This window comes from Microtus pennsylvanicus, chromosome 11 (assembly GCF_037038515.1).
Source record: "Microtus pennsylvanicus isolate mMicPen1 chromosome 11, mMicPen1.hap1, whole genome shotgun sequence".
NCBI classification, from domain to species: Eukaryota; Metazoa; Chordata; class Mammalia; order Rodentia; family Cricetidae; genus Microtus; species Microtus pennsylvanicus.
In genome coordinates this window covers 88,875,233-89,019,411 of record NC_134589.1, presented here as the reverse complement: position 1 = coordinate 89,019,411, position 144,179 = coordinate 88,875,233, and the positions used below count along the sequence as shown (strand labels likewise).

At 41.3% G+C, this 144,179-nt stretch overlaps 2 protein-coding genes and 1 long non-coding RNA gene across 6 annotated transcripts; all 3 read right to left on the bottom strand.

The window, feature by feature from the left end:
- Nucleotides 1–3,501: 3,501 nt before the first annotated feature.
- C11H5orf47 (chromosome 11 C5orf47 homolog) lies at nucleotides 3,502–13,289 on the bottom strand. Its single transcript, XM_075941842.1, has 3 exons — nucleotides 12,989–13,289; nucleotides 5,154–5,239; nucleotides 3,502–3,609 (listed from the first exon to the last, which is right to left on the bottom strand). Exons 1-3 carry the CDS (start codon nucleotides 13,287–13,289, stop codon nucleotides 3,502–3,504), a joined length of 495 nt encoding a protein of 164 aa, XP_075797957.1.
- An 18,158-nt stretch (nucleotides 13,290–31,447) lies between these two features.
- LOC142859502 (uncharacterized) lies at nucleotides 31,448–34,162 on the bottom strand. The gene is made up of 3 exons (XR_012912209.1): nucleotides 34,091–34,162; nucleotides 33,658–33,787; nucleotides 31,448–32,424 (listed from the first exon to the last, which is right to left on the bottom strand). It is a non-coding gene; the product is annotated as an uncharacterized LOC142859502 (long non-coding RNA).
- Nucleotides 34,163–54,038: 19,876 nt separating this feature from the next.
- On the bottom strand, nucleotides 54,039–112,579 carry Cpeb4 (cytoplasmic polyadenylation element binding protein 4). 4 transcript variants are annotated; one of them, XM_075941388.1, is made up of 10 exons: nucleotides 110,064–112,579; nucleotides 93,838–93,919; nucleotides 75,967–76,017; nucleotides 68,466–68,489; nucleotides 66,786–66,959; nucleotides 63,096–63,185; nucleotides 62,439–62,557; nucleotides 60,342–60,456; nucleotides 59,489–59,670; nucleotides 54,039–58,340 (listed from the first exon to the last, which is right to left on the bottom strand). In XM_075941388.1, exons 1-10 carry the CDS (start codon nucleotides 111,186–111,188, stop codon nucleotides 58,113–58,115), a joined length of 2,190 nt encoding a protein of 729 aa, XP_075797503.1. In that variant the 5' UTR covers nucleotides 111,189–112,579; the 3' UTR covers nucleotides 54,039–58,112. The 4 variants fall into 4 exon arrangements, with proteins under 4 accessions (XP_075797503.1, XP_075797504.1, XP_075797505.1 ...); XM_075941389.1 differs by lacking the exon at nucleotides 68,466–68,489; XM_075941390.1 differs by lacking the exon at nucleotides 75,967–76,017.
- Between the last annotated feature and the right edge of the window lie 31,600 nt (nucleotides 112,580–144,179).

Sequence of the window (144,179 nt, the reverse complement as noted above, 5' to 3'; positions counted from 1 at the left end):
CTAGGCCTTGGGTTTATGTGGTAGTCCTGACTGCAGCAGGGGGCCAAGTTCAGTGATGACTCAAGCCACTTAGCTTTGTGTGATGTTATGATGCTCATGAGATGGCAGAATCATCCATAATGCATTTTTCAGAATGCAGTGCCACAAGAGAAGACTCCTGGGATAAAATAAAACTTCCTTGATTTATGCAAAGAAAAAGAAAAACCAGGAATAGAATTTATGAATGAATGTTCCTACTCACAGAGACCAGAGGAAAGACTGATGAAGATGAGATGGGGGAAATGTGAAAATCTTATTTCCACAGCATAATAGATATGTCCCCAAGTTGGAAACTTGTAGTCTCAGGTTGTAATGAAGAGGTCACCCTGAACAAGTCATGATATTACCCCTGGTAGTCAATGATATTTCAGAAGAAATTTCACATTGTATTTATGTTCTGTTAAACAAAATAGATTTAATATATTCCATCAAAATTTATTAAGCAATAAATACAACATTGAGAACATTCATTTGCATGGAAGTTCTTAGAGCTGCCTGGTTCTAGAACAGTGGGACACTATCCAGCATGACACCCATTCAGTGACATGAATGAACACTGGCAGATATAACAAAACTCTTCCACGAAGAGTTGACAGGTGGCACACACAGAAGCAAAGGTTGAACTATACCAAAAAGCTTTGTCCACATGCTTCACAAATGTCATGCAGTCAAGTTTATGAACATGTTCGTTCCATTTGGTAATGTAGTTGTGAGAACTAACATTTGACACTTCGCTGAGGGATTCAGCACTGTCCAAAGAAGTTGGATGGTGCAAGGAAACTGTGGGCTGTGTATGCATGCAAGGCCTAGGCCATTTGCCCAGGTACATGTCTTTCAACTGGAAGCAGGTGAATTTACTAGTCACTTGAAGAACATACAACCACAAAGCCAAGGTTGTTGGAATATTACAAAATGATTAAGTTGAAGCTAGAAAAGAAACAAAATTACAAATTATTGTACCTACCTTATATTCATGAGAATTTTGCATATTTCCACTTTGTAATAGCTTTGTAAGAAAAATGAGGAAGCCCACCCTCTCACTGATGCCTCCCCAGCTCATGCTCTGGTCTAAAATACACTTTCCTTATACCACTCTTGCCTCATTCTCTTACTTACAAAAGTCCAATTGTCCTTCGTAAGGCCGGCCCTCCCTCTATTACTTCCCAAATCTCAGAAAACTGATGAAACCTCCCCCTGTGTGTGAATTGGGGCCATGTGGTTGGGAAACCAGAGGCAACTAAAAAGAAAGGGGAAGGAAGAGATGATATGATCAGTATAAAAATATAGACTAGTAATGTGTCTATGGAATAGTTGAAAATGTCAGAGGTCATGGGTAAGATAGAAATAGCAGCGAAGGCTAGAAAAACAGTGAGTTGTTGGGAAGTGAATACAAGAAGGAATAACAGGACGAGTAACTGCTCCTAGGGCAGCAAGGGGAACAACTTAACATGAACAGAAAATGCAGTCAAAGTGTAGAGTGAGAACCATGACATAGACTGTAGCACACTGAGAGAGGAGTAGTGAGGTCGGGTCACATATGATAGCACATCCAAGAGAAAGAGAATGAAGCAGAGCAGAGTCATGTGCAACAAGAAAAACTGCACGCTCACATATGTTTATATATGTATATGCACATATACATACATATATGTGCATATACATGCACATGATACCCATGTATCATGGAGAGAGTAGTTTCAAGGGCATGATAGAGAAGGGGCTTAAGTGAAAATTTAAATGTTAAAAAATGTTTAAAGAGGTGTGCTATGTGCCATCTCTGGGTTAAGGAAGGAAGTAGGTTGGAAGTGACAATGGGGATGTGCCAAAGGTTAGAGAAAGCAGGATACTAAGTGAGGAAAAGATCTGATCAGTTATCTCAATGGATTCTCACCAGAGAAGACAGGAAGATTCACATTCATCTTGTACTAACTCCAATCTAGAAACAACGTAAGAAAAGTTCAAGTTGACCTGTAACACTTATTTTTTGTTAACAAATACATATTATGAGATAAAATTATAATATATGTTTGCAACATATTAGCTTTATTAAACAGTATGTGATATAGTTCAAAACTCAAGGTAAAATAACAATTGTCAAAAATAGATTTTATTTATGTTATTTTGTAAAGCCTGGCGTATTAAGTTAGCAAATAATTTTTACCAGATGACTTTGGATTCACAGAAGGCTGAGATTCAAAAGACTGCCAAGTTAACAGCACACAGTGAGCAGAACATTGCCCAGTTTCTCTGCACATTGCTGTTCAAACAGCTTTTCCTTTGAGAAACTTTGACTCTGTTCCTTCTTCCTACTGCCTCATGACATAACCTCATTCTGATTGGACAAGATAGAGTGAACTGAAGTACCCGAGTATGGACATCCCTCTGTATGCTGCCCCTGCAAGCAACGTGCAGCGCGCTATGACTCCTAACAGTTGTGCCTTTTATCCAATACTGTATTACTTACAAACATTCTGTTACTGTTTTATTAAAACATTAAAAGTTGTCACTAAGTACTGAGATTTCATGGAAGCACTCATTGTGACAGGACATATTCTATATTGGAAGAAATGGAAACAACCATTTTGACTTATCAATTAATTATTAGTTATGCTAATTTTGTTCCCGCTAATATTTTGAAAGTCAAGACCTTCCTTTTCAAACTTTTTGAAATCTCATCAATTTACCTCGTGTATTTGTGTCTATGTGAGTGTGTGTGTGTGTGCATGCGTGCTTGCACACATGCTGGGGAAGGTGGCATGTAAACGGCAGTCTGAGGACCACTTGTGTTGCTATTCACTTTGCACATGTGGTTCCTGGGGACTGACCTCAGGTCATCAAGCCTGCTGGTAAGCACCTGTACCTGCTGATCCAGACTGCCATTCTAAAAACCTGCAACTTTTCATGATTTTACCATAATAGACGTTACTAAACACTGGTGCAGCTTTAGGACAAGATTAAATTCATGAGTTGCTTTATAGGAATGAAATTGTGCCAAGGGCAGACTTTGTTATATGAGGTACACTGGAATGCAGCATCCACGGAAAGGAAATGGCAAGAAGTTGTATGGAAGGTGTAGTTTTATATTACAGTTAACATGCTCTTCACCAGTATGGGTGTTTTGTAATTTGTGTTTAAAGACTAACATCCAAATATACATTGAATGGATACGTGTGTTCTTTGCTATGTAATTCCAGCCAGTGCTTGCCTTCTGCACCCTCACACCCACACACACACTCAGGGTCTACCCTACATCCCTGTCTGAGTATGGCTTTATGTTTTTAACTGTTCCTATATTTTAATATTGGCAGTTAGGAAATCTAATGCAATACAAGGTGAGATACAATGCTTATATAACTTCAATTTTTTTACAAAATTTAAAATGTGCTAAGGAAATCTAATGCAATACAAGGTGAGATACAATGCTTATATAACTTCAAATTTTTTTACAAAATTTAAAATGTGCTAACTTACTTCACTAGATAAATTTTGGCACTTCAGTCTGTGTCTGTAGTTTTCATTTTCTGCAATCATTCTGGAAATGACTTTGCTAACTTTTTTCCACACTAAGACCTTGAAAAGATAAACAGCGTTAAGAAACACTGGGCACAAGTGTGCCAGGCCTTTCGATGGAGGTAACTGAGAGTGACTGCTGGCCTGTGTGTTTGTCAGTGTTATTAGTGTGAAGCAATACACAGAGGACCATTAAGTCCATGACCCCAGGGGTCACTAACTTGTCTGACCTTCTTCCTGTAGTGTTTAAACCACCTCTCCCGGATGATGCTGCCTTTGAAAAAAAAAAAAAACAAGCCGGGCAGTGGTAGCGCACGCCTTTAATCCCAGCACTTGGGAGGCAGAGGCAGGCGGATCTCTGTGAGTTTGAGACCAGCCTGGTCTACAAGAGCTAGTTCCGGTACAGGCACCAAAGCTACAGAGAAATCCTGCCTCGAAAAACCAAAAAAAAAAAAAAAAAAAAAAACCAAAAAACAAAAAAAAAAACCCAAAAAACAATGGCTGCAAAATCTTGCTAAGTGGGTCCAGCACATCCAATTTTCAAAAGGTACTAAAAATACTGAATTTCTATTCCTGTTTATGCTTCGTTTATAATGTATTTTATTCTAGGTAAGAATTAGCTAGTTCTCCTAGGAGATAGCCAGACAAAGTTACTAGAGATTATGAACATACTAAAATAGAATAAAAAAAACCCTATAAAATCAAATATCTACATATAGACTTTTTTTTTTTTGCTACTTAGCAGTTTGACATTTGACAAGCATTTAAATGTCATCTAGAAGCATCTCTATGTTCTGAGCAATGGGACGAAGAGTTTGCATGTAAATCCCTTACGCCAGGGCACAGCACATGATGTTTAGAGGTAAGCACTGACCATGTTCCTATCTTCTCACCCAAAGGAAAATGGCTTTTGAAGGAAGCAGGTCTCAGTGCAGGGGAAGACTGCAGCTTACTTCAGATATATCCGGTAAAAGTGTTAGTTACCCTGAGTACTGTTTTAGACCGTGCATGGGCTATACACCAAACACGCAGGAATTTATGTGACATGCTCAACTAATAAATTCTTTAAAGTAAAATGGCAAGCATAGATGAGCACAGCACTTCTCTGAAGTATGTTCAAAATGCCCGAGTTACCATGACGTTTGGCAACCAGTGGTGAGAAGGGTTCAGCAATAAAGTTCATCTTTGTCATCTTCCTGCCTAAAAAGTCACATATGTTCTTTGCTTTGGAAAGAGCAATGTGACACCAGTGTAGATATATTCTTTCCTATGAAGCCTGTGATCTTCTCCCTATGCTGCTTTATATTAGCAGTTAGCAATACTCTGTGGAACATAGGTTATGCTTTGAAAGAAATCTCTTGGCAGGTTATCTTTTCATTAAAATGCATTTTATACCTTCAAATATCAGAACTATTTTTCATAGTTAATAAATATTTCCAAGCTCAGTATCATTTTGGGGCAAGTTTCTTTCATTTCCTCATTTCAGAAAATTAAGTTATGAAGGAGATGGACTTTCTTTCACTGTCTTGGAACCTTTGTACACTGTATTCACAGAGTGAGGTCTAAACCTTAAACACTGTTAATTCTCCTTTAGAGCAGCATACCTTTTTCATTTCCTTCATTGTTTTGGAGGACTCATTTAGTGGTATGGGGAAATCAAACTCTTCAGCTGCAGTTTTCTGCTTTAAACCTATTTTTTTTTAAAGAAAAGAAAGATATCAAAATTAATACATATTGTAAAAAGCACTATCCTGAAAACAGAGGTCATAGCAATGTCTCCGAAGCTCTCTGGGGGGTGTTTAGACTTGGTGCTCTATCTCTGTTGACTCTCTGGAGTCCCTTCTATCTGCTGCCTTTGCCTTCAGCACACCTACCTTAACTCTCCCACTTCACTCCTGACAGACCACCCTCTATACCTGGCTTTCCTTTGCACATTCAACAGCTTTCCAGGGAACATTCTTGGATCCTACAAACCATGATGGGTTGTCACAGAACTTCACAGTTTGCTTGAGAAGTGTCTTTTCCTCTGGCAATCCAGTTCTAGTTTGTAGATAGTCGGTGGATAACACATTACATTTGTTGAATGAACGGAAATGTGTTCCCAAATGGCATTTACTAATTTGAGAGGCATATGCCACTGATTCTGGGTGGAACACAGACATGAGGTGAAGGATCTTGGTTAAGTCACATCGTGAGAAACTCATTCCCTTGCTAACTCTTCCAATCTTCCAGGAACAGAGGAAGCCTGAGTTTGTTCACGTGTAATTTAGAGATCTCCAAGACTTGATGCTTTTTCTTTATGACACAGATACCTTCTAGCAGGAAACCTATTTACTACAATTGAACAATATCGTTTCCCCATTATTTTTCTCTTCTTAGCAAGCACACACACACACACACACACACACACAGTGTTCTAATGAAATTTAGATGAGGAGAAAATTACCTATTTAAATAAATAAGTAAACTAGCACACATGCAGATGTGGCATGAACACTCAAGCCTGACAAGTTCTGCTCAGATTTATCTTCCCCTTTGAATGCCACAACTTTCAAGCAGAATGTTGTCATCGTTTCCACTGTTTCCTACTAATAAGACTCACCTAATCTGTTCCTACACCCCTTAAAGTAAGACAGGGGCCATGAAGTCTATTAAAAGCACAGCGAGAAGTAAAACACATGTGCACAAGAAAAACATGTCTTTCATTTCTTCCTGTGCTGTGACTGGGCACCAGGGTATGCTACACCATGGATTTAATACCAACTTACGCTCCCAATCTTCCTCTGGTTCTTGTTGCCCACGCTCTGACCCTATCAAGCTGTACCTGTAGCTCTTCCCTGGTCACTGGCAATCGTCATCCATCCTCCACACTCTGCTCACACATTTCTCTACCTTCGTTATCCTCCAATTATTCACCGTCTCCAAAGTATCCATTGTACACCTCCACAATAGCATTCCTCATCTTTATTTATGACGCATGACTATCTCCCAAACACAGTGACAGGGAACCAGGTTGACCTATTAGTCTTGCCTTAAACGTTAGCTTTGCCTGCTGCTTGTCCCTTGGCTTTCAAAGCACCCGCACGTCGGAGAATGGCTTACCAGCCTGACTTCATTAGGCACCTGTCTCTGGTGACATCATCCCACCATCAATCCCATCTTTAGGGGTTATAGACATGAAAATCACTCTACGATTTAATCAAAAACCTGTTTTTCATTCATTCAGTAAACGTTTAGTACATGTTGTTAGTCGTTCTTGTTCCTCCAAGCCATCTGCTCACTGTGCCAACATTTACTGCGAGCTTATTCCATGCCAAACACCACATTAGGTGCACAGCACAAGCTGAGCTATTTAATCTTCACAGCGACCCCTTGAGGATGAAATCATTATCCACACTTGAAATGTGATAAATTTTTAGAATCAGGCCGGATAACTAAAATGGCAATATTATATTTCCAGGAATTAACAGAACTATGGTTGTCTTTCTGACTTCAAAGCCAGAGCTCTTGATCATCTCTACTGTCCCACCAGAAATGTCTCCATTTCTCTCCTCTTGATTTCCTGTCTTGTGCCTCTTTCTGTTTCTGAACTTGATCAGGTCTCTTTCTTTCAGCACTCACACCTGCTGACTTAAATACCCATATTCACACGTGAGTCTCTCGAGTACAGAACAGTCACCTGATATTGCCATTAGCATTTGACCGATTGTTTACAACATGGTAGATGCCAAATGGATGAATATTCATTTTTAGTTCCCACGGACTTCTAACAAATGTCTATTTAATATGAAATACAACCAAGACTGAGTAAACCTAAGTACTTTATACTCTTTGGCTTAGCCCACGTGCATGTCTCTCTCAAGGCCTCCTTCCCTTGAATACATTCCTGGTTTTACAATCTCAGCAAGGAGGTTATGGAAGTTAATAACTTTGCTCTTCACACAGTGGCCCAGTACAGATATATCAGCCACAGCCTCAACTATTCCCTCTCTCTTCCAATCAGTTATCAGGTCTGTCTATTTACCTCTACAGCTTCAGTCCTGGACTTTCAATTTCTACTGGACTACTATCACTGCCTTGAAGCTGTTTTCCAGCCTCTTATCAGCTGTAAAGCCAAATTAAATTCATCCTGTATCTGAAAATACTAAATAAATAAATAACAAGGCATATCCGAACATCAAGTGCAGAGAAGATATTTAAGTATGTAATCCAAAGGACCAAATCCCACACAGGGTACCAAGCAAGCAGTTGAATGGAACAGACTTGGGTGAAAAGGGAAACCGGGATTCTTAAGGAAAATCTTCCTGGCATGGTTTCTGGAAGAGGGGAGAGGGAATGGTCATAAGCTGAGTTACAAAGGAAACACCGCTAACATGTAAGACAGTGGAGATACTAGGAACACCATTATCTGATCACAATGCAATAAAACAGAAATCACTAACAAAACCAAAGGAATAGGAAGGTCTCAGAATTTCAAACCTTTAAAATATGTTAAGCTGTATCAGTGTCACATGAATGCACAGAATGAAATTAGAGAACATTTTAAAAATCAACAGTGAGATATTACATATTGAGATGTGTGGGTGGTACTAAAAGTGGTTAAAACAAATTCGCCATACTAAATGCTTCCAGATTTTAAAAAGTAAATGAAATGCCTGATTTTCAATCTACATATTCAACACAATCCTGATAAAAATTTCAATGATATTCTTCATAGAAGTAGAAAACAACAATATTAAAACTCATTTGAAAGCACAAAGTATCCAGAAGAGGCAAAGCAATTCTGAATAAAAAGAATAATGCTGATGCTATCAATATGCTTAATGTTGAATCACATGACAGTCACAGTAACAAACACCATTGGTCCTGAGGACATGTAAAATGATGGACAGAACAGGGAGTCCAGCTAGAAACCAGCACAACTAGTCACCGAGTTCTGACAAAGACAGACAAACCAGCATTGGAGAAAAGACAGCCTCACCTACAAATAGTGGAATGGGAAGCTCACATGCAGAAGAAAGAAACTAGTCTCCATTTCTTATCCTATACAAAAACAAACAAAAAAAAACCCCACTCTGAATGGGGGAAAGAACCTTAATATAAAATCTGAAACTGGAAAAAGTAGACAACATACTTCAAGATATAGGTAAGGAAAGGACTTTCTGTGTAGGATCCCAGTTGCCAAGGGAATAAGGTCAACAATCAACAAATGGGATCTCACAAAAAGAAAAATCTGTGTAACAAAGCGAACAGTTGAGGCCACAGACTAGAGAAATATTTGTTGGCTATACATCTGAGAGGATTAGTCCGTGGAATAAACAAAGAGCTAAAAAACTGATCAATAAGAAAGCAGCCCCACCCCTCACCCCGCAAATGAAATAATGAAAGGAACAGATGATTTGGAAAGGAGGAAATAAAAATCATCAATAAATACATGAAAAACTGCTGAACCTCACTAGTCATTGGAGAAGTTTCAACTAAAATCACATTGATATATATTGCCTTAGTCTGAATGTCAGTCATTAAGGAAGCAACACGGTTGACAAGGTGTGGTTTAGAAGGTAAAAACTCCCTGCCACCAAGCCTGACGAACTGAGTTTGATCCCTGAAGCCCACATGGCAGGAGAGAACCGACTCCCACAAGTTGTTTCCTAATGCACACACATGATATGCTGATACACACATGCAATAGGTAGATGGATGGATAATTTTAACAAAAATTTAAGAGGAAAACAACAATAAATTCTGGTGTATATGTGGACAAATTAATCATCTGGGGGGAATGTAAACTAGTCCAAATTCTACAGAAATCCTTATGGAGGATTCTCAAAAAAATCTAAAAAAATAGGTCTATTACATAGCCCAGTTATATCACTCCTGAGTATTTACCCAAAAGACCCAGGTCAACATATCATGGATATACTTGAAGATCAATATTTACGCAAAAGTATTCATAACACCTATGTTTTGGAAAAAAACCTTGGAGTCCAGCAACAGATTTTTTTATCCATAAAGAAGAATGAAGTTTCATTGTTTTCAGGGAAATGAATTCAACTGGACTCAATCATATTAAGCAAATTAGGCTTGTCTCAGAAAGACAAATATTACATGCTTTCATCCATTCCTAGATTTTACATAGTCACATAAAATCATGTGTATATAGATTAAATGAAAATAAGTGAAATTGTCTAAGGGAGTAAATGAAGGGTTGAAAGAAGGGAATTGGGTAAGAGGTTGGGGGTATATTCAATATACAATCTATCTATAAGAAGAAACTGAAATGTATTTTGAAATTATTAAAAATAAATGTCCAATTTTTAGTATAAAAAAGTCTACCAAAAGAAAGCACAGAGAAAAAAAAATAAGGTTAAGAAGTTGATATTAATGAGGAAGAAACAAGAAAAAATGCTTAAGCTGGCGGTGGTGGCACATGCCTTTAATCTCAGCACTCGGGAAGCAGAGGCAGGCGGATCTCTGTGAGTTCAAGGCCAGCCTGGTCTACAGAGTGAGTTCCAGGACTGCCAGGGCTACACAGAGAAACCCTGTCTCGAAAAACAAAACAAAAATGCTTAAGTAATAAATCAAAATCTTGTTTTAAAAATAAAATGCTAATGTCATTAGTACAAAGGGAGAAAGTACATGTCTACATACATAAAACAGAAACAAATTGTGAAGAAGGAATGACCGTTAAAGCTGGGTAAACTTAGAATTAAGTACATTAGCTGCAGGCCTCAGCAGAAACACATGTAGAAACCTGGATGAAGTGTGTAATTGCTTAAGGAAATACATGCTACCAAAAATTAACATCTCAGAGTCAGAAACTGTAAACAGACCAGTTTCCATGGCATAGAGAAAATTAAGAAATTATCCCACAAAACATGAGGCCCAGATGGTTTTGCAGAAGAATTTTATCAAGCCTACATAGTTCCACTGTTCCACAAACTATTCCAGAACATAGAAAGGGAAGAAAGATTCCCAGTTACTTGTATGAAGTAAGTATAACCCTGATACCAAAATCAAGTAAAGAAATACACAGAAAAAAATACAGGTCACTATATCTCATGAACATCATTAGAAAAATTCTAAGCAACTTACTATTAGAGCCTGCCACACACACACACACACACATATATATATATCACTACACATTACTATAAGGACAATATTATCACCACAAATTATAGTAAGTCTTTGACAAAATTTAAAGTCTATTCATAATAAATAAAAAATATTGAAGATAATAAAAGTAGATATACCTTTTCATACTCTAAATATACAGTCTTAGTTCTAAAACCAGTACTTTATTTAATGGAGAAACGCTAGAGGCATTTCTCCTAAGAATAAGAACAAGGTAAGGGATCGACTATCTCTACAACTATTTACCCTGCACAAGAGGTATTAGCCAGAATAATTAGACAAAGATTATTGTAAACCTAAAATGAATAAAATAAATTATCTCTATTTACAAATGACACATACCAGCTGGGCATGGTGGTGTACACCTTTAATCTCAGCACTTGGGAGGCAAAGGAAGGTAGATCTCTGTGAGTTCAAGGCCAGCTGGAAATACATAGTGAGACCCTGTCTCTAAAAATGAATTCACAAGTAATATATACCTGGAAAATATATGAGGATCAGTGATGAAACTAACTATAATAATAAAAGTGGTTGGTGAATTAATAGGATCTAAAGTTAACATGCAAAATTGAATAGGCCTAAGGAAGAGAAGTCAGTCGCAAAGGCTCACATATAAAGACTCCATTTAGATAGGTCCAAAATAAGTAAATCTAATGGAGACAATGTAGATTAATACTTGCTTAGGCTAAGATTAGTGGGTAGTGGAGGCAAAGGTGATGAGACATGATGCCTGCTGTGGCTGCAGTTTCTCTGTGACAGAACAAACACGCTAGAATGGGGAGTTATGTCCATAACTCTGGATGTTGTCAGAACCAGTAACTTGTGTACTGTAAACTGGTGATTGTATACATTGTTAATGAAATCTCAATAAACTTGTTTTTAAAAGTGTAGGTGTGCTGGGCATGGTGACACATGCTCTTAATCCCAGAGTTTGGGAGGCAGAGGTAGACAGATCTCTGAGTTCGAAGCCACCCTAGTCAACAGAGTAAGTTCCAGAACAGCCAGGGCTGTTACACAGAGAAACCTTGTTTCAAAAAACCAATAACCAAAACAAACAAACAAACAAACAAAAAGCCCCAAAGTCCCAAACAAACCAAACAAACTAAAAAAAATCAAGTATAATTGTAAAGCTGAACCCTCAAAGGAGACGAGCTTTTGGAAATGACTACAATGTTTTATACCTTGGCTGTGAAGTATGAAATATGTAATTTTACAAACCTCTTCAAAACACACAAAAACTAATCCTTGCTAAAGATTTTAAATGATAGGCTTTGCATACATTTCTAATGCATTATGTAGTAAGTAACTCCACTTACAATAGGAAAGATTAAATACCAGGGAATAAATTTACCTAGATTTATGCAAAATCTATAATGAATAATTTTGTTTTGAGATATGGTTTTTCTGGTGAGCCCTGGCTGTTCTGGAACTCTCTATGTAGACCAGGCTGGCTTCAAACTTAGAAATCCCGTCTTAGCCTCCTTAATACTGGGATTAAAAGCATGGGCCACCATGTGAATGCATTTTTATTTGTTATTTATTTAAAACATTCCCGAAGGAATTCAAAAGTAGATTGAACAAACAGAACTACATCTTCTGTGTTTTAAAAGGATTTAACATTTCCCAAGATTTTATATTATATATAAATTATATAAATATATTATATAAACATATACTTATATATTATATAAATATAATATAAATCAAGTAATTAGGAATTTATATTTTTTATTGCATGTGAATGGGTGTTTTGTTTATGTACCACCTAGATGCCTGATGCCCAAGGAGACCAGAAGAGGGCGTCAAATTCCCTGGAACTGGAGTTATAAGGTGCCAGGTGGGTGTTAGGGACAAAATCTGGGTCACCTGGAAGAGTAGACAGCGCTATTAACTCATCGGGCCATCTCTCCAGCTCATGTAACTAGCAATTTCAATAATGTTCAGTGAGAATAACTAAGCATGCCAAACCCCCACTTCTCTGAGGTATTGAAGTAGCTACATCCAAGAACTTCTCTCAGGTTTCTGGGCTATCTTAAATGTCCTACAGCCCTTTTTCAGGCCACCCATTAAGTAAGTTAGAGGGATTCTCCTAGTCCATGGCTCCAAGACAGACTGAGGGGGGCTGCCTGGCTGCCTACTGACTGGAACGTATGTGACGACTGACAGGAAGGCTAACCGGAAGACTGACATAAGGGGAGACTGGAAGGAGGGCTGACAGGCGGCCTGATTGACTGAGGGCCGCATTCACAAGATGGCAGCACAGCTGCCCACAGCACCAGCCCTGACAGGAGGGTCCCACCACCTGCTCGCGCCGCTTGCTCCAGGCCCCTGGGCGTTGTAGGCGCTCTCGACCTCCGCAGCTGGAAAGAGGTGGAGTCGGGGATGGCGGCGACCGGGGCCTGGGTGCATGGCAGCTCTCGTCCTGGGGGCCTACTCTCCACGGCCGCTCCCTCCATGGCGGAGCAGGCCCCGAGCTCTGGGCCTTGATGGCCGAGACCTCGGGGGCCCCTCAACTGCCACACGCCACCGCGGTGCGAGGCGAAGCGGGTCACGTAGATCAGGGGAGGCCCCTGCGGCCGTTGGTGGCTGCTGGCTGGAACCATGTCTGTCTTCTGCCAAGTAACAGACGCACCTCAGCTCCTACCCGGGCAGGACTGGGGTGTGTGTGTTTGGGGGGGCAGGCACGTGCAGCAGGCGGGAAGGGGTGGGGAGACGTGGGAGCGGACCAATGAGAGTAGTGGGCGGGGCTTCCTAGAGCCCTCCCCCATGGGGCGGGGCTTCCTAGAGCCCTCCCCCATGGGGCGGGGCCTGGGAACTTGGAGGCCAGACCCCCGGCGGAGCCTGGTACTGGGTTTGGGAAATTGAGGAGTGGACAACTGAGTAGCCGGGAGTCCGGGCTCCAGGTAAAGAAGGAATTAAGGAGAGGAGGGACGGTAGGTGGCTAGAAGGCAGGAGCCTAGGGAGGCCCTGTCTGCCCGAATTTGGGAGGCAAGGAAAGCCATAGTGTAGAGGTTAACAGGAAGGTCCTTAGCGGGAAGGATGGTCTTTTCTATCAAGTACTATAAAACGTGTTTAGGATAAGGAATTAAAATATTTTATTGTAAGACTTTTATGCAGTGTAAAAGTTTTGCTCTCCACCCAGGAAAACTGATTTTCACAAATGCCCTGGCTCTATTTTAGGAATCTGATGGCTTGGAGCAGTGAGTGGCATTTTCGCTTTCCTCCTCTGTTTCCTATAAGCCGATTTTTTTCTTTTCTTTTCTTTTTGTTTGTTTGCTGTTTTGTTTGTTTGTTTGTTTGCTTGTTTTTTCCTAGATAGGGTCTCTCGGCACAGCCCTGGCTCTCCTCGAATTCACTCCGCTGACCAGGCTGACCTTGAACTCAGAGACCCGCCTGCCTCTGCCTCCGGAGTAAAGGCCACCACTGCAGGATTTACAAACCACTGCTTTTCAGACTAGCCACTCGAATACGGTTGTGAGGTCAGACCCCAGCCAATGAAGACAAGGCACAAGCATCACCTGAGTTAGAACTGAAACCAAGTGCACTTTCTGTTTCAGAGTTCACTCTTCCTAGTGCACACTTGTTGTAAAGTTTGTAAAGTTTGCCTGGTCCAGACACGTCGGTTGGAGTAGTGATCTCTTTCTTGCTACTGCTAATCCCACCGGTCGAGGATAAGACCACTACCACCATCTTAAGTCAGACTTGAAGGAAGCTTTAGTTAAATACTGGCCAGAAAGGTGGACTCTGGCCAGGACTACTCCTGGGTTCCCAGGAAATGGCCACAAGTCGTGTTTTGCAGGGACTTGAAAAGGAAAAACCCATAGAGTCACCGTGTTTCCCATCAGGTCTAGTTAGGGGCAAGCATATATCCTGACGCATTTCCTGCCCACGCTGCCTCCTGCCCACATGTGATCAAGCGCATGTAGTATAGATGGGTCAGACAGACAGGAACTCACTCTTAACTGCAAACAGAACTCTAAACCTGCAAGGCATAGGTTTCCCATTTCGGTCTCACTCTACTTCAAACATATTTCTAACAGGAAGCAAACAATTAAGGAAATGAGCTAAACCGAGAAGAAGGTGAGAGACTGAAACCAGATCAGCCTCATGGTTGGTTGGTTGTGTGGAGAATTTCAGTGTGAGGACCTAACACTGGATCTGTCTGGAGAATTAATCAGATAAAGCTGGAAGGCCTGGGGAGAAGACAACCCTTTGCTGCCATAGGTAATGGCTCTAGTCCTGGAGAGATACCCTACAGAGAGAACACAGACCTCACAGCTTGCTTCAGTCCTGGTCTAGCTGCTGGCCACTTAAGCTTTTTCCAGCCAACCATTTTCCTTCCCTGAGCCTCTACCACAGTTATTTCCTCTCAATGGAAACATGCTTCCATGAAGGTAGACACTGTAAGGCTCAGGAAGTAAAAGAAACTTACAAGACATTAGAAGTAAATCAAATCAAATTAAAGCTTCTGAACATCACAAGCTTCCTAAAGCCTTTCCCCAAGGTTCTGTAAGCAGTTCGCAATTGCCAGGGAGGGAACTGTCCACCACTGGCTTGCCAGCAAGGTGGGCGGAGAGTCCAGGGGATGATGCTCTCCCCAGTCCAGGTTTTCCAGGTGGACTTTTTTTATTGTGCATCTGTTTCTGAGTCATTGACGCTCATGTCAGTAACTTCTCATCAATACCTCTGTAAGTAAGCACAAGAAATTCATTGGCCCATTACGCTAGAATTGAGTAGAATCTTTCTCCCCCTGTCTTTATAGGTGCCTAGAGTGAGCAGATGTCTCTTTACATCTGCTAGGAAAAGTTATGCAATGTCTGCTTTTCCTTGCATGTAAGAATAAATCACAGCAGGGCATACTGAGGGACACATACAAAGAGGTCGTTCCTTAGATTGGAATGCCTTTTTTCATTTACTCAGCATAGAGCCTGTGAGGTGCATGCTGTAATTTATTTACATTTAAATTTTACTGATAGCTTTCCTTTTGCTGTTTCATGGCAAGGGAATGAGGATTACAAAATATGAAAGGGAGAATCTCCGAAGTAATAAATATATACATTCCAAATAACCCTGTTCTACTGAATTCTAAATCTGTGCAGAACAGTGCATAAGAAAACATCGGTCGAAAGCTGGCTGGGTTTTCAGACACTCAGTGCACCATTGTAATTAGTGTCTGTTCAGACTAATCAAGGGGCAATAAGGAAATACTTTGTATCCTTTCCCAATTTCAAGTGCCACTGGTTAGGGTTGTCCTTCATGTTTGACCTTTTTTACTCAAATTGTATTTGTGAGATTGTCATTGCATGATTTAGTATGTCATCCTTCATCCATTCCACTAGTAGGGACATTTGCTTCTGATTAGTGTCAGGAGCCATTTCAGGCTTCTCCTTTCTCACGTCTCACAGGGCCTTGAGGTGGAAATCTTGAGACAGAAAACTTAAAGTTAACTGAGACATTGTGTGCTGACCTTGGAGATTCAAGCTTCAGAAGGCACCTCAGAGTGTCTTCTTTGTTTGCTGCTTATCACTAACAGCAGGTGCTCTAGCCACTGACCTTACTGCTGCCTGGTTTAGCTGCCTAGCTACCCGAGCCCCTCCTTTCCTTCCCCCCTTTTCCCCTTCCTCAGTTCCTCCATGCCCGAGCTCTTCACTGAGGAGTATATAAGACATAAAACTTGCTTCCATAAATGGGATGCCTTGACAAGGAATACTGCTTGGCGTCCATTTCTCTCTCCCCCCATGTCTTTCAGATAGTGCCTCTTCAAGACCCTGGAGTAACTTAGGACCTGCTGGGTGGGTCAATTTAGGACTAATGTTAAATGTGTATAGGAAAATACATCTTTTGTGAAAAAAAAAATGCACACTATCGGGTACATAGCCCGGTGTGGAAATACTTGGGACATTCGCATGCTCGGCTTTAGTAGCTGCTAATGAATAGGTATCCAGAAAAGGTTGTACCAACCGGCACTCCACCCTACAAGTGAGAAGAATCACAGTTGCTTCATACATGGTTCCTACAACGTCATATTGTCAGTCTTCTGAGAGGTGTTTGTATTGGTTTATCCAGAGAGACAGACTGTGTGTGTGTGTGTGTGTGTGTGTGTGTGTGTGTGTGTAAGAGGAAGAGGCAGGCCTAGAAGCAGAGACTGGTAGACAGGGCACACAGTAACAAAGTAGAGAGCCAGAAAAGGTTGATGCTCATCTACAGGTCATCTGCTGGTAGAATTCCACTCCCCTTTCCCTGAGGGCAATCCTTTGCTATTAAGATGGTCAGCTGCTTGAATAAAACCTGTCCTCATTATAGAGAGTAATATGATTTGCCTGATCAATAGGTTTAAATATTTATCTCATGAAAAGCTTGACATCCACTCATAGAAATATGTAGGAATGTTTCATCAGAAATGTGCACATCGAGGCCTATTTAAGACAGCCATAATATCAACTATTACAGTGTGGTTCTGCATGGTTATAATTTGCATTTCCCCTACCAACAGCGAAATCGAGCTCATCAAGCACTTGGATAATATTCCTTGCATTTAAATCTGTCTGATATATGTATCTCTGATAGCTCTTGCTCATAATAAGTTAAGAATTTATTTTGGAATTATTAATATATTCAGCGTATCATCCATGGCTTACTTTTCAAATCTTTTCATGGAAATTTGATGAATAAAGTTTTAATTTTAATGTAGTCCAAACCATTGGTCTTTTTCTAGAGAATCACACATTTGGTGCTTGTTTTCATAAATACTGAATTATTCTTAGAAATTGATATCTTTTATAAGCTTTATTTTTATCTTCACATTTATATCTAGGATCAATAGTATAGACAGATCACAATTAATTTTTTCCATATAAATATTCCATTCACTATGAGGTTAATCATAAATGATAGTAAATTCCTTCCCTTGCGACTCATCTTAAAGGAAAGCCCCAGCCTTTCACTATTAAGTAATGTTTACTTCAGTTTTTTTATTAGTTTCTGTTTTTATTTTATCTTATTGTTGTGGTTTGAATGATAAGGATCCCCATAGTCTCATGTGTTGGAAAGCTTGGCCCTCGGCTGGTGGGACTGTTTAGAAAGGAGTAGCAGGTGTAAGCTTGCTGAAAGAGGTGTGCCACTGGGGGTGGGCTTTGAGGTTTCAAAAACCCATCCTATTCCAGCTCCCCCACCCCCATGGCCTGGTGCTTGTGGATCAGATGCAAGCTCTCAGCTACTTCTCCAGTGCCATGTTGGCTTGCCTGCTGCCATGCTCCTCACCGTGATGGTCATGCACTTTACCCTCCAAAACTGCAAGTCCCCAATTAAATTCCTCCTTTTATAAGTAACCTTAGTCATAGTGTTTTTTTGTCACAGCAATAGAATAAGACACAGGTCCTTGATCAGATTAAGAATGTCACCGTCTGGTTTTGGATCAGTGCTGCTCTTAGTCTTCACTGGAGAAGTTTCATTTCTCAATGAATGGTTGTTACTACAGAGACTCATAATTGGCCAGGGCATTGAGAATATATGACTGTCATGTGCTCATGCCCACACAGGACATCTGTATCATCCCCTCCAAGGTTCAGGGGACATCAGAGAAGAGAAAGCAGAGGATGAAGGGGAGCGTTGTGGAATGTTACTTTAACTATGTAAAGGTCTATTGCATTTGTTTATGCTGCGTTTGTTTAATGATGTAAAGATGTGTTGCTTTGCCTGCCTAAGTCCCCTGATTGGCCTCATAAAAAGCTGAACTTCCAATAGCTGGGTAAGTAGAGGGATAGTCAGAGCTGGCATGTGGGGAAAAGAAACAGGAGGAGGAATCTAGGCTCTGGAAGAAGAAAAAGAAGAGAAAATGGGGGAGAAAGAGTGGGCCATGCTGAGGGCCAGAAGCCAGGCAGCCGCCAGCCAGCTAGACACAAAGAAGGACATACGGAATGAAGGAAAGGTAAAAAGTCCAGAGGCAAAATGTAGATGAAGAGAAACAGGCTAATCTAAGTTATAAGAGCTAGTGGGGCAAGCATACGACCGAGCTTTCATAACTGATAATGAATCTCAGTGTCATGATTTGGGGCTGGTTGGTGACCCAAAGGAAAGCCCGCTTCAGGGGAGTGCTGGGAAAAGCTGCCTTCCAGATGTGACAGGACCTTTGTGCTTATAACTCCAACATCTGTGATTGTCTGCACAAGATACTTGGGCTCATCAACATTTGTCATGGATGGGCTAGGGGCTCCTGAGGCCTTACCTCACCCCTCCCTGAGGAGCTATTGACAGTTAATGGAGGGAGAGAGAAAGAGGGAGACCTCTGTGCTTTGATAAATAATTCCCATACCAAGAATTTTCTTCCTGGGGGGTGAGGGAGGGTGACCAGGTGATTCCTAAGATCCCATTGACAAACCCAAACTGGATTCCACCAGAATTCACCACAGAGAACCAATGCGTTTATTAGGCTTGCTGACAGAGCTTGGGTCAGGGGTTACAGGCGGGAGTGAAGGGGACCCTAAAGCAGCCACTCTGGAAGGTCTGCACCCAGGGCTGAAGACGGCTTCCCTGTGGCTGCACAGGTGGAGCTCCCTTTCCCTAGTCCTCCCCAGTCTATATACTCTACCCCACCTTCGGTCTCAAGGCCAATCCAGACAGGGAAGGACTGCAGGTAACTGGCTGAGGAATGGCTCCTCAGCAGCCAGCAAGCCAACCATGATGGTCTTTTGCAAGCAGACACAGCTGGTCTTATGGAGATGACAGTTGTTCTGCTCTGAGAGTAAGGCTGTAGAGCACCCCCGCTCACGTGTGTGCAAGCGACCCTAATTAAACTCAGTGGATCCAATAATAATAATAATAAAGCAGATAGGAGAATGGAGCGGATGGAGAGTTGGAAAGAAGAAAGGGATCTTCAGAATGAAGGCAGGACAAAAGAAGGTAATGGAAGGTGAATATCATCTAAATACTTTATCTACATGTATGACATGGTCAAAAAGTTCATTTGAAAAGTCTTTAAAACTGACTACTGATCCAGGCATCAGATGAACCACTAACTAAACGAGTCCTAAAAACAGCCCTGGACAGAGTTTAATTCAAACTCAAAGCGGTAGGCTGCCCCTCAGAACACCTAGAAATAACTTTAGTTAGGGTTAGAAGCACCCACATGTGCTTCTCTTTGTAGTGCTGGGCACTGTACCTGGGACTCCAGACAGGCTAAGGCCCACTACTAATCCAGGCCCTCAGATGTGGTTTCTAGTCTTTCACTTGGAACCAGGGCTTTGCTAAGCTGTAGAGGTTGGCTTTGAACACATTTTATAGCCCAGGCTGACCTTGTGAGCTAAGGTCTAGGCCTGACCCTCAGGCTCAGTTGGTCATTCTACTTCACAGAAAGTTCTTCTTCTTTCGCTTGAGTCCAGGTAGAGTCTTTTCTTCTCATGCTATGGACTGACGTCAAGGTTCTTGTCTGACCGGCATGACTACATTAAAGCATCTTCTGTGTGTGAGCACCTTGTAGACAATTTTTCCTTCAGTTATGGGGTTACCATGGGAGAGCTTTTGGCCCTCTGTCCACCTATTTTATTTCTTCCTCTGTCCTTCTATTTATATTACAATAATTGATTATTCAAAGCTGCTTGGAGGTTCATTTCCTCAGCCCCTTCTAGCCAGAAGGCAGATATCTGTGAGTTAGTTCTCCAGCACACCTGAGATGGAAGGAAAAAAGGATAAAAGAAACTTTATTATTTTTAAACAAAGTTTTTCTAGGTATCCCAGGCTACCCTGGAACTTGCAATCCCGCCATGTTAGCATCCTGATGCTGGGATTATAATTGTGTGCCATCTTGCTTGTTTTTTTTTTAAGAATTTGGTTTGAGATTCATATAAAAATTGCAGATAAAACTCTTAGTGCAGTCGTATATGTCACCCTAACCTGTATGATTTTTGTTATAACTATAACTTGGTTGGGGACCAGCCCCAACAAAAATCATTTCTTGTACCAGAGTGGAGATGTGGGAATGACTATCGGGAGTTTTCAGAGCTCTTTCAAGAAGTCCTGAATTCACATCCTGAAAATCACTCGCATTTATTCTCCAAACAGCTTTTATATCGAAATGTAACTGAGGGGGAAGTTCATTAGCATTCTGTTTCCTAGGTAGCCGGGGGCGGGGAGGAACTTAGGTCACATCTTCCTATCTATGCCCATTTTGTCACATAGCCTGAAAAACACCTCTTCCCCAGAGGACCTCCTAAATTACAATAGAAGGAACAGAACGACATTGGCATATCCTGACCACTTACGTGAATGGTGTCAGGTTGTCTCACTGTCAAAAGGCTAGGCAATCACTTTTTGTGTGGTAGGTGCATATTGTGCCTTGCCGGGTTGCTCAGAATTCTGACTGCCATACAATGTAGGAATATGGCCTGTATAATCCAGCCTCTACATAACTTGGACTTGTTTCTCTTTAGAAACCAAGTTTGTTTTATTATATTACTTTGCCTTATGACTGAAATTTTAACATGACTATTACATGGTCTTGATCTCTCTCTCTGTTTCTGTTTCTCTCTGTGTGTGTTTCTACTAGATGCTTTTGGGTACATGTTATATGGTGTATCTGCATGATACATGCCAAGGAACTGAATTTTCATGTAAGTGAAAACTTAAATTAATCTGGGCAAATTAGTGTCTCAAAAAGTAAAAATAAGGCAGAGGATGCAGCTCAGAGGTAAAGTGTTGTTAAATCCCTGAGGTAGAATATGGTAGAAAAACCAGCCAAGTATTAGATACCGATTTATTGGTTTATTTGGTGATTTACTAAGCACGGCTTGTACTGCCTATTGCCCAGCATGACTTCACTCACTCCCCGGAACAGGATGAGCTGGGGACATGCTGGAACAATGGTCATTGCCTCTAACAACCTGCTGACCGCCACAAATGCTGCTGGCAAATCCTGCTTGTTAGCTTGACCCACCTCGGTGATTTAGTGTATAAACCATGGATGGACACTGACTGGTGTCTGGATGGAGGCCTCTCAGGAGCTGTCCTAGCTCTGGGACACGGGTGACACCTGTTCTCTTTCACTGTCACGGGTGTTGGGTGCTTATCCAGAAAGATTCCCGCAGCATCCCCATGGCCACCAAAATGAAGGTGGGGGTTAAAGTATTTCTCTTTAAAAAAAAAATCTTTAAATTATGTGATTTGTAACCTTGGTTAAACAAACAGCTGTTGCTTCCCCATAGCATGTTCTATGTCTCCATAGAAATTATCTAAAAACAGTATAGAACTTATAAGACTTTTGGGCATCATAACTGTTATCTTAATGCTGCGTGCTGTGGGGATAACTAGAGTGTCTTGCCAGCTGCTAATAGTCCTCAGGCCTTTCCCCGAGCCCATTCTAAGTCTTTTGTTCCCCCAGCCCTGGCTCTGAAAAGCATCTCAGAGTTGGAGATGCCCCATGAGTGCTCTAAGACACAGCTTTCTGACTCCTTATTTATCTTATGGCAGTGACAACCAGACCACAGGGTAGTCCATCAGCAATGTCACTAGAGGGAACCAGACGCCGGATGGCAGAATCAGAATCAAAATGGAGTCACTTGTGTCAGCCCTACGGGAAAGGCAAGAGAAGCGAGACTAAGCGGCCATGGAGAGAGGGGTTTTCTGCCTGATTGTCTGGTGCTATAAGCAGAAGGTCCAGCCTTCCTGAGCTCATGGCCTCAATGTAGGAAAAACAAAAAAGGGCTTATTGCCACTTATTTACAATATTTTTCCAGTAGTCTTTTTTTTTATTCTTAGAGTCATCTTTAAAAAGGGACCTGATTAAATTTTATTTATTTGATTAGTTTTTGACTTTGGCTCCCACCTGTAATCTTTATAGCACTTCTCCTTTCCAACACAGACATTTGTCTTCATCTACGCCTTCTTTTCATGCGCTCCAGCCACTATTTTAAGCCTCAGATGCCCCCTTGTCATGCTCCTGCCAGGCCTACAGATCGGCCAACAGTGTATCCCCCTCAAAGCTGCCGAGTGGGCAACAGCAAGGGGCAGCCATCTTAAGGACTTGGAGACAACATTTGCTAAAAATACCAACCTACTGTCTCTTGGGTTCCAGCTAGCTGATGTGAAACTGAGTTTCCCTTCCACCTCCTCTGCAGTCTGACCTTGGCTCAGATTTCTGCATAGTTCTGCCTGGGAACTGTGTTATTATTCACTTACGATTGGGCTTGCACAGTATGGCTGGCCACAGTAGCTAGCTCTCAGTCAGCCGCATCTAACGGAGAGCTGTGAACCACAGAACACTGAGCCTTAACTGCCTCTGTTTGCAGCAGACTCACATTCAACTTCTGCTCACACACACACAAAAAGACTGGAAAGTTTCTATTAGCTTTTTAAAAGTTAATATTGAATCATAGGAAAAGAGAAAGATCTTGAACTTCAGTAACACAGCTGGAAAAGTCTGTAGCAGAGGGGCGGGAGAGAAAAAATTTAATTTAGTTGGATTTCTGTGGTCATTGGCTGTTCGCTATTCTCATGGTGATGGAAGCTGCTGCTGCAAATTTTTCAAAGACACTGAGAAACTGCTGTAAAGATGTGCAATGTTCAATCATGAGTGTGACTGAAGCTGAAAATACTTGGTTAGAGTGGCCTGAAGCTGACAACACTTCGTGAGAGTGGACCGAAGCTCATGACACTCTGTGAGAGTGGACCAAAGCTCGTGACACTCCGTGAGAGTGGACCAAAGCTCATGACACTCCGTGAGAGTGGACCAAAGCTCGTGACACTCCGTGAGAGTGGACCAAAGCTCGTGACACTCCGTGAGAGTGGACCAAAGCTCATGACACTCCGTGAGAGTGGACCAAAGCTCGTGACTCTCCGTGAGAGTGGACCAAAGCTCGTGACACTCCGTGAGAGTGGACCAAAGCTCGTGACACTCCGTGAGAGTGGACCAAAGCTCGTGACACTCCGTGAGAGTGGACCAAAGCTCGTGACACTCCGTGAGAGTGGACCAAAGCTCATGACACTCCGTGAGAGTGGACCAAAGCTCGTGACACTCCGTGAGAGTGGACCAAAGCTCATGACACTCCGTGAGAGTGGACCAAAGCTCGTGACACTCCGTGAGAGTGGACCAAAGCTCATGACACTCCGTGAGAGTGGACCAAAGCTCGTGACTCTCCGTGAGAGTGGACCAAAGCTCGTGACTCTCCGTGAGAGTGGACCAAAGCTCATGACACTCCGTGAGAGTGGACCAAAGCTCATGACACTCCGTGAGAGTGGACCAAAGCTCGTGACACTCCGTGAGAGTGGACCAAAGCTCGTGACACTCCGTGAGAGTGGACCAAAGCTCATGACACTCCGTGAGAGTGGACCAAAGCTCGTGACTCTCCGTGAGAGTGGACCAAAGCTCGTGACACTCCGTGAGAGTGGACCAAAGATGACGACACTCCGTGAGAGTGGACCAAAGCTCATGACACTCCGTGAGAGTGGACCAAAGATGACGACACTCCGTGAGAGTGGACCAAAGCTCGTGACACTCCGTGAGAGTGGACCAAAGATGACGACACTCCGTGAGAGTGGACCAAAGCTCGTGACACTCCGTGAGAGTGGACCAAAGCTCATGACACTCCGTGAGAGTGGACCAAAGCTCGTGACTCTCCGTGAGAGTGGACCAAAGCTCGTGACACTCCGTGAGAGTGGACCAAAGCTCATGACACTCTGTGAGAGTGGACCAAAGCTCATGACTCTCCGTGAGAGTGGACCAAAGCTCATGACTCTCCGTGAGAGTGGACCAAAGCTCATGACTCTCCGTGAGAGTGGACCAAAGCTCATGACTCTCCGTGAGAGTGGACCAAAGCTCGTGACTCTCCGTGAGAGTGGACCAAAGCTCGTGACACTCCGTGAGAGTGGACCAAAGCTCATGACACTCTGTGAGAGTGGACCAAAGCTCATGACTCTCCGTGAGAGTGGACCAAAGCTCATGACTCTCCGTGAGAGTGGACCAAAGCTCATGACTCTCCGTGAGAGTGGACCAAAGCTCGTGACACTCCGTGAGAGTGGACCAAAGCTCGTGACACTCTGTGAGAGTGGACCAAAGCTCATGACTCTCCGTGAGAGTGGACCAAAGCTCATGACTCTCCGTGAGAGTGGAGCAAAGATGACGACACTCCGTGAGAGTGGACCAAAGCTCATGACACTCTGTGAGAGTGGACCAAAGCTCATGACTCTCCGTGAGAGTGGACCAAAGCTCATGACTCTCCGTGAGAGTGGAGCAAAGATGACGACACTCCGTGAGAGTGGACCGAAGCTCGTGACACTCCGTGAGAGTGGACCAAAGCTCGTGACTCTCCGTGAGAGTGGACCAAAGCTCGTGACACTCCGTGAGAGTGGACCAAAGCTCATGACACTCCGTGAGAGTGGAGCAAAGATGACGACACTCCGTGAGAGTGGACCAAAGCTCATGACACTCTGTGAGAGTGGACCAAAGCTCGTGACACTCGTGAGAGTGGACCAAAGCTCGTGACACTCGTGAGAGTGGACCAAAGCTCGTGACACTCCGTGAGAGTGGACCGAAGCTCGTGACACTCCGTGAGAGTGGACCAAAGCTCATGACACTCCGTGAGAGTGGCATGTTTGTCTCCCAGGTATGGAAGATGGTGTTGACTTCAGAGGGTGTCACTTATGAGAGTAGAATTCGAGACCTGATACCAGGATCTGTCATCGTGTCTATCTGCTCAGTCCTTGTGGGATTTTGATTCATGGAATGAAATTGGGTAGAATTTACTGGACAATCCCTCCAAAATCAAAATTTTCTTAGGTTAGTTTTAAGAAAAATGTAAAGAGGACCTGATTGGGAAAGTTGTGAACATCTCTAAGGCAGGGTATCTGTGAGCACCTTGCTTGTTAAGCAGTCTGAAATGTCACATGGTACAGTCTCCAGGAGACTGAAGGCTTTAAGCGTCTCGATTGCCAGATTGTTGTGTGCAATTTTGCTCTTTACCAGTGCTGCTAAGAAGCAGCTGCAACAACAGGGTTGATTGGAAAAGGAAAAAGAAGGAAAGAGAGGAAAAAACACAAAAAGGGAAGACTCAAATATTTTAGTATTATCACGAAGGTGCTAGCTCTCTGGCATGGATGCTCTCTTTGTTTGGTATTCTGTGTGGTGGTCACTGTGGCTGTGAAGTTGAAATGCTTGCTGAAAAGCAATACTTTTGTTACAGGAAACTTTACCATGCTTGGGAAAACAATCTGATTTGGTCTATACACAGTAGATTTCTGCAAGTATTACCCCAAAGTCCCCATGACAGGGACAGGGCTTTTATCTTTAAATGCTGGCCTCAGCTGACATCTGCTACTATTCTGTTAAATGTTCTGTTAAATTGCCACCAGAATTTTATATCATTACCTCCACACTCTACAACATATTCTCTACAAGTGTTATTCAAAACAAAATTTTACTTTATGTAGGTATCTTCCTCAATGACAAGGATTTTCTTTTACAAGTTGAATCTTAAAAAAAAAAAAAGTCTGCCTAAAAACTCCCCAGCCCCAGAGCAGGGGCTTCAGTGGGCCTGCCATTGCCTGCTCTTTGGTTTTCTCTCTAGGCTGGGGTCAAAGGAAGTATTGTTTCTGAGAGACATCCTGTCACCATCAGGGTACTATGGCATCTCCCAACTCAGGGACCCATCTCCTCTACTAGCTAGACTAGGGAGGACCCCAACCACCAGAGGAATACAACATAGAAGCAGGAAGAGCACCCAAAAGTGAAGACGAAATGCAAGCACTGGTACTCCCCTCCAACATACTGAAAAGCTCTTTCGGAAGATAGGGCCACACTGAACACCAGGGAGAAACCTGCAGCCGAAGCGGGTAGGGAGGAAGGTAGCACCCACACCAAGGACCAGGAGCCCGACAGGGAGCTGACTCTGCAGGAACCCAGTAGAGAAGCCTTCCAGGCTAGCCCGTTGTGGTCCACACCGTGACTGCAGCTGTGTCAGCTAGAGAGTAAGACTCAGGGAGGGGACATTGATCCCAACAATGTTTCTTTACCTTTTATCCCGCATGAATAGGGTTTCACATCTGGGATTTTTTTCTTCTATGTCTAATCGATATCTTGCATTAGGTCTCATGTTTGCCTTCTCATTCCTCCATGACTCCCTCAGCTCATCATTCCTTCCCCTCACAGCCTCTCTCCCTCCCCCTCCAGTTAGTCTCCTTTTGCTCCCTAGATGGTTTTACTTCAACTTTCATGGACAGGCCTGATTTTAGTGAGCCATATAAAGTCTAGGGATCACAAATAAGAGAAAGCCCACTTGTCATTCTGAGACTGACTTGATTCACTTACTGTGATTGTCTCCATTTTCCTGCGAATGGCATAATTTTGCTATTATTTACAGTTGATTTTTTTTCATTGTATGTATACCACACTGTCTTTGTCCATTGCTCTGTTGTTGGGCACCAGGGTTCCTTCTCTGACTTTGATGGTGTGAATGGTGCGGTGGTAGATATCAGTGTGCAAGGCTGGGTGTGCATGGTGACTTGGAGCGCTATGGCCAGGCTCTGTGCTAGATCTACTTGCAATGTCTTGAAGAACTTCCATACTTATTTCCACGAGGCTGGAACAGTTCACGCTCTCAGCAGCAGTGGGTTAGGATTCCCTTTTGTCCACATTCTTTCAAGCATTTGTTGTTATTTGTTTTCTTAATGACTTCCATTTTGACTGGGGTAAAATAAAATCTCAAACTAGTTTTTACTGGCATTTCTCTGATGGTGAGTGAGGCGGATTGATTTTATATGCTTGTTGGCCGTTTGCTTTTTCATCTCTAGAGAATTGTCTGTTTATTTGATGGTTCCATTTATTGATAGGCTTGTTTGATTTCTTGTTTGGTTTATTTGCTTTTCTCCGTTACCAAGGTTGAGGTCTTACGAGAAGGTTTTTTGCTGTTCTTGTTGTTTGTTTTTTAACCAATTCAGGGTTGATATTTGTGCAACTTGAGAGATGGGGATCTAGTCTCATTCTTCCACATGTGAGCATCCCATTTCCCCAGCGCCATTTGTAAATGATGCTGCCTTTTCTCTAATGCTGTTTTTTCATCTTTGTCAAAACATCAGCTGCTTTAGATGTGCGGGTCTATATTTCAGTCTTTTATTACAAGGATCTACATGTCTGTTTTTGCTCCAGTAGATATTTTGTCACTGTGGTTCCATAGTATAACTTGAAACAGAAATTGTAATATCTCATGCATTATTTTTTTACTCTGGTTTGTGTTAGTTATCCCAAATATTTTGGTGTCCACTTAGATTTTAAGATTTTTAAAAATATCTGTGAAGAATAGTGCTAGAATTTTGATGAGATGAGGATTGCATCAAATCTGTAGATTATATTTAGTAAAATAGAGATTTTCACAATTTAATTCTAATTTATAAGCATGGGAGATCCTTTTATCTTTTAGCGTCTTCCTTAATTTCTCTCTTATTTGAAAGTTTTCACTGGATAGCTCTTTAACTTCCTTGGTTAATTTTATCCCAGTGTGTTTCTGAGCCAACTGTGCCCCTGATTCATTTGTTAGCAGGGTTGTTATTGATATATAGGAAGACTATTTTTTCTGCATGTTAATTTTATATTTTTTAATTTGGTACTTTGCTAAAAATAGTTATCCATTCCAAAAGTGATCCCTGGGAGAGTCTTTATGATATTTTATGTATAGAATCCCATCATCTGCAAATATAGATGCTTTATTTCTTTCCCATTTGCGTACATTGTACTTCCTTAACTTGTCTTACTGCTTTAACCAAGTCTTCAAGAATGCCATTTAATAAGAGTGGAGAAAGTGGGTGTTGTGTCTTGTTCCTGATTTTAGGATTATGCTGCCTGCATCCAGAGACATTTGATTCTTTCGTGCTCCTTTCCTCATCTTGTCTTATTGTTCTGGCTAAGACATCAAGTACTATATTGAATAGGGATGGGAAGAGTGGACCCTATTTGTCTTAGTCTTTAGTGGTGATGCTTTAAGGTTTTCTCCTCTTGGATCAAATTATCAATGGTGTGGGATTCCCCTCTGTATGCTATGCATATTTTATTACCATTGGTTATTAAAGAAAATGTTTCTGCCAATGGCTGAGTAGAGTAAAGGCAGGCAGGAAATCTAAACAGAGATATATAGAGAAAGTATGCAGAGTCAGAGAGATGCCATGTAGCTACTGAAGGAGAAAGATACCAGCCACCAGCCAGAACCTTACTGGAAGGCCACCGACTCGTGGTGACACACAGATTAATAGAAATGGGTTAATTTAAGATGTAAGTGTTAGCTAGAAATATACATAAGCTATTGGTCAAACAGCGTTGTAGTTTCTGTGTGATTATTCGGGTTTGGGTGGCGGGGAAACAAAAAAAAAAACACTCACCAAGACATTTCTACATTCTTTTTTATTTTTAAATTTTTCCAGTTTTGTAGAGTTTTAATTAGGTTTTTAATGTATGATCTTATGCTTTTTTGAATTTAGTTGATATCTTAGTTAGGGTTTCTATTGCTGCAACAAAACATCATGACCCAAAGCAAGTTGGGGAGGAAAGGGTTTATTTGGCTTATGCTTCCAGATCATAGTCTATCATTGGAGGAAGTCAGGGCAGGAACTCAAGCAGGGCAGGAACTTGGAGGCAGGAGCTGATGCAGAGTCATGGAGAAGCGCTGCTTACTGACTTGCTTCCCCTGGCTTGCTCAGCCTGCTTTCTTATAGAACCCAGGATCACCAGCCCAGGTATGGCACCACCCACGATGGGCTGGGCCCTCCCCCATCAAACACTGATTGAGAAAATGCCTTTCAGATGGATCTCATGGTGGCATTTCCTCAACGGAGGCTACTTCCTCTCTAGTGACTCTACCTTGTGTCAAGGTGACACAAAACCAGCCAGTACAGTTGGCATATGCTGTAATGTCTCCTTTTCCATATCGAATTGTATTAATTTGAATTTTCACCTCTTTCTGTTGGTTAATTTGTCCAAGAGTTTATCAATCTTGTCCATCTTTTCAAAGAATCAGCCCTTATTTTCACGGATTCTTTAATTTTTTCTTCATTTTATCTTGTTTATTCCTGTCTTGATCTTAGTTATTTTTTACAGCTATTACTTATAGTGTGATCTTATTTTACCAGTGCCTTAAAGTTCATCCCTAAGTTATTAATTTGAGTTGTCTCTAATTTTATGATTTAAGAAACTTAAATCATAAATCTTCCTCTTAGCACCACCTTAATTGTACCCCATAGGTTTTGGTATGTAGTATGTTTGTTTTTATTTAATTATAGAAATTTTTAAATTTTTATTTTGATTGTTTTAGTGACCCATTTTTTGCTCAATCATGTGTTATTCAATTTCCATGTGTTCATGTATTTTCTCTTACCATTGATTTCCAGCAGCTGGTGACTTTTTGTTCCATTGTGGTTTGAAAGAATGCAGGAAGTTATCTCAACTTTCTATACTCATCCTAGTATGTGATCTGCTTTAGAGTATGTTCCACGGACTGCTGAGAAGAATCTGTACTCTGCCATGCTTGGGGGCACGTTCTGTAGATATCTGTGGAGACCATTTTCTCTATTGTAGCCCTTAATGCCACTGTTTCTCTGTTTGTTTGTTTGTTTGTTTGTTTATTTATTATCTAGATGACCTGTCCCTTGGTATGACTGGGTCATTGAAGTTGCTGCTATTGTGTTGGCATTAATCAGTGGCTTCAATGTGTACTAGTTTTGTTTTATGAACTTAGGTGCACCTGAGTATTTATAAAATTGTAACATCTCTTAATGAATTGTCCAAAGAGTCTGCCTGAGGCTAAAGTGAAGAGTTTTGGGTTAATTCCATTGGTAGAAGAAATCTCAAAACAACCTAGTATATCTACCCTGTCATGTAGTTATTAGCAGTAAATTTGATAAAGATTTTTAACAAAAATGAGCAAGCTGAGTAGGGTAAATTACAAAATATAAATTTTGAGGAGAAAAAGAGCACCAGGAAGTAGAATGAAGCTAAGTTCCGAGTTCAAGGAGATAAACAGGCTAGAAATGGGATAAAGGAAGTGGTGACCTCAGGGCAAGATCCCACCCACTTAAATTTCCAACTTGTGAAAAAAAAATAACTTAGAACCGGGCGGTGCACACCTTTAATCCCAGCAGGTAGAGGCTGATGAATCTCTAAGTTTGAGGCCAGCCTAGTCTACAGATCCAGTTTTAAGACAGCTAAGCTTAGGCAATGAAGGAAACCACGGAAAACAGAAAACTGGCGAAGAGTGAACTGAACAAGGGGCCTATGTTCCAGCCCCAGCAAGCTTCAGAACTTGGCAGCTTTGGCCACGTAGTTCTGGCTTTAGAGATAAGGGTAGAAGAAACAGGTTATGGAATTTGCCTCTGTACCTGAAGAAAGCCACTGAGGCCAGGTATGTGACAGGGGTGTCCCTGAATGGAGGCCTAGCAGACAGTCCATTGCATGAAGATGTGAAGTTGAAGACTGATTGCCTTGGAGAACCCAAGATATTGGAGATGCCAGAGTTGTGAGATACCTGTGGAGGAGAGCTGCTAAAAGGGAGTGAAATCAGTCCAGGAGGAACAAACATATTGCAGTCAACAAAGTTGAATAGAGTTGGAGGTGCGAAGAGCATTTTGACATTAGATGTGGAGGTGCAGAGTTTAGAGGTGTTATGTTCAGATCATAGAATCCCCTCAAAACCAACAAGGAGATTGAGTCCCATATATAAAAGCAAAGAGCCTTTATTCAAGTTCGAACTTGGACTCTCTGTGTGTCTAATGATTGGCACATTCAGAAAGTCTTGAGCTCAGTTGGGGTGTTTTTTTTTTTATTTTAATCATAACAGAGATTGCAGTGAGGGATCTTTAAGGTTTGGCCACCCTGATTGGCTGGCACTTGTCCAGGGGTGTCTTGGTGAAAGGGAATGGGTGTGTGCTGTGCCAAGTGATGTCAGGTGAGCCCATTCAAAATGGTTGGAATGCTAGGAATTTCCTCTGGAACACTGGGTACTTTCCCCTTGAATGTTCTGTTCCTGGGTGGTGCCCGGGTGGTTTCAGTCCATGGTCTTCCTGGGAACTAGGTAGGGTAATCTGAAACTCAGAACCTCCACTGAGCCTGCCATGTCTGGGCCCCACATTCTCCCTTCACAACCACCGATGACAGGACCCAATCATAGGTCCCACTTGTCCAAGGGTTTAAGGGGATGGTATTGGGACCTAAAAACCATTAACTAACATTTTTGTAGGACAGTGAGCGACCATCTTCTGCTACCAGGCCCTGTAGCTCTGATCTTTGAGTACAAACAAATTATAATCCTAAATGACCTTTTTGGTTCTGCATAAAGAACCAAAGGGTCGTATCTTATTGTAGAACCATTTTAGTTAATAAATCCATTAATTTACAACTTAGGTTTATTTTCCTGTTATGTCAATGGGTATTATAGGTAGCCATTTTTTTCCCATGCCTAGGAGTTCCCCCTTGTTTCAATATTTCAATCTATTTTTGGCAGGGAGCATGGGACAATGTGTTCTTTTCTGTAACTACTTGGAACTGACACTGAATTGTTGGATTCATGGCCCAAGAAGGCAGAAAGGCGAGTCAAAGATAAGGAGGGAATTCAGGGTATTTATCAGAAGCATCTCCTTTGCTGACTGCATTGAAGAAGCAGAGAGCATTCACATAGGTTGAACTGGTCCACATCAGCTTTCAGCAGGTCCAGGGCTCATCTGTGGCAGGTTGTGGTCAACAGCTGATGCTTGGATGTCTGTCAGCCAAGTGGAAACCTGTTGAGACAGTTTAAGCTAGGAACAGAAGTTAAAATTTATGAATGTAAAGAAAAATATTACATTTAAAACTTTTAGGTCCATAGTCTTAGTAAGTAAGTGTGTGTGGGGGGAGTCCCAAGACCAAGAGAAAGAAAAATGTCATCTTCAGAAATAGACAGGTATGGGAAATTTAGGCTGTACTTATCTGGAATCTTTTGACCTGAGAGAAGTAGATCCAGGTTTTTTTTTTCCTGAGGTCTATATGAATTTTTACTTTACAAAAGGACATAACATTTTTCAATATATTAGTATCATCAATCTATTCTGAAATCCACATAGCAGAAAAAGCAGGCAATGGGTGTCTGTAAAACAGCAGGAGTACGCTCATTTGAGTCCTAGCAGAAACTGAAGACTTGGGTTAGAAACATGTACATTTTTTTCTGTCCTGAGAGCCAGGCACAGATTGGGCAGAGATAGCTTTGACCTGTTGAGAAGCATCTTTAAGCTTATATTTAGATGGCAACCAAAATAAATTCAAAATCATGAGCTTGTGACTGAGCAGTAAGTAGTCATTTTTCTACCAGCTTTTCAGAACTCTATTAAATACTAAACTCTGAACTTTTATACCATAGAAGGAGAAAACAATTTAAAATATTTTTTTTTTTTTTTTTTTTTTTTGGTTTTTCGAGACAGGGTTTCTCTGTAGCTTTGGTGCCAATCCCAGAACTAGCTCTTGTAGACCAGGCTGGCCTCGAACTCCCAGAGATTCGCCTGCCTCTGCCTCCCGAGTGCTGGGATTAAAGGCGTGCGCCACCACCGCCCGGCCAATTTAAAATATTTTAAATCTTAAATTAGTTATTTATAACTTGCATTTACATCACAATTAATTTTTGAGGCACTTAAAGCTTATAAATTTTTATATCCTCAGGCCTTTTATAGACCCATATCAAGGCTTGATTTTTATATATAAAATGAGCTAATAAGCTGACTATACCCTTGTGAAAGAACCTGGTTACATGCTGCTAAGCTGGCAAAATTATAGCTAGCCCAGCTGCTAATACTAGCAAAGATCCAAGAAGGATAAATTATCCCTGAGTATAGACCAACCAGCTTCCGAGTCTATTAAAAAGGACAGGGACCAGTGAGCTATTCCAAGGTCTCCAAAACAATGAAGGCAGAAAAACAGCATTAATCTTCACCGGGCCTATAAGGTGAGAGTCTTTTCTGTGGAAGAACATGGGTAAGACTGACCTTATTTTGTCTAGGCAAAAGGAGTGCAGTTTATTCTCCAGTGTCCTCCTGCTTGTCCACAGTCTGGGCTGGGTCCTGGCAGCAAGTGTTGCATTGGGGCATCTAGCCCAGTGGTCAGCATCATCATAATCTAGTTGGAGACACCATGGCACCCTATAATCTTCTTTGGAGACCTTGGGTCACTGATAGGATCTTGGAGTCTTTGTCTGATATAATAAGCTTTATAATCAATATTTTAAATGATGATTTGAACTGAAGTTCTACTTGGATTCTTCCCCAAATTGTACATGAGGCACCAATAACTGGAGCCTGTACAATTTATACTAATGCACATAAATCAGAAAAGTCATGTTACAAATCAGAAGAATTAAGTGTTAGACCCCAACTCTGGGATGCTAACTCCTCAGGAGGGTCACCCCATGGAATCACTCACCAGTCCAGCTGATGCAAAAGCAAGAGGAAATTTATTCTCGTTTGCGCAAATGGGCTCCTCAGCCAGGTGAGGGAGAGAAGCCCTGACTAGCTATTACAGGCTACTTTTAAAGGCAAAAACCACATTTTCAAGGAGGGGTTGTCAAACGCAGGGATTGGCTCATTTTAAGGGCATTTACTATGATTGGTTATGGTGAAGGCGGGATGGGCGGTTTCTAGGTCAGGCAAAGGACAGGGAAGCACCTGCAGGCTGTTGGAAAACACCTAATGTTCTAGTCAACAGGCAGGGTGGGGTCACAACTAGTTCACAAAAACATGTTTTCTCTAGTTCACAAAAACATGTTTTCTTCATAAGTAAGGTAAAACAAAGCCCTTATAATTCTGTCCAACAGGCAGAGTTTTATGCTATTCTTAAGGTATTAAGGGATTTTAAAGAACCTCTCAATATAATTACAATATGCAGAAATATTTGATTTGCAATATGCAGAAAGAGTTGTCTTACATACTGAAACCACTGAATGTATACCAGATGATACAGAATTGACTTGATTATTCATTTAGGTTCAAGACATCATAATTAGGAATAGACTTTGTCCCACATCTAATTCCATACAGGTCTGCCAGGTCTTCTAGCTCAAGGTAATGCAAAATTTGACTGATTATTGATTGGAAGTGTGCTGAAGGCCTCAGAATTTCATAAGAAACTTTAAAGAAAGAGTTTTCTATTACAAGGTAACAAGCTAAGGAGATTATAAAGAGATGTCTTACTTGCTCCTTCTATAGCCAAATACCATTACCTGCAAGGAGTAACCCAAAGGGTACTCAAAGAAATGAGATCTGTCACATGGATGTGTTCCACTTTACAGAATTTGGAAAATTAAAATATGTACACCATACCATTGACATTTATTCAGATTTTAAGTGGGCAACTACCTTGAACTAAAAAAAAAGCTGATTCAGTAATCATACATTTATTAGAAGTTATGGCCATCATGGGTATACCTGCACAAAAAAGACAGACAATGGTCCAGCATATGTGTCTAAGAAAATAAAACAGTTTTTTGCTTATTATTATAGAAAGCATATTACAGGTATACCAAACAATCCTCCAGGTCAAGCAGTTATAGAAAGATCAAATTGAACTATAAAGAATATGCTAAAGAAACAGAAGGGATGGAAAATACCCCCAGAAATAGATTGCATAATGCTTTATTAACCTTGAATTTTCTTAATGCTAATGAGAAAGGAACAACAGATATTGGATAATATAAAAAACTTCTGAATTAAATCATCAAGTATATTTCAAGGCTGTGTTGACCTAACAGTGGAAACCAGGAGATGTGCTACGTTGGGGAAGGGGTTTTGCTCTTGTTTCCACAGGAGAAGAAAAGCTATAGATACCATCAAAATTGATAAAGATGATAAAGATTCAGTTTGAAAAAAGAGAAACCTCTTGAGAAAGAGAAATGAGAGCTCATCCACAATGGTGACAACCATACAAACAGTATGGAAACCTCATAAGGGTTGGGACAGGGGTCTTTTCTTGTCTTTGCAGGAAAATACTCATCTCCAAAGAGTTGAGAGACCTTGGACATTTATTAGATGCCTAAAGATGAAAAGATAACTATCCAGAAAGGATCACTAAGCAAAGAGAAATCTGACTTATGATGCTGTATCATCTGCATGGTAAAATTTGATTAACTGGACATGTATACATCTCTACGTAAAAATTGGAGTGGCTTTAGAGTTAGACAATGGCTATCCTTCTGTAAATCCAAGCGTGTTGTTAAAAGAAAAATTCAGAATTTCTGTCTCATATTAGGAGTCATCTGGTATAGGACAGAAAGCAGATAGATGTCAGGAGCCATTTCCCCCCAAAATTGGCAGAGCCTATCCCACACCCAATTATCTGTTATCTGTTAGCGGAACCGCCCCACACTCTAGAGAACTAGGAGTGTCAACTTGTGACTTCCTGACCGAGGAATCATGACCTGACCGATCTAACCTCTTGGCTGACGATCTCGTGACCGGCTTGGACCACGCTGCAAGATTCCTTCCTGCTCTGGTCATGCCCCTGCCACCCCCCCCCACCCAGATTCCTCATCCTATATAAGCTGTAACCATGACTCTAATAAACGGAGGCTCTGACAAACCTAGCATGGCCTTCTTTCTCTCTCCCGCCCATGTCTTTCAGGTAGCGCCTCTCCGGGACCCTGGAATTACTGACCTGCCAGGCGGGTTACAACCCTAGACTGAGTGACCCGCCAAGGCGGTCTACAGATAGATTTTAAGGAAAAATTTTACTTTTCTTTGCCCATTTTGCCTATATTATATCTTTCATTGAATATATGTTTATATGAATGATGTTTAAGTTTTCAGCCATGAACAGTAGATTTTTCTGCAGAGGACTGTGATCTAGGACTGTGATCTGTGAATCTACCCCTAAATAAATAATGTTTTATTATATGTAATTCTGAACTATTGTGTGATTATTTTGTAACATCACTTTTTTTAGGACAGGACATGAATTATCATAAAAAATCCATTCAAATCCAAATTATCTTAGAGATCTTTTATTGTCTCCGAGTTAGGCCCATTTCACACGGTCACCTCTAATCAAAATGGTGGTGAAATCCTGTGACATCCATATTTTTCTTTAACTTCAGCAAAATGGCAACCATCCACATGACCGACTAAAACATGGCAATCCAAATTGGAATCTTGTTATATGGTTCCTTTTAAATTACCCATGCATAGATTTTAAATTATCAGTTTCCACTGTTACTAGCTTTTAACTTTTTAACTAGTTTTAATTTTAAGAGATTTTAAAGCATATCTAACAAAGTAAACTTATGAATTTTAAAGTAGATAGTGTTTACATAAACTAAGTCTAGTTTGTTTTTTTTTGCTGTTCTGTTTGTTTTCTTCTCCCTGTCATTGTGTCAAGGGCTAAGACTGACAGAGAGACGTAGAGGAAACTTTTGATTAAGCATGCCTGTGTATAGGGAAGGAAGAGCCATCATTCAACTTTAGAGCCAGCTTTTCAATAAAGGACAGCATAAAACAGTTTTAACATTATTTATATCAAAAGACTTCTGAACTCCTGCTAACCCAAATCCAGTGACCAGAACTCAGAGACAAATTCTGAACCTTGATCATAAATACAGTCACAGCATCAGTGGGTGGTGACTGGTTGCTGTCAGCAAAAATATCCAAACCATTTTTGTTTCAATTCCATACTTGCAGCAAAACTTACAAACACACCAGAAAATGCAGAAAAAAAACTATCCAATAAAATAATCATACACAGCTTCCTTGAGAAATAGACAAAACCTTCCAACAAGACAAACAGTACTTTTCAGTCAAATAACTTTAAATTTTCATCAACACATAAAAACATGTATCAACAGGAAGCACTTGAGACTAGCAGTAGTTGTTTTTACCCTAACCATTAATAATTTATAACAATTCGGCGGTGGTGGCGCACGCCTTTAATCCCAGCACTCGGGAGGCAGAGGCAGTCGGATCTCAGTGAGTTCGAGACCAGCCTGGTCTACAGAGCTAGTTCCAGGACAGGCTCCAAAGCCACAGAGAAACCCTGTCTCGAAAAACCAAAAACAAACAAACAAACAAACAAAAAACAAAAAAACAGTTCCTTTAATTAATGACAGATATTTATAACCCATAGGATCTGAATGACCAAAGCAGCCCTAGTGAAGCGAAGTGTCTGAACTGTAACAAGCTAACACAGCCACTATAGCTTAGCAACCATAGGCAATGACTCCCTGCAATCCACCTGTGGAACCAAACCTTGGCCAGAAGTTGAAGTGGGCAGTCCCCGGGGCAGCTTACGGGCCCCATCCACACAAGTCTTGGATGTGTGTGTCCTCCCATCCCTTCTGAAGTCTTCCTCCCTGTATTCTCTGTAGCCGTCACCAGTGTCTTTAGCCCGTTTGCATCATGCAGAGATCTTTCTCTTACTCCTTCAGTTGTGACAGACAGTTTTGCTGGGTAAGTAGTCTGGCTTGGCATCTGTGCCCTTTCAAGGCTTAAATCACAAACTTCAAGCTCTTCTGGCTTTTAGAGTTTCCATTTTGAAGTCAGCTGTTATTCTGACGGGTGTGCTCTTCAATGTGGCTTTGGCTTTTTCTTCTGCAGCATTCAACACCCTTTCTTTGCTCTGCATGTTTAATATTTTGACGATAATATAGCATGTGGAATTGCTTTTCAGGTGCTGTCTGTTTGGTGTCCTATGTGTCTCTTAGACCTTGATAGACATCAATTACTTAGATTTGAGAAATTTTTTTTCTATAATTTTATTGGAGATATTTTCTTTGTCCCAGAATTCTCCTTTTCCTATGCCTATGATTGGGAGATTTGGTCTTTCCATGGTGTTTCAAAGATTCAAAATATTCTATTTATGGACTTTTTACATTTTTATTATTTTTTTTGAATAATCCAGTTCCCCTTTCTTGCCTTCAGGCCTTGCTATTCTATGTTCTACATGATCCATTCTTTAGTCAAGACTTTCCACTGAACTTTTTACTTGAATTTTTCATTTCCAGTTTCGTTTTTCTTCTTTCCCCTTCAGTATTTCGGTCTCTCTATTGACTGCTGCCTTGCCTGATTGGCACCGAAATAGCCCAGCTGGGAGAGCAGCACACCAAGGTCGTGTTGTATCTTCATCGCGTTCAGGTGTTGTGGGGTCTTTTGCGTTGGTTTGGTTTGCAGCTTCAGTCAGCTCATTTGTATTCCCTTTACACTCATTCAGGAATGAGTTTCCTTTGATTTGTTGGACATGTGCACAACTGTCCTTTTGAACTCTGGGCTGTGCATTTTGTCTTAGTTGCTCTCCTTTGAGACTATTCTGTGGGACTGGTGATTCTTAGGGAGGGAGTCATGCTGCCTTGTTTTTCCATATTGCTGTATTATGCGGCATCTGGAGTTACAGTGCTGGTTATTTGTTTATTTATTTATTTAAATATTATGTTTTGTCCCAAAACACAGGCAGAATGTACCCAGGCTTGTGCAGTGACTGGAAGTGTGTTTGTGTGTGTGTAAGGCTGGTGGGCATGGCTAGGTAGTCCCAGACAGAAAGGGGCAGGGAGAGAAGCGTGTGGTCCTACATGGGTGAATGAAGCTCTGGGGATTTCAAGGCAGAGGCTAAGGTATGGGATTGTAACATCACTGTCCTGGGTCTCCAGGCCTCTTGGGGCAGCTGGAGGGTCTCTGTTAGGTTGAGAGCAGGACTTTGGAGAGGAAGCATGAGGTCTCTTGGAGGGTATTCAGGCCCTGGAGTATCCCCAACAGTCAGTGAGCAGCGCTTCAGAGTTAAGAGCCAGAAGGAACCAGTGGAAGGAAGAGTCTTGGAGTTCTGAATGTGTGGCAGGAAGGATTTTGTACGGGGTTGGGGAGCTGAGCTGGGGAGCCGAAGGAGAGGAGAAGGTGATGCGGGGTCACTCATGGGGGTCTCTGGGCCTCCCTCCTGGGGCGGCCTCCTCCCTGGCAGGCAACAGCGGGAGGGCCTTGGGCCACCACCAAGGGACATTTGCTGAGCAGGTTTTGAGATGCAGATCAGTGCTAGGAGCTTCCCTGGAGCATTTAATTCCCACAACTGTCCTCTAACAGGCTCTGCGCCTCCCTCTATCCACAGGCCGTGCCTTGTAAGATGCCCATTGGCTATCTGAAAACTTGGATAGTAGCAAACCCCACACAGAGCCTGTTCCCTCCTTTCCATACTCCCTTTTACTCAAAGCAATGCATGGCTTCACGCTGGCACATCTGAGTAACCAGAGTCACCACCCTTGCACGTTACTTAACCACTGTTGAGTAAAACAGGATTGTCTGAAATGAGCCCTGCTGTGCTGAAGTCCTGGGATGACAAACAGGCAGGTGGCATATGCATACACCTGTGTGAGCTGGACATGTCCAGAGTGCGGTCATGCTACCGGAAGTGGCTCCCGATGTATTTGTGACTTTACTCCGGGATTTTGCACTTCATGTTCTTTGAGGCTGATCATGGGTAGCCAAAACCTTGGATGAGGGAAAACGATTACTGGCCCCAGTTTACCGATAAGGGAGAGGCAGCGGAGGAGTGGTTAAATAGCTCAGCCAGGGCCACAGAGGGGAAGTTCCAGATGCAGGTAGCGAGGCTCCAGCACCCGCATTCTTTCATCCTGTTTTCAGACTGTCTCTGTAACTTCAAGTGTACACTGTGTTGTAGTGCCTCTGTCTCTTCTTCAACTCAACTGCTTTTCTAAGGACTCCCTGAGAGGAGGCTGAAGAAAATGGTGGAAGCAGAGCCTTTGTGCAGTTGTGCAACTAATGTCCACCAGGTGGCAGTCACGGTCTCCAGATAAAATCGCCTTTCTTTAACCGCCTGTCTCTGAAGCAAGAACTGGATTTTTATTATTACCAAAAAGAAAAAGTGGTCTGAATTTAAAAGAAAAAAACAAAACAAGCAAACCAACAAAACCCCACAACTTTCTGACTGAGCTTTCTGAAGTGGTGCTTGGAGAAAGTATTAGCTATTTCTTTTTAGCCTCTCCGCCGACTCAAATAATTCCAATCAGACCAAATTATGCCGAATAAAAGACACCCATGTTTAATGCAGTGCTCCCAGGAAAGCATGGAGAGGGGAACAGAGGAAAGGGGAGACCATGTGAAACCCAGAGACCAGGTGTTTTTTCTCTGGGAGGCGGGGCAGTTTAAATAGCCTGTGGGGGTGGTCTTGACCTTCCCTGGGGAGAAGTTGCCATTGGTGGGCTTTATGACCCTCCCTGGGGAGGGGTCTTATGCCAGGAGCTAGAGTGACGCCCCTAAGCAAACAATTCAGACTTTTTGTATAAAGGGGTGTTAGGGAGCTGGGGTAACACTTTTTACCAAACATTCCAGGCTTTTTGGATAAGGAGGTGCCAGTGAACTGAGGTGAAGCCCCCTGGTTGTACAGGTGAGGCTCGGGTGTATAATGGGGACACAGTAGCAGATAAAACCAGATTTTAGTTGGTTGGTATCTTTGGTCCAGGAGAGTTGGTACCAAGGGTCAAGTAGTCCCAGGCGCTGGTGCATTGGGCCTGCAGTTGGACCAGTCGTTGGTTGGTTGCTCCTACCAGCTCTGTGCCACCATTACCACAGCACATCTCGCAGGCAGGACAAATGGAAGGTTGAAGGTTTTGTGGCTGGGTTCTTGACCCAGACACAGCGCTGGAAGCCTTGCCTGGGTACAAAAGATGGCTGATTCAGGCTCTCCGTCCCCCATTACTAAGAGTCTTTGCCAGAGTCGTTTTCATGGGTTCCATTGCTCCCCAGGTGCCCCCCAATTCCAGTCATCCCTCCCTGCATTCTCTCCCTCCACTCTCCCCCAACCCGATCACTCCTGTTCCCATCCCCACCCTCCCCCAGTTCACTTGCAAAATCTATTGTTTTCCCCTGCCCAGGGAGAGCCATTCATCCCCCACCCCACCCCAGCCCTCCTTGTTACCTAGCCTCTCTGAGTCTGCGAACTGTAGCATGGTTATCCTTTACTGAACAACTAATGTCCATTTACAAGTGAGTAAATGTTTTTCTGGGTCTGAATTACCTCACTCAGGATGATTATTTTCTAGTTCCATCCATTTGTCTATGAATTTATGATGTCATTTTTTTTAACAGCGGAGTAATACTCCATGGTGTAAATGTATCACATTTTCTTTGCCCATTCTTTGGTGGAGGGACATCTAGTTTGTTTCCATTTCCTGGCTATTACGGATAAAGCTACTATGAACATAGTTGAGCAAGTGTGCCTGTTGGTATGATGGAGCATCCTTTGGGTATATGCCTAAAAGTGGTAGAGCTGAGTCTTGAGATAGATTGATTCCCAGTTTTCTGAGGAGCTGCCACATTGTTTTTCATAGTGATTGTAAAGTTCACACTCCCCCCAGCAGTGGAGGAGTGTTCTCCTTGCTCCACACCCTTGCCAGCATGAGCTGTTGCTTGTGCTTTTGATCTTAGACATTCTGACAGGTGTATGATGGTATCTCAAAGTAGTTTTGATTTGCAGTTCCCTGGTGGCTAAGGATGTTGAGCATTTAAGTGTTTCTCAGTCATTTGAGAATCCTCTGTCAAGAACTCTCTGTTTAGCTCTGCATATCATTTTTTTTAATTCGATTATTTGGTTTATTAATTTCTAGTTTTTGGAAATTAGCACTCTGTCAGATGTAGGATTGATGGAGATCTTTTCCCGCTGTGTAGGCTGCTGTTTTGTCCTATTGATGGTGTCCTTTGCCTTACAGAAGCTTCTCAGTTTCATGAGGCCCCATTTATTAATTGTTGATGTCTGTGCTATTGGTGTTCTGCTCAGAAAGTTATCTCCTATGCCAATGTATCCAAGGCTACTTCCTACCTTCTCTTCTATCAAGTTCAGTGTATCTGGATTTATGTTGAGGTCTTTGATCCACTTGGACTTGAGTTTTGTACAGGGTGATAGATATGGATCTATTTGCATTCTTCTCCATGCAGACATTCAGTTAGATGGGCACCATTTGTTGAAGATGCTTTCTTTTTTCCATTGTGTGTTATTTCTGTCTTCTTTATAAGAAATCAGGTGTCCATAAGTGTGTGGATTTATGTCTGGGTCTTTGATTTGATTCCATGGATCCACCTGTCTGTTTTTATGCCAATACCACACCGTTTTTATTACTATAGCTCTGTAATACAGCTTGAAGTCAGGGATGGTGATACCCCTGGAAGTTCTTTCATTATATAAGATTGTTTTAGTTGTCCTGGGCTTTTGGCTAAAACAAAAAATGTAAAAATACACATTTCTTGTCATGCATTCCATTAGCCCACAGTGGGTATAGGGACATATTTTGCTCCCAAGGCGACATCATCATGACTGTCAGAAAAGGGCCTTCTCACCTCATCTCTCCCTTCTGCCCTCCACTGAATCTACTATGCATTCCCTGATGTCACCATCCTGTTCTGAGGATGGCGAGGGTCTGATCAGGAGTGTACAGTGGCGTGGTGGGAGGCTGCGATGATCTCTGCTACCCATCATCCCAACCTTCCAAAGCGAGCCCCAAGACTTCCCTTGGCAAGAAGTCCAATTCCGTTGGAGGGTAAGAGTGAAGGTTTTGTTTACCTGCTGGCTTAAAGAAATCGTGACAGATTTGTTTAAACAAATGATGCTGTCAACCCTCCATGGGAAGTCATTGTATTTTTCTTGAGAAATCATTTCCTCTTAAAGCCTGGTTCTTTATGTGTGACATGCGGAGGGCGCAGCACCCTGGTTTAAAGGTGTCAGATGGCCCAAGTCTACTCACAGGTGAATGACTCTTCAGGCTGTCATGCAATCTTAGGTCAAGGTCAACCTGGCTCCATTTTTAACCACTGTGGGCCAGGAAGGAGTTGGGAACTAGACCAGCACACACTTTCGTTCCTGGGTTTTAAGTTCAGTCTCTAGTTAGACAGCCCACGCCATCACTCTGCTCTCGCTTCCCTCCCACAGCCCTCCTCTGAATTAGGAAGCCTACTTAGAACTAGAATCTTTCCAGAACATCTGAGCACCACGTGCTGCCGTTAAAACAGAATCTCGTGCCTGGGCAAACAAGCAAAGAAGTAAAGAATTTTGAGGTGACTTCAGAACTCAGGCGAGTAGGCTGTCTGTCCAAACCCCTCCAATAGCTGAAGCCACAACTAAGCCAGATGGCTGGTAGAAGGGGGCATCACCCAGGGCAAGTGGCACTCTTTGGAGGGTCCTGGAAGCTCAGGCATAGCTACAGCAGGCTCTGGTTGCTGCTGGAATAGTTTCCCTTTGCTGATGGGTTCCAAGGAAAAGGGGTTAGAAACGCATTATAAGTTGTGTTTCCTTTCAAAATAGAGCATGCAGGATTTTGCCAACAACCAGATGGTTCGACTGTGTAACTTCTCCGATGCCCTCACTTCCTTCAACAGCCTTGCAGGCAGCTGCCAGCATCCTGGCTCAAGTCACCATCACTCACTAATGTCCACCAGTATCGCTCACCCAGATTACTGCCGTTCCCTTCCACACAGTCTCTCTACCCCACCCCAGAAGCCTAGAGTCACATGACTGCCAGAGTGACAATAAGTCAGCTCATGCCTCACCCTTGCACCCTCTTTTTTAGTGTCCCTCCATACATATATCCAAAAACACAGGATTTTGAGGACTTAAATGTAAGGCCCCAAACTACAAAACTACTGGAAAAAAACCAGACGCTTCATGCATAGCTTGAGTCAGGTAAGGCTGTTTTGAACAAAACCTCGAAAGCAAAACCAGACAAAGAGGCCAGGCGTGGTGGTGCACCCCTTTAATCTCAGGGCTGGTTAACAAATACAGGAGGATCTCTATGATTTCAAGGTCAGCCTGGCCTGCGTACTGAGAGCCAGGACTAAATAGGGAGACTCCAAAGCCTCCCAAAACAAAAACATATAACAACAAAGCAGACAAATAGGGGGGAAAATCCAGCTGGAATCCTTTGTAAAGGAACACGGAACAAAGCGAGACCAGCTGCAGGATGGGAGAGTGTATGCGGTAATATAAAACTGATAAAATTATCAGGAGCCAAAACAGCCCCCAAAGCTAGAAAACAACTTCAAACATCTGGGCAAGAGATCCGATTGGACAACTTTCAAAGGAAGACAGGCAACCAGCCATCAGGGAGGCCTAAACCAAACCACAGCATCATAGATAGTCCGCACTCCAGGTAGAATGGCTGCTGGATCTGGACACCCGGGAGGGGGCCATTTCTTCACAGTTGAGACCCTCTCTCCTGGCCAGAGGAGGAAGGGGCAAACTCAAAAGCCTGGAGAGCTGAAACAAACAGGACCCTCAGAGCTCTCCAGAGTCGTACAGCCTGGGAGGAGGAGGCAGCATCCGCAGGAGATTCTCTAACTAGAAGACCTGCAGAGGGGAGACGCCCGGACCTTTCCAGCTGCTTGCAAGCCATCCAGAGGGCTCCAGGGTTGCAGCTTTTAGAAGTGCTGGCCCATACTGGGGTACAGTTTTCAGTGAGGCATCTCCCTTTCTGTTGTCCCTGTTTCTGGAGGTAACCCTCCACCCACTCACCTTCTGATCAGAGTGGTCCTGGGTCTGGCAGGCGGCTGAGCATGCTTCCTCTCCACTCCCTAGACATTCTTTCCCTCCTCACACCTGGTACTCAGCCACCTGCTTATCCAGACAACCAGGCCTCCCCTTCCTCTTCCTCTTCCAGGCCAGCGGAGTAGAGATTCTAAGGTTAAACCTCAGTCAGCCAGGGACAGCCAAGCTCCCTCTTTCTTTAGGAGTAAATGACAGGAGCCATTTCCACTGGCTGGCTTGCTCTTCTGTTTTGGGATGACTGAGCACTCATGAGAAGGGGTAGAATTGTCTAGTCCGGGTTCAGTTTGAGTAGTGGTTTCCTGATCTGCAGCCCCGATCCTTTCTCAGCAATCTGGGGCTCATCCAGAACTTTTAGTCCACTGACGATAACAGGACCCCCCCCCCCCCAGGATACCTCACCACTTCATCGCAATTTTCCTAGGGGCTGGGTTTCTGCTTTTGCCTGGGCTGATAAGAAATCCAGGACTGAAGATTTCCCAACAACACAAGGGAGGGACCCAAACAAATACTGCAACAACTAAGCAATCCTGTGCAAAGGCCCAGACACAGTGTTGTGCTGAGGACAGGCCACTCCGTGATGCCTGTGACATCCTGGAGGCAGAAGGAGAATGAGGTGCAGTTTTGACAGGAAGTGAACGTGGAGTTGAGATCTGCAGTTCCGGAGATGCTCTTGATGATATGCCCTACCAAGGCAAGGAAAGTGGCCCTGATTCCTGACCCAACACTCGTTTCTGCTGCATCATCTAATAGCTCAGCATGCTTGTTGGTTTCTAGTGTACGGATGGGCACCCTGGCTGTACTAGTCTCTCCTTTCAGAATATGAATCCCAAGAAGGTGGGGACTTTGCTCGGTCTGTTCCCATGGCATGTATGGTCAGAGCCTGGGAGCAGTGCAAATCCTTTGCTAGATGAAGGTGAGACAAACTAAGAGAGAATTCCCTGATGGCCTTCTCGTTTGCAGACTGACAGCGGTAGCTAACAGTCACCAAGGCTTTAGACAGGACATCCCATAGTCCTGGCTCCACTGCTGCAGATCTACCCAATGACAGACCCGACCAACTTTGCCTCAGAAATATTCAGACAAGGGCCTTGTCTTTACTGAGCATGTGCGGACGTTCCCCTGGTGAGCACCCCCTAAGCACACCTCCTTCCACAGTGTGTGCACTGTTTGCTCTGAAGCACATGAGGCGCCGTCTTGAAATCGTCCTTTATGTTGAGTGTGGCTAGTTATAGTCCACGGAGGCTCAGGGAACTGGGATGATGCACACACAGCAGCAAGCACACGAGAGTGCGCAGAGACCCAAGTTCAAACCCGAGCCTTGGCTAAGAGCAGAGGCCTTGAGGACAGACGCTCTCTTTGTCTATATATTCCTCTTCAGTGTCTTCAGCTCCTACTTAGGGGCAAGTGTGTGGGTTTTGTTGTTGGTGGTGGTTTTTTGTCTGTTTGTTTTTGCTGTCATTTGAGAGAGAGACAGACAGAGAGAGAGAGACAGAGAGAGAGAGACAGAGACAGAGACAGAGAGAGGAGATTGAACAAAGTTCCTTCTCTGGGACCGAGGTCAACTCCAAACCAAAACCAAGCAGATGCCAGCCTGGAGTGGCTGGTCTGCCAGCTGCAGGAGGACCACCAAAGCCCACCCGGGCTTCACTAGCTGTCCAGGTTCCTATCTTTACCTCATCCTCTAAGCTCAGAAAAGCCAAGACTTTCTCCTGTGGCTCCCTAGTTGTTTCTGAGAGACGGGAGGAACACAGTGCAGCTGGCAGCTGCTACGAAATGCAATCTCAGGTTTGCAGAGCTACTGACTCAGAACCTGCATTCTGGCAGCGTCCTGGGGGTGGCAGTGGGGCGGGGGCGGTAGGGGGCACTTTCTGCATATCAGCCTCAGAGCCTTCTATGCACGCTCCACTCCAAACGGAACACCTGACAAAATGTCTGAGTCTTGGCCAGGTCTCTCAGCACGGGAATCTCTCACTAGAGGATTTGTCAGCAGGCCTAGGAAAGGGAACTAAACTCTAGGATCCTGTTAGTCACTAACTCGGTGAACATCTATTAACCCCTCATCATAAGCAAGGCACACAAGGTTCCATGAAGGCACAAGCAACATGACATCTGTCTTGCCCTCTCCCCGCAAAGCAAGCCGATGCTATGCGGAGCCTGGAGTGGCTGCCTCTCCAAGGGAGACTGAAAACTAGGGAAAGGTGAAGATGGGGAAGAGAGACCTGTGGCTGGAGTGTCTTCTCCCAGTCTCTGGGTAAATTTGTTATTGATGAAACAGTAGTAAGAGGTAGGATGTGGGCAGGCAAGATGGCCCAGCAGGTAAAGGCCTTGTTGACCTAAGTCTACTCCCTGTAACACGTGGAAAGGTGGGAGGAGAGAAGTGGCTCTCATGCCCAAAGTTGTCCCTTGACCTATACACAAGCTGGGGTCATTTTAGAAGAGGGTGTCTCAATTGAGAAAATGCCCCTACCAGGTGGGTCTATGGGCAAGTCTGTGGTACATTTTCTTGATTGATCATTGATGTGGGAGGGGCCATCCCTGGGCAGGTGGTTTTTTTCTGGGTGCTGTAAGAAAGAAGGTCGAGCAAGCCATGAGGAGCAAACTAGGAAACCCCACTCCTCCATGGCCGTTGTATTAGTTCCTACCTCCAGGTGTGAGCCGTGAATTCCTGCCCTGACTGCCCTGGATGATGGACTTATTGTTGTAAGCTGGATGGACTCACATTGTAAGCTGAAATAAACCCTTTCCTTCTCAAGTTGGCCATGGTGTTTCATTATCACAGCAGTGGAGACATAGACACTGAGACAGAGTGCCCTGGTCTTCCCACCACGTTATGATCGAGTACTCAGGCCCTTGACAGGCTTATCAAATGTAGGTGTTAGAATTCCAGACAGTAAGCCAAATGAATTTATTGTTTATAATTTATCTAGTCTGTGGTATTTTGTGGTAGCAACAGAAAACGAACTCGGGGGTCTTCAGAAAGTGGTGTAGGGATAAGGGGTCCTCTCAGCTAAGCCTGGGAGGATGCAGCATCAGCTCTGGGTGCAGTAGAAGTCAGGAATGGTAGGTGGAGACAGACATGAGGAGGACCCTGAACTTGCCTTAGAGGAATGGAAAGGGGCCCATGGACAGAGGTTGGAACTGTGACCAAGAAGAAACAAGGGAGTTTATGGTGGAGGCCAAAGTTACCTTGAAGGCAGGAGTGCACTGAAAGACATGGAGATTTTATCTTAAGGCAGTGGGCGTCTGCTCCCGCTGCTCAATGGCAAGCCAGAGCCCTGCCCCACCCTAGCTGCAGGAAACTGGTGGTATAGGCAGTGACTCGGAGACAGCCGCTGCTGCCAACAACAGCTAGACCTGGACTAAGAGATTCTAGTGAAAGCAGGGGCTGCCGACATTTCTGACTCAGGTGCCTATGTGACTACTTCAGTTCATTGTTATTGCAACCCAGAGATGCAAAAGATGGTCATCAGGGGCTTCCTAATACGGTCATGTCACTTGGTTAGTCATAAGCAGGCAGGTGAGGGACAGAAACCCAGGCCCGCCCAGGGCCATAGCCACAGTGATCCCAGGCTTTGGGGTTTTCCCCAGGTTTGTCCAACTTCCAAACACAACACAACACTTCCATCCTACTGTGCCTAGGTCCACCTTTACCTAAATCTTGTACTCACAGGGCAAAGAAGAAATAACAAGAATTTGTATTTCCTTAAAGGCTGCATCACTGATTTGCCACCTCAGGGACACACACTTGCATTCTGGCTCCACCTACCTCTTTCTTATATTTTCCTCCAAAGAGATTTTGGGCTTACCCAAAAGCATTCAGAGAACCAAAACCTCAGAACACAGGCCTTCTGGGGCTCGTGGACAGTTTGCCAACACAACTCACACCCTCCACTGCCCTGCGCATCCCCATGTGGTGGAAGGAATACTCCTGTTCTGGATAGAGGGGTGTGTATGTGGTGAGATGGGAAAAGGAGAGAGAATTGAGAGAGAGGAAGAAAGAGAAACACTAGCTGGTCCTGTGTAGCAACACTTGGCAGCCTAGAGTCTCGGTGCCCTTTGTCACCATGGCAACTGTGGTAGGCTGACAGGGATGGGGAACCAGAGAATCCACAGGAGAAAACCAACCTGGGCAGGGGGGCACTTAAGGGTTCCCACCTGCTGGCTTGCAACAGTGGCTCTGCCACTCACCCAAGCCTTCACTTAGCACAGGGGCAGGGATTCTGTAAGTGGAGGGATAACAGGAGCTACAGCAATGCTGCTGGTGTAGCAAAGGTGAACAGGCTAGACACACAGCCTCACCACAAATGGTGGGCTCAAACGTCTAAGATCAGGATACTTCATCTCCATATGGACCTCAGAGGAAAGGCTACTGGTGCACAATGTGGGCATGAAGATAGCCAAGGAGGACTCCAGTTTCCCCCTTACGCATAGTGACTGCATCACACTGGACCAGGCGAGGCTGTGATGGATGCAGAGGTGGTCTCTCCCCAATTCGGGGCATGTGCATAATGTTCCACTTTCTTCTTCCCATACTCCACATTCTCCTTGATCTCCACCCCAGAACCCCTTCCCTCACATCCCTTATCACCTTTGGGGAAGGGTGCTGATTCGGACTTCCTTATAAGACTAAGTCAAAGCTCATGTGTGTCTGTTGCAATTTTAGAACATCATGATTGGAATTTTGAGGGACTTCTTTGTAGGGTGCAGGGCGTGGCCCACTGCCTCTGAAGCTGTTTTGCTGTAATCCAGGCTCAAACACCCTGGTTGCTTCTTCCAGGCTGTGCTGTGTCACATCTGTTCAAGAGCAGCTGTTTAGGCTGCTGTGCCAATCAAAAGCCTGTGCCTGCTCCAAAGCTCTAGCACTCTAAAAATGGCAAAAGCTTTCTTTTAAATATATACAAAATCAGGAATACTCATTTCTAAAAGGAATTTATTTTGACCCTGCTGACATTCTAGTGCAGAAGAAAACTTGATTTGAGAAATTCACAAGGACATAGTACAAAAGTCTCCCCTGTGTGGATTTCAGAATTATTTCTGTGGTATTGCAGACTGCAGAGTATCAAAAATATGACATGTATAAGATGCTTTGTTATGAAGTTATACAGAAAAAAAACAAAACCTTTTTCCTCAGTGGGATTTTTTTTGAACAAAAAAATGTCTGTGAGTTATACATCTTCTCTCCTCCGTCCCTCTCCGCTCTCCCTCTTCCCCCTGCTCCTCTTTCTTCACCTAAGTACCAGCACCCAGCCATGTACTTAGCTAGGTGGTTATTCCTTCTTGGGACTGATATGATGCTGGTAAATTGAGCCATGTCTTGATAGTCTAGAGGGGCCTGGCTCCCACACAGTCGCTATCTCGTTATAGTTAAAGTTACACTTGTCAAACCAAACCAAGCTGCAGGAGACAGTGTGCATCGTCTCAGCATGACTTCCTGGTGACTTTAATTCCCATGGGGATGGAGTAACTTCTTAGGTTAGGAAAAGGCGAAATATGACCTGCAATCTGTGTGTCTGGCTGAAAGCCTGCTTTACAGACTGCCTAGCCGTTCTGGACTTTGCTCACCTTAAACTGAACATAATTAGAGCACCTGACTCCTTAGGTTGCAGGAAGGTTGAAAAGGGCTATCTATAGCACAGGGCCCGGGCTTGGCAACACTACCTCAGCATTAGCAGGTACCATTCTCACTCCCAGGTTCATGCCAAGCATAGGGAATACCTTCGCCACATGGGCTCTGCTTTGTTTGAGCTGCACATACACCCTTCTTCTAATAATGTGGTTGGCAGCCTGGACCCTCACCTGCATGGACTACGCACACACACACCCCTCTCCAAACAATACCTAGAAACCTGTTCACAAGCCAGGACCAGCATTGAGCTACACACCTCTCCACCCTGAACAGTGAAGTGTTCCTCCTCCCCCAATAGTCAGATGTACACCAGTTATATGCAGGTAGGGGGCCAATCTGGCATGAACTAGTTTTGAGGGCACATGCAATTAAGACAAATTGTGCTCCTTATGTGAATTTTTAGGGAAAAACCCTATCCACTATCATCGTATGCTTAATGGATAATTGAATATGCACATGATTAAAATCAGGTGTATTTGAGAGAAGGATCATAAAAAATAGAAAAATGCTTATCTGACCTAATGTAGCAATCAAAAACTCACCCTCAAATACTCTTAATAACCAAACTCCTTTGCTTAAACCCCATAAAAGAAAGCTCCCCCAAATAACTGAGGCACTTGAGTATTCTCACTTATGTGGCCTGCTGTTACTTTTTGTATTAATAAAAATATTTTACTGAATTTCAGGAACTTGACACTTTTAAAATATCCCAAATCTTTCATGCAGATCAAAACAGAATCCAATTTTATTTTTTAATTAATTAGCTAATTAATTATTTTGAGATAGAGTTTCTCCGTGTAGCCTTGGCTGTCCTGGAACTCGCTCCATAGACCTGGTTGGACTTTAACTCACAGAGATCCATTGACTCCGGAGTGCTCTGACTCCAGCGTATGCGACCTCTGCCCTGCCCTATTTATTTTTTCAGTGACTCAGTGGCAGTGGTGATCCTGAGGATCACAGGGAAGCAATGGGGAATGACAGACGAGAATGGGAATCTAGGCTTTGCTGTATCCTAGCTGTGCACTGCCTGCCTTCTCACAGGGCACCAGATACTCTGTGCAGTGCCCTCTGAGGATGGAGTCTTGCTGACAGGTACAGGTGCTGGGCTGTGACTGATCCTTTCCCCAGAACCAAATCTTTTGGTCACTGTAGAGTCAGGGCTGCCGAGAGACACCTGGTAATTAAACCACTCCACTTCCCTCCCCAGCTCCCATCACATCTTTCAACAGGTGATGACCAAAGGTGTTGCATCAGGTCAGCCTCTCACAGGCAGTGTGCCTCCATTTCATCGAGTCTCTGCTAGGTCCTCCCTAAAATCATGTGTGTCACTTTCCATACTTAAAGGACTGGTCTCCTCTCCCCCTCTGTGTTTGGTTAATTTTATGGGTAACTTATTTCAGAACAAGTTCAGATGTCTTGTTGCCTTTGGTGGATTCTGGGGAAGGGATCATTTCTAGGTCTGCCTGTGCCTGGTTCTTTTTTCTTTTCTGGTGTCACAGAGGTGTAGGAGAGGAGCTGAAAATTTCTTTAAAACGGTGACATTTGCTTGATCATACAGATAATGTATGACATCAATGCTCTGCTTCCTGAAATAGAAGGCAAAGGCTAAAGCAGGCTCAAGCTTAGAGTGCAGCATCTGTGTTCCCCGTTTCACCACCCTCAGGCCCCACCTGCCTCCAGCCATTTCCCACTGACCCCTAATCAGAGGCTGTGTGACACGAAACATGGATGTTTTGCCTTGGCTGCATCCTGGACAGCATGCTGATTTTCATTTTTAACTTCCTTTTCCGATTCTGTCACCATGTGCAATCACAGTAACATGTTAACATGTTCCCAGATGGCCAATGGCGACACCCAATCGGACTAGAGAAAGATTAGAACTTTAAAATATCCAAAGAAGACTCTAGGCATGTCAAAACATAATGTTCTCTAATAAGAGAGACCAAAATGGCTAGATAAATTCCCAATTCTTGCTTTTTCAAATCCAGTGGTTCCTACCCCCAGAATTCCTATTTTGGGAGAGGGAACACTGAGGGAAATTCTCAAGTGATAAAGTTTAAGGAGGCAATATGATCAGAAAGGCAGAGAGCATCTCCAGGACGGCAGATTCAAATCTGGTGGCTTATGTCGAGATGTTTGTGTCTGTGGCGGTTGTGGCAAGTGCTGGTCCATGTCAATGGAAGCATAATCCAAACAGCTGAAGAATAGCTTCTCATTTCTAGTCCTCTAGAGTCGGGGCTGAGTGTGGGATTAAGGAGCCTGACCCGGCACGGGACAGGACTCGAAGCTAGCCTGGAACCCTGGAACCTATGGGTGAACAACACAAACAACTCTATGTGTGATTGACAAGGAGCACAAGCTTCCTATGGGAGCTTCAATGAAGTCTTGGAAACTGCCAATTAAGAGAAAGCAGGACCCATTGTCGCTGAAGCTTCTGGAACCCAGAACTCCTGGGCATAGTCCACCATCTGGCCCACTTTCCCACAATTCCCAGTGGCTGAAAGAGTTCTATGTAGGGAAGGATAATTAATTAAGAAGTAAAACATCTCAGTTCATTTGTCTCCAGTAAGACCTGCTTTCCTACTCTTGAGAATAGCATAATGCAGGAAGAAAGCACAGATACCTTACTTCATAAACAGGGCATCCTTGGGATATATTTTGTTGTAATTTATCACTGAAAGTTTAAATGTATCTTAAAGTGTAAATATTGATGCACTGCAATACTTGGTATTCTACATAAAACATGGACCAAATAAAGACAGCACATACAGTTCCTTAGCTATGGGATTACAACCCGAGGCCATAGCCTGTGACACCAGTCTCCAAAAGAACTGAGAGTTCAAAGACAAAGAAGACTTGCTCTGAGACAAGAGATGAGGTTCAGTGGTGGAGAACTGCTTAGCACGGGAGGTCCTGGGTTCAATCTTGAGGGGGGAGAGAAGAGAGAGAAGGGAGAGAGAACACTTGGACTGATACCCCCAACCCCAGACACACACACACACCACAGGACAGCATTAGAACAACAAGACCAAAGACACTACAGCTGCCAGCTCTTACCGCTTACATGAGCCAGGAATGCTGCCTTGAGCACTCAGATGACTAAACACTTTTTCATACTGGTTTGTTCGGCTGGGGCCCAAGAAGACATTCCTAGTACTTTTAAAATGTTATGTTCCCAACCAGGGAACCTACTTATGTTAAAAAAAGAAATAAGTATAGTAAAAGAAATCTGAGTTAAAAGTTTTATTCATTCAACATCTCACATTACAAATATTTAAAAATTATATGCATACTGGTATAAATAGTCATTTGCAAACTATTTAATAACATTAATTCTTCACTAGCACTTCAACAAATGAACTCTTTTAAAAAAGGAACTGTGTTATATAACTTAAGAGTAGAACATACAAAAATAGGAACTTAACGTGAAAATGACTTTAATAAAAAAATGAATTACCCTTATTTAAAATGCTAGAATAAATACTACAACCTCCCCATACACAGTAAAAACTATATGGAAATTCAGCCAAGTAGTACAATTAACTGACGCACTTAAATAACGCTTCCTTCTGATAATATGAGCAATCACTGGGAAATCAGGGATTAGTAAAAACTAGACACCCACTTGCTAAAAGTTTCACTTCCAAAAAAATATAACAAAAATCTGATGAAATTATAAAAACTAATTATACTTTAAATTTTAAAAATATAAAAAATAAAACAGTTGAATACAATATTGTCCCAATTCTTACAATGCTATCAATCACAGTAGCTTTAAAATAAGATAATAAAATAAAGCAAATGACCAAAACCTCTTTATTCCATTTTTAAAAATAATCTCAAATTTACATTAGTAGAAAGATTGATTTCTGATTCTTTTCTTTAGAAACACCAGCAAGAAAGAGGATTACTCTTAACAGTAGAAAATGACATTTTTAAATGTCTGCAATTAAAAACAAAGAATTACACTGCAAAGATCTTCCAAAGTGTGAGATAAGTATTGCACATAACTGGAGTGAGCTTGCCACAATTCATCACATTCAAGTTTTAAATCACCTTTTAACAGAAGATTCAACTCTTCAAAACAAAAGGGGTGAATTATCAAGTCTTTCCAACAGCACTCTCATAAAATGCTAAGTTCATTCACTGCAAGTTTTATTTTGCATTCTGCAGAGGTCTGTGTATGGAGAAGTATATATATTATACCAAAGCCAGGGGTTGGGGTGGGGGGGAGTTCCTTTACATAGAAAATAATCAGAAACACTTTATTTTACATTGCAAAAATAACCATGTAATTACTCTGTAACTACATTGTAAATACATGGCTGGTGCCATGCTAGTGCGCTAGAACTACATGCTTGGTAAATTGAAGTGATAACCCTAAAACTTGTAAACTAATTACATGTTAATTATGTTTGAGTTACATGGTAACTCCCAACTACAATCCCATGTAATCTGAAGGACATGTAATCATAAAGTTCAGAGTAATAGATAATCATTGTTTATGCCCTGTAAAGAAGTGGAACCAAATCATCTGTAAACACGCTTGTCACACAATCACAAGTAAATATTAGCAGAATAACAATTTCTTACATTAGTCATGCATACTAACATTACAGACCTGTCCTGTGGCAGGCGATTTTGTTTTATTATATAGAATTTAAAAGAGCAGACATCTCTGAATCAAACACATAACATCAATTAATTAAGATTAAAAATGGTTAAACATTCAGCCAAAATGTCTGCATTTTATGAATAATTTTAAAAACTTAGTAAGAAGCTGTAGACAATTTTGTTATTTTAAATTTCTACCCTATGCTTATGCATTTAATTTTTTTTAGGAACTACAGTGTTATCTTGTCATTTTCATGCGAATTTTTTTCATTAATTTGTGACTTTACATAGACTATTTCTTAAATTATAGGTACACCAATAGCTGGTGCTGGGGAAGGATGTTTAAGCAACATGCTTTCTCTTCTCTGCAGACTCTAAAATAGCATTGCCAGTGCACAACATTCATAATTTAAAATGTATGCAGAGCACTGAAATGTATAAAAAGCAGAATATAAGAAAATAAAATTTATTAAAATTATTTATATTAAAAAATGAAGTATATGAAGATCTCTCAGTAATAAAAGTACAAAAAGCTACTCTTTGCAATATGAAAAATTGAGGTATTGCATAAAGAGATATCCCGTCAGTGAAAAGTGTGCCTAAAAATGTTCACTGTTGGAAAAACAAGATATACAAAAGTAGTGCATAACAAATATACATCATGTGCATGACAAAATAAGTTAGCTACAAAACACTGTACCGAAATTCAGCAGGTCATGTACAAAGGGAAAATTATTCAAAGCTAGTTCTCAAGCAGTGTTATTTCTTAACTCATCACGCCTGTTTACTGGGTAGGAACAGCACGACGGCACACCCCAAGCCACCTACAAGCAGTAAAGAAGAAAAAGAGGCAAACGAACATTCCAATTAGAATCATGTAGTTCAGGAGAAAAGAAAATGCGTCCCTGACCAGCTACAAGAGAGCACCCTCCATTCATTTGCATGACTGCTTTGCTGTTCTGTTAGAAGGGGAGTCGCTGACAGCGGCTCCTTCTTTCTGTTGGACTCTTAGACAGCAAGTGCCTCCATTTTGACCTTTGGGACTTAACAGGTGTAGTTCATTAAAGCCTGTGTTAAAAATAAAGGGCTGCTTTTCCTACAGACATCAGAGGGATCACCAGCCAGGCGGTGACACAGCACTGCGGGGCAAGTCTTTGGTTCTGAAGGCTCCAAGATGGTACTGTTAGGTAGCACAGGGAGCAAGAGCGCACTGAGGCTGCTGCTGTCAAATGCTTTGCACACTGATAGTCATCCTCTGAACTACGGTAGGGCATTTAATAAGAGAAAGTCAATTCAACGAAAAGTTACGTCCATGACCAGGGCTTCAAGAGACTATTTTAAATTTACCTCTGAAGCATACTGTTCAAAACATAAGAACATCTTTCAAAGCTAGGGTTGTATTTATAATAAAGCATGCATTACTTGATGAAGTTGGCACTTCAAACACTATGTCCCATGCTAAGTTCGGAAAGTGTATGTTATTGTACTTTATAGGAAGAGTAAGATAAACATACGGACTTTTGCACAGATTTACACAATTACTTAGTTCAACAGTGCAAAAACACTTTGCAACTACTTGACTTTTTTAAACCTTCCCCCCCTACATTTTCTATGTTACAACTAAATTACAGGATTCCAAAGTAACTTCAAATGGAAAACAAAGCCAATGGGCAGCCAATTTGTATGCTATTTTCATCTTCCAGTTTTGGCTACAAGTGTAGTGTAACACAAAGTCAAAAATGATATTCTTGAGGTATGTCTAGATATGTTGTTTTCCAATGTCAAAATGGAGAGCAAAGGCCGACAGCCGATGACCTAGTAAATTAGGATATAGAGTTTCTATATAACAACAAAATAAAATTTATGCATTTGTTCTTCTGTTTCCCACCAGATATCATTTCTTCTAGCTTTGGTAGGCTTCCTGGGGTGTGACTAGGAAGTCAGTGAAGTAAATAAATGCACTCCCCTCAGTAGTTAAGTCACCTGATTCTTACATTCGGAATTTTAAGAATTATTCCAAAGAAAACAAACTCAGCTCTGCCTGCTTTATTATTTTCTGATGTATGATGCATTTGAGGCGTGATTAAACCATTAGCCTCAAAGCCCTTCCGGTTATGCTGCTCAATCTTGTTCATCGTTTGCTTGTTCTGACATACTCTTTCCTGTTAGTAACTGTTAACTTCCTCCATTGCTGTTAAAGAATGAAAAGGGATAGAAAAGATAAGGAATGAAAGAAAAGAAAGGAAACGGCAAGAGCACTTCCCTGGGGGAGACTGTGTCAGATTAGACAATAGTGTTACTGTTGGTGGTTATCTCAATAAAGTATTCTTATATGTTATATCATTACCAGCAATTAAAAACCCAAAATATTGTCTCATTTCTCTGTTAATATTTCTCTCCTCTAAGAAAATGCTGCAGCAAGTTTGGATCCTCTTGGCCTCCAGCAAAACAAGAGAGTTAAAACTTGCATGCACCATGATGGCAATGTGGAAAAGGAGTTAAACATACTGTTTGTAGTGACACGCGAGTCTACAAAACACCTATGTTGTAGGTTGTTCTTTCATTCTACTACTGTTAGTTACACACTCTACACAGGACATGCCAGCGTGAAGAGGCTGAGGAAGGGTCAGAGTGAACAGAAGAGGGCACTTCTGAGGCCTGCAAATGAGCTCTGGAGTCATTCATCCTTCAGTTCCAGCGGAATGAAATATGCCGAGGGCGGTCACCACCTTCCTTCACCAGGGGCTTGTGGAATTCCCTGCCAGCACGAGAGTGAATAGCAGCCCAGCAATATTCACAGTAATACTGCAGACAGGTAACATTAGCACAGAAAAATGGAGCGAATTTCCCCCCACAACGGGCCCCTTGACATTCATCACACAGTTGGTCATCCAGGACATATGGCTTAACCTCCACCTGCAATGGAGAGATAAAAAGGGAGTTGGCATGTCAGAACCACGTGCAAGCACACTTTTATCCTGTGCCTCAGCCTACCTGTGCCAATGTGTTAAAAGCGAAGGGGCAGTGATGCACTTACTGAAATGAAGACATCCATTTCAACAGAAGATGCTAATATCTATTGTTTTACATGCTTGTCTTATTAAAATAAACTTTCAAACAAAAGAACAAAAGAAGAATTTTATCAGAAATCATAAAGTAAAACCAACTGCTTAGAGCATTATGAAATGAAACTCTCAGGTTTTCCTCAGAAACCTTTGTTTTAATTAGTGGATCTAGATTTTTTTTTGGTCATTATCAAAATTATAATTTAAACAAAATCATCTAAGTGCTTCCATCTTCCATAAAATAGCATACTGCAAGGGTTAGTGGGCAAGAAGATGGCTGCTTTTTTGCTCTATGAACTTCTGAGAGGTTGCCAAGCTTGGCTGGTGGTTTCTTTTAAGTGTCCACAGCTGGAGTTCCAGTAAAACCTGATGTGGCTGTGGTCCTCACAGCTGAAAACCTCACTGTGGTTTACCTGATTCTAAAAGTGATAGGTGATTTTACAGAACTGGGCTGTTCCAGTATTTAGTGGGCCAATATCATCTGAGCCTCTTGAGCATTAGAACAACCATTGTTAACTCACCTGCTATAAGATTGGTTATGATTTTAGTCTTGGAGACTCCAGGATGAAACTCCCTAGCACTTGTGGAAGGGCAGGTAAACTTTAAGCCCCAGACTCTGCAGTGGTCCTAGAGAGGGACTGAACACTGACCCATGGGTTTCACTAAGCATTTCTAATGATAAACCCCAGCTGGAAACACATTGATGGGGAAGTATGAATGAAGAGCAAACAGCATGTGACTGCTATAACAAATCCTGCCCGTCACCTGTAGGCAGAGCTTTCTCTTTATGTTATACTGGAAAGCGACCACTGACATAGACTATACACGACCTGAAACACTGAGCACAACCCACCAAGTTGACTTTCTATTTTAGACTGAGAATAGCACAATAAAATAACCAATGAAGACTTCAGAGTATAGTGTCACAGAGTGTTCGATACCTACATCAGACACAGGTGCACCATTTCTGGAACTTTCCAAACACAGTCCAGGACTTACCCGTTTATCTATCTCTCCATGCTGTAGCTGAACAAAGCGGGCACTGATAGCAGCTATGTAACTCTGTTGATTAGAAAATGCGACTCGTCCAGCTCCTTTTGGGTATTTGAGCTCAGGGTCAGTATCAATCCCAGCATAGCAGACACCTCCATACAGCCGATCCATTATCATGGCAAGCTCCACTAAAATGAGAGGAGCAGAGACACAATCAAGAAGACTTATCTGACTCACACCTACCGTTTCATGGAAACAAAGTTTATGTGACCTCTGAGTTTGCATCATAGTCATTATTAAAATCAAAATTATTATTGCAATAACTTTTCTGCTGGGTGAGTATTTATTCATTCAACAAGCTGGTTGGTTTGTAATGTGCTGTCTTAATTTTCACAACCTATGAAATAGGCAGTAATTTTCTGAGAAAATTCAGGCTCCAAGATGATTGGTCTGTCACTGGTGACTAGGACAGGCCTGGCACCTACATTTGTCTGCTCTGGGCTGCACTGCTGTCATATCTGTACTGGTTAGGAAGGTACTAGTTACTATAAACCGAACATTAGAAAATTCACTCGTCGATTCTTTGGGAGCCCTTCTCACTCCCTTCACCACTGAAGCCCGGCACCTTTGCTTACATCTAGTTATTTACTAGCATATATTGCACTGACTGCTCCTTCAGAGGACCAGCGTTTGATTCCCAGCACCCACATGGCAACTCACAACTCCAGCCCAAGGGGATTCAATGCCCTCTTTTTGCCACTGGGGGCATTGCACATAAACTCAAAGCTCATGGAGTATTTTAGTCAAAGATCTTTATATTTCACATGCTAAAGATACAGGGATTTTTGTCTAACTGTACCAGCTCGTAATGGTCGAGGAACACCACCGACAAATATTGTTTTTCGTGGGTCAAGCGGCTGTGAGCCATCCATCACGAAGTCACTGTCACTGAGATTCCAGGGCCGAATCTGCACCTAAGAGTGTGTAAATCAAAATGCTCATATCAAAAAAATTCAAAACTATTGCAGAGTATTTTACAATAACCCATTTTGTCACAAACCAATAAAGCTGTAAAACTAAAAGGCTTAAAAACTGCTTTCCCTATCCTTCATTTCAGAGTAAGAGTGTTTCATGAATAGTTCACTTACTATGAGCCAAACACACTCATACATCCTTCATTACCTACAAGTTAACTACTTTTCAGTTTACTAGGACCTCTATTTTACCCATCCTTACAATATCTACATAACTAAAATTTAAATAAAATAGGACTTCGCATATTTCCAGGAAATGCATACTTACTATTGATACTAATGAATCTGTTACATTGCAAAGTAAAAATATTGCTAATGTTTGCAAAAAGTTTTTAAAGTTTATTTATTTTTATTTATTTGGGTGCAGGTAACTGAACCCAGGTCCTCTGCAAAGGCAGCAAGTGTTTTTACCCACTGAGCAGTATTACTTTCATAAACACTTTAGTGCTCATTAGCCCAACCAAGAATAATGTGCCTAAGCCAGGCCTGGTTGTGCAGTCTTGTACACCCTATGTACCAGTTTGATTTATCCTGTGAGTGTGTGATGTCCTCAACCATAAGGTCTTATGATCAAGTTTTTGTTGGTAGCTAAGAGCAATGGCAATAGCCTATGGTGTATTCCACACCTGGCATTGGGCTTTTTGTCTGATAACCTATGGCTTTATGTGGGAGCACCGTCCCTCTGTATAATCTAACTCTAATTCCCTCCTTCTCAATATCTCTCTGTCTGTCTCCTTCTCTCTATGTATATGTACACACACACACACACACGCTTATAAAATAGTATAAAATAGTTTCAATATGCTTTTTCAAATATCTGCAGTGTTAGTTAGTTCACCCAACCCCTTGTCTGCCCTACCCTCTCATTCTCTTCTTCACTTAAACCTTCCCACTTATAGCCTAGAAGGTGCTTTGCAGGCTGCTGGGGAAGAAAAGTCATGAACAGTCTTATCCAGCTGTGAACCCTGTGAGTTACAATAACAACCAGCCTGGCAGAATTGGCCGTTGGTGGAAAACTGGCATGAATGTTATGGGAGTATCCAAGAGTTTTTTTTATTGGACTATGACCTACTTCAGAAGACAGAAGTTTATGTATGATACCATTAACTGGGCCAAGACACTATGGTTGGATAGGCCATTGGCTCTAGAGGAAAACCTACTACTATTTTGCTAAAGGGACATAGTATCAAACTGCCTTCTGAATATTTATCCTTCTACCCACAGAATAAGCAGATCTCACTGTTCATCAGAGAAGTTTCTTTATGCAGTGGATGGTGGTTAATACAGAGACTCACAACTGGCTAAAGTGCAGAGAACATGTGACTGTAGAGAACGGACTTAAATGGAATATCTGTCTCACACTCCCTCGTCTAAAGGCTCAGGAGAACTGAGGAAAAGGGAATGGGAAGACTGTAAGAGCTGAGGTTGGAGAGGACACTGGAAAATAGAGTCTTCACCAATTCCCAGCAGCTGTGGTTGCCTGCACAAGATCAAGCAGTCACAGCTCCAACACCGGTAGGGAGAAGCTCATAGGGCCTCCTCCCTAATGCTTTTGGCAGGTGGTGGCTGCTAGGGGAGGGACAGTCAGCTTTCTTCAGTCCTGTGGCCCATAGTTGGCACATATATACTAATATGAGCACTAATTGGACTCAGTAAGTATTTAGAAGGAGGAGGATGAGGATGAGGAGTGGGAGTGGGAGGAGGAAGAAGAGATGATGTAGTTAGGAGGAGGATATAGGGGAGGAATGTTTTCTAAAAGCTGAAGGGGTATAGTAGGGCATCTAAATACATTGTATTCACATATGAAATTACCACAAAATACATAATAAAACCTGTTATACTCTATTTTCAAACATATAAATTTAAGTAAGAAAACAGGTGAATGGAAGCATAAACAAAAGACAATTTTATACTACACTTACTGGTTTATCCTTGATGGTTGGACTTGATACACACAGGTAGAGTTTTCCATCTTCTTCAATGCATGCATCAATGAGAGCCTGGACAGAACTTTCATCTTGAAACAGCAGGAATGCATAGCCTGAGACAGGGGACAGAAAGAAAGGCTTACATGCTTTCCTGTCTTTGTCACACATAGGATAAACAGCTTAAAGTAAAATTAAGGGAAAAAGAATAGAAAATATGAAAAATTAAAACAATATTCCTAATAAAAGTCTGAACACATCAGTAGCTCATTTTAGTAGTATCTTTTTAAAAACACTTCTCTCTCTTGTGTGTATGTGTGTGTATAGATCATGCATGAAGGTCAAAGGTCAACTTGGAGGCACTGTTTTTCCTTATTTACCATGTGGGTCCAGGGGGACAGAACTTTGGTTGTCAAGTGTGGCATAAGTATTGAGTCTTCTAACTAGCTCCATTTGGTAGTAGCTGAAAACATTTTTGCAAATGTGTAATTAAAATTAAATCAAAAGTATATTTGTAGAAAATTTGAAAACACACTTAGAAAAATAGAAATTTTAATGAAAACTTTTGCAGTGAAAGTAATACTTATGAAAGCGCTCAGTATTAGACAACCTGAGAATAAAATGTGCTTCAATAATTGGAGTCTCAAGACTTACCTTTTGGTGGAAAGTAAGATTTGCTCTCTGCTTTATGAGGCCAGTCCACAATCAAAGGGCCAAAGCGACGGAAACTAGCTGTGATCTCATCTAATAAGAAATAAAAAATGTTGATTTAAATCTATCAGTTTTAATAGTCTTTTAAATATAAAATCACTTTATTGCAATGAAGTCACAAATAAAACCTCCCAAAACTAGAATGTGGCCACTCAATTATGTGCCCAGTTCCAAGTCTCCACACCTCAGTGAACCTCTGAACAGTCAGAACACACATTTTAAAGATGTAGGGTTTCAGATTGTCACTATCAATTACATTTTTATGTACTTATCCAGCACATAAGAAAAGGAAAAAAACAAAGAAAGAAAATATGACAGAGAGAAAACTAGAAAGCAGCTAGTTATCTTCTTTCAGGGTTCATGTGTCCATTATCTACATCCCAGCTTTCCTCATCACCTGGTATCACCCTTCCTTGCTCTCCCTTTAATAAAAGCCTATCTCCAACAACAGTGCAAAGAGCTCCTGTATTACTTCATGGCATCACACTCAGGACTGAGCACATCTGCCTCAACCTCTTCCTTACATCTTTCTCCCTCTAGTTAGATACATATAGAGCCAACTTATCTATCCATCATCCTTTACTGACATTATCCTTTATAACTCCCAATACTACCCATTGGTATCAGCTCAAAGCAGCTCAAAAGTTGCTCTCTTTTACACCTCTATGTGTAGCTTCCACCGTTAGGAAATCAATACTGATTCAATTACTCTTCAGTGCTCGGACTCCATTCAATAACCCAACACAATCTTTTCCTTTATTTTTGATAAAGAATCCCACCCAGAGCACATGCTGCATCAACTGTTATATCCCTGAAGCACTAGACTTTTTCAGCTCTCCACAGTCAGTCTATATCAGTGGTTCTCAACTTGTGGGTCGAGACCCCGCAGTCTAGCACAGCCCTTGTTTGGTAGTTTCATGCTGTGTATCCCAGACACAAATACTACCAAATGATACTGTGTCACTTCATCTTTTACTTAAACACAACTGATTCTGGTCATGTGGATTCTCTGTCAAGGAGAAGCCATTTTCCTCTCTGTATTTGATTAGCACTTTGCAAGGAATACTGTGTTACTAGCAGCATTCTGCTGCATTTGTCATGCCATTTATTAGAAGGCACCACTGATACATATGTAATCACCATGATGGCTGTCAAATGTTGGTGACCTGTTTCCACTGTTCCTTCTATATTTGCTCATCTGTATCACAGTACTGAAGAGCTCTTCTTTCTCTTCTTGTTATTTACATACACACCTACTTCACTCAAAAGGTTATAATATTCCAGTTCTAATTCTATTTTGATTCTATCTATCTATCTATCTATCTATCTATCTATCTATCTATCTATCTACCTACCTACCTACCTACCTACCTACCTACCTACCTACCTAACTTTCCCTGAGACGGCCAGTGGGAGCTCATAGGACTTTCTGACCGTTCCCTGTCATTTTACAAAGCATTTCCATACTTTGTGGCTCATGAAGATATTTCATCATATCTTGTTTTCCTGCCTCACCACTAAATCATGTCAACATATGAAATGCTTTTTTATAAAGCAGTCTGGATTACTTTTAGCAGCAAAAAACTCCTATATCCTCATAACTAGAAGATATTATTTCCAAGTCTTCTTCAGTAGACAAAGCTAGGAAATCAATACATATGCAAACAAACATGTTTATAACTCTTTGTGTATTATAAAAACCGACATACATATTGATATTTCTAATGCAACCCCAACATCTCATGGGTTTTCCTAGCCTTGTTCCTTCCTTTGGCTTGTGCTTCCTTCAATCAATAGTGCAGTTTATTCTGTATACCTGTTTCTGCACAACTTAGCTTAAACGAGACTGATTTGCAGAAGAATGCTGCTAGGCTGACTTGGAAGTTGTATGGTTCATAAGAAACTTTTTCCTGAGCAAGGTGAGCTACATGGTAAGAACAGAACTAACCATAATACTCACTATAAAAGGAAAAGCCTCAGCTTGTGTGATGCAAAGCCTGCACCCTCTCGGCTCCAGGTTAAGAAAATCAAATCCAAATGTAACAAGCAAGGCTCTTTTGCCAGAGAGGAGGATCTCAGTCTCCAGGGCTCCTGGCATCCTCTGAGGTGTTCAGTGGTCCATCTTTATTTACTATATTTCCATGACTACAAGCTAGCATTTCAACGTTGTTACTTTAGGGGCATTGTCACAGGATACTGGGCTACCCGACTAGTACTTGGACTGTTCAGGTTATGTCCAAGTACTAGTTATGGTTTTGTTTCTGTTTCAGATACAAAGCTTATTCAATTTCAAATAATCTGCCTCTCATCCCATGTCCTATAGATATATTCTGTAATTTTTTACTGTACAGTTCTCCAAAATACAATATTTTCAAGCTCTATACTCTGAGGGTGATAAGGAGAATGAGTGTGAATGGAATTGAAATTTCAGCAGTTTTATCAAGATACTTAACAAGTGTGTTTATTATAATCTTTAACCTTTTAGAAGCTTGACAAATGCAATCTTAGTCTAAGTGACAAATAATTAAATATTATTAGATCTTACAGACTATTACAGAAATAAATTCTATTCTCTAGAACATGAATTACTCTATTTCCACTTCCATTCAGAAAACTAAAACAAAAGAAACTGAAAATATCCAAGACTGTAAGACTGCTGGTCTGCTACTGTGGTTTTTATTAGGGTAACTAAAACTGAGAAATGAACTCAATATTACTGGGTAACCAATCCCTCCACACCGACTCAGGTCTCAGCACAAATACTATTTCCTGAAAGTGGGTTTCCTTAGCCACCCAATCTAAGAAGACTCCTTGCATGCTAGACCTTGTAACACTGTTTGCTTTCCAACACTGCTCTCTGATATTTTCTCATATGCTTACATACTTTCCATGCACCTTCCCCCATTAGAATGTAGATTCTGCAAATGGGCCCTTCTGTTTTTCCTCTCTGTATTTGATTAGCCCAAGAACAGTACAGCTGTTTAGAGAACATGTACATGTTTGCTGAATGAAAAAAAATATGTAAAATTTAATGACTTTAAGGACTTTCTTCTAGTAGTACAGGTATAGAATACATTTTATTTTATTTTTTTAATTTTCGAGACACGATTTCTCTGTAGCTTTTGGTTCCTGTCCTGGAACCAGCTCTTCTAGACCAGGCTGGCCTTGAACTCACAGAGATCCGCCTGCCTCTGCCTCCCAAGTGCTGGGACTAAAGGTGTGCGCCACCACCGCCCAGCTTTAGAATACATTTTTAAAAGTTCATGGTTAGTCTAAAATTTGAAAATTTGAAACAATGGAAGGTAGCTAAGAAAAACAAAAACAAAACCCAACAAAACTGGACAAAACAGAATAAGGGCATTTAAGCCCATGCTGTCCACAATAGAATCCTTGGGACATCTCTGGGGTCTTCCCTCTTTCTACTGAATTTGGTCATTGCTTCAGCACATCCCCATAGTCCTGCTTCACTTCCTTCTACAACTAATCTTATGATATGACAGGATGACAGGACAAAGGAACAAGGTGAGCAAGACTAAGATCTGAGCCGGGCAAGACAGGGACTATAACAGCAAACTCTGTACAACTTCCCCGTGGGCCACCATGCTGCTCTAACACAGTCCTTCCTGAATATACCTTCGTCAATGTCAGGAGGCAATCCACCCACAAACACCTTGCGGGAATATCGTTCCACTCTCTCCCCATTCTGGTGAGTAAAGCAGTGAGGTGAACCCAGGCCACTATGAAGAGGTTGATCCCCACGGCCATCATCCAGGAATCCATCTTCCATCGGAAACAGTGAAGACTGACCTGAAACAGAAAGCAGAACAGAAAGCTAATAGGAAGGGCTCCTTGTCACTGGTTATCACACACACCAAGAAAAATATGAATGATAAAACTGCTGCTTTTATTTGTTCACTACAGGTTCACTTATGCTCTTGAATTGTTATCACCTTAAAGTCTACGGAATCACAGAGACTATATTTGGTTAAACAGGAGGCTACTTAAGTATCATCCCACAGGAATCCAGAAGCTTCAGCATGAGAAATGGAAGCACAGTTGAAGAGAACACTCTTTTGAAAGCTGTTGGCAACAGACTGCACTGCCTTGACAGTGCCCTATGGCAACCTACACAAGGACAAGGAATATTAAATTTGGCTATAAAATGTTGGTTACATAAATTTCTTTAATAGACCCAATTGTCTAGCCTCTGCATACTTTCCTAAGAATGTACTTAAAATGAGCAAGTCAATTTTAAGTGGGTACTCATTTTAGTTTACATTAACTAATAGGCTATATCAAAGCTCATTTCATGTTGGTACACAATTCAGTTTCTAGTCTTACAGCATTTAAGATCTGGAGGCATGCTAAAGACATATTAGCTGAGTGATTATTAGCTTACCAAGGATGTCATCTGCTTTGAAAACTATTCTAAAAACTGAAGTTCCTATTCTCTGGAATACATAGAAAAGGAGAAAAGACTAGAAATGCCAAATGCCAAGTCTTCCTATACTTACCTGGCAGGAAAATAGAAATATCTATAACAAGCAAAGCACAGAGGCGCAGAGAGCTTCAGTGTCCCGAGCTGCTGTGTACAGATGCTCTCTGAGAAACTGCCAACTGTATTCTAGAAATGATCTCTAGTCTATTTTCTGGAAATCTCGCACTGGAACAGTGTCTTTGTCACAAATTCATTCTATATGTCATTAGTAAATTATGACCCAAAATGGCTCTACAACTTCAGATTATTTTCTGAATGACCTTTTTTTAAAAAAATCACACTTTAAATTATTTATGGTTTTATTTTCTTAAAAAATAGCAAAGTATTACAGATAAGAAAATTAAGTTTAGTTGAGAGCTTCTAGCAAATGAATCTCTAAAATTCCCTATTATTTTAGAGCATTTGTAGAACTGCTCATTTATTCATCATATTTAATTAAATAAATACATAATGTTCACTTAGTAAAAGAAGCCGATGTAAGTTCCTTAAGTATAAATGACTCTTCAATTAATGAGATATATTTTAGGTAAGTCTAGCTTTTAAGGAATCAAATATTTAAAAAAATTCTTAAATTCTTCTAAGGAGTTAAAAAAACAAATCTTCAGCTATAAGTCAGATAAATATCTGGTCCTACCATTCTGGTAAATTTTCCAGCTCTTTAATGTCTACAGCTCCAACTATAAGACAGAGATTCTGAAAATGGTAAACCCATCCACTTCCCTTCACTCCTTCCCCACAGAGATTAAAAACTGGGAGAGCACGAGTCCTCTCCATATAGAACTGATACATTCAAAAGTGAAAAACATTGATGTTACCTCTCCTTCGCCCATAAGTCCTTGCTGCATGTCAAATGAGAAGAAAAAACAAAAAAACAAACAAAAACAACCTTTCAAACATTGTCAAAGAATCCACTGAGATTTCATCTATGAGCTTTTGAAACAGAAAAGGAAAGCCACATTCTTCATTTCCTAGTCTATGCATTAAAAAAAACCCAAAAGCCAAAAACCAAACCAAGGAATTGGACGGTTATGATCAGTTTCATGCATTTTTAAAAAGAACTTCAAAGACAACATAATCGTTACTGAATGTCACTTGTTTTAAAGGAAACCGTTGACTGTAGCCAATATCCAAGGGCCAAGACCTTATGAACCTAAGGTAATGTGCAACATGATCTACACCAATTACCACTGTGTTAATTATACTTTCAGATTTCCAAGCTAATAATTTAGCAAACACATCAATATTGAATTCATGTCTTTTCACCATTACAGAATACACATCTTACAGTATTTTTTCTAATCCTTGCAAATAGAAGATAATCACAACAAATGAAAATTTTAGGCAATTTATATATTGCTTTAGTCAAAAGTTTTGTATCCCCAAATAATCAAACAAACAAAAAATCCACAACCAACCCAAACCTCTACCCAGTCCCAAATGTTCAAAACTGAAGGTCGGGCTTTGTCGCCAAATCAGTTGCAGTTCAAAAGAAGAGAAAAGGTTTAATTATTGAATCCACAAGACACATCATAAACTTTAAGAGCATCCTGAGAAAATGCTCTCTCTGAGATGAACTGGCACGGGGGCTCATCCTGTTCAAGGTGAGCCTTGGCTCAATTTGACATTTCCTGACCCCATGGTCTTACTAAGCACAGTGGATAAAACAACCTGAAGATTTGACCTCATGTATGTCACGGGTCACATAGCCATTTGCCATGATAATGAGCCGTGCCTATGGCTGTAGTGACCTCACTTTACCTACTTTCGTTTTCCATGGTTTCAGTATTTTTCATGGTACATCTCAATTTGAAAATATCAAATAGAAAATTCTAGAAATACAATTTGTAAGTTCTGAGTAGCATTATGGAACCTGGCACCTCTCTTCTCTACCATGCCCAAGATGTGGATCATCCTTTTTGTCCAGTGTTTTCATGCTGCATGTGCTACCTGCCTGTTAGTCACTTCTGAGATATTTTGAGAAAGACTATCTTCATATAACTTTTATTACAGTTTCATTAAATTAAAAGCAACAACATTAAATTATTGTTGTTAATTTCTTACATAACTCATCTATAAATAAACTTTATTTCAGGTATGTATGTATATATAGGAGAAAACATTTAACACCATCATCAGTCTTTAGGGAACACAGTCCTGCTGGTTATGTAGAACATGCAACAGGGACTGAGGAGAATTCCTTGTATGTAAGGAAGTGGCAGAAATAGAATATAGGTGAGATCTTAAAGGAAAAACAGGAGGAGTATCAAGATTGCCATACCACAGGGTGCTGTTATGTTCACACAAAGAAGTATTTGTATTCACACAAGTAGTATTTGGCTGGGGACTGTGTTTAAACAGGACATTTTGACAGGCTCTTAGATGTTAGATGTCACTCTAAAAACTGCCACGACACCACTTTCACTATTTATCTTCTAGATACAACACAAATAAATTTAACTCGGAACTAACAGTTGAGTATTTTGCAAAATAAAATTAGGTTTCATACCAAAATATATTTCTACCATTACTACACAGCACTGGACCCACTCAACTACTGGAGTAAATAGACTAAAACAGTGCTAAGATTTTCTTCAAGGGAAGCCTGGTAGGTGTTCATTCTGATGAGTTCAGGGTTAGCAGGTAAAGAGCTACTTTCCAACTTACCAGACAGAGGTTAGAAAGACAAGTGACATCACAAAAGTGGGTGTCTGCTTTTATAAATAGAACATTCTATTTAGACAACCACTTAAAAGACAAAGGAGTTTGAGAAGAGAGTGACTTGGAAGTCTTAAGTTCTATCTTAACAAGTAGATTGATGCTACTTCAATTTCTGAGAAAAGAGATATTTCAAAGAGTAGCTTTTAGAAGCTACAAAGCCAAATGAAAACTCACATGGCTTCCATAAAAAAATTAACAAAGCCCCAAAGCCTTCAAAAACAGCAAGAGCTATAGATAAAATAGCTAAAATAAAGTACCTTCAAAAATCTTCAAATGTGAGGTCTCAATTTTTATTTATGTACATGAAATTAAGTGGTTAAGAGGGATGTAAGGTTAAATTCCAGGATTAATTTTGAAAACTAATCAGACACCTTTTCCCATATTAAGGAAAAAAGGTTGCAGGTACATAATATTTACAACCATAAAACTTGAAAACTCAAACAGAAAAAAATGGTGTAAACTAGTATGGAAAATAATGACGTTTGAAACTTAAAAATGAAAATGTATTTTTTATTTTCACTTATATTTTGTGCATGTGAATTTTGACATGTGACATATGGAAAAATAAACTGCAGCTTTGATGAACATGCCAGCACAATCAGAATCCAAGTAGTAATTAAATGCTAAATGCTGCCTCTCTATCCTATGGAAAGATTTACTAATGTCCCTTCCCCACCGACTCCCCACCGACTCCAAGTTATATTTGGAATAACACTGTGATGAAATACTTGCAACACAGACTTTCCTGGAGAAAATATGTCACACAGACTTCTAATCTCATGAACAGAAAATATAGTTTGTCATTTGATGTTTTGCAAACACAAAGGGGAAAATTCACAAAGGCACACATGTTTTGGATAAGTCCTAGTTAAGTCAGCTGAAGTACACTATGTTAAGAATTTCCTCAAAGTGACTAAAGTATCAACTGTTATGATGTATTAGATACATGTTTGTATTGCTAGACTGTTAGGACTTTTTAAAGAAACATTTCCGTATTGCTAAGTTAGAGCCTCTCAGTCTCTATTAGAGTTAAAATAAATACTATTTGTAGGCCCTACCTTTATTTTTATTGCTCACTTTGGGCTTAGACTTCAATGATTTAATGTTCAGAACTAAAAATAATCAAGAATAGTAAACATATGCTTGAAACATTGTGGCCATAAATGTCTCTAACTTCTAGATCTGTGTTATTAGTTCTATTGATAAGTGCTTCATTTATAAAACAACTCTACAGGACTGCTTATAAATGGTTTTCTTATCAGCCTTATACTCACAATCAAAGTCCCTCTAGTAAAATGTTCCATTAGTCCGGGGGCTAGAATTGCAAAGAAGGTACAGAAAATTTGTTCTCTCTCTCTCTCTCTGAATGTATTTCATTATAAAGGTGAGTTTCTATTTGTTTCTTAAAAAGCATCTTTTCCCCCCTTATTTCAAAGTATCCATATCAGGAATTCCTATTATGTGACCCCTTTTAACTTGTGCAAATATTATTGTATTGTGTGTAGCAGTGCACACACACACACGTATACACACACTAACATGTAACAAAGAAAAGATATAATTCAAAGACCTAAAACTTATAGTCGTTAATCTTTGAACAAAAGGGGGTAAATACTAAAAACTGATAGGATGCCTATATCTGAGATGATCAAGGCATATAGTCCAACAAAAGTGCAAATAACAATTTTAAGTGACTTTATAATCAACCTCTAATAAATTCACTATCAAAATTAATTTATAAATATAAGTTATAATTAGAATTTCCTAAGTCACATCACACATATAGATTATAATTAACATTTCCTATGTCACATCAGTAATTTGATACAGTAGCATTGAAAGAATATGAACATGGCCTATATTTTTCTTAAGTAAATTATACTCTCCTTTTTTACAGATTTCGGTCCACATCCAAGCCAACAATCTCCCTCCTTCACTCTAAAACTTATAATTAAGAGACAAAAAGTCTTTGACAGTTTTTAAAAGATAAGTCTCAATGCCCCTTCTCTGGAATAAAAAAACACTTGATGCTTCTAAATCAACAACAGACATCATCAGAGGGAAAGAACCACATAAACGAGTTCCAAAACCTAACATTTTGTTGTTGTTCTGGAACCTTTCTTGTGACCAAAGTTTATCTTTTAAACAATCCTCATGGTTAAAATAGTAGAGAATAGAGAATTGAAAATAAAGATTAAAGGAAAAATAACAGATCAAAAGTACACACTTCTCTTTTTAGTGGAGGTGGTAGTGATTGTTGGTTTCCTTAGATAAAATTAAGCTTCAACTTAGGGATGAATAAAATTAATTAATCTTCCAGTCAACACCTAACTTAGTGCTTAACCAAGTCACACCAGAAGAAACTCAGAGGTAAATCTGGCTCATATTTAGCATTTTTGCTTAACCAAGAAATTAAGTTTCAAGCTTATGTTTTAAAGCCATAAAACACATATGCTTATTACATAAAATTTATTAGTAAAAGACATTCGTTATAGGTTGATTTTTTTGCTCCATACCCAAAATTTATATGCTCAAGTCTTACCTTTAAGGACTTCAGAATATGATGGCTTTTAGGGATAGTCTTTTGAAAGGCAAAATTAAATGAGGACCTTTGGTGGGTCCTAATCACACATGACCTCTGTCCTAAGAAGTTAGGTTGGAGATGTGTAAAGAGGGCAGACTATGTAAGGAGAAGCCATCTTTACACCAACAAGAAACCACTCCTGGGCATGCTCTCATCTTAGACTTCCAGCCCCCACGAAGTGACTCCTAGCCCCACAAAGTGACTCCTAGCTCCCACAAAGTGACTAGCCTCCACAACTGTGAGGAAAAATTGATATTTAAGTTACAGTTGGTGTGCTTGTTACTGATCCCTCAGCAAATTAATACACTAAATGCATTTAAGCTCAAGACTTTTCCCCAGGGGAAAAAAAAAAGAAAACTTCTATAACTAACATTTTACACCACGGTATCAAGCTTTTATTATCCATTTTTTAAAACAGCAAAAAGTTGAGGGAATTACATTTAGAAGTGGAAGTTTGGGTTACTTATCTCAATAACAAAGAAAAAAATGTGTTCACCCCAGACAACTTTTACAGATTCATCTTAGTAATGCCTTGTTGTTGTCGCTCCTTTTTTTGTAAATCCTTAGTGTGCATATTCTTAAGCAAAAAGAAATATAAATGGCTTTAGTTAGACTCACTGTGTGCTTGGTTTGATAAGTGATTTAGCTGTATTTAATACTCAACCCTGCAAGAAGGGAGGTTTCTGTAATTCTTGAGCTTGTCTTCATTAAGCACATTTACTATCGTATATTAGCCTTCCAAGATAAATACACCCGAAATCTGACATAACCTAAGAGCAAAGCTACTAAGAATCAGAGCAATAAGATCCATTTATTATAAAAGTGGTCCGTTTGCAAGGATGTTTTATAAAAAATACCCATGCCTAAGTCAAGGTGCTGAAGGTTTCACTGTCCTCCTTTCCTAAACAACTCTGATTTCATGACTTTTTAGTAATCTTTTAAAATTATTTTCCCTTACATTTTAATTATGTATATCAGTTTGTGCACATGAGTGGAGGTGCCTGAGGATTCCAGAGGTGTCAGATCTCCCTGGAGAGTAAGTAACAAGTGGTTCGGAGCCTTGGGTCATCTGCAAGAGCAGTATGTGCTCTTAACCACTGAACCATCTCTCCTGCCCCCACTTAAACAATCTTCTAGTATATTTGACTTTAATACTAGAGAATGACCGAGTCAGTTCTGGCATCTGCTCTGCCCACAAGTTTCATTCTTCAGTACAAATGAAAACATCGGCATCTGGTCCTACTGGTCTCCTACTAAAAACTAACACCAGGTCGCATCTGACAAAACCTAGTCTGGACCCTGTAAAGCTGGATGTTAAACCTGAGACCAAGGCAATCACGACTTTACACTCTTGGGTCTGCCTTAAGGAGCCAGAGTTTCTCTGTTTCTATTATCTTTTTAGTTTTCTTCATCATCACATCTTTCAGTTTGAGGTGATATTAACCCAGTCAGTATATTTTTATAATAAATAAAACTTCTATATAAGCAGCAGTGGAAACGGAGCATCTGGCCTCCTTCTATAGTTTATGGACCATTAAAATTTCAAAACATAAATGCTTGGGGAGAAAGGTCATCTTTATTATTTTTCCTTTGCCAAGAAATCGTCACTGAACAAAAATTCATAAAAATAAATATTAATAGAGATAAAAGGAAAGGCAAAACAAAAAATCTTAAAATTTAAATATGTTCATCTTTAAGAGAAAGTTACCAGAGAGTTTTTCTAAGATGAGTCTCACAGGCAAGTGATCCAACTGAACAACTTCATGAGGAAATTAATATAAAGTCAACTACTTTGCCATATCTCAAATCTTGGTTCACTGTAATTTCCAGTACCTGGACCTGAGCCTGGATCTAGTTTATAGGAAAAAGTAAACCTTGCTCCATGGAAGGGATGTCCTCCCCAACCTTATGCCATCACTACTAGGTGGTAGGTGTTAGCTTGATACCTTTGTGCTACTATATGATATTATGAGCATATTTTCAATTCCTCCATTACTATTTGCCATAGGCAAGATGGTTTTGTTCATTTGTTTCTGTTTGTTTAAGAAATGATGAGAATGCAGCAAGAATAATTCTTGGAGGATAGAAGATCTTAAGAGATTTGAAATTAACAGAAATATGGAAAAAATGTCAGGAACTGGAGAGATGGCTCAGTGATTAAGGGCTATTCCTATTCTTCCAGAGGATCCAAGTTCTGTTCCCAGTACCTACATAGCAGTTCATGGCCTGTAACTTCAACTCCAGGGAATCCAATGCCCTTTTCTGGCCTCCACAGGAACTGGCACACATGTGACTTACTCATACAGACACATACACATAAGCAAAGAATAAATCATACACATACTCACACGCATACACACTAGCAAATAAAAAGAAAAAAAAGACTTCTGTATTTCACCTATTTTTTTAAAATTGTGAAATCAAAAAACAGATATGCACTTTAAAGTTCTTATTTCTGTGAGTAGATGCCTTTGCCTTCCCTGTGATCTGTAACTTACTTCTGGCATGTATACATAAATGGAGTATTTGTGGGCACCTGAGTAGTGTTTGGGCCAGGTAAGGAGCCTCTATGAAAGCAACTGTAAAGGCCAATCCGTCTTCATTCTTCATGCTCTTCTTGATGATAAATAATGAATGACCTTCTCTTTGGAATGTAAAGCGCTGCCTCTTCCTGGTGCTAAGTCTCTGGTTCTCCTCTCTTCTCCTGATCTCTGATCTAAGACGCTAACTAGCACTTAATGAAGCTGATCTGTGTCATTATGGGATCCACATTCACTCCATTATTTCAGAATGGAGAATCAAGTGGCTCTCAGTATTTTTTAGAGAAAATATCTGTCACAATTTTGAGGGGCAAGAATTACTGCTAAAATAGGTGACTAATAGCAATGTACAATTATCATTGTGGAACAAATAAGTGTCACTTCTGTACTTGTTGAAGCACAAATACTATGTTTTCTCACCTAATACTAACTTTAGTTTGTGCACTTCACTAGGGTAAATCAATTATCACTTACCATTAATAAGCAGAGAACTATCGGATCCTGGATATGAATAGTTTAGACGACCTGAAGGTAAAAGAAGGCCGTTACTGATTTTTTTTCATAGATGGTTTAAGCTTATTCAATAACAGAGCTGAGTTGATGGCTTCTAATATGCAAAGTATTTACAAATCTTCATTTTGGGACACAGGTTTGTTGTTCTCGGGATGTATTACGCACTGATGCACCAAAGAGGAAAGTCTGAAGGTGATAAAGTCCCCCCTCATATTTAACTACTCATAACATATTAACTATATAACTATTAAGTCATTCTCATTTCCAAGTCACCACCCAATGTACTTTTCATTATACTGCTGTGTTCTGACAACCTATAATAACAATCTTCAAATCTTTGTCCCATAAATATGAAATATTTTCATCTGTGATGGTTGTTGCTTTTTTAAAGGATGCACTTAATCACAGTATTTTCTTATGTGACTTTTTTCTAAGAAAAAAAGCCAGACTTCCGCAGGTAAAGGCATGCTGTCAGGTTTGAATTTGGGTTTTGGGTGGTACACAATGAAGGTAGAGAAGAGAGTTTGTCTGGCTTTTACATTTTAGAAAGAGCTCAAAGCCCTGACACAGACCACAAGCACACTAAGCACTCAATAAGTGCACGGTCATTTGACTTCCAAGTTTGAAATGGTTCATAAATTTTGAAGCTAAAACCACTATTTAAGAGCTACTCCCAAAAAAAGAACTTGTGAAAGCACTGAAATTGTTGGATGAACTGTCTTACAGACTCGCAAGGGAAGGCAATGGGATTTCTCTGCCTTTAAGAAATTATATTTCTGTTTTTTTGAAGAGCCTCTACATGAAAAGTGAGCTAACTAGATCACAAATCCTTATTGAATACATATTGTGTACACTCTAAGTTTATTAAAAAAAAATCACGGAGGCACCATTTTTAAGCCTTCAAATCCTACATGTTCATCTTTACCAAACTTCAGAAAAATGGCGAAGAGCCCTCATCAAGTTCTGCTGCTCATCTAAAGAACGGGCAGAAAAGCTGGGTTGCCAATTCTCTGAATAGTCAGGAGTAGCAGAATACTATCTATCTGACTCTGAAGCACGGAGATTCCTTTAGAAGTCAGCACTGAATTATTTTGGCCATACAGAGCTGTGAGTCTCATGGGCAATGGAGGAGTAAAGAGGAAGCAGAGTGTCTGCCAAGCCTTCTGGCTGGAGCAGGCCTTCTCTGAATGCCAGCAAGACTGCCCAGTTCACAGAGACTAAGAGCCAGAGCTAATGAGCTCCTATCAAGCCTACATGGAGCACTAACAGACAGCTCTTTGGGAGGGAACTTCAATGTTATAACCGTGTGACTTTGAAAGGAACTTCTTTACAAACACCTCATGTCATGAGAAGAGAGGGCTGTCCTTTACTGCCAGAACCTGTAATGAATCCATGCCCCAAACCTGGGGTCCCACAAGGGAAAACCACAACTGACTAAACTTTGCCACTGTTTTAAAATCAAATAAAGGGGCTTTCTGAGGTTAATTAATTGCCCTCTTAAGATTTCAGCTTACTTCTATTTATGGAATGAATGGAAGAATGGAGAGAGGGGGAAAAATGAAAACTAATTTTGATATTTCAGTTTCTGCCTAAATACTGGCTTATACTGATATACAGGTCAAGTAGGCAACTCTGGTAAATGCCATTGGAACTGCTTTAAACTACAGCTTGGATTCAATTTATATATATATATATATATATATATATATATACACATATACACACATATATATATACATACATATATATATATTTCCTTTTCTTTCTTTTTTTTTAAAGAATAGACTTGAGATGCTGGAAACAGGAACATGGCATGAACTGCAGGGAGTGATCCTCACCTGATTTTACTAATGAAATGTATGTCTAGATTTTGTTGCTATGCAACCCTCTAAGCAAATGAGTTAGCAGGAGCTATCAAAACCATTTTCTTTCATCATCATTTTTAAAGATGAATCAAGAAGTCAATACATAAATATAACACTTATATTGGTTAAAATTAAGTTCTGAGAAGCACTGATTCTAGTAAAATTAAAGGTTGAGAAGAGCTGTCTCTGTAGTTCTGTGGATTTGCCCCAATTTCTTTGGTGTTAGCACTGTAGTTGAAGCTGGGGCTGTACCACATGAGCCAAAGTGTCTCTTAAGCTAAGAAAGGCTACAAACAACAAAGGGAATCCAAGTGACAGATGGCCACACTGGCTGGTCCAGTTGAACAAAGTTCAGACTCACTAGAAACACAGCTTTTGGGTACTTTCTGAGGACAGAGAAATATTCCAACTTCACAGACACAAAAATTTGGCTCTGCTCAGGTGTGTGCCCCACTTTAAGGTGAGCGACCTTTCAGAGATGGTCTGCTCCTTAGTTTTCTGAATATAGCAGCTCTACCCTGCACCCAAGACACAATACGACCCTGGAAGCCAGTGGCAGTGTTCCTAGCTGGAACACTGAGAGTGACCCTCACCCTCACAGCTTTAGCTTGGCTTCGTGAAAGGCTTACGGTCAGGCAAGCACTAGCTTTAATCATGAGGTCAATACAATACCTGTGTGATATCCTCCCAAAACAATCAAGAATTCTTTCTCTCAGTTTTAAAATATCAGCAGTGACATTAAGAGATTTTTTTCTTTTTAAGTTTCATAATGTTTTTTCCCAAATTTGTAAATTCTTTCTATAACTAATGAATCTAAAAAGTCATTCATAATTACAGGTAATAATCACTCTCAATTTCTGGAAATCCTCCCAAAACACGCTTCATATTATGTAGAAACTGAATCTGCTATAAGCTATCCCCACTGCCCTTCTGTGGCTTCTGTCTTCTTTGTTCTGTGACTGTCAATATTGGTCATTAACTTCCCTTACCTATTCCATGGTTAAGGTCCTGACTATTCCTTCCATAGATCCACAGTGGGTCTCACTGCCTGTTCCCAGGGAAGGACTGGTTATTGTGTCTCACAAGTACTATTACTTTCAATCTTAGTGTTCAGATAAATGTATAACATGAATCCACAATCACCTACTGATACAGAATTGCAGAGTATTATCCTAAGATTTCTCTGTACTCCACCTATTCATTCTGTCCTTTTACCCAAATTTTGGGTCTTTATGCTAATTTTATAGCTTTTATTTTTCTAGAATATCATATGGCTGAGATCACAGAACCAAGCCTTATCAGATTGGCTTTTTCCACTTACTGGGGACTTATGGTTCTTTTATGTCTTTCCTGGAGCTTGAGAGCTTTTAGTATCACATCATATTATTATATGTTTTTATGGGACTACTAAAGGATATTTTGTTTATTTTTAAGTATAGCAATTATTAGTTAACCTGTTAGAAACATCTATTCTTGGTTTTCACTAAGAATACAAGCTTTCTGAGGAGATTTATCAAATATTTTCAGGGTCATGTTTTTTTCAAGACACTTTTCCCAAAATGGAAATATCTTTTTTAAATTAGCTCACCAAATCTTACTTCTGGCCACACAGCGATAGTCAGTCTTATGTAATCATTTCAGCTACTGGATACTTTTCTTATCTTTTTTTTTAATATATAATAAATGTCCATTGGGACTAAAACTTTTATTTAAAACTTAGACGTCATAAGTTCATTCTACTGAACTTAAAACAACAGTAAGTCACAAATAAAGAATAAAAATAATTGAGCTATGTGAATATAGATGTAGTGCAGTGCCTATGATTTTGTTGGGCTGGTTTTTTGATAACTCAGCTATCTATGAACATGTTTTGGTATAATTAAATTCTGAAGGAAAAAGGATAACATTAGGATTTCAGGCAAGTGAACCTACCTGATGGCTAAAATTCAATCCTTTTGCTTTTGCTATTGACTATGATATAAATACAAAAAACAGTACCTGATCAGCAATCCTAAGGGACATCATCACCAGAAATGCGATGTGTCTCTGGAGGCAGCTATGGCATTTGGAGCCAGAGTCTAGCACATATCATATGAAAGGCAGAGGCTATATTTGTAGACACGATTCAATCTAGGCAAATATAGGTAACTGATACAGTGTGACCCTGGGAAATACACTAACAAATTCTACAGTTAGAAAAGGTCTGGGCACCAGCTCAACAGGTCCATCCTGGGCATCTATGAGTTGGAAAGAACCACTACTTAGCAAATGATGAACTTAAGTTAATAAGAGGACACTGTTCTCAAGAACAGTGTGTATCATGCTCTTTTAGGACTAAGCAAGCTTGTCAAGGAGATAACAGGCAATGTTCTAGTTTATTAGTAATAAATGCACAGGTTACTTTCATAATTAGAACTTATTTTCCAATGAGAAACCCAGGTATTATTGCCACATATGATTCAGCAGAAAATGCTTAACGTTAGATATCATGCTATGTATGACCTTCTCTTCTTCGGAGTCATCATTTGTGACAAGGTACAAGCTAAGTTACAAAAGAAATAAAGGCTTTGCTGTCTAGAACATAGACAATGTGGTTCTACACAATTCCAAGTAGCATAAAATTCTAATTTTTTTTAAGCTGGCTCAAGCTAGAATAACATAAGTACTCTAAAAAAAACCTTCCATATACACATATGCATACATATTTGTATATGGACACATACACTGTAGTAGTTGTTTGATTAAGAACATCCCTCTTAACTCTGAGAGTGATTAATTTTATTTAGTTCATGACTAACCAAAGCTATACTGTCACAAGTACTTATTAAAGGTAACATATGGCCTTCACATACTTTTCGTTTTTAATTAATACTGCCAGATTCTTGTAGTAAGATGGTGCTGTGGACACCTAGAGAACATACAACAAAAGCTAAAGGCCCATTATAAATTCACTGGTTATGATGCCAACTGTGTGTTTACATAAAGGTAGAATCAATGTCAGTATGACCTAATGCAGTGTACTCACTCTTCTCTATGCCTTATGATAAAAAGACTGCTTAACAATCAAAGTCCATAACCTTACTCGGTTTCCTGATAGATCTTTCTGTCCTGTAACCAACTCTTCATAGCATTTCTATGTAAAATCACAAAGGAAGAACTGGCACTGACGCCAGCTGCAGACTCTTGCTCTTTTCTGAAGACACATTTAAAACCCGCTATATACACACAGAGTTCAAGCTAAACAAAAGCCCTCTATGCGATGAATGTGGCTGGGTGAAAGCCAGAAAAAAATCCTTACATTTGTATTCTTTCCTGTCTGCCCTCTTACTAGATCCACCAGGCATTCAGACCTGCTAACTCATAACCTCTACTTCCAGGGTACCTTATCTGTGGAATGCCCCCTCTCTTCTCTGAGTCCCAATGTCTCACCACTCAAATTCTAACTCCATTCCCTCTACCAAACTCTGTTCAGATAACCCTGTGTGGTCCACAACACCTCTCATACCATGTTACTGTGTGTCTTAGTTTCATTTCCTGTGGCTGTCATAAAACACTTCAGACAAGAACTTAGGGAAGAAAGGATTTACTTGCTCTTAATTCTAGGTTATAAGCCATTGTTGTGGAGAAATCAAGATAGCAGGAAGTTGAAGAACATCCACAGTTGAGAGCAGTCAGAGAATGAAAGCATGCATGCTTCCCAGTGCTCAGCTAGCTCTCCTAGTCACTCAGTCCAGGGCCTAGACCATTTAAAATGGTCTCACCCACATTTAGGATGGGCCTTCCCACTTCTGGTATCTCAAGTAACATAATCCCTCACAGGCCAAACTAGGTAATTCCTCATTGGCTCTCCCTTCACAGGTGATTTTGTTTGTGTCAGGCTGACAATTAAAATTAATTGTCACACTCCTTTTTAAGCTAACTTCCTGTATGATAGCAAAACTCTTGGAAAACAGACTTTGAGTCTTGTATTCCAGAGCCTGAGCACAGAAAAATACTCAATAATCAGCTGCTGGATGAATGAAAGAAATAAAGCCAGCAAGTGGTAATGTCTCTCTGCCTTGAAGGATACAGGAAAAAGGGTAAAATCATAGTTTTGCATTGAAATTTGTTTCATATTGCTGAATATTAGGGACACAGACGTCCTTATTTCCATTTATAGGCATTATGGGTTAGTCCTAAAATAACCTCTGTAGAGTGATAAGACCCCTCTGCCCCTATGTAGTGGTTCAGCGATTAACAGCAATTCCTTTCCCCTCTTCAACAACAGCCAAAGATAAGCAGCCATTTTCCACCTGTGAGAGAAAGGGAGCAGGGGTTTCTGCCGGCTAACAAGAACTACACTGGAATTCTGGTGAAGGCAGTAGTAAAAGTAGGGAATCTTTTGGCTTCAGATAAACGGAAATTTGCTAGTATCTTTGGCTAAAAACAGGAAGTAATTCTTTTCTGAGAAAAGAGAGAAGACAAAAACTCAAGCGCCTGACTTTTGTTATAACTAGCACAGTAGCAGAAGGATTTTAGGAAAAAGGGAAACTTCAAAACTTACCTTAAGTTTCCAGTGTTAATAAAAACAAGGGGCACCTTCTTTTTGTACCAAAAGCTCAAATTTAAATTTTAAATTCTAATAGGACAGTGGAAAACAGATTGTAAAAGTCAAAGGAACACATTTCTACAGAATGAAAGACTACCTGACTGTAATTCAAGGCAGCTGTAAACTTGCAAGGTCTAAAAGCAACTAAGAATTCCAGGCAGAAGGGAATGTCTGCAGAGAGCTACCAAGAAGCTGACCTAATTAAGGAATTCAAAAGATTTCCGACTGCCAGGAAAGCTAACAACAAGCCAGCAAGCAGGAAAGCTATTTTTACCCTCGCCAGAAGCCTTTTGCTCCGGCTGCTGCAATGAGAAGACTAGCAACAGGATAACTTGCCTTAAGAGGATGTTATGATACCAGTGATTAATGACAAAAATTTAAGTTAAAAAAAAAGGCATATTTTTTTGTCCAAATTAAATCAGCCATAGTTGGTTAAAACGGAGGGGAGGGGGCAATCTAATGGTTAGAAAAGTATAAAAACAGACAAACAAGTGGGTGGGAAGGGAAACTCATAGGCCTGAGTGAGTCACCTGAGGTGTTAACAGGCTGCTTATATAAGCTCCAGAACAGCCTGAGGAATCAGAGTCATGGGTCAGAGACTAGACAGAACACCAGTCTCCACTCTGTAACAGAAAGTCAGACAGAGTGAGGACCACACTCCTTCTATAGAAATTCATCATGAATCATGCTAAAATACAAATTTTAAATTGAATGCCTAAACTGAAGCTAGGAAATATTAATGCCTACCCCATGGAAGCATGCAAAGCCATAATTGCTTCTATCTTGTTACATTTTTGTTTCTTTCTTGGTGGCCACAAAACAAATGCCTGAGCCACTGAATTCGAGGCAAGAGGCTTCCAGGTTTCCCATGTTGACCATCTCTCCCTTACTGGGAAGCAGAGTAACTTTACAAAAGTTGTTTTACCTATCTGGGCTTTACCTGTTTTTGATTATAAAATAGAGATCACAAAATTCAAAGAAAAAGTTTCTGTGAGGATTTAGGTTGGAGTCAATTCTCCAAAGAGCAGAGAATGAAAAAGAAGTGCCGGTAGTGCCCTTCCGCTTGGATGTGCATGTCAATACTGGTGTCCATGGAGAATCTAGCTTACTTCCAAGAAGAAACATACAGTGAAAGGGTACCTTACAGAATATGGACATGTGCAATCTTTGGGGAGCTAGAATAAAGGCAGGAGCTCAGTGAAAGGTACCTCCGAGCCATATGGCTATGCCACATCATGCCAGAGTGTCCCTATTCTGCTAGTCCCTTCTCAAATGACAAATACAGTTTCAAATATAGAAATGAAGCTCCAAAATACTATTTGCTGGAGATGACAATAGAAAGTAAGTGACCTATGCATTTTCATTCTCCTTACTTCTTCCTCTAGTTATTATTCCTTTATAATACTATAATACCAGGGAACATCCTAACAGCAGAAGCATAAAGCAGAACAATTAAAGAAGTTCTCTAGAACTATATCATATCCTATTTCTGTATCTTTTTTTTTTTTTTTTTTTGGTTTTTCGAGACAGGGTTTCTCTGTGGTTTTGGAGCCTATCCTGGAACTAGCTCTTGTAGACCAGGCTGGTCTCGAACTCACAGAGATCCGCCTGCTTCTGCCTTCCAAGTGCTGGGATTAAAGGCGTGCGCCACCACAGCCCGGCATATCATATCCTATTTCATAGTGGCTTCACTACATGATAACAAAGACCCAGAAAATACAAACAAAACAACTAACACCTTAGTAACAGTAAGAACTCAGCAACATCTTTAAATGTAATTTAATTGCATTATATCAGCATTCACATGCTTCTGGAAAGCAGCAATGCATATGCAAGTGTGGTGATTTGAATGAGAATGTCCACCATAGGCTCAGACATTTCAATGTTTGGTCTCCAGTTGGGAGAGCTGTGTAGGGAGGCTGAGGTTAGAGGAGGTGTGTCAGTCACTGGAAATGGGCTTCAAGGTTTAATAGCCTTGTGCCATTCCCAGTGTGCTTTCTGCTTCCTGCTTATGGTTTGAGATGTAAGCTCTTAGCTGTTCCCGCTACCATCATGGACTCTAATCCTCTGGAAGCAAAAGCCCAAATTAACCCTTCCTTCCAGCTCAGTGGTTCTCAACCTGCCTAATGTGGCAAGGCTTTAATACAGTTCCTCATGTTGTGGTGATCCCCAACCATAAAATTATTTTTGTTGCTACTTCCTAACTGTAATTGCTACTGAGCAGTGTCCCAGAGTATAAGAATATCAGAAATATGTGCTTTTTGATGGTCATGATCCACAGGTTGAGATCCACTGTTCTACAAGTTGCTTTGATCTCGGTGTTTTATCACAACAATAGAAAAGCAACCATACAGAAAGTGACATATTTTCATTGAACTAGTATACTTGGTCATTAATGAATTCACAGACTCCATCAAATAACCCCATGGCTAAAGAGATCCATGGTACATAAGTGCCGAACAGAAACCTTCCATGAGATCACATTTAAACAACCGCTTAAGGGAAAACCTTCATATAACTGATTTAACCCCAACTGGTTTTTGATTATATTCTTCCTGCAAGCTACTCAATACTAAACACTGTCAAATCTTCTAAGTTAGTGTGTAAAACTGCTGATGGCAATTTAAATATTGTTAGCTTCCACCCTTTCATTTATAGGTGAGGTCTAGATGAAAGCCACCAACTTGTAAACAGAGAGCCAGGTCTGAACACAATCTCAAACGTGTTTCTTATTATTTCTTAATATCTGATCATTGGGGCGGGTTCAATTGGCTTAAACACCTCTATTTATTCAATCATGCCAGATATTTATTATTTGGAATTCTACAGCCAGTAGACACTGTAAGACTTGTTTCAAGTTAAACTACTATTAGTCATGACTGTTCTCTAGAACAAAGATTTGCACTGCATTGCTAGTTTCTCAGGTACTAAATAAGGGGTCTTCTAATTGGCTGACCTCTTTTCTGATGGATAGCAACTGGCATCCACACCTCTAAGCTCTCTTTAGAGTCTGACTAATGTTCTTAATGGGCTGCTTACCAGGTATAACTCAGAATAAAACAAAGTCCAGTTTTTAGAATTGGGTGTACTACTGTGGACTGAATCCAGAACCAGCCAATTAGAAAAAAGAAGCTCAAGAGGCAGCATTGCCATCTCAATGTATTTTACTTTTTCAAAGTAGTAACTAGCTTAAAACTAGTTAAGTTTATTCAAATTGTGCTGTTAAACAGCAATAAATTCATTGGTTTTGTTGCTGGTTGCTTTCTTTCTTTCTAAGTTTTAGTACTGAGTACGTGGGCACCATGAAATAAAAAAGACACAAATAACTGATAATTAACTGCACATGATATTCAGTTAAATATTCCATGAAGATCAGGAATTTTTTTTAAATTTCATGCATGAATATGAGTGCATTGTATGTGTGTGTGTGTGTGTGTGTGTGTGTGTGTGTTAATGTAGTGTGAATGCAGGTGGTGCTTACACAGAGGCCAGACAAGGACATCAGGTGTCCTGTTCATTCTCCTGCCTTATTCTTCTAAGACCAGTCTCTTTCTGAACCTGAAGCTAAACTGAAGGCCAACAAAGCCAAGCAATCTCTTTCTCCACACCCTGCAGTATGGGGGTTAACAGGTGGACTTGTGACCACTAATGGCTTTTTACAAGGGTTCAGATCTGAATTCGGGAAGTCATTTCTTCCCACACTAGATTGTTCTTTTCTTGCTGCAGCTAAGTTAACTGCAAAAGGAATCAGGATGTCTTTATGACAGGTATGAACCAGGCAACTGGTTCCCTTTGCCAAAGGCCCCCCAATAACATAGGCCAGGACTACACAACATGATCAAGGTCTGAGGACCATTAGAGACAACAAAGCACTTATTAAATAGGCATTTGCATACATGATTATTTTAGAAGCTGTCAGGAAATGAGCTAGCAAGAATACCTCCATATAAAAGTTCCATAGAAACTTTGGAGAAGAAAAAAATAGAAAAATAAGTGATGCTATCAAAAGATGTACAACACACACATTAACATGGATAGGAGGTGACAGCAGCATGGAGCTCTGTGATTCTGAGCCTCTTTCTCTTTTACATAGTGGGAGTCTCCAATATTTATCACTCATAAACTGCTGACAATGCCGGAAAACTTCAAAATGTCACTCAGCTTTCACTTGTAAATGGAGACTATTACTATTTTTGACAATCATCTGGTAAATCCATGCTTATATAAGCTGCACCTACTACTTAAGATAATAGTGTAAAACTGTAAAGGAAATTATCTGCCAATATGTTACCTTACTAGTACTTATCTCAAAAGTGTTTACCAAATTTGTGTTTATGCCTTTAGCAATCCTTCCCCCTTCACTGCCCCTCTGTATGTCAAACAAAATTAAGTCACAACAGCCATAGGATATAGGAGCCTTAGTGAAACTGAAAAGAACAATGTTATAAGGTAAATGAATCTTTTTGAAAATGCTCAGGATCATTAACCTTTTAATAACATAAAAGGTTTAATATGACTTCCCCGCGCCCCCAGCCCTCTACCCTCACCTGCCACCCATGTAAAATCAGAGTTGCACCAATGTTTTAAGATGATTGTGACCACTCAATTTTCAAATTAGGATTCTCTGGGCTCAGTGTTCAAGAATAAAAATAAGGGGAATGCTCAAGCAATTATGACCTCACATCATGGATGACATAAGATAAATTCTTGCTCTATGACATCTGCTTATGAGATTTTCAGAATAGAAATAAGTGCCAAGTATTCTATCATAGATGTATGGTACATCTTCTACCACAGATGTATGGGACAGAGGAGAGTGGATCTGAGGGGTAAACAGAATGTGTGCTCTGTGCAACTGTGGTTCAGTTCAGAGGCACAGCGGCGATGACACCAATTCAATTCTACCAGAAAAATCAACGTTCAAAATCACATTTTCCTCTCTCCTAGGCAATTATCGATTCTCTCCTCCCCTAGGTTTTTTCTTCTTATTTTAAAGACAGAAACAATATTAGCAATCCTTAAATCTGAATGAAAGATTATACCAGCATGTTCAAAGGCTACCTCTGCTGATACAGGGCTTGAGGTATTCAGTAAATCCTGATTAGAAGTAACCCTGAAAACAGTGCAGCAGGCCCTTCCCCAGCAGTGATCCAAAGAAACCCACCCACCTCCTCTTCCTCACGGTGATGTTGCCCCCACACACAGCTGAGGCCCTGTCCTTAGGCACCACCAACGGAAGAGAAGGCTATTCAGGATGTTCCACGTCCCCAGCTAGGAAAGGGAGAGTGCAGGAGAGGAAACACCCTTCATTTCAAAACAGCCACACACACAGTTAATTGTAGTCTAGTTGAAATTATACTCCTTACTATGTCTCTCACTCCATTACACAAGAGACTTTTAGAAGTAAGGCAATTTTCTACTTTGGAACCTCAACCACTCCCCTGCTCAGCTGCTTTGAGTTATTTGGTATCGTCCAAAGAGGACAAGAAGAAAGCAGTGTTCTCAGGAAGGTTGAGTCCCATAAGCAGGGAAGCTGCTTGGCTAAGTCTGAATTCTAAAAACATGTAATATTTACGATTCCCCCAATTTCCCAGAAGACACTAGATAACATAAATAGTAATTTAATTGGGAGGAGAAATTTGTTTATGAATCCAAGATAAATTAGTTGTGTTTTGCACTGTTCTTTTTGGTTCTTCAAGCAGTTTGTATCTTGTCTATTATATGCTCCTTAAAGAAAGTATCTAATCCTTTAAATAGTTGGTAGAAATTAGGGTGCTATCTTCACTTTGTCTTCATATAGACAGAGGCCAACATATTTAAATAGAAAAGGGCCAAATACTATACCCCCCACAAGCCCCGCCCCCCACATTTCTAACTGGAAATTAAGCACTATAATGTTAAAGCCACACCCTGTTTTATGGGAACTCCTTTAATTTTTGAAATTTTTGTTTATGGCCAAACTATTTCAGGTTTATAACACATCACACAAATAAATGACCAATTGTAGTCCTCGTTCAACTGCTCTCAGGTAGTCTACAGTTCTCTAATGCTGCAGAGTCAGTACCTATATGAAATTAAGTCTGAGGCTTCGACATACCAGTATATACCATCTGTTCTCTAAAATAGAGAACTAAGTGATTACAATTTGAATAATAAGAATATTGAGGCAACTGTATATAAAAGTTTTCCAGTTATTATTTAAGCTTTTCCCAAAGGTAGCACTAAATTTATTTTCTCCCAATAAGAAAGATAAAGAATTTACATAATTATCCTAACCATCACTCTTTCATAAAGACATAAAAAAATCTTATGAAATTAATGAAGCAAGTTTTGTGCACTAAATTTCAACTGAATTTCATGATTGTCTTCTAAGGAGATCATTATAAATTCTTTTCCTCAGCAACAAAGAGGCACAGATGGAATCACCCCTTGCCCACACATTTAAGCCTTTTGTTTTTTTTTTTAAAAAGTGCAGTGATGAAACCAGTAGGGGAGAGACCCTGAAATTTTATATATAAAGAAGGAGAAAACATCAAAAATGTTTAAAGTAGAAGGTCACAACACCATAAGCAATAGGGAATTAAAATGTAGAAGACTCCTATATTAAATCCACAGTTCTTAAAATAAATCCTTATGAGATGAATGTATGAAGCAAGTGAGGCAGAAACATGTTTAACAGTATACTATGAGCTCATCACATGTATATCTAACAGGCTCCTTAGGCATGAAGAGATATGTAAACGGGCACTACAAACAATTATTATTGCTTACATGTAGATTTAGCATTTCATGCCAGACACATAGGAATCATTGGTGGTAAGTATGTCAAGTCCCATTCCTTCCAAAAATTGAAAGCGAGGTTTACTCTAAAACAATGCAAAGGACTCCATTTTCATTACATTCAGAGGCAAAATATGATACTGACTCATAGTTTAGTTACTATCTCAAAAACACTTGCAGTGTTGCAATGACGTATGGACTGCATTTGCTCCTGCAGTAATCTTGCTGTCAATTTGACTTTCTAGTGAAATGAAGCATACTGGATATTAAATTGATTTTATATATTAGATTTAAAATATTCAACCACTAACATGAAATGGAATTGTTCTACACATTTTAAGTACTAATTTTGTCTTTAGCCAACACATCTGACTCCATTCCATAAACTACTTCCTACTTTATTCCTACTTTCCTTAATTCCTTGCACACACTGGGGTGGGGGAGTTCCCTGACTGCCAGGTCTTTCCTACTATACACATATGAGAACACATTTCATGACTACTTCATGTGTCCAACCTGTGCTTCAGAAGGCTGAAAACAGCTGTGCTAAGGTTTGGCTTCAATCTGCTGCTCCATTTCTAAATAATAATTGCTAATGTCATGTGCAAGAAAAAAAAAGTGAGCATTAGTATTCCCCAAACAATCACCAGAACATACAAACAGGTGAGCACGGCTCCGTTCTGATTATCTAATAGCATTATAGTCATGCTCAAGGTGCCACGTGGGGAGATCAAAACTCAAAGGCTCAGGCTCTTGGCACATGAGTCTGGGTGTGGAGGAAAGAAAACAAAATTGGTCTCTGGGGACAAGCTTCTGTGGATTGTCACTGGCACTGGTTCTGGAGAAGGCAATACACAGTTTCCAGGATAAAAATAACATAAGGACTTGCCAGCTGACCTCAGCGATGACACAAAGATAAAGAACAGGGAGGTCCCTTTTTCTCCCCCAGACAGCTGAGCCCCTGCCAGGGAGCAAATGACAGCAACTTAAAAATTCTTTTAAAACAACATTTAAAAAATTATTTTGAATTACAAAAGCTCTGATATTCATGATCAAATGAAGGTTATGTCCTCCTCTTGAACATCTGTTAAAAGTTCAAAGAAATCAGCTAGAATCAACACATTCATAAGAAAATTCAAAACCTATCTTTGAAGGCCCCTAGATATACCAAGTATTATATTCGCTGATAGCAAAAAATAAAAAATTTAAGGCCCTGTATAAAGAAAATATTTTCCCAAATGGAAAATGCAAATTCTCCTTTATATTTTTTCTCATTTAAACTAATATATGCTACAACAATGACTCATGCTGTCATTCCAAAATTAATTTTAGGCTTTATGATTTAAACACAGACACATCTATGAGGAACCACAGATAAGAGATAAAATAAATGAGGTTATTCATATTCTATGAAATTACTTTATTTCAAAATTAGCCCAAATAAAAAATTTGTCTTTGTATGATTAAATCTTAGCACTAATCTCAAGTTAAATTTTACATTTTCTAAGAGGTATGATGCTCTCACAGAACGAAAGGTGATTTTCTGCTCTCTTGTTTCTGAGGAAGGAGCACTAGGCAGATGACTTACACATGGGTTAGCCAGAGGACTTAGTACCTGATTTAGAGGACAGTGAATTGTTTTCAAGGTGTTAAAAGGTAATGATCACTGTTAAACAACATCTGAAGACAGACTCACTATTCAGTTCAGAGAAGCGCTCACAGGAGATGAAGTACCGCCCTGGACAGAGCTGCTGTTCTACTGGTGAAGACTGCATTGACACAATGTTCAGGACTTTTTAAGAGCCAAGCAGAATTATAAACTGGCATTTTAGGGCATGCCTTCATCTATAGATTCCTCCTTGCTTTTTTGAAGAAAAAAAATGTGAAGCTTATTTACTACCGAAACTTAAACTGAAGCAGGCCTCTTCAAGTAATGAACATGATGAAACACTTAGCAGATTCCAGTGAGAGCCACATCAATTTTTGAGTGTCTTCTAGAGCCAGGCAATATGTTGATTTTGACAGACACATGCTGTCATTTAAACCTCACAAATATCAGCACAGCTGTGAGGACAGTTTAAATCTAGAGTTTAAATGTTCTTTTCATTCTGCTATGCTGCCTCTTACAAATCATGATTCCATAAGCTCCTTATGCTACCAGATTAGACCATCTACACATAACTTTTTTCTGTCACTTTTGATTTCCCATACAGAACCAGCTGAAGAGATATAAGTAAATCTCAGTGAGAATAAATTTTATATGGAATACGAAATAAAAGTGGAGTTTAAGCAATAATACCTTATCAATCAAAAAGGAAATATTAACCTTAAATATCTTGGCTAAAACTGATAAATCCTTCAGTTAATTATACCATGTGTGTGAAACTCTTTATATTTAAGTACTAGTCAGAGGCTTGCTTCCTAGAAATAGAACATAACAAACTGTATCTATTGCTATTCTCCCCACATTTCCCAGCATCTAGTGCCGTGGTTCTCAATCTTCCTAATGCTGCAACCCTTTAATACAGTCCCTCATGTTTTGGTGACCCCCCAACCAGAAAATTATTTTCATGGGTACTTCATATCTGTAATTTTGCTACTGTTATGAACTGTAATGTAAATTCTGTGTTTTCGGATGATCTTGGGTAATCCCTGTGAAAGGGTTGTTTGACCCCCAAATGGGTTACAACCCTCAGGTTGAGAACCACTGATCTAGTACAAGAGAGGTTCTCAAAAAAAAAAAAACTGCTGTAAGAATCTAGTAAACAATTTTTAAAAGAATGTCCTTTACAAACTTTTCCTGTAATTAGCTTATGGAGTAATTGTAGACTCACAAGTAAGTTACAAAAGGTCATAGAGAGAAACCCTCATGTCCCTTTACTCCATGTCCCCAAACTGGTTATCTCTTATAGGACATAGGTTCTCTTTGAGCGACTGTGAGAAAGTACAATTTTCTGGTGCTCAAAGTGGCCTTAGCCTCTCTTCATTTTAATGACAAGAAATGGAAATGTGGAAAAAGCTGAATTATAGTCATATTTAAAAATAGAAAACTCTGAAAAAGTCGGAAAGATCCTATCTCTTCACATATGAAACTCACGCCCAGAATCCCTTGAGGTATTCAGTAAGGAACTTCAAAATATTCTGAAACAATTTCAAATACCCTTATTTTCAAGTGACCTCATTAGATGGGTACACATGATTCCACACATTATTTCACAAAGCTCTACGACACCCAAAGATTCCTCATGAGGGATATAGAAACCGCTCGGAGGGAAAGTGGGGAGGGGTAAATATTATATTTCAAGAATAAAGGAAAAAATAAGCCCAAATAGTTGTGAAGAAAATGAGAGTTTATTCTTTTTTTTTCTTTTTCTTTTTTTTTTTTAAATAATATCCCGGGTCTTTTTCTTCTTCTTTTTTTTAATATTTATTTATTTATTAGGTATACATTATTCTGTTTGCTTGTATGCCTGCAGGCCAGAAGAGGGCACCAGACCTCATTACAGATGGTTGTGAGCCACCATGTGGTTGCTGGGAATTGAACTCAGGACCTTTGGAAGAGCAGGCAATGCTCTTAACCACTGAGCCATCTCTCCAGCCCCGAGAGTTTATTCTTAAAGGCCTTACTGTGTCAGTGGTAGGGCAAGCTAACCTCTGGGAAGACTGGGCTAGGTTAGTCAGCACTGCAGCAGGCTACCTTGCCACTAGGACTGCTGTGCAAAGCTCTAAGTTCAATACAAGGTGGCCTCATAAATACCAAATAAATAAATAAATGAGCAAATGTATTAAAATTTGGGTAGGTTTACTTAATATACTAAACATTATAAATTTCTTTAAAACAAATAAACCTGGTTCCTAGTAAACTGAGGTTCTTATAGGGAAAAAGGGTTCCTTTCGTGTAGTAGTTTTCGCAAGGAATCCTGAAAACACCTACTCTGACAATTCTCTGAAACATTAAAAATAACATGACAAATCCATAGTCCGTGTATAGGGTGGGTCCATGCATCTGTATTTAACTTTTAAGGCTCCAGTGACTGTGAGTCTCTTATCGAGATGAAGAAAAAAGGAGACCTGGTGAAAGTGGGTGCCTTGTTCAAGACTGTGACACATCTATCTAGTCAGTGACAGACTTGAGATCAGATACCAAGCAGGAATAGGATTTTTAAAAAAATCACCATATATAGAAAAAATTAACTATAAAACATTTTCATCAAAACTATGAAGCATTTTTTAAATTGTAAAACTAGGCCAAAAACTGCCAACATGCCAACAACATAGTATACAGCTACTGTCACATTTAAGAACCTCAGGGCTCTTTAAAAGGCTTTTGTCTGAGACATGGTGCAGTATATGATCTTTGAGTTAACTGCCCACTTAGCAATGAGAACTTGTTTAGTGCTCTTAGTTGGTACCATGATGGGTTCTGCTGCAGATGCCCATCAAATAATTTGACTTTATAGCAAAAAGGAGTTTATGTGTCGAATTGATACTACTTACTAGACACAATGACTTTATAATAGTGACATTGCTCACCAGAATAAGTAGATAATAAATTATTAACTATTTACTAAAATAGAATAGCTCCATTTTTCAACTTACCTTTAATGGAATCATTTTCGGCTCTCATTATGTCAATGAGTGAGCTCTCCAAAGAGTGCATGTCAAATGTCCTGGGGCGATCCTGTAAACACAAAATCACAGACCATTTTTAAAGAAATATTTTAAGGTTTGGAGATAACATAGTAGCAGAGCACTAGCATGTGTAAGGCTCAGTTCCTAATAACCTCCCTCCTCACAGGATTTACCTACACAAGGGGAAAATAAATTGCATTTGTTAGGACACAAGACAAAAAGTGCATTTACTCTAGCACTTCCAAAACATCAAGACCCACAAAAGTACATAAACCTCATTGGAGACTGCTTTTAAACCACTGGCCAAAACAGCTTTATTCATTAACCAATAGTAATAAAACATATTCATAACATACAGAGGGGACTCACACATCACTTTTATTTCTGACAAGAATTCAACAAAGACATCACTTAATAAAGCATATTAATTAATAAAGCACAAACCATTAAAACAGCCTTCACATTAAGAACAGTCATGAATGTAAAAGAAAGCTAATCTCTAAGACTTAAGACAACTAATAGGGTAAACCTTTCCACGCTGTTACAATAACTATCAGTTTGGCAGAGCCCTGAAGGTCAATTCCAGCCAACTGAATTGAGCCAGTTGAGTCAATGAGCCTCATATTCAGTGAGAGACCTTATCTCAAAAAACACACAGCATTCCAGAGGACTCCACAGGAACCTAACAAGCAAGGTTCTGTAGCCTTCTCTGCAGTTAAATGACTTTTCACTCAGTTTCTGTCAAGTTTTTGTTCTTGGTAATAAACTCAGGCCCTTAAGAATGCTAAGAATCCACATAACTCCTAATTACTTTTTAACCTAGAGTTTCAGCTTGTTTAAAACAAACAAACAACAAACAAACATCTCTTAAACACCTTAGACTGCTCTACCATGCTTTTACTTTTATTTTTACTTGCTGAAATCTCACTTTATTTTAATATCTAACTTCTAGGCTAATGGGAGATATCTTCCACTCAAGATTATTTTCTGATCAACCTGACATTACTCTCTGTGCTTTTTTCTGTACTTTGCACTATGCTTCCTAAAATAGGGACACTCCTCCTTATCTTGTCCACATCTAGACACTCAGCAGTGTTCACTGAACCCATGGTTTTCTGACACTGCAGATTTAGGAGTCCAGATGCAATTACATCTGAGTCTAATTCCACATTAGAGGAGAGAGTATTATAGGTCTGCCTCTGGGATGAGAGATTCGGGGGTGAGAATGGGGTTATGGGTTTGGTAGGGTGTTTTACCATTTGATTCTGCTCTAAAGGGCCACTCAGTCCAGAACTGATTATTTCCCCACCTTTTCCTCCTGATTTTTCCCTCTTCAGCTTTCTTTTTTCAATTGGGTCCCCAGAGAAGTAGGACATACAGCCAGAATTAGACTTTCTAAGCAAAGAATGTGTAAAAGGGAAGACTGGTCTATTTTTAAGGCTTCAAGTGCAACATAACATCAAAATCCTTACTGCAATTTCTTTTAGAAGTGCAGTGGATCTGAGGTATAAATCAAGGTTTGGATGCCAACACCAAGTCACACTATCTCAATCCATAGTAGCTGAATTTTTTTTTTCAGTAGACTATGAACTATGCCTGTCCCTGGGTCATCTACCAAAGCCATAGCCAGTACAAAGCATTCACCTGCTATGTCCTCTGACAATGTCCCAAGGGCAGGACCTATTTTACATTAAATGCCCTTAGTACAGCATTGACCTCAAATGGGTAATGGTGAGACAACAAAGTCCTACCACTTTGCCCCCAAAGGACTGCCCAGAAGGACCTGAGATGGCAGAAACTCGGTGGTGATATTTTTTTTTAAGTATTTTCTTTGTGTCCATGCTGTTAGGGAATTAAGAACTGGGTTAAGGAGTACTACCCACCCTTCTGCATTGTTATTTGTCAAGCACATCTACAGGATGGAGGTGCTCAAAACAATTGCTAAACCAACATGTGGGTGAATGCTTCTGAGTGAGTTTTAAGCATGTAAAATATTTCTTCTCTGCTTCCTTGTCTGAAGGTTTGTTTAGATATTTCCCATTTCCCATTACAGCTATTCATTTTTATTTGCCAAAATAAACAATAGGGATAGAACAACTTACTCGGTTATTCTTTTTCATGGAACTGAAGCCTTGTGAATTTCCAGAATTTGCATTTTGCCAATCACAAAATGAAGAGAAAAGAGAAGCAAAATATACAGTGGTTCTGTGTGGCTTCTTTTGTAAAAGTTACTTTTAGTAAGTCAAAAAAGCTTCTGTTTGCTAATGGGACACTAGAGCTTAGTAAATGATTCCATGGTTATTATCTGGGTCCCAAGTATACCACAGACTGCTACTAAATTTAATAACCACTGACTTTACCTGAAAAAGTATAGCAAACTAGAAACCTAAATGAAAAATGTAAATTTCAGTAATTTTTGGATTAAAATAATCTCAATCCTTTTTTACCCATATTTTTCTTTTAATTTATTGTGATTTAATTACAGGTTAATAAATAAATGCCAAAATATAAACTTGGATCAGTTGGCACTGACACTCAGGTGTAGTGTGTTGAGACAGATTCCCAGGTTCTATATGCTTTTGGAAGGAAAGGGAGCCTCAAGAGATCGCTGATAATGAAATGCAAAGTCTGAGGGCTCAGTAGCATAAGCACCATTTGCTTTTCAACCCCACTGAAATAGGTATTCTTGCCCACAACCCAAACATACTAGCAATTAGACTTACTATAAACTACATTCATATAACATTTGTTTCCGCAATGCTCTGGTAATTCAAAGGGTTCAAAAGTCATATATTTTGTCAAGTTAGCTTCTTATCAATAGAGACTTAAAGTTTATCATTCTTAATTTTCTACTTTAGTGATCTTTTCTATTTTTAACATTTAATTTTTTTAACGATCTTGTCTTGTACCAATGGGAAATAGGTAGAAGGGTAGAGATTCAATAGCAAGGCCAGCACACAAGAACAGAATAAACAATGCCAGTTTTCCTATTCAACGATCAAAGAGTTAAGTTTATTAAGGACTTGATTTCCAAGTTTTTTCCTTTTTTTCAATCTTCTGACTACAAAATGGACCACATATAACTGCTGATTTGCTTCTAGGATCCATTTCCCAGAAAGCAACTGTAAAATGGAATATTTGTCAAGTGACAGTTCTTCTTGATAGTTTTTGAGACAATGACCAAAACCTGAATATCAGCCTAAGACAGTGCACTTGAATATAGACACTAAAAAGCCTCAACTCTCAGGGTACTGCTGTCCTCCAGAATGCTTTCCTGGTCCATAAAAGGAAGGAATTTCATTAGATGCCCACAGTCTCTTCTAGCACAAAATGCTTTTCATTTGTTTGCATTTGCAGAGCTGGCGATGAAATCCAGGGCTTTCCATGTCTAGGCAAGTGTTCTGGGAAGGAGCTATATTCACAGCCAATTTTCTTCTTTCGGTTTACAATATCCTAACTGTCTGGGCTCTTTGGAGATGTATGTTTTATCAATTTGACAACTATGTCAAAAATCAAAGATGTGGATTAAAATCACTAATTAAAGTTCACTTTTTAGCCTACAAAAAGGCAGAGACCACTGATAGTAAGAAATTGAACCCTTTTTCTTTCTTAGTGCTGGAGATTGAACTCAAGGCCTTCCATGTGGTAAAAATCATTTTACCACAGAACTATATAGTCCCAGTCTTCTCTACAGGGTTAATAGCCCATTATGCAAACATAAAGCAAAATAACAAGTTTTCTTTTTATTTGCCTATACAATTTGTTAGGGAGAAGATTAAATATCTTGCAAAAGTTAAACAACACTCTCCCCTCAACCAACAACCATATTTGATTCAAACCACTTTTGCCAGTCTCCCTTGGGAGAAAAGTTAATCATCTCTGTATTGAGCACCAAAATAAGTACCCACCATTAGTCTGTGTACTTTGTTAACACTGTTTTAATTATAAGCCTCAGACTTCTTAAGTTAGAATGTGTTATTTCCATTTAATAATTTAAAAAACTAAGACTAAGGAAAACTCATACAATTTTTACTGCATAGGCAGGTTCCTGCTGACTTCAGCAACACAGCTGTGATTCAAGCCTCATTCCAAAGTTGGGGAGACTACCTTAAACAAGGTAATCACCACAGGATCTTTAAAACTGTATGCACAAAGTGGGGGAGGGGAACGACGTTGAAAGGACTTTGAGGGCATAGGCACATGGCAAATGACTGGAAAACAGTAAGCACTTAAAGATTACTCAACAAAGAATGAAAAAAAAATGTGTAAGGGTGAAAGGATAGAAACAGAAATCTGAAAAAAAAAACCACATGAGAAAACAAAGCCTTCGTCCTATCTCCCCCACTGGGATGACACTTAGGTAAGACACACACATTACACCTATAATATATACACACTGGCAGGCTATCAACCGTAAACCAAAGGAGCAGGCTGGTCCTAATAGTAATAATGCCTGCAGCTAATTTCAAACATTAAATGCATACCCTCACAAAAGCCTTGTATAATCAGTATAATCAATTATCCCCTTTCACAGATGGAAAAAAAAAGCTTACAGTAACAGAATGACTTTATTCTTGTCAGGTATGTACTGTAACAAAATTTGAGCCCAGGCCTTTAGCTTGAAAACCCGTGAACTTAATAACTACCCATAAATTAAAAAAAAAAAACCACACCTATCATTTTCAAGGCTCCACAAGCATCTTTATTGCAGTATTTTGACTATTTTATAATTGTATAGCTTTTGTTGGATGTGTTTTGTTTTTTTTAAAGACAGGCTCTCCCTGTGTAGCTCGGACTGACCTCTAACTCTCTTTTGTTAAGATTACATTTTCCTTCTTTTCCTTTGTGTGCATGTTGGGGTAGGGTGACTGTGTGCTCTGATATGCCTGTTGAGATCAGAGACAACATACAAGAGCTGGTTCTCTCCAACTCAGGTGATCAGGCTTGGCAGAGGTGCCCTTGCCTACTGAGTGGTCTTGCCTCACCATGGCCTCCAACTTTTGATCCTCCTGCCTCAGCTTTTCAAGTGCTAGGATTTCAGGCACAGTACCACTAGATCTTGTTACACTTAACATTAAGTTGCATGTAAGTAATTGGTTGGTTCCAAGAATCTTGAACTCACCATCCTCCTGTATCAGCCTATCATGTAGCTAGAATTACAAGCCACATTTTTTTTAACATTCATATTGATCTAAGCCAAAATATTGTTGCTGTTGTTTATTTTTTGAGACAAGGTCTCACTGTGTAGCCTGGCTAGCCTAGAGCTCTCTATGTAGATCAGGCTGGCTTCAAACTCGTAGAGATCCACTTTCTCTGCCTCCTGAGTGCTGGGATTACAGGTGTGTACCACTATGCCCGGCTGCTTATGTTTTATTATACTTGAAGATGCCTCAGAATCACATGGGGAGGTCTTGTTTAAGAACAGTTTACTGAGCCACCCCAGATTCAGGATGTCCAGGAAGAGCCTAAGAATTCACATTTCTGGCAAGTCTCCATATGAGGCCAGAGACTATACATAAAAACTACTAAGGTAAATAATCCCAATCAATACGTTAGTTTCTTTAGCTATTTGGGTGGTGTGGTTTGTATTTTATTATCCTGGCACTTAAACTGTCACTATAATCTCTGGCATCTAAAATCTGTTATTTGAGGCATATCATACCTGCCTTCAGATATTTACTAATAATGTGCCCCCTCTCAAAACTGTTGGTCAAATGCCCTATAAGTCATCTTTACTTAAAAAGACAGGTGAAGCACATGTTCATTTCTTTTTAATTAAGATTCTTAAATTTCTTTTAGTTAGATTCCTCGAGCTGTATAGCATAAACTGGCCAACATTAGTTTATCTGCATAAAAAGTCTAAGAGCATAGTCTCAGATTTATACTTGAATCTTGTTATAAAATATCAGTACCTACATTTTCTTAAAAATCATTTATAAAGGGAAATTATTATCTCTACCAATTCCCTAAGGCTAGAGACCCTCAAGGCAAAATTTTCTTGTGTTTCACTCTTATTTAAGGGGATATTCACATTCACTAGGTAAGAACAACAGAAAGCATCATGTTATACAGTCTGTACTGGATGTTTTGTGTTCAGAGATTCTGTCTTCAGACTGAATTTTCTCATTAAAATATATCCAGTTAACCACGACTAGTACCACTTTTTATTGGCTCCTTTTGTAAACCCATGTCACTGTGTTTAGTGCTACCAGACTTGTGTGATACAAAAAAAATGGAATTAATTGAATACAACCAGATCATTAAGAGCCCAAGGCAAAATTCAGCTCCCTACTTTCTTCATTCCCTTTCTGTGATCACTTTCAGTCTGCTCTTAATCCATATCAAGCTGTGGAAGTTTCTCTTTCTGGCTTAAATTTTCCCTGGTGAAGAAGGGAAAGGAAAATATTTTGGTTCAAAAGGAAAGTCAATGCCAGTGTGTCAGTTGCCAAAACAAATAGGAAGCTTGAAAGTTCTGGGAGAGCTCACATTTAATCAAAGCTAACTATGGGAGTTTTAATCCAAGATTTTCCAAAATATAAATATTCTTCTTGGATGAAATGCTATTTATGTCCACAAATCACAAAGAGGCGACTGTACAGTTAACTTTCAGGACCCTGCTTCCAAAAGGCCTTATACTCCAACACTGAGTAAGCTTCTTTGCTTTGAGTCCCTCAGCACTCCCATGCTTCACCAGACAGACAGGCTGCTGATTATCTCCCTGGATAGGACTGCACGCTTCCTGCAGCACAGGTACAGCATGCTGTAAATCTACCTCCACCGGTAAAGCAAGAGGCTGTGGGTCTCTCCTGGCTCTGAGTTGCATTTCTCACATAAATTCATCTGCATTAGCTTCTTACAAGTACCATGAGAAGCCACTAACTGCTGTTATCCCATTTTAGGATAATAAAGCTTAAAATCATACTGTAAGTAGATTCAGAGGTGAAGTTTAAAAAAATCTATTTAAGTAAGTTGTGTCATAACATAGAATGCTCATTACTGACATGCGCAAGGTATAAATTTTTGGTTGTGTCTACATGGCCTGGATGCAGGCAAGTGTCGGGGTGACATCAAAGAGGTAATTATGTGAATGTGAAGAAGGGGCAAGGAAATATACTTAACAGCACCTCATATTTATTCTTTGCCATTTCTCTTCTGAGTCAGTACTTTCTCATCATAACACCTCCAATGACGGTAAAGAGTTCTTACTTAGGCTACTATTTCTAACAGGGTTCTAAACTATAGCTGAATCACTCTGATCAGCCCATAGCTCCATTTGGTTTCCACATGAACTGATAAATCAGAAGATCTCTTCAGAAAGCCTTTGAGGAAATTGCCTTTTACTTCCCCTTCACTAAATGCCACATGTACTTATGCATTTTGAGTATTATAAAATCTTTAAAGTGTTTTGTTTTTTAAAAAAAATAAAACTTGTTGCCACTTATTTGAATTAAAAAAACCAAACTGGCAATTTAGACTCCATTAGTTCAATAGATTTCCTTCTTGGCTATTTAGCCATTCTAACCTTGCTTGGAGGAAAGAAATAGTTAAAATCCATTTAAGATTTGATTCCAAATCTCTACTAACTGGATAAGTCATCTTGGCACTGCAACATCACTGAATCTTGATTTCATATACACAAAAAGAAACTTATCTCTGTAAAATTGTGATGAGAGGCCAAGAAAATGGCTATGGGGTGAGAACACTTGCTCTGCAAGCATGGGAACCCAAGTCCAAAGCACCTACATAAAAAGCTAGGCATACTGCTCTTGGGACTCTTTTTCCTTCTGTTGTGTTGACTTGGTGTGATGGTTTTTCGCTTTGTCTTATTACATTTTATTTTGTCAGTTGCTATCTCTTAGAAGCCTATTCTTTTCTATTAAAAGACAGAAAGGGAGTGGATTCAAAAGGGAGGAGAGGTGGTGAGGAGTAAAGGGAGGGAAAACTGTATCAGTATATGTTATATGAGAAAAGACCCTATTTTCAATAAAATGAATAAACCCTAGGATACGTAAAAAATAAATAAAATAAAAAATCTGGGCACAACTTCATGTGCTTGTAACTTCAGCATTGTGAGGCGAAGACAGTCAGATACCAGGAGTCAGATGGCCAGGAAGCCTGGACAAAATGGTGAGGCTTCCTGTACAGTGAGGTATCCTGTCTTGAAAAATCCCATTGTCCTCCTCTGACCTCTGCATGTGTACACAAGGGAAACTGCACCTGCACACTCATATTTACACACACACAAGAAAAAGACTGGTGAGAAGTAAATGAGACATGGTATGTGACAGTGTGGCACAAAGGCTGACAGCTAGAAGGCACATTCAGTGAACATCCTTGGGTGCCTTCCCTCTGTGGTATATGGACAAAAAGAGTGAAAGTTACATTTTATGAATGGGTTATTGGCCTATCTGAATAACCAGCCATTCTGTGCTTCACTATGGCCAGTTTCATACAAGTTATCATAATAAACCCAAAACTTCTGGATCCAAAAATACCACAGATGTTCTCCTAGCTAACAAGCTATTTAACACAAGAGGTTATTGGTTTAAGAAAAGTAAACAAAAATAAATTGATGCCCTGAAGAGACCGAGTCAGGTCATAGACAAATGAAGACCCTAAATAGCTGTCAGAATTCCTCTTCTCCATGTCTGCCTGGTCAGCTCAGGGCCCAGTCAGCAGAGGGACTGCAAGCCCAAAATACACTCTTTATGCCTGAGTTGAGACTTACGTTTTGCAGCTCTTAACAACTCTTCTTTTTGTGACCTTTGACAATGACGACAAAAAGCAGTCAGTGCTCAGTCTCGACCTAACAAGGCCACCCCCGTCTTTATCTCTGTACAGTATCCAGGCATAATACATGCCTCGACTCTCAAGTAGAAAATAGGAAGTTACCAGACTGTACTCTTCATGAGAAGTCCCTACCTTGCCATGGTCAAATATTTCTAGCCTACAATCCATCAAAAATAGCAAACACTTATATATTGAAAGAGATGGATGAGTAAGGTTTCGTACGCTCCACAGGCTTCCAAAAGACCCCCAACCTCTGAATACCTTTTAAAAATGAAATATGAACAGAAATATAATCCCCAAAGAACAGCCTGTCCTGTTCTTTTTAATTCTTTCCAGAGATCATACCCACAATTCCACAGTAGCCTAGAATTAGAAGAAAGCCAAGATTAAAGATTATACCCTGCTAGTGGATTTTCTCAGAGCTGGGCTTGTTTGCCTTTTTTTTTTTTTTTTGATAGCCCAGAAAGAGATGAGGCCATTGGTGTATGTGGGAGTAACACCAGGCTGAGCAGGGAAAACAGGCTGAGCAGGGACAGCAGAAATGTGAGCCATCAGGATCTTTAAAAGACACTTGGAAGACTCTTTGTATACCCTTTAAAGACTCCGTACCTTGGAGAAGTGTATACTTTTACAATGAAACCCTACCACGTCTAAGAACTGCTTCAAGATAAATGGCAAAGAAGTGTTCTGGGGTGTGAGAGAGGATTGTCCAGGAGCCAGAGGCTGCCAAAGCCAGGTGACTATTTTGTTTAGTCAATTTTTAAAATTTTCCAAAATAAAAAATTAAAAAAAAATACATGGGGGAGAAAACCTTATTTAAAAAGGGGGAAATCATCAGCCAGACACTGTATTTACTCGTGTTCAGGAAAATAAAGATCATTATGTAGCCCAAGTCCCACTATTATTGTTGTGAAATAATTTAATTTTTAAAATTATAATTCATTTATGAAAATATTCTTTAAAATTAAGTTCAATTATCACATTCCAGTCATACAATGGTTTCCACATTTAAATGACATTTGTGTGTGTGTGTGTGTGTGTGTGTGTTGCATGTGCATGCACAGATGAAGATCAGAGGACAACTGAAAGCAGTTGGCTATTTCCTTCTCCACGTGGTTTCCAGGAATTGAACTCATATCATTAGGCTTGGCCACAGGTGATCTCACCTGCTGAGCCAACTTGCCAGCCCTGACTAAACTGCTATTGCAAATTTTGTCAAATTAAAATTTTCTTTTAATAACAGAATCTTTTGAAAGACAAATACTAGGCATAATTTCGTTTTACTCTCAAAAAGACTGGAGAAATGAAAAAAAGGGGGGAAGAATCAGGAGAGCAGCATGCCTATCCTGGGTTATATGTCTAATAAACAGCAAAGCCATATGTAGAGACCAGATCTGTCTTGTCATAATTAAGATTGTTTTAGGGGTAGAAATGTTCTTGGGGTTTCATGGACAATAAAGTGGCAGCAAATGTTTTACTAGCTAGCATCATGAACCTACCAGTTGGATGCATCCCTCTAGGCTTCCTGAAAGGATTATTATTTAAAATGTACCTCACATTATAAATACAAGCATGGCTTTGAAATACATAATGCAATATACAACTGGTGTATAAAAATGATCAATGTATATCAAAAAACACTCTGCAAATTCAAATTGTCCAGGCCCAGCACAGTACAATATGGGAAATATTTGCATAATTCAAGGCTGAAGTTTAATAATTCAGCCCATAAACCTGAGGTAGGACAATGTACAGTGATCGGGTTTTCTTTGACATGAAGCAGTACCAGAATTCTGCTATGCAAAGGCTTGAAGTTTGCCTTTGGTCATATCACTTTGTCAGAATGTATATAGTAATAGTAAATAGTAATGTATACAGGTATACAAAGTAGCTTATATAAGAATTTATTTACAAATTTCCAATTTGGAAATTTCTATTTTATTAATGGTCACATTTACATATCACTTCTGATATATCTACAGCTGAATCTGTTAGTTTGCCTTAAAGTTTAATCAATTAGATCCTGAATTAAAATGGAGTTAAATTATTTAGTTTATGATTTGATTATAGTGTTAAGAAAAATGCGTGCTAAATATCACTCCGATATTAGCAAAGATTAGAAAGAGATTATAAAATACATTATCAAATCATTTTTGTGAGAGTCCCATACCTATTTTATAACATAATTTCTCAATAAATTTATGCTAAAATTAGCAATAACCATATTCGTTAGGCTTGCAATAAGTAAGCTCTTCTGATAGGTTTTAGAGCAATTTTTTGATCACATTTCAAGACTTTCCTGAAAACAACACAAAATATGGCTAAAAATTCTACCCTGGGGGCTCTTGCAGAGAACCTGGGCTCCTTCCCAGCACATATATGGGAGCTCACAACCTTCTGTAACTCCAGTTCCAGGGGATCCAATGCCCTCTTCAGATCCGCAGGTATTACGCCTCATGAAGTATATAGACATACATACAGGCAAATCACTCAGACAAATAAAATAAAAATCAATAAATTCTTTTTAAATGAGGGAAAAACAGGGGGAAAGGGTTTCAAAAAAAGTCTACTCTAGTTAGTTTCAGCTCTATCAGGTAATAGCAGATCTAGTTAGACGCCCTATGCAAAGAGGAAGAAGTTGTACCCCTTTCCCAGCATGTTTTCCAGTATTTCAATTCTAACAGAGCTAGACACATCCAACACATATTTCACAATTACAAAATAGGTTTCTGTCTAAGTCAAACAAAAGATTTCCTATGCAAAAATCTCTCTTGGAATCAAATTAAGAAAAGATAAAATAGAATGAGGTTGTATGTTATGATGTTTAATAATTCACTAAGACTTGTCACCTGAAGCACTATAGTGACTTTCTATTTATAAGCACACGATATAATTTTAAAGACACAATGCTGATACCACCTAGTAAGTTATTAAGGTGACAAGAATTACTTGTGAAATTAAGACAATTTAATAAACCTGTGATGTTGTGTCTAAGGTAATAGCAAATGGAGCCTTAAGTAAAGTCCAGAATTTTCTCTCTACCAATCAAGATTAATGGTAATCTTTGTGGCCATTTTCCTGGTTCTTAGCTAATGGAGATGGGAACATAAATGGAGCCTTAGATAACAGTATATAGACTACGGAATTCTGCTCTACTTTTCCTGTAAGGACAGATCTAGGCATCACTCCAATAAGGTACTATATTCAAATATAATTACTGGCAGGCATCCCAATCTATTATTTGGTTTGGAAATTGGAGCTCCAGGATGTGTTTGGCAGGACAGACAAGGCTTATTTTCTCCTAAATGTAAGGGTCAAATCATACCTTAGTCACATGAATATGAGCCTTGCCTCTTTATTTTCAAGTCAGGACAATACAACCAAAAGTCAGGGGATTGAGGAATTCTATTACAGGGAGTAATAGAGCCTATCAGAAAGCGCCTAACCCATTTCTGTTATATAGTAACTACTCAAATGAAAAAATGAAGGGATAAAGCCAGGCAGTGGTGGTGCAGCCTTTATTCCCAGCACTTGGGAGGCAGAGACAGGCGGAACTCTGAGTTCAAGGCCAGCCTGGTCTTGAGTTCCCTTTTGGGCTCCAAAGCTAGAGGGAAACTCTCTTGAAAAACAAAACAAAAACAAACAAACAAATGTATCTGGAGCCAGTGAGATTGGTTAAAGACACTGCTGCCAACCCTGATGACCTGAATTCAATCCCCAGGTCCCACATGGTAGAAAGAGAGAAACAAGTTTTACAAGTTGTCCTCTGACCTCCATGCATGTACAGTGGCATTGGCAAGTACACATAAATACAATAAACAAATGTTATAAGAAATTTATTTATTGACCTTAACATTATGAAGTTTAACATTTAGAGTTAATAAACAAATATGTTATTATTTTTTACTTATAAAACTCTAAGAGCCAACTTTTTAAATGGAAAGCCTCATTATGTTGCTCAGGCTGGCCATAACTCCTAGACTCTCCAAACTGCCTCATCCTCCAGAGTAGTAGAAACTATATTGGGCTCGCAATCAGCTTTTGGTCATCACACACAGTTAACTTTTCCCCTTTCATCTTACATGCTTGTGGGAGGAGCTCCTCTCACACCCCAAACTTAAGCCTTTTATGTTGTGAAGAGGTGCTATAGTATAATGGTTAAGAGCCAAATCTTGCAGGTACATAATAATTTCTACCTCATAGGATTACTGAATGGATTAACATACAAAACACAACATAAAAAGCACCATATATATTATTAAATGCATATTAATTTAATGTATCTGAAAACAGGATTCAAGTTATGACTTCTCAATTCATACCTTCAATTCATGAAGCTTTAGACTAGGTAAAAACTCAGAAACAACTTTTAATTAAAGTTTTTTTCTCAAAATATACCTCTTCGGTGGATCAGTTAGGGGGCTATATATTCATGGGGGTGTATAATCAGGCTTCCTAAGAGTTTGATCCCTGGATCCACTTGGTGGAAGGACAAAACTGGCCCCTGTAAATTATTTTCTGACCCCCACATGTACACATGTGTATACATACAAAACAAATAAAATTGAAAAAAATTAAACATTATTAATTTTAAAACCCAGGATTTGGCCAGAACAAAAGCAAACCTGCAGTAAACAAATGTAAAAAAACATTCTGTTTCATTTCAAACTAAATAAAAGTTGTCCAATATTAGGCAAGTTCCAGATAATTTCTATTTTAACATAACATGCTATCCTGACCTGATTTATATGAATATTATAATCTCATATTAAGCCCAGTATCAAAAATTATGGAGATGGGGAGCATAAAACAATCCACTTTCTAATCTTTCCATATTTGAAAACAATTTTTTTTGAGATAAGTCTCACTCACTATGTAGCACTGGCTGGCCTTAAACCCACAGAGATCCACCTGACCCTGAAGTGTTAGAATTGAAAGCGAACACCACCATGCCCAGCCTTTCTATATTTAAACCAGGTTTACTGGCCAGCCCTTTTCCTATCCTTAGCATAATAGACAAGAAAAAGCAACAGGAAAGTAAAAAAAAAAATAAATAGACAAACAAACAAACAAAAGCTTCAGTGCTGGAGAGCAAATCCAAAGCCTTACACAAGCCAAACAAGTGTTCTATTATTAATATCCCCAGCCCTCTGAGAGGGTTAGTTTTTAACAACAGCCTTTATTATCAATCTCAGTCTGCTATTTAAAAAACAAGTTTAACTGATCCAAAGGATTCCATATGTTCAACACATCCTACCAGCCCCATAGGGAGAAAACCTGACTCACATATATAGATATTTTATTTCCTGAACTTCTCATTTTCCCTAAACAGTTCTCTACCAAAGTTAGTAAGTTCAGAATGAGTGATCATTCGGTCACATAAGTTTACTGTTAGTGTAAGAAGTAGAAAATAAGGAAGAAAAGTGCATACAATTCTCACACTAATCATAATCTAGTTAAAGGGTATGGGTTTTTAAACTTTATTTATTTTTATTTTATGTTCAACCGTGTTTTGCCATGGGTGTCAGGTCTCCTGGAACTGGAGTTACAGACAGTTGTGAGCTGCCATGTGGGTGCTGGGAATTGAGTGCTCTTAGCCACCGAGCAATCTCTCCAGCCCCCAAGGTATAGGTTTGTTTTATAATACATACTTTTATTTTATGTGCATTGATGTTTTGGCTGTATGTATGTCTGTGTGAGGGTGTCAGATCTTAGAGTTACAGACAATTGAAAGCTGCCATGTGGGTGCTGGGATTTGAACCTGGGTCCTCTGGAAGAGCAGTCAGTGCTCTTAACTGCTGAGCCATCTCTCCAGCCCAAGGTATTGATTTTTTAAATTAGCAGTACATAAATAGTTTGTGAGTCATCTTTGCATTAAATTGCTTTAAAATTTATGTCTTAAGGAATATTAAAAACAACTTTTTAAAGCCATTGTCAATGTCTTGAGCAGCTATTTATCTGTCACTACATGACAACTGTACTTTGGCTTGAGCAAAAAATAATGCTTTCTAATAGCAAATGCAAACAAGGAAAAAAACTTAAAAATAAAAAACTAACACTAAATTTGATCAAATATTTTAAGATGCCTTGCACCTGTATCCTTAAGGAGTGAAAAGATACTTAATTCCTTGGATTGACATATGGCTCTCTTAGCAAACTTTCACTTCCCTTAACCAGGAACACTACGACTATCTTATACTATGCTTTAGTCCCTGCTGAACTGTTTCTAAAATATCCCTTGGCTGTAATACATGTGTGTGACACATTCGTGTATAAATAATTTTAATCCCGTGTTTAGTTTCCTTATCTGTAAATGGGATAATGATAAACTTACCTTGCGGGTTGCTGTGAGGAGAGGTTCGGTGTACCTCATTACTTTCTATAAATTTTCTAAGGATACAGGAATGATCATACACTATGATATATACACTGAGTGTGGCAAGTGATGTTCAGCTGATCTGAAATTCCCTTTTCCTTGTTTTCTGTGATATAAACTGGCTGTTCATTAGTTCAAAAACATCAAACAATGTTACTCCTACCAGATAAAGGATATACTAGTAGCAACAAAGACAAGTGATCTTTGCCTGGATCTATTTTTAGGAATGGTTTAATTATCTACACTCCTAGAGTTAACACTGGAAAATAAACAAGTGGGTAAAGGGCATCAGGGCATCAGATACCCCCCCCCCAAAAAAAAACCCCAAAAAACAAAAAAGGCATGGCACCTTAATGGCTTTAGCATTTAGAAGGCTCTGGGTTCTACATCAAGCACTGCAAATAATAATTAATAGTAATAATAATTTTAAACATGGCAAAAACCCCATCTACCATTTCTCCCTAAGCAGTAGTCCTTACTGACACAAGAAAGGTCAGAATTTGCAGAGAGATTTAAGAGGAATTGCTGAATCGATCAGTTCAGACTGCTCAGACTACAAGGTTCACGTCTAAATATAACCAAGAGGAAAACTGCAACCTAGCAGTTAGTTGGTTTTAGTAAATCCCTACCTTATAATGTCAAAAAAGGTCATTTTTAGTTAGTTTCTTCAGATAGGCAGAAAACATTCATTAGTTTTCACAACAAAACACACATCTGCTACATATTACCATTCTTCCTTAAGCAAGTGAAGAAAATTCTCTTGTTAAACAAGAAAGGTATTATAAGTAATTAGGGTATCACTAACTACCTGATATCTGTAGTCATAAACGGAAAAATTAAGGCCCAAGAAACAAGTGACTATTTTTTTGTTCCAATTACACTCATTTGCTAAAATAAAGACAGGCAATCAATTTATTTTCTAAGATCTCTAATATGGACACAGACAATTCCAATTCTTTCATTCCACAGATACTCTACCACATGACTTCCTTATTCATCCTAATTTATTAATGGAACAACATCTTACCGGAAAAGGAAAAATGGTGTCAGCCCTGTTCAAGCTATCTTCCATCCAGGATTTGGGAGCAAAGGCTGAGCTAGGGCGAGCATACTTCTGGAGCTGAATATGATTGCTTGCAAAATTTTTCTTCAAAGGTGAGATGGAGTTCAGGGGTGTTATTCCACCATTCAGCCCTCTGCGGTGATCTCGGCCTTGAGAAGCTCCCCAGCCACCATAGCCGCCACCTCCTGGGCTCCAGGAAGAAGAGGGGGTTGGAGAGGGACTCTGGTAGCTGCTCCATGGAGAAGGAGGTTTGCTAAGATTATTCGCCAAATGAGGCAGCTGGTTAAAAGCAGCATTTCTATGTGTGAAAGGTGGGGGGTGGGGACTGGCAGGAGACCTCCTTTGCTGCTGATGCTGGCTGTGATGATGCTGAAAATGGGGGTGATGAGGATGGTGCTGGGAGAGAGGACCAATCTGAGGGGAGAAGCTACCACCAAAGCCAGGGCTGACATGATGGGGAAAATTTTGAAACAACAGAGCACCATTATTAGCTGAAGCGCCAGGGACCCCACCCTGGTGAAAGAAACTTGCATCTTCATTGATTATCGTGGAGGAAGAAGGTGCTATCGCTGCTGACCAGTTACTGAAACCAGTAAGGGACGATGCACTAGATGTCAAGGGTTGGGTGGAAGTACCGAGGCCCGTGGTTTCTTGATAATCAAACCCTGTCAACACTGGTGATTCAATGCGTATTTTTTCTTTTCCATTGCTGTTTTCTGAAGAATTGTCCCCTGGATTTTCTTCAGCTTTTGCCTTTTCACTTTCAGGCAATATTCCAGCTTCTTGACCTGGACTGGGGGAGAGTTGTTGCTTTTCTAAAGGGTCTTGTTGTTCCTGCTGTTGATTTTTTCCTTTTTCTGACCCCAAGATCTCATCCTGAATGTTATGGGTAGCTGGAGCAGGAAAGAGCCAAGCTGACCCAGCACTGCTGCCATTGGCAGCTGTGTTATTATTTATAAAAGCAGCAGGGTTGGGGGTGGCATTTTGGTGATGGTGTGGAGGCTGCAGATGTGGATGGAATCGGACTGGAAAAGCAGATTTATTCCCAGTATTGCTTTGTACTAGCACTCCAAACCCGTAATCCCCCATTTATTATTTTTAGGATCAGAATCTCACAACAAAAAAAAGACAATCTAATGTCTCGCGTCTTTTCCTCTGTATTTCAAATTTGTTTGCTTGAAGTATCTTATTTATAGCTAACTCAAAGATCACAGCTTATCACCCTAAGTATCTCTGATTTGGAATTCTGGTCTCTCTGGAACGAAAAACAACTAAAAAAAATCTCTTAAAATATTGATATGAATCCAATTGGGCTTATTTTTATGCGGGAATAAAAAAGGAAAAAGGTAAAAATCAAGTCTTTGGTTAGTAAAATAGGCGCTTTCTTTTTCCAAAGGAAAATGTACATGAATGACAAAAACACAGCTTCTCAAACATCTATGGATATAGAAGAATAAGCATTGTGCAGAGTAAAAATATATATATATAAAATTTAACAATCACATATGGTCTTCCTCAGCAGTTTAGATTCACATAAAAATTAGAATAGGATTAAGGGGAGAATACGTTCTTTTCTTGGCAGCTTGGTTAAAAAAATCAGGAATAATTTAAGAACATTATATATTATATATTTATATATAGATAGATTATATTAGGTTATCTGGGGCGGGAGGTGAATTTCTGGTTGCCAAAGAGGAAATCAGCCTTGACTAAAGGGAAGATGATTGCAGGGAGGTTTCTGCTGTTCCTGGTCCTGTTTCTGTTCTTTTGTAGGGTGCAGTGTGGGCCTCTGGGGCTGTTCCTGGGGCTCCGGGTGCAGATCTTGCTGCGTTTGCTGTTCTTGTCCCTTCGGCCTCCTCTCCCCCATGAAAGGGGTTGGAAACACCCGTTTCTCCCTCTGGGGGGTGTCGCGATCAGGAGGGATTAGCGAGACTGGACAAGGGCGAGCTGGCGGCCCGGGGGTGCGGGGACCAAGGGGGCGACCTGGAAGGTCCTGCGGTTTCTGCCTCTTCCCCTCTCTGCGGCTCCGGGATTTTTTTCCCTCATGGGACCCAGGGGCGGTTTGTTCAGTTCTCTCAGTTCGATTCTCCGCCGGGGGGGAGGGGGAAGGGGGGGGATGGACAAAAAGGAAAACCCCGCTACGTAGTTACTCTAAAGGAGAAAGGCCTCCCCCCTGGGCTTGCGATCTCTTTCCCCCTACACTGCTTGGAAACTATAATTTAGAAGGCTTTTGTTTCTCCTCACGGTTGCTGGGCCGCCGCCGCCGCCGTGGCTTTCCCCCGGTCCCGCAGTCCCAGCTGTCGTCGTTGTGGGCTCCGCCTGGCTCTTCTTTTGCTTTGCTTCTTCCTCCTCGTCTTCCTTTGCCGTCCGCCGCTGCCGCTGCCGCCGCCTCCGCCGCCGCCGCCTCCACCGCCTCCGGTGCCCGGGTCCCGCAGCCGCGGCTGAGTCCTTCTCCTCAGGACCGAGCCGAGTGAAATGACAACCAGCTGGAAAGACCGAGAGACACTTCCGGTTCGAGGAGGGAGGGGCAGGGTGTTGCGGAGGCCCCGCCCAGCGTGCGGAAGACCAATCCGACGCTACGATTCCGATTAGGCCACGCCTCCTAGGCTCAGAGCCCCTCCCAGGAAGGTCCCCGGTCATCTCAGAGCCGCCCCTTCCGCCTGCGCCTCGCCCAGTGGGGCCGACGCCGGAGCCGGGTCCGCGCACCCAGTGAAAGGCGTGTGCCGCCATCTTTTTTGTGGGCAAAGACTCCTTTGAGGTTTATGTTCCCAAAGTAGGCGTCTCAGGAAGCCCATAGAGACACATTCGGAATAGAGTGGGCTCCTTGCGCACTGAAAGACTGAGCTGAATTGTTGGGGGCCGAAATGGCAAACCCATGAAACCGAGAATAGACGAGAAGCCTGCCCTTAGTAAAGGTGGGTGCCCCAGGCATCACGTGCTCTGGCCCGAGCTCCTCCCCATAGGGAGGGAAGGGGAGGCGGGTTTTCCCGGCAGCTGTTCTGTGCCTAGAACTGCATAGCCCTTCCCCAGAATGTGCAGCTCCGAAGGGATTCCCTTCAGCCTCAAGTCCTCCACTCCCACCGCCTACTCTCCCGTCCTTCCTTTGAGATGCAGATGCTGTAGGCGTCCGTGGTTGAGCCACCTACTCTCGGCTTTCTATCCCACTTTCCAAGCATAACGGAAGGTTTTTCTAAAGTCGAAAATCCAATCACGATCCTGTTCGGTTTGTATGTTTTTTAATGGCTGCCCGTTACCTGGAGAGTAAAAACCAAAGTCCGCAGTTCAAGCCTTCTCGTCCTGTGGGCATTAATCTCTATGCCTTCTTCCATGCCCTTGTCTCCACTTGGCAAACTCTATTTCTTTTGAGGACTCAGCCCCTAAACTGCCTGCTCTGCCTTCTGAGTTCTCTTTTACAGACGTACATGACCTTGCACCTGTGCGTGGATGCAGCTCACGCTTGTGTAATGCATTGGTGGCTTATATCTTTAGACTGGCGCTTGCGCTATGGGTCGCGACCTCTTTGGTGGTTTCGAATGACCCTTTCTCAGGGGTCGCCTAAGACTATCAGAAAGCACAGATTTTGCATTACAATTCATAACTAGTAAAATACAGTTATGAAGTAGCAATGAAAAGAATTTTATGGTTGGGAGTCATCACAACATGAGGAACTGTAGTAAAGGGTTACAACACTAGGAAGGCTGAGAACCACTGCTCTAAAGAGTTGACATTGTAGATGGGAAGGAAGCACCAGGGAATGAATCTTGAATGGAAACAGAAATGGATAAACCAGCAACAATGACTCCTTCCTGAAGCTCCTATTCTCAAATCTGAATTAATAATTTAGTTCCTTATGCCATTTGGTTTGGAGCTCACATCTCAAGGTTTCACCATATTGGTTGTTTGCTGCCTACTCAAGCACCTTCTTGTCTTTGTACAGTTCTCCTCTCGTGCACTCCACTGGGGCGTGAAGTAATATGTTGCCCTCAGCATAAACTTTAGATGTATGTTGAATAAATGTTTTTTCTTTCATTAGGAAATGAAAACTGAAGAAAAAATGAAACTAGGATAGAGCTCTAAGTAATTCTAACAAAATAAGAAAAAAATTAAATATTGACCCGGTGTGGTGACACATGCCTTTAATCCCACCACCCGGGAGGCAAACACTAGATTTGTATGAGTTCCAGGCCAGCCAGGGCTATATAGTGAGCCTCTGTCTCAAAGAATCTTCATCATCATCATCATCATCATCATCATCATCATCATCATTTTATTCACTGTTTCTTTAGCTGTTCTTCCTGACCTTACCTTCTGCATCTAGTCTCTCAATTCTCCAATGCTTTTATATGGCTTACCTATGTGACCTTCATTCAGGAAGTTTATGCTCTTTCCTTGTATATGTATCATAGTTATCTCTGCAGTTCGGGGAGTTCTTTGAGCATAGGTATTGCTGGATCTAACTCTGCTGTTCCCCTCCTCTGCCCCTACCCTCCACATACCTTGATACTGAGCTGGCTCAGCCAGGTACTGTTTCTTCCAGAATGATTTCCCTAACTTCCCTTCACTGGAGTCTTTTAGATTCCTGTTTTTAAATTACTACTAGCTGTTAGTAGGTTAGTTTCTTAAGGGCAGAGACTGTGTGTGATTTGTCTTTATATATTGCCAGTGACCAGTAGAGGATCTGGCTCAGAACAGACTGAGGACATGTTTACTTAATGAATAGATGGGCGTTCAGTGTCCAATAGATGGTCATGGGTCTCTTGGAGCTATTAGTTCTTCTCAGTATCCAAAATGGCAACTGTGGCATAGAAGAAAGTTGTCTGCCATTTAGAACCTAATAGCCCTGAGTTTGAATCCCAGCTCTACTACTTCCTCCTTGTGCAGCCTTAAGCAGCACCACTACATGTCCTTCCTTCCCCATAGATAAAATGTGGACAGTATTCTCCACCCTCTTGTTAGGTTAGTGAGTTACATGAGGTCTGCGTAAGTGCTGTGCCCATGTGCAGTGCTCAAGATGTTGGTGCCTTATTAGCTAGCATACTGAGTCCAGAGAGTTACTTAAGCTGCGTCTTTTGCCTAGAAGAAGTGACATGAACCAAGTGTCTAGGAACCTCTCTTGGTTTGCAGGAGGAGTCATGCCAAGACTCACAGTCAGTGCTTCCACTCCTAGATCGGTCTGATCATTTAAGGTTTGGTCTGGCAGAGACTAGGATGGTTACTGGGGACATCTGAGTCACCAAGGGTCAGGTGCATGGTTGGGCACTGTGAGGAAGAGAGAAGGAAGGGAGAAACTGTTCTCTTAAGTCTGTTACATACTCAGAACCCCAGGATATTCAACCCAAGACTACCCTCCTTGAAAACACTGTGGCCTCAGAAACTGTCCTCTGGTAACCATGGCAACAATTCAGCAGCTCCATTTAGGAGCTTTAAAGGGCTCTGCAGTTGCAGATAAGAGCTGGCTGGAGCACTTTGCTAGTGGTAGGAGTCCTTCCCATGAACTGTGCTCACCAGGAAGCTTGCGGTTTGCAGGGCAAACATACTTTGCCCAAATGTTAAGGTGCTACCAGGTTCAAAAATAAATTTTACAAAGCTCCCTTCCTGTCTAGTATACAAACACACCCTCACAAAAACTATAGGCCAGGGAATGCCTATATGTCCCTAGCTGCTGCCCAGCCCTCTCTGGGTCTTGAAGCCAAGCACATCCCAAACCTAGAGCTTTCCAGGAAGCAATGTTAATGTCTGCGCCACCAGCCTCTTTCTTCTAACTCTTGTCAGGTGACAGAAATTTCACAAGGTGAACATTGGCCCACTAGAGCTCTAATGTCCTCACCCCTACTCCTGAAACATACACTGCAGCCATTTCCAAACAGCACACACCCAAGCTATCTAGAGGCCTGTTTAATGACTTTAGCAATCATAGCCTTCACCCAAGGCTGCTTATATTGTGTACTATGCAATTCCATAAGGTACCGAAGACTATATGTAAATGAGACCCACAGGAGTTGTACAATGCATGGTCCCTGGTACCTTTCCTTTCTATAAAACACTGAGACACATTGTAAACTATGGAACCCCTACAGAAGAAGCTACCATAGATGGCATAAGCTCATATGCACACATGCAGAATTATTTAAAGCAATTGATCCTTTTGGAGTCAGCAGCCCAAGAACTTTCTAATTGAATTGAAGGACTCGGTGTCCTCATTATTGCTTATAGTAAGAAGGTAAATATAGACAGGTATATAGTTTGACCACACAAGAAATTAATACTTAACAACTTCTTGGCTAGCAACATTAATGAGCTTTCTAATAAAATGTCAAAATATGCTTTTTAATGACTATAAAAATTATGAGTTAAAGGCAACTTCTGTGAAAGCAAAGAAAGAATAGAGGATGGGCTAACTCTTGGGATAGCCTCATTTCCAAGAGTGTCCAAAACTTGTGAGCTGGACGGAGATGGAACCAATTCCCAGAACAGATCTTTCTCAAATTCCACTTCTGCTCTTCACTGAGACCCAGTGTTAGGAAATGGTGTGTGTTTACTTAGAACACACCATTTTAAATGACTGATTGCTCAGTTAGTTTTTCTTCTTTTGCTTGGTGTTCTGCAGTGTGCACAAGTCTGAATTTTCCTGCCGCCTTCCCATAGCACGCTAGCCCGGAGTGCTAGTTAACAAACTGTTCGGAAGGGAACACCCAGCTCCTCCAGTGCATCCTTACTAAACAACAGGTTTGAAAAGATGAGGCCCAGCATGTGGACATGTTTCCCTTGAAATGCCTCATCCTGCAAGGACATGAGTGAGTGAGAGCAGGGGTTGCCCTTTACAAACTGTGACGTGCATCACACGGGATAAATTGATATCCTAGTATTTCTGTTGCTGTGAAGAGACACCATGGCCATGACGACTCTTGTAAGTGAAAACATTTAATTGGGGTGACTTGCTTACAATTTCAGAGGTTCAGACCGTTACTGTCATGGTCGGGAACATGGCAGGATGCAGGCAGATGTGGTGCTGAGATAGTAGCTGAGAATCCTACATCTTGTAGGCAACAGGACATTGACAGAGACACTAGACAGTATCCTGAGCATAGGAAACCTCAGAGACCACCCCCACGGTGACACATTTCCTCCAACAAGACCATGTCCACTCCAACACAGCCACACCAAAGTGCTACTCCACATGAGATTATGGGGGCCAATTATATCCAAACTGCCACACTTGGATTCTCTCAGAGCTCCGGCTTCCTGCATGGACAGGCTGCAGACCTCGATCACCCCTTTCTGCTTTGAGTAGACACACTTTTCCTCATGCATCAAAACCATGGCCGTCGTGCCAAGTAACTGCCATCTCACACCGCATAGCTGGGCTGTAGAATTTTACCTACACTGCCAGGGAAAACAGCAACTTTGCTGAACATGCTGGCAAGCTGTGGGGGCCAGAGGACAAAGACCTGGGAGGCAGGGATTACGGATTGTCCCAATAAATCCAGGAACTCACAAATACTGGTATAATTGGTCTAATGATTTCCTCATGACCGAATTAATATTGCAAAGAGAATGTCAGTTCTGAATGTTGTTTTCTTTAAAAAAGAAAAAGTGCCTATGGGAAAGGGTGACTAAAAATTATCCTTTTCTTTCGTGTCCAAATTTCTTGCCCTCTTGTTCTTTGAGCGTATGCTACTCACAAACATTAGCCTACATCAAATACAGATTCCCAGGCTGGGCCTCAAAATACAAGGAGTCTTGCTTTTTGTTGTTTGTGTTTGAACCAGCTTTTCTCTCTATAGCTCCTCTGCCCTGGAACTTGCTCTGAAGACCAGGCTGGCCTCAGACTCATAGAAATCTGCCTACCTCTGCCTCCTGAGTGCTGGGATTAAAGGCTGGTTTATCTTACATTTTCCTCATAGCATCTTCTACCATTACAAAGTAGAAGAGGCTTACTATGTAAGAACACAGAGAAACCAAACTAAGAAACGTTAAAGCAATACTGCCCCTTTCTTATGTAAAATAGTTCGGGGGACTAAAATAGAGCTGGTGCAGTGAGTGGTTTTCAGAGCTCACTGGGAACCCAGGCATCTGTTTTCTTTGCTCTTCTTGCCTCTAAGTGTGCCTTCCTCCTTACAGCCAAGATGCATGAGGCTGGAGGGCAGAGAAAGGGATGAAGAGACCTAACCTTCTCTTTGAGGAAACTTTTCAGAAGACATAGGCATCACATCTATTCTATGGTTCACAATAGGCCATGTGGCCACACCTACTACAAATAGAGTCGAAAAACATGGGCTTTGTTGATGTTCCTGGGTACTCTGTTAAAAAGTTGGGCTCTGGGGGCTGGGAAGATGGCTTAGTGGTTATGAGTACTCACTGCTCTTCCAAAGGTCCTGAGTTCAGTTCCCAGCATCCACATAGCAATTCACAACTGCATGATTCCCTCTTCTGGTGTGCTGACAAAGTATTCATATACAGAAAATACATAAGTAAGTAAATCTTTTTTCAAAAGTCAGACTCTGTTATTAAAGCAAGGTGGGTATTTGAGGGTTGCGCTCTCAGAAGTAGCAAGGTTTAGTGACCTGCCAGCAGTCCTGTAGCCACTCACTTGATAGTTGAGAAAACTGGGCTCTAGCAAAAGGCCTTGCGTAAAATAATACAGTTGGTTTTGCACAAGTATCTTGACTATCCTCTTTCTCCCGAGCCCTGCAGCCTCAAGTTTTAGCATGCCGTTAGTTTCCCATTAGTGTAACAAAATCCATGCCAAATCATGTGTTATTAGGAGACACGGTTTATTTGGGCTTGTGGTTGCAGAAGCTTCAGTCCATGGACACTTGCAGCAGGAAGAGATGGTGGGAAAACCTAGCTGTGTGGTTCCAGTAAGCTTCCAGATGATGCTGATGTTGTGATTGGATGAATATGCTTTGAGAACTGAAGTCTTGGAGGTGTTCTTTTCTGGGTTTAACATGGGCAGTGGGCTCATGCAGCCAGTTACACCCCTCACCCTCCTCCACTTCCTCCCCAGTCTTCCTCCTGTTTTCTTTAACTCACTTAACAGTGTGATTCATTCTTTAGTCACCTAAGCCAACCTTAAAAGTCATCTCAAGCTCTGCCTGCTCTGTCCTTGAGCTTTTCTCCTTTTTCTTTCCTTGCCATTCATTTTCTTCTCTTCTCCTTTGGTTCAAATCTGAGCATGTCTCACCTTTGTTTGTTCATTTGTTTTGCCAAAGCAATCTTTAGACCTAATGCCTAGCTTTGCCCACGAAATCTTTGTTTTTAAATTATATTACTCCGTGATTGAAATGTTTTCAGCAACTATCATATGTGCTCAGCTCCAATCAAACCTTGGTCGGTTTCATTCTGGAATCACCATTTGCCTTACTTGATATTTTTTGTTACTTGGTTTATTTCAAAAAATTTAAGTGTATGTTCAAAGAAACATAAAGAACTTAGTGTCACTTATTATAACCAAAAAGTGATTCTCAGAATTATGACAATGGAAACAAAAGAATGATATTTACTTTCGCCTAGATCCTGTATGCATGTCAAAGGCCATGGGTTTGAGATCTCCTCTTTGAAATGAGAGTTAATAAGGTGGGAAAGGGTTTTAAAGACTTTCTAGTCTAAACTATGAAAAATACTCTTTCTATAATGGGAAGTACAGGAGAGAATGGTGACGATCTAAGTTTCTCATTGTGTGATTCAATGCCTTGCCTTGTCTGTGCCACCACAGTCACCTCACACACCCCAGTAGAAAGCCTAACATTGTTTGAAAGCCAATGCCAAACTCTTAGGACATGGCAAAAGGGCCCACCCATCACCTTGGTGCTTGCCACCTGATCCTCTGCTGCTTAGCACCCCGCGAGACTTGTCTACACACAATGAACTCTCAGCCAGAGTGCCATCTGCTACAAGGAACGAAACCCAGAGATGGCAGCACTCAGCGCCATATGAAGAGATTTCCGTCACATCTAAGAGGCTGTGTGTGTGTATTTTCTGATGCTGGCTAGCCAGTGATATCAGGGTTCCAGTTGGCATCTCTTGATGTTCTTGGCTTTCTCTGAGGTCTTAAAATGTCAGTCCCAGTCCCCAGGCCCAGTTGTCATGCAGTGCCTTTCAGAAACAAGAAACAGGGCTGCAAAGAGTCTGATTTCTCCTCACACTGGAGTCTTCTCCAGAGACCCACCACACACTTAACAGCCCACTGTTAGGCCTTATGGTGGGAACTGAACCATATGCCTGGATGTGGACCTACTTTCCCTTAAACTAGAGGATGCAGCCTCAGGCCGAAAGAGTAAGCTGCTGTAGAGGACCAGGAGAAGTCCTGAGAGAACAGATGTGTCCTGTGCCCACTACCATCCCTGCACAGCTGAGCATCTGCTTTGTTCGTCCAGGGCCTTCTACAAGGGTCCTATCCTAGATGACCTTTTTTGGCCACCAGCAGAGATGGCACCTCCTCCGAGGTCAGTATGCACGTTCAGCACGTAGTCTACTGTTGTGTAATCAACTGTGTAACTCCCACTAGCTCTAGCTGCCTCTCAAGCTCAGGGGCTCTCTCCTCTTTGTTCCAACCCACATAAGCCTTTAGCAAATATTTTTGGAGTTAAGGTAGTTTCTTTTTTTTTTCTATACAAATCACAAGTAAATCCAGAGTAAGACATATTCAGTTGAATTTAGAAAAAAAGACAACAAAAATTTGAGACATTTTACAACTAGTACTCCTCATTATATTGTTTGTTGGGGTTTTGTGGGGAGGGGAGACATGGCAGTGTCCTAGTAGCATATGTGAAGCTCCTGTTAACATAAAACTTCTCTGCTGAGGATCGCACAGCAGATCAGTCATTATAAATCCAGAGAATTACTTTATAAACACTAAGCCATCTCAGCCTTGTGTAAAATGCATTATCCATAGTAATTGCTTCACTTGGCTAAATCATTTTCGGTGCAGTGCTGCAGCTGCATCAAGCTGATCGTTATTGATACACCCTCCATGTTAAACTGCTTCTTAATGAAGTGGATTGCTTAGGAGCCACCAGCCAATGTGTGCCTACACACGTGCATGCGCACACATAATGTTATCACTGCCTCATAACAAGCGCGGAGACAGAAATGGTCTAATATTAATGAGCAATATCACCTATAAGTGGATGCTCAAGTCCCTAATGTGGTTGAGTTGAGTCTCTGTAATGGGCTTCTTGAAACGACCCAGCCCCCACAGGAGGTACCTTCACATTCAGCCGCCTATGTAAAGTCTAATAAGAGCATAAATATTTTAGCAAGGGAAATAGGTAGCATTATGGCCACACTCTGTGCTGCTGGCAGCTTGTAGTTAGAAACCACTGTGTCCAGAGGTGTAGTAATTCACCATTTGCTCAGAGTTGAAATGAGGCAGAGGACAGCTCGGGGTCCCTAGCTCATTTTTTATTTAAAGGCAATTTTTAATCTATCCAGCTATTTAAGCTCCAAAAATAGAAAAAAAAGGAAGAAACATGCTTCAAATGTAGAAACTTAGGGACTATTTGGAGTCTCACTTGATAACATCTGAGATACAGTTTAAATCTTAGGTGACATTTTATAACCTATAAGTGCATGGTGAGAATTTAAAATTTAGTTTCCTGGTTTTCATGCATATGTGTGTGTGCATGTGTATGTGGGTGCTTGTGTGTGTTTTGTGTGCATGTGTGTGTGTTTGTGCATGTGTGTGTGTGCTCTTTTAAATTCATACATGGTTGTTTTGAGGCAATTGAGTTCTAGTTCTACTCCTTTAAAATAGGAAGATTCCTAATTTACATTCTGTCATTCTGCTGCCTCTTGTTCATCATTATTTTCAAATGGACATGAGTTTTAGAACCTAAGTAAATAATCTAAAAGAAAAATTTGTATCACTGATACTAATGCCATGCCATATATATATTATGATGTCATGAACTTTTTTCTAATACATGCTGAAATAAATGCATATTTCACCCAACAGATGTTATAATCAAAGCAAGAGACTGTCCCTTCATGAACCTTCTGACTGGGGAATTTCAGGAAATACTAAGTTACTGGGTTAGAAAACAGATGTTTTAATTGGGTAATGGTTCAAGTCCCATCTCTGTCATCAGCTGAGTGACTTCTGTTCCTGTCTTTTCGTCTCTCTGATCTTAGTTTCTGCACCTGGAAAATGATGCCCAGAAAGTTTTCTAGAGGGTTAAATGAGGTGAGGACATGCCAAGCTCTTTGGGTAGCTTCTAGGCAATAACAGTGTACCAAATATGATTATTTTTTTTGTTTTTATTGAGATATATATTTTTCTCCATTCCCCTCCCTCTCCCTCCCCTTCCACCTTCTCTCAGGATCCCCACATTTCCAATTTACTCAGGAGATCTTGTCTTTTTCTACTTCCTATGTAGACATATGTGTCATTTGAGAATGCCAAACTGATGATTATGCCTCAAGACAAACAAAGTCTACCAGGTGTCTACATCTGACAGGCTCTTTAGTAGGTCCTGGAGACAGGCTGATAATTCTTGAAGTGACAGCTGTGTGCTAGAGATAATGACAGCAGTGTATGCGCAATGCAGTGAGAGCCATGTGCCTAGGTTAAGATGGCGGGCCAAGGAAGGGGGAAGGAGAACATGGTTAAAGTTAGCATCAGACAAGAAAGCATGCACATCCGTATGTCAGGCCTCTCCTTGAAGGCTCCTGGGGACACATCAAATTCCAAGTACGTGGAATTCCTGCTGGGGAGCAAAGGATGCATGAAGCTTGAGCGTAATATTCAGGCATGGAGCCCTACTATCATTTACTTACAGGCTCACATGCTATTAAAGAACTGAAGAATGCCATTCTCAAAATTAGACAATGGTCAAGCGGCATATAAATAAAATCCTTAATTTCCCTCTACAGAAATCTCCCACATGACACCCAGAAGCTGACTGCCTTCCTTATCTGTGGCTTCAGTCAGTGCTGGCCAAAAATATTTGCAAAAAGCTGTAATTTCACCAAACGTGGATAGATTTTTTTTTATGCAGTACTGTCTGGATTACATTTTGTCAGACTATTTACACAACTTTTATATTGTGTTAATACTTTAGAGCTGATGAAATACATCATAGATGGTTGTATTGGTTATATGCAAATACCATGCCATTTTACATAAAGAACTTGAACACCCATAGATTTTAATGTTTGGAGGCATACTTCTTGACAGCAGTATTTTTGCATATTGTGGTAAGTTTTTAAACATGTGGGAGACGGGCTGTCATTAGCCTCTTTTCCCAAGTGTTCAGATGCTAGCAGCTAGTGAGTTGCCTTGCTTGTGGGTTTCCCTTCTTTCCCCTTGCTCCCCACCCTGTTTGGTATTTGAGTTGCTGGCTCTTACTGCACTGGAAGCATGTGAGAGTAGGAACTGTACCCGATTGTTAACCACCATGCCCTCTGCCCCATGCTGAATGAGTGGCTATCTAGTCTAAGAGAAGGACTTGGGGAGTAAGTTATTTAGGAATTATTTTCACCTGTTAGACGCATACAAATGCACCAGTTCTAACTTTTTTCTTCTTAGAAACTTGTTTAACGTCTGAAAAATGTGTGGGCCATTTCTATTTCTCTGATTTAAAAGTACGCACATGGCAGGATAAACTGGGATGCTTAGAAAGGCAAATATAAGCAGCTCACATACCGCCCCAGCTCCGCAGCAGCTACTTCTGTTGATGTTTGCTGTGTTTAACCCTAGTCCCTTTTCCTCAGCCTTTTCTTTTCAGAGTTGACACCCTCGCTAGAAATTTAGGACAGTGAGGTCTCCTTATTCTGACTACTTAGGCAGGTTCCTGTCTCATTCTCAGTGGTGTATTTTAAAAGACAAATCACATTAAAATCGTCTAGGTTTCGTGGAAAAATGGTGAACTAAGAATGTTATGTTTTCCAATGGGATAAATGTTTTTCAATTTCTGTGTGCAGGTGGGACATGCTGACTTACTTTCTTACTGATTTTTCATCATTTTTATTGAACTCCTGATCACCATTGAGAGTCAACTGTCGGCTGTTTAGTTTTTATAGTCCTTTTGTGTTGTCCGTGAAGACAGCAGGATGTGCTTGGTTCCTTCCTTTCAACACTTATGGACATTCTTGTTTTCAGTGATCCACATTTTTAAGGTGACTCTCGATTGTGATGCACCATTAAAGCCCAAATTCTCCAGGTAACTATTAAGATAGAGTTAACCATATTTCAAGTTGCAGTAAGCAAGAAGAGCCCATGAATAAGGGTGCCATGAGGACACTGAAGCTTAGCTGCCTTATTCAGCCTCATCTGCAAGGAAGGCTTCCAAGAACGGACATTTGAGTGCTGTCTGGAAAGATGAGCAGGGGTTTGGCAGATGCTGAAAGGGTTCAGGTGTCCAGTGGGGCCCTGAGAGGATGGAGAGCACCTAACCCATATTCCTTCACCGTACACCACAGGTCAGGGACCACAGTGGGACTGGGAAGACAGGGATGGAGAGCTGATGAAGAAAATGTGACGAGACCTTTAGGAGGTAACCTACAGAACAGAACACTTCAGGTACAGCCTTGACAATTGTACCTAAGTTGTCAATAAAAGTAGTTTTAAATGCCCTGTACAATTTGACAGAATCCGTTAAAATTGAAAGCATGCACACCCCATGGACGATTCAGAAATTCTACTGCTTAGCTTCCAGCAGAGAAAATCAAACCAAAACAGCTCATGTGAAAGGGTATTGTTGGCAGCACACTTTGTGAAAACTAGGCTAGGATGCTTCACTTTTCTACATGTAGGGAATAGCCAAGGAGACTGGTGTCTGTCCCGTGGAAAACAGGGAAAGGTAGGAGTGAGCTATATCTGTATCCCTGCCTCCAAGGCCCACGGCTGAAGGCGTGAACCATAATGTGCATGCCCCCCTTGTGGAGGCTGCTCATGTCCAGGCTACCCTTGTGGGGGCTGTCCCCGTACAGAAATGCAGAATGCCTGTAGTCACAGAGACGTACGTTTGATTAGTTCGCAGATACACAGTCTGTAGTAAGAGTGTGACACATACAATAGAGCCAGTACATCGCTGCAGGTTTTTTGTAACTGAGAATTGTTAAGTTCTAAAGGCTTCAGACATTGGAAGAGACCATTAAAAGAGACTTAAGTCTTTTAAAATATTTTTGCAAGGAGATTGTATTCCATGAATTACTTGTGTAATTAAAGATTAGTTGAAATAATGAAAATACCCTAATTTCCATGATAGCTCATCTCTTTGGAAACAAATTGAACAGCATGAAACATGATACTCAGAAAGTATTACTACTCCATGGCCCAGTAATTTTCCTTTTAGGAATCTATCTAAACAAGACAGCCCTATTTATTTACAGTGATATCCTCAAGAAGATGTTCAAAGCAGTATTATTTACAGTGGCAGAAGGGGACAGAACCGTCTAAGCTGTCTAATAATGAATAAGAGCTTAAAAAGGTTAAGTTAGTAGAGTGGAATGCTAGGTAGCCTTTAAACTCCTGCTGTAGAAGAATTTTTACTGGCTTGTGAATTCGTTCACAAAATAAAATTAAAACATAAAAGTATGAAGATGGTTGTGCTCTTATAATGAGATGGACACAACAGTCCACAGGGTGTCCCGGGGTGGTGCGGTGCAGGAGCGCTATTTGACCAGGTTGTATTTAGACTTTGACATGGCCCTTAAGTCAGCTCTACAGTGCAGAGGGTATTCTGACTCTACCACAGTCACAGACTTCGTCTTACAGTTTATCTCGTGACTAACTGTGATACATGTGTATACCCTCTAAGCTTTCCGGATGGAGGAAGTCCATGCTTCCCCTCCTGCTGAGCAGACCTGTTCTGCCACTGCACAGGGGACAGGAAGCAGCTACTCCGAATGTGAGTGACTTGCTCCTGGTCGTGGAGTTATTACAGACTAGCTTACTTATATATTGGGTTTTTGTTTTGTTTTGTTTTTTGGTATAGGTTCTCTCTACATAGCTCTGGCTGTCCTGAGACTCGCTATGTGGACAAGGCTGGCCTCGGACTCAGGGAGATCCACCTACCTCTGCCTCCACAGTGCTGGGATTAAGGGTCATGTTTTTTTCTTGACTTTAAAAGGATTTTTTTCTTTCTGAATCTCTCCAGTGAGCATTCATTCCATAATTTAAAAAGAGCTCTGGTGAAAAATTTTAAAAGAGGACACACTCTCTTTTAAAACACAAAATCAGGGCCTCTCTATAATGTGCTACATCAGAATGTCCCCAGAGTGGAGACCTCAGCAGTCTGGCTCCAAGGCTGGACAGAAAGAGAGTGCCTGGGACAGGTTCCAGTGTGTCACAGAAAGGTCATGTGATCCCTACCAGTAGTCGCCTCTCCCCACGTTGCACTTCTAGGTGAGGCCAAAGCAATTCTCTTGGCTTGGCTAGGAAGCCACACAGACTCCAGTTTTAAGCGAGACGTTGTGTGTAGAGGGCCTGAAGAGATAAACCAGGCTCCTTATGGACTGGATAACCCTGTGTTCTGGCTTGGTCTTCAGTCAGCCTGTGAGAGGAGACATATGTGAAAGCAGTCCTGAGGGAGGACTTCAGAACAGGGAAATTATTTGCATAGCAGATGGGCTGTGGTGCTGATCAGGCACAGGGTGGGAAGAATCAATCAGTTAGTGTAGAATCCCGTAGTAATGGAACTGAGCTTTCGTCATCTATGCGGAGGGGCGCGTGCTCTTAAATAAGTTCTCCAGCCCTCATGTGCTCTGCCTTTGAACCATATTCCTTTGGGCTTTATCCTTGCCAGTATCTGGAGGTAAGAGATGGAAAGGAGAGAGAAAGAGAAAAGAGGGGAGGGAAATGAACAGGGTGGGAGGAAGGGAGACCTTTCTCACGGCCTCCTCTTCCCACACCTTCCACCACCAGAGCAGGTGTAACTGGTTCTATCTGCAGAAGTAACAGGAGGCTTTAGCTTGTGAGGGGGTGCATGTGCGCTGAAAGGTCAGAGTGCAAACTGAGTGTCTGCTGCGAGCTGCTGGGACTGGGAGCAGTGCCCTCACTAACAGCCGCTACTCTTTCCAGCTGCGGCTCCTTAACAAAAGCGGGTTGTTACATAGACAGTACCATTTCTGCATATTAACCAAATTAAATACGAATGTCTTCTCTCCTCTCATGTACTATACCGATAAATCCCAATTTATGAATGAAGCATGCTGATTAGTTGGTTAAAAAATAATTGGTATGAGAATATGCTTCCACGTTAGAGGCTTAATGAATGCACACAAATCTTGTTTTCTACAAGTCTTCAGCAGACCAGCCATTTGAAGGATAATATTAATAAAATGTATTTGAAATAAACACATGAAGTAGCTAGCAACTCAGTTGGCTTTCCTTTTTTGTTCTCTGTGTAAGGTAATACTTAAATGTTATTTTGGTGCCATGCGGTACTGGTGCACCCAGGAGAGACACATCCAGCAGTGACTGTTCTGTTAGGCTGAGATGCAATGTACAGATTGTCAGGGTGAGGGTCCCACCTTCAGAGCTCCTAGACTGTTGTAGAGCCTTCATTTCTGGCGTCTGAAGGCTAATTACAGAAACAGCAGGATGGTGGAGAACATGTGGGTAGCATCTACAAAACCAGGGAGCAGTTTATTAAGTTTTATTGTGTTCTCAAATGCTAGATTTTAGATAAAATTTGGATGTTTTTGGCCACTGAGAATCAGAAGACCCCAGAGCACCAATGCTCCAAGATTGCTGTCCAGATCCTTTGACCCACAGACCAACTGGCCGCCCCTCAACAACATAGTAGTCCTTATTGGGTCTGTGACCTTCCATAGAGAGCTTGGACTGCTTTGTACATTATCAAAGTTGATGCTCTCCTGCAGAATATTTGTTTACCATGTGTGAAGATGGAAGATGTATTGCTGTGATCGGGAGAGAGTGGGTGGGACTTCTGGGCAGAGAGAGGACTCTGGGAAGAAGAAGGGCGGGTTCACCAGCGATACAAGGGAAGCAGGATGTGCAGTATGGAGATGAGGTAACGAGTCATGTGGTCTAATGCAGATTTAAAAATACAGGTTAAGTTCTAAGAGCTAGTTGGAAACAAGCCTAAGCTTTCGTAATTAGTAATAAGTCTCCATATCATTATTTGTGGGCTGACAGTTCAAGAAAGTCCAACAAAAAAGCTTGCTACACGTCTCAAAGGTCCTATCTTTTGTGTTGGGTTTGCATGGCATATAAAGCTTGTTTGATTTCCGCAGCTGGCCCAAATTCATTATTGTTTCTTTAAACCCCAAGAGAAGTAGATTTGCATCTAGGATGCTGTGTGCAAATGATACACACATAAACAGCTTTATTTCTATGTCCAATTCACCCAAGTTGCCCAACTACACTCTGAAAATATGCACTAAGAGAAGATACTCAGGGTCACATAGGCCTGGCTGTATAAGCTGGTACTATGTTCTCTGGGTGAGACAAATACCTATGGAAGAACATGTGGCAGGGGCTATTCTAGGCATTCCGATAGCGTCCTATCTGTAATCTTGGCCAATGTTCTTGCCATGGCAGGCAGGATGGAATAGCACAGACAGGGGAAGTTCTTGGCACGCCATCCTCTGCAGTCAGCTGAAGCCATGTCACCGCCTTACTGTTGCTGTGCAGCCGTTTCCACTGTGGGTCTGTATCACACCTCCTCCACTCCTTTCATTCTCTTGTTTGTATTCTCTTGTAAATCCAACTGACATCTACTGACTGCATTCAGCCGTGAGAGATTTACAACAAAGAAGTTCTGAGCATTCCCCTAGAATTCTTCTCCTTCTTTGCCTTTGCAGGTTCCCTCGCAAGGGCTGCTTCTGTTCAGCACATCTATCGAATGAATCGTGACCAAGCACAAGCATCAGCCTTCTAAGAAACTGCTTCTGTCAGGGCTGGGCTGGCATCGATTTAGATGGGCAGGCAGTCTCTAGCCTGGTCAGTCAGTACCAGTCATGAAACATCTGGAAGATTACCTCAGAGCTCATCTGGCCCCTCCCCACTCTGTCCCCACAGCAGAGATGCAGGATAGTCTGTGAACTGTATCTGTAGGTCCAGGTCAAGTTCTTGGCGTGGTCTTCTGATGCCTTGAGACAAATACCAAGTGTGTATGTGCGGCCTACTTTTATAGCAAAGATAGTTTTATAAACAACAGAACACACTCTAAAATAAAGACAGCCATATAGTGCAGTAAATACATAAGCTAGTATGCAACCAAGAATTATGGACTACCCACTGGTGTTCCTGAAAATGCAGCTGTTTGTGCCTGCAGCGCCACAGACATACAGACTACGTCCACTACATTTGAGCCATGCTATCACTCAGCAACAAGAATCCTTTTGAGCACTCTATTATCCTTACAAGGTCCTTGCGGTCCCTTGGATGGCTGTGGTGTCACCATGTGGCTCTAGACCATATTCATCCTTACTCTTCTATCCTGGATTTGCATGTTGGCTTTTCTCACTGGAACTGGAGCCTCTGGAAAGTGGGAAGAGGTTGATAATCTCATGGTGTAGTAGCTAGAGCTAGCCCAGGAATGAATACTAGAAGGTATTGGTGACATGACAGGGAGGAGAAGGGAGGGGCTGGTGTGTTTTTACCCACTGTGGAAGTGGTCATAGGCTATCAAGCTATCTTTATATGTACCTTCTGCTACCATTTGCTCCTCAAATTTTGGTACAAGTAATCTCAGCCTTCCCTATGAAAATCCTCAAACACATGAACATTGCAAGTGTTATGTGGGATTATGTGGGGTTAGGGTTCAGAAAATGGGGGAGCCCCAAAACTCTCACTTTTCCCCATGTCAGTTTCATTATTGAACCTTGGCAGCCCTGGTCTACAAGTGTGTGCCAGTGTGGATAGCAGAGAAGGGAATGTGTGGCAAAGGAAGAAATGCTTTCCTTTGTCAGTTCTCTGGATCCAGTTCCCATCTGGTGCAAGCCGCCTGCATACACTTCAGGGATATTCCCCTCTGCGTCTCACTTGCTGTTGCCGTTCCAGGCAGGCCTCCTCGGACCACATGTCAGACCCCACAAAGCAAGGCTATGCAGCTCTGTCTGTCCTCATTTAAGAGCTGTAATGCAGCAATGGAAAGGCAGATGTGGGTGCAGATGTGACCAAGTTCCCAGCTGTGTGTTCGCAGGTGAGCTGGATCAGAGTCTCGCCTTGGCTATGAGGACAGTTGCTCAACCTCACATATTTTGAACTTTTCCCTTTCTATGTTTTGCAGTGAGGTTTTACTCTGTTGCCCAGGTCAGCCTTCAACACTATTATAAGGTGAGCCTCCTGCCTTAGCTTCTCCAGCTTAGCTGTGCATGCCGATGTTTTTCTAATTTTTAATGCTGGGGATTGAACCTGGGGCTTCATGCCTGCCACACATTTTGAAAAATGCATGTTACAGGAGTTTTCAATTGAAGCTTCCACAGAGGCACCAGGTCTAACAGCTGCTACACTTCACAGGCTAGATGAGGAAGGCCAGCCAAGTACAGCATTTTCAAAAGTGACACATTTCTCAAGTCTTGTTCTTGTTTGGGTGTAAGAATTGAAGTGTTGTTGATTAGGGACGAGTATGTGAAGACTGCCCTAGGAAGGAGTATATTCTCTTGTTCTCAGCCCTGGTCCGTGGAGGTTCTCAGATGGCTGCGTGGCCTGCAGCTGGGGCATGAGATGGACTTGAGTATTTTTCCTGTTTGTGAAAGCTACAGTGGCTGGTGGCAGCCCAGAAGAAGTCGGGGCATGACCCACAGAGGCAAGTAAAACAGGACAGAACATCATATTTAGAGCAGCAGTGGAATACCAGCCTTGGATCTAGGAGGAAGGACCTGAGTGTTGGGGAACGAAAAGAGCTGCTCAAATGGGAAACCTGTCTACACTAACAGAGCTGACGTCACAGGTAGCCAGGGAAGGCTGCCTCCATTAACAGTATAGATCTTCCAGGAAGGAGAATGTCCACTGAATGCACCTGCTGCCCTCTGAGAGGACAAAGCCAACCTTTGGCAGTACCAACCATTTAAGAGCCTTCTCATTCCCCTTTAACTTCCTTCCTTACCCCCACGATTTTTGGAGGGACCAGAAACTAAGTCCCCAAGCTAGTGGAAGAGCAGAAGTGCAGGATCCACAGGTTCTTGCTGGCCGCAACCCAAGCAGGAAGGAGAGGGAAGAATTACACAATGAACGGAGGCAGTGTCTCTGACTTAAAGTGACCACAGACCTTTTATTATTGTCATTACCTAACCGAGATCAGAGAATGCACGGAGCAAGAGACATATGGTACACCATGAACACCTTCAAAGGGAAGTGGGAGCCAACACCAGTCCTGCCCGCCCAGTGTCTTCATGTTATTCAGTATCGACATGTCCATATTTTCAGTCTCTCTTGGAGCAGGTGCAGCTACAGCCTCTCTTACAGGGGAAGGAGCAGTTGCATCAGCTGCTTCTAGCTGCAGGGTGACAAGGATGGACCAGGACTGGAAGCAGGCTGTCAGGCTCTGGAGCTGGCAGTGTGCTGCCTTCCCATGCCTTCCTCTGGAGACAGGTCAGGCAAGGTATCAGGGGAAACACTAAAGTTGTCCCTAGGGCCTCAAGAGCACTCAGCTAAAAATACTTCAAGCGTTCACAGGATTCTCTTCAATCCCTTTGAGGAAGGTTTTCAGGAAAACACTGCTATTGTGTTGCAATGACTTGATTTTTAAATATTGAGGCCCATGCAAGCTAGCTTCAGGAGAAAGAACATTATCATAAGAATATTGAAAAGGGTTTAAAAAGTTTGTCATGTTCTCCATCCTTCTCCTTATTCATCCTCCTCCTTGACCCTCTGCCAGTTCCCGTCCATTTTTCACAGCATGGGTGTCCCAGCTCCTGGGTTAAGGAACTTCAGCTCTCTCTAGGGAGACTAATTGGCCAAACGTTAGCTCAAAATAAACACTAAGCACCTGCTAGTGGCAGGCTTTATTTTGGGACCTTGAGCTATAGTATTATACAAAGCATGTGTAAGATTTTAAAGGAAAAAATATGGAGAAATCCTGGGTCTTTTGGGTTGTAACTTCCAGTGAGATTATGATTGGTCTATCTTGAGTCAGCTGACCTCTTTTCCTGATCCCATCATCATGGTGGGGTGGGGGTGGGGGGTGTTACATGACCCTGGCTAAAGGTCAATTCCTAAGGCTGAGCAGATGTAGAATCCAGACTGCACGTCCTGAAAGTCTCTTGGACCAGAAAGTTTCAATGCATAGTTGAGCTGGTTCTAGCAAAGCTTTAGCCCCTCCACTGTGGTTGCTGCTTGCCTCAAAGTCCTGTTGATGTTCTGTCCTGGGAAGGACCCTACTTCCTTAACCTCATCTCAGTGTCTTTTATGTGTCTGACCCACCATTGTTCATTATTCCAACTTTGTAACGGATAAAGGCACATCACATTACTTTCCACCCTTTCCATCCGAGTGTCCTACTTAGCATTAAAATGTCAACTCGACACAGCCTAGAATCACCTGAGAAAGGACTTTCTTTATCAAGTTGGTCTTTGGGCATGTCTGTTAAAGATGGCCTTAATAGGTAATGGTTGTAGATAGACCCCAGGTCACTATGGAAGGTGCCATTCCCTGGGCAAGTGGTCTTGGATTGTCTTAGATGTCTAGCTAAGCATGAGGTGGTGAGTGAGCCAGCAAGCAGTGTTCCTCCATGTTTTCTGCCCTGGCTTACTTCAGTGATGGACTATGACCTGTAAGTTTAAGCCAGTTAAATCCTTCCTCCTGCTGAGTTGCTTTTCATCAGAATGACCTATCATAGCACTGGAAAGAAAACTAGGATCGTGAGTGAACCTTCTTGAAGGGGACATGGGAGGAATCTCCCCAGTTCTGCTGCACGCTACAAGCTCAGACAGAGGCAGGAATGAGAATGCATAGAAAGCAGCTGTTGTCCCTAGATGGGCTCCTCTGAGGCAGGGATGCTGCCTTGTTCAGCAGGGCTAGGCTGTGGGAGCCTGAAGGGACCTTGTCAGAGTGCCTTTTCTTGCTCTACAAGCTGCAATCATGATGGCATAGACAGTTAGGATCCTCTCAGGCTTCCCATCTGGTGGCTGCTGTGATCAACTTTGGTGATGTCAAGTGCCACTGTTCAACTGGCAAAGCTCTAAGCACCCCATCTTCCTACTATTTCTCCATCTTTTGTTTTAATGTGAGCCACTGCACATTCCATAATGGAGTAGAGTACAGCAGATGCTGCATTTGCCAGCCTCAGCACTCAGCTCTGCTTCCCACTGTCACAGCAGAAAGCCAGCCTGGTTGTGGTAGGATACCGTTTACACGGCAGACAGGGTTTCAGGGGGTCCCTGAAGTGGAGAGCTTGGTGGTCAAGAGCATGGAGACTAACTAGCCTTCAGTCCCACTGGAGGCCTTTTCTATGCATGTCCTTATGCATGTAACCTAAGCCTTGGGTTCCCAGGTTCTCATGGAGAATAGGATTGAAAATAGGCTGTATTGTTTTGGCCTGAAATCGGGATACTGCACATGAAGAGCTTTCCACAGTTGCTAGTACATAGTAATGACTCAGTACACGGCAGCCGTGGCTCATATATTTATTACACTCAGATGCTTGAGTTCTGTCACACAGTATATCCTCATGACCATAGTAACAGACCAAGATTGCAAAGCTGTAACAATCTCACGTGCTTCTAGGACTGTCATAAGGATTAACTAAGATAATGGGTGTAGCTCTAACGCATGAGCATAAATGTTTCACATGCTTTCCTCGTTGATTCCTCTTGGCAAATTTAAAGGTGGGTGATATATTCATTTTACAATGAGGAAATTGAGGCATTAACAGTTAAGAAGCTGACCCAAACTTTAGGTTAGTAAGTGGATAATCAGACTGCTTACTGTGCCAATGGCTATTGTCTTCTCTGTGGTCTGAGGTGCTTGATCACTAGTAGGAGATTTAAAAATGTGAATTACAATTCTATACATTGGAGATGTATGTAGTGATATTTTGTTAATGTTTTCACAAATAAAGCTTGCCTGAAGATCAGAGTGCAGAGTTAAGTCACTAGAGACCAGGCAGTGGTGGCACACACCTTTAATCCCAGGACTTGGAGACAGAGGCAGACCACCCTGGGCTACAGAAAAATTGATCCAGTCTAAAAGAGAAAGAGCTCACACAAAGGTGATTCCAGCACTTGGGATCCCATGCTTTTAATCTCAGCACTAGGGAAGTGGAGACAGGAATGATATGGCTTAGCTGAGAGAGGACTATAACAAGGGAGGAGACAGGAGCATTGTAATCTGAGGTTGCAGTCTAGGCAGTCAGTCTAAGAGGCAGTCTAAGGACAGGATTTTCTATTTGGTCTGAGAATTGATAGAGGTAAGAACTCTAGTGGCTGGCCGCTCGGCTTTTCTGATCCTTCAGCTTTCACTCCCTGATAGCTGACTCTGAATTTCTGTTATTAAGACCAATTAGAATTTGTGCTACAGATGTAGAAACAACAGGTGGCTACAGAGCCAAGCAGGCATTTAGAGCAATATCCATGGAGTTCCTGGGAATTGAAGTCCAGCCAATCACAGAACCAGAAAGGACCCAAATTCCTTACTGTAAGCCAGGTATTCCACCAGGAGTTTTAGCACACAGGCTTCTATGGAGTCCTGAGAAACACCGTGTGATAGGTGTGTAGTTTCCATGGTCCATGTGAATTCTGTCCCCACACATACCTCTTGGTTCCTTGGTCCCAGAATAGATGGGAGAGAGCTTTTCCTAAGAATTGGGGGGGGGGGGCCAACTCCCATGGTTAGTCCCAGCTGAACAGCAAACAGGATGTGTGAAGAAGATTTGAAAGGACAATCTTGTTATGGTCAAATTTCCAGCCTTATTTTCCACTGGTCCAGAAAACATATGCACAGAACACAGCAGCCTCCAGGCTGGGTACCTAGAAGTGTCAGTCAGTGGTCCAGAGGAAACAGATGGCATCATTCAAATTAAGCAAGATGTGAGGAGAGTTTAATGAAGGAGCTATTTACAAAGGTGAGGGGAACCCATGAGATGGAGTACAATTCCCTGGGGCTGATAACAGCCCCTGTTGTCACTTCCTCTGGGTCTTTGGGTATTGGGATGGAGAACACCCTGGAGGCAGCCACCTGGCAGGAAATATGGCTTTTGGCAGAGGGTCTCACACTGTGGCCTTCTAAGAGAGAAGATGGGGTGTAAATGCCCCCAGCCACCATTCCCATCTCAGACTTCCCAATCCTGTTTCCTCATCAGGACCTACAGGAGAAGGAACAGCCTCCTGGAGGCACAGAGCAGGAAGACAGAGAGTAGAGGCTGTCCAAGCAAGGGTCTCAGGAACATTGGTGCCCAGAAAAGCTATTGTTTCTCTGAGACTGAAGAATTTCCAGACAAAACCCCAGTGATAATGGTCTGATTTTTGGATTGTGTAGAAAGGAAGTCAAGGCATGCTTATATTTTTCTGACAAACATGGATGCCTCCTGACATTGCCTTCTGTCCCTCTGCAGGTTACCCCACTCAAAGTGAATTGTGTCTTGAACCTAAGATTTCTCTATGGCCATGATCTTCAATGCAAGAGGTAACCTAAGAGAATTTCCAGCTCCTTCATGTCCCTCACAAGTGACTTGTCTTGGCTGGTTTGTTTGTGTTGATTTCATATGCACAAATAAAGCATGTGGCATGCTTTAGTGTCTTTGGGAGAGCTGATGATATATACTGAGCCCCACCCCCATACCAAGATCTGTACATGCTCTAGTCCCTTACATAAAATGATGCAAAACCTACATATAACCTTATGTATCTTCCCATGCATGCTAAGTCAGGTCTGGATTACCCACAGTAGCTAATGTAATTTAAGTGCTGCAGACATAGTAACTGCACTATATTATCTGGGAAGTAAAAGTAGGGAAGAGTCTAAACATGTTTGGTAATTGATGCCGTTGCTTTTTATGTATTCTTGACATTAGGTTGAATCCATGGATTCAGAAATCATAGACAGAGAGGGATAAGTGTGTCCAGTTAAACTATGGAAGCCCCCCACAATACCATGTTTTGTCTCCATATGCCCAGAACCTGGCACAAGGCTGACATATTGTAGAATACCAATAGGTATTTGTTAAGTTGGTATGTCTCTGTGGCCCTTAGACTCCCAATTAAGTGGCACTTATTAAGCCCTTAGTACTTTTCAAGCATTGTCTCAGACCATTCTCATTTCAATATTCTAATTTAATATTCCAGACCACTCTAATTATATTACCCTCACTTTTACAAACAAGGGAACCAAGCTTCAAAGAGACGTAAGAGGCAGAATGTGGGTTTTAATAAGGTTTCTGGTCGCTTCCCTGATCGGATGTTCAGTTCTTTTCTGCTCAGAAGCTGTCTCTGGATTGGTCACTGAACAGTTACTTCATGCATATGCATGGGCTGACAGCATGAATGAGCCCCCCAGAGCCCCTGTGCATGTATGCTTTGTGCATCTCTGAGCCTATCACCGAGTGTGCTGGCCTGCTGGCAGTTGTAGGCGTACTCTTTAAAGACCAGTTAAAATAATTTCAGCTAACATAGTTGTACTTGACTGTGGGCCGTGACATGCTATTTCAATACATGTCTACAATGCGGACTGATCAAATCAAGGGGTTTCTGTTTCCCTTTCCATCATTATTTCGTTTGGAGCCTTTGAGCTCCCCTCCACTAGTTATTCATAAAACAGATAATGGATCATTGTGAGGTGCAGTCATCCCCTATGCTGCAGAACACTAGCACTTATTCCTTCTGTCTTTGATGCCCAAACTGCTCATCTCCTCTGATGTGTACTGCCAATGAGCGCATTCATAGTGTCCGCCTAACCAGAGCCCATTATGCAGCATGGGCTTGAGATCAAGTGAGGTGGATGCTGGCTCTGCATTAGATGCAAGGAGCCTAGCCCTGTCGTGGTTGGCTTTCTCCCATTTATTCAGAACACATACACCGCTGGCAGTTTCTTGTTGAAGTATAATTGTCAAGTGCTTCCCATTTCGGTGTTCTGAAATGGAGCAGGCAAATTACTGGCCAGTAACATCTACCTATTGTAGAAGAATCACACACACACACACACACACACACACACACACACACACACACACACACACCTATCTGGAGTATGGAGGGGGAGGAGAGAAGGTGAGAGAGAGCAGGGTAGGTAAGATGATTGAACAGGTAAAAGTGCTTGTCATGTGAGCTGATGACTTTAGTGGGCTCCCTAGAACCAACTTCAGCAATTATTCTTTGCCTTCCACATATAGGAGCAGTGGTATGCACATACCTGCACTTCCTCTCCCACTAATAATACAATTAAAAAATTTTAAAGAGAGAATAAATACTAAAAGCTGATCCTTATTGTGCACAATCCACACACCTTATATTTGCATATACTTTCTTCAGCCTTCATAAAAGCTCTGAAGGTGGAAAGTATTGTTAGTTGTGTTTGGGAGACAATGGTCCAGATGGCATACCTGCATACCTGGCTCTTGTCCTAGGGTAGAGCCAACCCTAGGCTCCTCATCTTTTGCCTTGTTTACTAGGGTCTCATTTCCTTTCTGAGTTTCCAAGAAGAATGTCACTCACCCAAGGTCAGAGGATGAAATGCTTAGTCACCGAGTGACTCTTCTACTGGGCATTGTGAGAGGTGGGAGCAGTGTGTGCTCTTCCCGAGACACTAATAGTCTGTGCAGTGAGCCTGGACATTTTATATTCCATATGCATCCATAAGTTTGCCCAGTGCACTTGGGTTATATACTTATGTCCACATCCTAGCACCACTGTTTCCTAGCTGCCCAGGTTTAGGGCAAGATTCCTTACTCAGAGGAATGGAAGAAACAGACAAGCACTTAATATTCATGCCTGACAGTCTTAGTGTTTCCCCATATCATTTCATCTTGCTAGTTCACATTTATGTGGTATTGGAATGGAACCTGAGCCTTGCACATGCTGTGTTAAGGCTCTGCCACTAACACCCCAGCTCTAACTAACTCACTTCAAGTAAGGAAGGGCAGAGAGTGCCTTCTGCGCCTGCCCCAGCTCCTGACTTGAGCTGGGTAGCACCTGGGGCAATTCAGCAAGTGGAGTGCTGCAAACCGGAGCCAGATGGGTAGATCTTAAACCTGGCCCTTCTTGTTGAAGGTTAGGTAAGCTGGAGCAACCTGCCTAACCTCCCTTTGCCTCAGCGTTCTCCTATGTGAGGTAGGGAGAACTTGGACCGTTTCCTTAGAGTTCTTAAGAGGACTGTCTTCCCTCGGAAGGAGAATGTGATTGTCACAATGCCATGTTCCTCTGTGGTATTTTCTTCTGGCTCTATGTCATGGTTGCACCGTCCCTTCCCCAGCCTCCTGCACACTCCAACTCTGAGCCAGAGAACCTAGATCTGCAGAGCAGCAAGGAAACGCCTCTTCATCATGTCATGATGTCAGGAGGGCTCCTTATCAATAATGGAACAGTTTTTCCAGGAACCCAATCTAGAGAGCGCAGTGTCCTGGCTGCCGCAGGGCCCGACTGGCTGGTGTTCCAGGAAGACGCTGGGCAGAGAAGGGGTGTTATCTGAGTGTGTCTTGCCTCCTGTGTGGGCAGAGGCGGGGTATGCCTGCCTGAAACAGGGCTCTTCCATGCCCCCTCATCCTGCTACAACAACCTCAGATAGACAGCCCTGTACCTAACCTATTGTGTCACTGGTGCAGCAGTCGTTCTGAGTGCCTCACTTCTGGTCATTCTCAAGCCTTCAAATCCAGATGACGTTGTTTGTAAATGGATCCCATATCTCCCCCCATCTCAGTACAGCAGATCTCATCCAGTCCTGTCTTGGTGTCTAGAGCAGTATCATTTTGCTTCCCTGATCGTCATGTAGCCTTCTCCCATGTTCCACTCAACACACACAACATGTATATCCACCCAGATGCACATATGCATATGCATGCAGACATATACACACTGGCATTAAAAAGTCATCTTAAATGCAAAGTTGACTTATCACCTCCATGCCAGAACCCTTCGATGTCTGCCCTGTTCTCTAATGTTCAGTCTCACCGATCTGTCCTCAAGACCTGTGGTCAACATCCGTCCATCATTCTTCTGGGGTTCAGTCATGACCTTCTGGCCATGCTACTGCTTCTACCTTGGTCCCAGGTTGAGCTAGTTCTAACCTTTGGGCTTTGCCCTTGTTTTCTTTCCATGACTGACTCCTATTTATCACACAGTTTTCAGGTAATATCACTGCCTCAGAGGAACTTCCCCTGACTATAGTCACTTCATGCTTTCTTCTCTTCTGCCTAAGGGAGACCTGGATACTTTTATCACAAGACTCATCTCAAGCAGAACCTGTCTGCTTTCTCTCCTATTCTCTGTCTCAAAGTGAATCCCTTGGGGGTACAGGTCTTACTTACAGACCCTTACGTACAGTCATATCCTAGTATCTCCACTAATTCTCGGTATGTGGCAGGAGCCTGCTGGTTGTGTGGTAGAGTGGGTGTGTGCAGGGCCTCAGTCCTGCTCTGAGATCTCTGGAGGAGATTGCAACCTCAGCACCCCACTGCTTCCTGCTCTGTGAGTCTCAGAAGGTCTCACCTCCTTTACCTGGGCTGTCAAATGGAGATAGGAGTCATTCAGATTCCATGAGATAAAGTCCATGAATGTAGGTGGATCTGGCACCCTTGTGGGAAAGGCCTCCAAATACATTGCTTTTTCACACTGAGGCTGCAAGACTCTTTGTGCACCAATGGGAGTTAAAAGTTTACCACCAAGTCAAAGGTGTGGTCAGACAGCACCCTGCTTTGCACCAACACAGGACCAGAAGGTTTGCTGACTTCAGAGTTTTCCTTTGGGCAGTGGCTGCCAGGTTGCTCAGAGACCATTGCCGTTTAACTATAAGCTTTTCTTCTGCATTTTGGTGGCCATGATACAAATGCTATTCAATTGGCTTTAAGGGTCCCCCTCCCTCTCACCAAACCACAAGAGCAACAGATTGAAAGACTGCTGCTGTGAACATATGCCTGTTGGAGACACTTTACCATAGCATGCTAGGGAAGACGACAGGAGGAAAAGAGAACACATAGCATGTTTCTCCAGGGTCAGAGCTGGTGGGGATAAGGAAAGTGCAATGTGAGGTAGCTCTGGGAGAGCTGGGAGAATTCGGATTTTATGGCCATGAGCGCCCAGCTATAAAAACACTTTCAGTGTTGGCATTCCTACAGGAAAAGTCTTTTTCATTATTGTGACTTTAAAGCACTCTCCGGCAGTTTTCTCAAGTCCCATTGAAACAATTTATTTTATAGCTATGAACTTGAAGTCAGGGTTGCTCTGCCTATAATGCCAGTGAGGGCCATCAGCGCTTAGTAGATATGCATGCTTCTGTCTGGTTGCCAGAATGCCGTGTAGTGTTTTGTCCTTGACAGAAGCAATGTGGGTGAAGCACTTAACACAGAACCCAGCCCACAGTTCCAACTTAACACAGTACCCAGCCCACAGTTCCAGGCATAGACTCTCTCTCTGACTCATTTCTCATATAACACACTTAGTGTGATCTGATGCTCAGTGACATGGATTTGGTTCCAGTGCAGATGACCTTGAACATAGTCATCTTCCACCTCCTGGGCCGTGCCTGGCTATGCTTTCTAACATGCCCTGATTACATGGAAGGAGGGAACACACATAATAGACATGAGTGGCTCTTCCACATGCCTCAGACACCTTACAGCAGTTAAGTCTTATGATGCTGTTGGAAGGTGGACTGGGTTCTCCCCAATTTACAGACTGAGAAACTGAGTCTTGGCATACTATAGTAATTCACTATAGGAGCTAGAAGTTGGCCGGGCTGTACTGGACCCCAGATCTGACTCAAAACTGCTATTTTCTATGATCTGGAGTGGATTCACAAGTCCTGGCCCCTCTGCAGGATGTACGAGCACCCCAACTCTGCATCTCTTTCAATAGAGAACCCTAAGCTTCTGTTTGCTTCCCTGTGTGCATCCCCTGGTTGTGGTCAACCCTTCGCTAGGCCTTTGACTTTAAAGCCTTAGCTGGTCTGGCCTCTCATCTGTAACTCTAACCCTAACCCTCACAGAATCCAGTTAAAGGGAGATATCTGCTGTCAAGACTGCTTAATATTTCATGGTGTCCTGGATTGCTCTTCTCTGGGGGCAGGCAAGGCTGCTAATGGATCAGCCACAGGCACCAGATGTCCTGGAGCTGGGACGGATAGATGGCCCAGTGGAGAAGCAAATGGACAATGGGTGCTTTACACTAAGTGTCTTGTGAAGGACACGGCTGTGTGTGTATAGTGATCAAATTACAAAATTCCCAGTTTAGGTGGCTCTTTGAACCTAGATGTCAAGGAAAAGCTACTTAGGTGCTTTTATTATATCAACTTCCTCTACACAGTCTTCTAAGGAGTGTGAAACTGTGCACGTGCACGCGCGCACACACACACACACACACACACACACACACGTGCGCACCTGAATGCATGCACACACACTGTAGAAATTGGCTGAGCACCCCAATCTGCTGATGGGAAAACTGAGACAACAGAATTAACCAGATAGACTTTGGACCACCCTGGAAGCAATGAAAACTTTTATATTTGGCCTAGTGTTCTCTGTCCCCACTTCACAGGTTACTGGGAAGAACTTGGAATATGGAGACAAAGAAAACTCAGATTCTCTTCCATCATCTACTTACTGCCTATAGCAAGGTCGCCTCCATGTGAGCCTCAGTTTCCCTTTTCTGGGTAATTCTTGGGCACTATGATGGCATTGCCACACCAGTTTACTCCTCCAGGATCAGACTGGGCAGGGGAATTGGTGGGGGAGGGGGGATGGCCGAGGGAGATGATAAGGCTCTTGCGGGTCTGTGTCCAAGATCTTGGTCTAGAGAAGAGCGTCACCAATCCTGAGCCAAGAAATGAGATGCAGACCAGGCAGCTGTGAATGTATTGTTTGTTGGGCTGCTTGTCTTTCTTAGGAGTTCTTCTGCAAAGAAAGCATGCTGATAGATGGGGGCACATGCCAGGGAAGCTGCATCCATGAGCTACAGAAACAGCAGCCAAGAAACCCGAATCCCACCAGAGGCAGACAAAGAGATCTGAAAAGCATCTAGCTTGGATTAGAACCCCAGCTGTCCACCAGTGGTTTGGAAATGACTCATTTAGTGCCTACTATATGCTAGGTACTGAGCTAAGTCCTGGAGATGTGGAGTAAAGAAGGCAGACACACCCCTGTCCCCAGGCCCATGTTCTAGTATGGGAAAGGGTTGCTGTTTTCAAATAAGAGACACAGATGAGACCCAGGACTCTGCAGGAAGCAGATAAGACAGTGCACAGTGAGGGGCATGGTTTACAGGGAGGAGTGATGTTTGAGCTGGACCTGAAGGATACCATGGCATTGATAGGAGTCATGCAGGGAAAGCGTGAGGCAGCTCTGAAGCAGAGTACCAGCTAGGGCATCCCCCACTGAAAGGAGCAGAATGTGAAGGTCACCTTCATCTTACTGAGCTGGGTGTGTGCTCCTGTGAAAAGGAGGACACTGCTCAGCCCTGTCATCAAGACTTGTGCCATTGCCCTTCAGACTCCAGCAGCACCATGAGGCTGAGTCCCCTTGTGGTACCTGTGGTGTCAGGCACATGGAGACCTGTGTCAAAGGGGAAGAAGAAAGTCTTTGGTGCCTTTTCTGAAGGAGTGGATCTCACCAGTGTTCCTCACCCTCATCAGCCCTGCCCCAACCACCCACAAAAGATGTTTGCTTTTGTACTAGTATGGCAACCCCATTTCTTTAAGGCTTATCAAGACCAAATCTTGAGAGCCTGGCTAGTGTGTTTGATTTAAGTTTGAATTTCTTTCAGGTTCCTAGTTAAGAAAGCATGCAAAACTCCTTGAGTCTGTTTCCTCTCCTGCCCCTGCTGCTTGCTGAGGATGCAATACAGTGACACACAGGGTTCTTCAACCCCATCGGCCCACCGCGGCAAGTGTGCCATCGTTCCTCTTACAGAAAGGGTGGAGCGCATAGTTCCCCAGAGATGCTAAAAGCCAGCCTTGTCCCAACTCCCCTTCAGAACCTCTGCATCAACAGTCCGTAGATAATGGACACGACTTGGGCCACTACACAGGGGCCTAGGAAGTTCTCCCCCTCCCCGTCTGTCACAAGCCGCCAGATGAACCTGCTATTTTAGTCGCAGGCACTAATGCCTCCATCCAAACCTCCTGAGGCTGCAAGGTACAGAATGTTTTGAATCAATTGCCTTCTATTTTCCTTCCTGTTCGTGGGCTTCGGTGTCTGCTTAGGATAAGATTGATTCAAATCCTTCCTGAATTCTGGCAGTTCTGATTTGGCTTGGAGTTAATTATCTCTAATATGCTGTACAATTCCCTCTGTGCCTTTTATGACATGGAGCAGAGGCATAATTTATCCGAGTCTATCACTGGAGACTTGAAAAGAAAACAAAATAACAAGCAGGCCTTATGAAAGCCGGTGCAGTCAGTCGATTGTTTATTTGCTCCATGTTTGTAAGGAGTTACTTCTGGGTCTTAGGACCCATCACCTGGTGTCCCTCCCATCCCCCTAGCCTCTCTCAGGTTGGCAGAGAGAGGGTGAGAATGCCAAGCCGAGAATGAAGAATCCCTGGCTGCCCTGGAAATTCTCCATTTGGTTCCCTGGATTCTCTCCCCACCCTTTGCCCTCTCTTTGTTCCAGGCTACTGTGTCCTCTGGGCTCCCTGCCAGTTCAGCCAATGGGAGGCCCTGGCATGAGAAGACAGAGGTTGAAGGTTGTTCTCCCTCCCTCCCTGGTTGGTGTCACGTGGTGCCCCTCTTTGTGTCCCTCAATGGATCAGTGTCTCATAGGCTCTGCCAACCTCACCATCCTTAGTTTGCCCCTCACCCTCACTGTACTCCTGCGTGTTTTCTTTCTCTAAACCTCTGCAGTGGGGCTTCTTCCTCTGGAGTCTTGTGAGAGGCCATGGGACTGATCATGTGGTGGGCCTGGGCCACATGACTTAACTGCCCACAGTCCCTGCCATCCTGCCCTCCCACCCTGTCATTCTAAGACTCCACTAGTACTAGTTTAGCTTTAGATAAGAAAAAGATAATTTGGAAGAAATCAGACCCTT

What these genes read in the sequence shown, in the direction of transcription:
- C11H5orf47 (XM_075941842.1), bottom strand. Translation starts at nt 13,289, where the DNA reads ATGGTTCCAGCCAGCAGCCACCAACGGCCGCAGGGGCCTCCCCTGATC. An exon ending in GGAGCAAGCGGCGCGAGCAG is followed by an intron (nt 5,240 to 12,988) that starts GTGGTGGGACCC and finishes AAAAAAAAATAG; the next exon opens with GTTTAAAGCAGAAAACTGCA. An exon ending in CAATGAAGGAAATGAAAAAG is followed by an intron (nt 3,610 to 5,153) that starts GTATGCTGCTCT and finishes TATCTTTTCAAG; the next exon opens with GTCTTAGTGTGGAAAAAAGT.
- Cpeb4 (XM_075941388.1), bottom strand. Translation starts at nt 111,188, where the DNA reads ATGGGGGATTACGGGTTTGGAGTGCTAGTACAAAGCAATACTGGGAAT. An exon ending in CGAAAATGATTCCATTAAAG is followed by an intron (nt 76,018 to 93,837) that starts GTAAGTTGAAAA and finishes TTTTACCTTCAG; the next exon opens with GTCGTCTAAACTATTCATAT. An exon ending in TCCTCGACCATTACGAGCTG is followed by an intron (nt 59,671 to 60,341) that starts GTACAGTTAGAC and finishes CTCTCATTTTAG; the next exon opens with TGGAGCTTGCCATGATAATG.